The sequence below is a fragment of the Misgurnus anguillicaudatus genome, chromosome 12 (genome assembly GCF_027580225.2).
Source record: "Misgurnus anguillicaudatus chromosome 12, ASM2758022v2, whole genome shotgun sequence".
Classification (NCBI taxonomy): domain Eukaryota; kingdom Metazoa; phylum Chordata; class Actinopteri; order Cypriniformes; family Cobitidae; genus Misgurnus; species Misgurnus anguillicaudatus.
Genome location: NC_073348.2, coordinates 8,072,680 through 8,216,858, shown reverse-complemented (window position 1 = coordinate 8,216,858; position 144,179 = coordinate 8,072,680). Strand labels below are relative to the sequence as shown.

The window sequence follows — 144,179 nt, the reverse complement described above, 5'->3', positions numbered from 1 at the left end:
TGATCTTTTAGCAAGTTTTGCTTAACTTTTTAATAAAAAAAATGTGTTTATGTTCAAAAACTGATTGGTTATCTTTTGACAATAGCAAACAACTAGTATTTCACTGGTGTTACTATTAACAAGAACAATTTTAAAGTCCAGTGCTTATTGAATGATATAGCACCAAAGTGTTCAACCTACTGTGAAAGTGTGGTAATTTCCCTGCAGCAGGTCAAGTACTTATCCTTTAAGTCCGTAATTCCTGTTAGTGTGTCTTTACGTATTTGCCATTGTTCATGAGTCAAGTTAATTTGTGGTGACTGAACTATTACAGATCTGTCAAGGTCATCTTGGTTGACATCAAGCTGAATCCCATAATGTCCCAGCATAGCCTCCAGGTTCTCATTGTACAAGTCTTGGCTAAAAAGCATCGTTTATGGCTGTTGTGTCTTGTTGACGGTTGGCAACCACACCTTCTAGCAATAGCTGGTTAGGGGAACGATTTCTCTCTGTTCTTAGCTTGTGGTTGTTCCATGCTGACCTAAAAGTGTCCAGTCTTTCCTGAATGACTGGGAGATAAACTTGTTGTAGTGAACATCTGTGTATGTCATTATTTGAATCTAGAACTTGATCTTCCTCAAAGGAATAAAACAGATGATAAAAATACGGAATCACACATCCCGCCAGATTCTTTCAATGAAAGAATTCTTGTGCATTGATCTCCCTGTGATTTGGCTCCTCCTTTCATTCCCATAAATGAAATTCATAAGTAGAGCAACCAAAGTGTTTTCACCACCACTGTCAGACCTTACTCTAGATGGAAGCCAGTTTTCAAAAGTTGCTCCAACAAAATTGGCCAACACTGTGAAAGCTGTGTTGTAAAGACTGCTCTTAAAAAAAGTGATGACCCTTGAGTGTCCATCTATTCCTCCATGTGTCACTATTTCCCATCTGTGTAGGTAGAGGAAAAAAGACAGCTTAGCAAAAATGTTACTATTACATGCAGGCCTGGTTTCACCGACAAGGCTTATCTAAAGCCAGGACTATGCCTTAGTTAATTTAAGCTGTTGAAGCATCTTTTATAAACATTACTGGTATCGATCTTGAGACAAATCATTGGCACTGGCATATTTTAAGATCTGCCAGTGCAAGTTATTTTCAATTGAAACCGCTCAAATATGTGTTTTAGTCTAGGACTAGCCTAAAGCCTGGAATACACTGCAGGATTTTTGCCCTCCTATAAGATCATTACCTTATCACACTGTGCGACATGGATTGTTTAAACTCGGGTACATCAGGCATCTAGACTGTACGATGATGACATGAAAGCTTCGGCGGCTGCGTCACATGTTAGCGCAGCGTCACCAGCATGCGCTCATGTTAAACAAATACCAGCGAGTTTGTCATAGCAGCAAACACACTGTGCGATGATCATGCTGAATTTCTGACACTGTCAGAAAACTATCGTAGGCTATCTTTGGACGCAAGACCGAGAAAACGGCCTCTCATTGAACAACATAGGATCACCGATGAAGAGCCACGATCACAGAAATCACGACGATTGTTTCACGAGGGCAATCTTTCGTCTGGGACAGCGAATAATCGTGCATTGTATCCCGGGCTTTAAGCCCTGTCTGTGATCTCTTGTATAAAACACCTGATTCAGCTCATCAGTTTCCTCCCAGAATGTTGGAGATGTCTCGTTAATTAGCACACTAACACGCTGATGAGTGTTTTAAATAAGGAAATCTCTAAAACATCTTACCTTTCCTGTAGATAGCTATTTTCTACATTATGTTTTTACTAACAAGCGTAAAGTCAGATTTAAAAAACGAAATTCCATTGGCAAATGTTAAAGGCGCTCTAAGCGAATTGAAGCGTTTTAGACCATAAAACATTTTTTGTTACATACCGGAAACATCTCCTCGCTATCTGCTTGCTGCGTGTCCGCTGATCAAACTGTAAAAAAATGCGATCTCTGTAGACAGCCCAGGCTTCACAAACGGCAATATCAACATAGTGGCCAAACCTAGCATCACAAAACAAAACAAAGTATTCCAGCCAATAAACGACAAAAAGGATTTGGGGGTGGGGGTTGGGCGCATTCATGAAAGCACGGAAGGGAGGGGGAGAGGGAGGAGTTAGCTACGCTCCATCTGTTTGAAAACAGTTTCAAAGGTCAACAATAACTAACGTCTCGCAGATTCGCTTAGAGAGCCTTTAATTAAAGGGACACTTCACCTATTTGCATTAATCTTTGTATAGTTAGAACCCCAGTCATGTTTTTAAATGGTCGTGCATAATTTCCTCAGTTGCCACTGAGACAGGAGAAATACAGATTTCAGTGTTGCACTTCCTTTTTTCAATGATGTAAAAATCACCATTTTGCATCATTGAAAGAAGGAAGTGCTATATTTTTGTTGAGGGAGTGAGCCTACAAACACCACTTTTCTCAGTCAAATAGGCACCAAATTCGAAATGTATGTTACATTTCGACTACAAATATGATGCACTTTCAATAAAGATTAATGTTTCTTCGGGTGAAATGCTCCTTTAATATCCTTGCATTGACCTAGGTAGCACCACGAAGCAAGTTAGAAGCGTAGCTAGTAAAGTTAAGTAAACAAATATCTTACCTTTCCTGTAAATAAGAAAAGTTTCTTCATCTCCAGATGATAAACTTAAGGGTCATTCACCCATCCTGATTTAAAATACATATACGCTTCAGTGCTCTTGTATATCTTGAGGGACTCCCCACTGTATGGAAAAGAATTGTGAATGAGGTAGATGTAAATCTTGCGCAAAGACATGTTTGGCAAGTTAACGATAGATTTCAGCGGGGTCAGAAGTTGATTTGGAAGTTAATACGGATCAAAACCCAAAATATTAATTTTCTTGTCAAAGCGTTTGCTTTTTATTATCAGAGAGATGAGCGATTTTTGTCTGAGTAACGTTAGCATAGCCCGTTTCTTTTACCAGGGTTCCCGCGGGGTCTTAAAAAGTCTTAAGTCTAAAATTCAAAAAGTTAAATTTAAGGCCTAAAAAAGTCTTAAAAACGCACATATTTTTATCCAAGGTCTTAAATTTAATAAAACTCTTATCTTCGTTCAGAACTCCGCCTGCTGCAAACATCTCTTACTTTTCCTTCAGCTTTTAAGAAGGCAGCGATTGGTGAACCGAAAGCAAGAAATTACCGTAATAAACCATATTTTCAAAAAAAACACAAAAAAGTGCAATTTGTCTTTTAGGATATTTTTAATAGCGCAAATGGTTGAGGAATTACGGTAAAATAAGTAGTGCTTGAATATGTCGGCGCCAACATTCGCCGATTAATGTATTTCTAATAATCTGACTGGATGGGCGGCTGTCAATCTCAGGCCCAACCGTAGATCCGCCCCTAGAACAATCATAGGTTGGTTGTATTTTTGTGATCTGCACTGGTGTCTAGTCTACGCGCGTTTTCTAAGAACATGGGGAAGTGTGTGTTCCACGAGACTTGGCTCGACAACGACGATTTTTGCAGCTGGTTACAATCTGACCCCAGTAGTAAATACGAAGCTCGCTGCAAAGTGTGCAAGAAAATTATACAGTTAGGGACATTGGGTGTGAAGGCGCTTCAGTCTCATGCCAAAGCAGACAAACACCTGCTTGCGATGAAAAGCTTCGGCGGGGTCAAACTATAACACAGTTTTGTACCCCTTCCCAGCAGTCTACATCATCGCCCATGCCTGCTGCCGTTGGACTTCACGGCAATAACGGTAACTGTACAGCCTCGTCGAGTAACGTTAGACCTAGTAGTGATCTTAGGGCTACTTTCGGGTCCATCGAGACCTCCAAATCTGAGGTGATTTGGATACTTCACACCGTGACAAAACACATGTCATATAACAGTAGCGATAATATAAGTGACCTTTTCCAGGCAATGTTTCCCGACTCGAACATTGCGAAAACGTTTACGTGCGAGACCAAACAAGATCGCTTATATAACAAGATTTGGAATAGCTGACTTTATTAAGAGAGAACTAATTAAAACCATAAGTGGACAATATGTCTTAATGTTCGACGAAAGCTTCAACCCGTCCACCAAATCCAAGCAGCTAGACCTCCACGTTCGTTTCTGGAGCAATGGAGAGGTGCGGTCGAGATACCTGGGATCTCAGTTCATGGGACATGGGACAGCGCAGGACCTTCTAAAGCATATCGAAGTAAGTGATAGCCTACTTTACTTATGGGCTTCTGACTTTTTATTATTCTGGAATTATGCTATTACAATATTTAGTGTGCAAAATGTGCATGTCGTATTATCTATCTATGTAATAACATTGTAGCCTACGGAAATTAAAGCCTAATGATTTTTGGGCATATACAGCCTACACATGGTGTAAAAATGAGTAGTGTTTTTACATTTTAAGTTATATTCAGCATGCCAGTTTTATATTTATAGTCAGCATTCAGCTTTCAACATGTTCGTTCCATTGGGATAAATGATAGGCTACATAATGTAGAGGGAGGTTGAAATGCTAACTTAAAATCTTTTAATAGTTTTGTTTGTTACCTCTTTACCCGCCATAATTGATGAGTTATCTTGTCAATTAAGACAAAACGCTTCCTTGTCAATGACGAGTTTTTACGGCATTTCCATCCATTATCCACTAGGTGGCGCCCTTACCTAACTTTACTCTAAGGCAACCACACTAAGTGCATGTTTTGATAATCATTCTGAATCATCTTAGCTTTTCTCTTAAAATTTGTAACTTAAACCATATGAGTTTTTTCATTTGAAAGCAGAGGGACTGTTCTTTCATTTGACAAATTGTGTTCATATATTTAAAGAAGAACATTTTCTGGAAGGCATTACACTTTTGTGAAAATAATAAAAAATGCTGGGTCTGGCTGGCAACTTAAAAAAAATAATGCTGGCAGGGAAAGAGTTAAGGACACCCGTGGAGAGAAACTCCTTCTTGGCCTCTCTATAATTTCTATTAATTTTGTGATTTAATTTCTTTCAGTAATGTAGCTATTGTTGAATGTCTGTTTTATCTAGAAGAAATGATGATTTTTATACAATCAAATGTATGTGTGCGATCATTAATTTAATCTTTTTATTTATTCTTATTTTCCAAAAGGAGGCATTGCATCAACTAGACCGCAGCAGGCTTATTTCAGTCTCTATGGATGGGCCCAATGTCAACTGGAAGCTTTTCGACCTACTCCAACAGGAACATGCACAACTGGTGTCCGTAGGCAGCTGTGGACTCCACACACTTCATAATGCCTTCAAGGCTGGATTTTCAATGTGGAATGTGGATAAATTTTAAAGGCCATGCACACTCTTTTTCACAACGTTCCTGCAAGGAGGGAGGACTACGAACAAGTCACAAAGTCTACACTCTTTCCCAAGCCATTTTGTGGCCACAGGTGGCTTGAAAATCTTCCAGTAATTGAACGGGCTCTGGCAGTCTGGCCATCTCTCATGCTGTATGTGGACGCTGTGCACAAAAAACAGCTACCAAACCCCAAGACTGCATCTTTTGACACCATCGAGGGAGCCATTAAGGATCCCCTTACAAAAGCGAAGATGCACTTTTTCATGACTGTGGCCAGGACCTTCCAACCGTTCATGAAGAAATACCAGACCGATGAACCTGTGATGCCTTTTTTTGGCAAAGACTTGGCTGATTTGATTAAGGTAACTAATTAACTATATATGGCTAGTATGATTTGTTGGCATGAGCTTCTCATCTCATTTGTTTGTTCATTTATGCATGACGCTTTAATCAAAATTTTGTGGATTGCATGTAAAATGTTGAAGGGTCAGTCTCCTATTGTAAGTCCAGGTTAATTGCCTTCTTAAAGGGGCCATATTACCTGGCTAAAAAGCACCTTATATTGTGTATTTGGTGTAATGCAGTGTTTTTAGGTGGTGTAAAGTTAATAAAACACATTATTTTCTACATACCGTACATTGTTGTTGCTTCATTTAGCCCCGCCTCTTTCAAACGCGCCGTTTTCTACAAAGCTCATAGTCATGAATAGCGTTGTGTGCCCCTATTGGCCAACTGTCAAATGCATTGTGATTGGCCGAGAGTGTTCGGGAACAGTTACGCCCCTTACCATATTTGTAATATCCGCTTCCAAAGCCTTACTGATGATTGTCATCGTGATTGATTGATGAGTGATATTGATGATTATGTCGTCAATACTACCATATCAATTCGAGCCAGAATCTGATCCTGAAACTCAAGATGACCAAGCTGATGGAGTAACATTGCCATCGCGACTTGAGCAGAACGTAACAGATTGGTAAGAATTCATTTCACAATAAAAGTACTGTTTAATAAGCTAACTATTTTACCCTACAAAAACGATGTTATACAGATATGTCTTCAATGCATTGGTAAGAATGTATTTCACAATAAAAGTACTGTTTAATAAGCTAACTATTTTACCCTACAAAAACGATGTTATTCAGATATGTCTTCAATGCATTGGTAAGAATGTATTTCACAATAAAAGTACTGTTTAATAAGCTAACTATTTTACTCTACAAAAACGATGTTATTCAGATATGTCTTCAATGCATTGGTAAGAATGTATTTCACAATAAAAGTACTGTTTAATAAGCTAACTATTTTACCCTACAAAAACGATGTTATTCAGATATGTCTTCAATGCATTGGTAAGAATGTATTTCACAATAAAAGTACTGTTTAATAAGCTAACTATTTTACCCTACAAAAACGATGTTATACAGATATGTCTTCAATGGATTGACTTTGACATGAAATTATAAAATATTTTAAGTTTTAAAAACATACTGTTGTATTCTTACTTTTTTGTGTGTTTAGGTGCAAATGTGAAAACTGTAATAAAATGCCCAGTGAAGCAGAAAACATATGCTGCTTGGAAATACGCAAGGTATTTCAAATTGTTACTTTTTCATATATACATAAATGTATACAAACACTCTTTTGACTGCTTTATAAACAGTTAGTAACTTGTCTTCCACAGGTTGTAAGACGAATGACTCAGGTTTCAGACCCTCTTAAATGTATTACGCACCACCCAGGTTTCCAAGCAAACTGCTTAAGAGCCTGATATTTTTAGTAACTCAAACCCACCACCATGTCGGAGCTTTGGAAAAGATTCAATGATGACATCTTTAAATTTTTGGGGATCGGTATGACTTCCTTTAAGAATAAAAAAAAATCAAATAAGACATTGTATGCTGGAAAAGATACATATGAGGTCATATTGGGGTGGTTTCCTGGACAGAGATTATCTTAAACCGGGACTAGACCTTAGTTTAATTATGTAATATAACAAACATGCCTTACTAAAAACACTACTGGTGTGCATTTTAAGGCAAAATAAAGGGCACTGATGTATTTTAAGATATGTCTTCAGTTTGAGTTATATGTTCTTAGTTTGGACCGCTCTTACATTTATTGTAGTCTAGGACAAGTCTTATCCCTGTCTGGGAAACCGCCCCCATTATGTTTAGATAGTTAAAATGACCATGGACATTTTACCATATTAACAGTAAAGCAATACACAAGAATTGTTTATTCAAATGTGCTCAAAACAATTCTCAACTAAACCCCAACATTACAATTTGGTATTTTTTCTGCATACCTCGAAATGTGATCCGTTTATCTCCTAACCCAGCAGACAACAGTCTGTCTTTTGCACAGCGAGTGGGTACCAAATCTGCTTTTTTGTCTTCGAGGCAGCAGAAATTATGAGTGAAGCTGGAGGTTTGGCCTGCTGCATGACTCATCACGGGCAAGCTTGACCGTCTCGCAAACCCCCGTCCTCTGCTGTAAGAACTAAATTGTCTTGCAACTTCAACTACAAAATATAAAAAAATGCACATAAGCTCTTAGCCCACCAGCTTAGACAATCCTCTGCTTCCCATATTATTTCAGCTATCAAAGTAAACAATGTCCTAGTGTCAGGTCACTTTGAAATTAATAATGCATTTACGGAATTTTATCAATCATTGTACGCTTCTGACCAAGATCCTGATTACATGGACTATGATTTTTTTTAAAGACCTTTCATTGCCCTATATCAGTACTGATGCTATGCAATCTTTGGATAGCCCCATTTCTTTAGAAGTTAATAAGGCAATCTTAGCTATGCAAAGTGGTAAGAGCACTGGGCCTGATGGTTTCCCAGTCGATTTTTTAAAGAAGTTCTCCGGACAATTAGCCCCCTTTTTGTTAAACATGTACAATGAATCACTGGATGTGGCCTGTCTTCCTCAATCTCTACGAGAAGCATCGATTTCATTAATTTTGAAAAAGGACAAAGACCCTTATATGTGTAGTTCATATCGCCCAATTTCTTTATTAAATACCGATCTTAAGGTTTTAGCTAAAATTCTCGCTTCAAGACTGGAATCAATTCTTCCAAATATAATTTCCACTGACCAAACAGGTTTTCTTAAAAACAGATTCTCTTTTTTTAATGTCAGGTGTTTATTTAATATAATCTACCATCCCCTGTCTTCATTAACACTTGAAGCTCTGATCCTTCTTGATGCTGAAAAAGCATTTGACAGGGTGGAGTGGAATTATTTATTTCATATCCTTTATAAATTTAGTTTTGGTAAAACTTTTATTTCTTGGATCAAATTACTATATAAGTCTCCATTGGCCTCGGTATGTACCAATAATACTTCATCAGCATATTTTAAAATTAATAGAGGTACAAGGCAAGGGTGTCCCCTTTCACCTCTTTTATTTGCAATTGAAATTTGTCCCTTGGCCATTGCCCTGCACCAAAATGTAAAAATAGCTGGCATAATGAGAGGAGGCCAAGAACATGAAGTCTCTTTATATGCAGATGATCTGCATTTATACATCTCTGATCCATTTAAATCTCTACCCCAGGTCTTGAATACTTTTGACATGTTTGGTAAGCTTTCAGGTTATAAATTGAACCTACAGAAAAGTGAAATTTTTCCTATTAATAAGGCAGCCCGAGATTTTTGTTTTTCATCATTCCCATTTAAAGTCTCGCAATCATTTACATATCTTGGTGTACGTGTGACCAACACTTTCCCTAAACTTTTTACAGAAAATTTTATTTATTTACTGGAAAGAGTGGAGCATGATTTAAAACGTTGGGCTCTATTACCACTGTCAATTGTAGGTCGCATAAACTCTATCAAAATGAATGTACTTCCAAAGTTTACTTATCTTTTTCAGTGTATTCCGATATTTATTCCCTGCTCTTTTTTTGATAGACTTAACAGAGCTCTCATTTCATTTATCTGGAATGGTAAACCTGCCAGAATGAGTAGGAGTCTTTTAGAACGCCCTAAGCCACTTGGAGAAATGTCCCTGCCAAATTTTCAGTGTTATTACTGGGCTTCAAATATCCGTCCTTTTCTACATTGGTTGTATGAAGATCCTGGTGCTGATGCTTTATCTTGGTTAATGATTGAATCTAACTCATGTCTACCTTCTTCCCTGGCTGCCTTGGTCTATGCCCCTCTTTCTTTTCCCTGTAGTAAATTTACAGGAAACCTGTTAGTCAGATCTACATTAAGAATATGGAAGCAGATAAGAAGTTATTTTGGCTGGCAATCTATGTCTCCCAAATCTCCATATGTAACAATCACGTTTTTAGTCCCTCAATAACTGACAAATCATTTTCATGTTGGTACTCAAAAGGTATTCGGGAAATCAATGATTTATACCAGGAAGGGTCTTTTTGCTCATTCCAGCAGATATCCAAACAGTTTAATATTTCTGGGACTAACTTTTTTCATTATCTTTAAATAAGGGATTTTGTACGTAAAATGTTTTCCCAGTTCCCTGCCTCACCTTCTTGCTCCCCATATGACTACTTACTAGAGAACCCTTTAGATTGGAAAGGCATTATATCAACACTTTATAGTAAAATTTTGACTCCAACCTATGTTTCTCTTTCAAAAATAAAGGCTTCGTGGGAGGAAGACTTAGACAGGGCTATATCAGAGGAGGAATGGGATTTAATTTTAAGTAAGATACATAAGTCCTCTATTTGTGCGGGACATGGATTTCTGTTATGTAAAATTGTTCATCGTGTGCATTGGACAAAGTTGAAATTATCTAGACACTTTCCACATTTAGACCCTATTTGTGACCGCTGTAAGGATACTCCAGCCTCTCATGCACATATGTTCTGGTCCTGTATAAAGCTTAGAGACTTTTGGTCTACTGTTTTTGAAACTCTTTCAGGGTTTCTAGGAAAGTCAATTATCCCTTGTCCTCTGATAGGAATTTTTGGAGTTACTCCAGCTTCATATAAACTAGCTAGCAGCTAGCACACTGCTCCCAATAAATGACAACATAACGCAAACATTTTCCTATTTATGTGTTGTAATTTGTATAGTCACACCGTGTACAAATAACAAAGTCCTATGAGACATAGCCATCTTTTAACAGTGTACATATAAGGGGAACTATATTCTCAGAAAGCGAAGCACTGCTACTTTGGCGGAGTTATTTTCTCCCAGCACCCGAGAAGCCCCTGGTGAGGAGCAGAGAGTTTGGTCACAGTTGTGCAAATCACTCCGCCCAAGTAGCAGTTCTTCGCTTTCTGAGAAAATAGTTTCCCGTATATATACTGGTAAAAGATGGCTATGTCTCATAGGACTTTGTTATTTGTACACAGTGTGACTATACATATCACAACACATAAATAGGAAAATGTTCATGTTATTTTGTCACTTCTTGGGAGCCGTATGCTAGCTGGAGCCATTCACAGACTTTGTTCTAAGCTAGACTACCAGTGGGTGCATCAGACAGAGTTACTGCACGCACAGAGATGATAAAAGTATCTATGAACTTATCTAACGGTGAATAAGCTAAAATCCCAAAAATGTCGATGTGTTACTAACACTTTATCTACTTTTGTAAAAACCTTCTGATCCACCAGAATGGTAAGGTGAACGTCTGAGTGGCATAAGCGATGATTTGACTAAGCAATATGATGGGGACAGGGTGAGAAGGCTGTGTGTCATTGTGTCCGAAATTGCTCAAAATGAAAGCCATGTGAATGTGCAAAACTAAGGGGTAGGGGTAAGACTTTAGAGCTTAGATTCTCTGCCCGAGCGGGCCGGGTCGGGCCGAAATTTCCAGCCACATCCTCGAGTCTGGTCGGGCATGTCACGTGTCATGCGGAGCATCTCGTTCACTCGGAGTCTCGAACACGTAACACATCACACCTGCTGTGCGTGCTGCCCTATTCGCTTAAGTGTAACTGCAACATCATGGAGCTTGAACAAACAAAGAAAAAAATTAAAACAGGAGAATTCAATTTGAGCACGTTTGGAGGAAAAACGGAGGTATGGAAACATTTTAAACTAGTCGTGGGGAGTGACAACACGTGTGTTGGTTTTGTCTCGTGCAATAAATGCGGCACGCTGCTCGTCTATGACAGCAAAAAAACGGGTACTTAGACGATGAACAGACACATGAAGCAGGCTTGCCATGACAGAAATTATGATAGCGGTCAGCATCAGCCCTCAATGTCCTCTTTTGTTACTCCTTCAAGCATTCCCCTGAGGGCGAGGCAAGCCGTCACAGAGAAATGCGTTGAGTTTTGCTGCAAGGACATAAGGCCGTTTTATGTTGTAAGTGGCCAGGGCTTCGAGCGGCTAGCTCAAGAATTAATCAATGTTGGTGCTACATATGGTCGTGTTTCGGCCCTGTCCATTCTGCCTCATCATAGCACAGTTTCCAAGGCTTGTATAGAAAAGGCAGATGAGAGGAGGAAAGTTACTGCAGGACATATACGCAGAGCTACGAGAGAAACTGGAGACCCGCGGTGAAGTTGAGCGCATCGAAAATATTGCACCTGACTTATTGAGCTTTCTGGTCACATTTTTGGAGCCATTTTATAATGCCCAGAGAGAGTTGGAGGGCGACAAATATGCAACCATAAACTTGGTCTGCCTCTGGGTTGAGAGACTGAAGAGACATTGCAAATTTTTTATGTTTCTTTATTCGAAATTTCAATCCATTTAGGATCCATTCAGTTGTTTCTTAATAAACAAACCACGCAGTTTACATGCTTCTTTCTTGTCGTATTATTCATCAAGATAATAATAAATGCACGCACAATTATAAACTTGATAAATGTTATAGATATGTTTTACTATTCACAGAAAAATGTATTATGTATTATACATATTATAAATGTATTATGAATTTGCAAAATTCATAATTAAATTAATGTTCTGCAATTTGTACAAAAAGAGAGCTTGTAGTATAGCCTACGTGTTTAAGCCATTAAATAAGCACATTTAGTTTTAAAGAAAGTTTTTCTTTAAAGTAAATTTCGTTTAGTATTAATTGTATCTTAATTTTAATAAATTTTTTATCAACCAATTGCCTGGATTTAATACATAAAAAGCAATGTAGCAGACAATATAATAATGACATGAGCGCCGGCGCGCCTGCGTTATTACACTATTTGAAACTCGCAACACACGCTGCCACTGAAATGACCGAATTTACAAATGCACATCTTGCTTGTTGCCCACACACATATTATGTTGAAATAACATTATTATTAATAATAATTAATCTTTAAGAATATTTGATTGAATGCTGAATGTTGTGCTTGTTAAATGTAATACAATTAAAACTTTAATTATGATAATTAAAATTATTTAATATTTAATATTGAGTGACCAGTTTTTGCTCACTTATTAATAGTATTTATGTATATTATATATATATATATATATATATATATATATATAAAACTGTGCAGCAGCTGCTCCCCTGTAGCCTAAATAATCAGAGCAGCTCCTGCGTTAAAAAATGGTTGGGTTTAAATCGGGCTCGGGCTTTATAATTACAGTGAACCTGTCGGGCCGGGCTGGGCTCCGACACAATGTGCACGGGCTCGGGTAGGGTCGGGCTTGATTTGTTGGGCCCGATCTAAGCTCTATAAGACTTATAACAAAAACATAATAATGCCTAAAAACAGCTGTGTGACAGGGTGTACAGCTAACAAGCCAAAAAAAAACCAGAAATAAATTTTTATAAGCTGTCGACCCCAAAAATATAATAATGTAAACAAGGTGGTCATCACAACGTCAAGCAATGCGTCGGTCACTTAACAATGGCAGATGCTCAATAGTGCTCAAACGGTTTTGAGGAGAATGATAGAAAGAAACTTGAATGCATTATAAGTCGGTTTGAATAATAGTCTCTGCCAAATGCAACACATTTTAAACTTGCAAGAAGTGAGATCATATTTAGTCTATTGTGTCATTTGTGTATGTATGTGACTAGTAACTTTTGTTTCAGAATAAGTGTCTTAGATGGATGTTCCTCTTAACATCCAACCCTGGAGAGCCGGTGCCCTGCAGAGTTTAGCTCCAACCTTAATTAAACACACCTACCTCTGATTTTCTAGTGATCATGAAGACATTTCCTGTGTCTCAATTCGTTCCCTAGCTCCCGAGGTCGTGAACCAGTATATCGTTACACAGGTTCGGGCACTGGTTAGGACCCTAGCTCACTTGACATTGGGACACTGTTCACTTTTTTTCTGTCACGTGGTTGCTTAAACGCGTTGTGATAACTCACAGCTGTTTCTCATCAACAACCGGCAAAATCAACATATCTCCGAATTAATTTTAAACAGTACATTGTAAAAACCGCTGTCATTATTCTCTTAAACATCCGTGCATGAAATTGGAGGAATATAATTACATTTTAGATGTATACATTTTTTTACAATTTAAAATAAATATTATTATTTTAAATATTGAGTAGATTGAGTGCCCTGACTACTGAACAAGGGAGCTGATTGAGACAGACGGATTGATTAGCTTGCTCAGGTGTGTTTGATTAAGGTTGGAGCTAAACTCTGCAGGGCACTGGCTCTCCAGGGTTGCATGTAAAGAACACTGCTCTATGACAGTGGTGCTCTATGACAGTGGTTCTCAACTCCAGTCCTCGGGACCCACTGCTCTGCACATTTTGGATGTCTCTCATATCTGACACACTCAGTTCAGTTCATGGAATCTATCCTAACGAGCTGATAATCTGAATCAGGTGTGTTAAATAAGGGAGACATGCACAATATGCAGAGCAGTGGGTCCCGAGGACTGGAGTTGAGAACCACGGCTCTATGAGGTAGTAATTGGTCAAATGTATTTCTTTAATTTACATTTTATTTGACATTGTAGGAGAGACTGTGGATCAAGGAAGCCGCCCAACTGCTAGACATGCTGGTAAATCCATTTTAGTTTTTACATAGTCTTTCAAAAATTCACATAAACAATTGATATGTTATATAACAGCTATCAGACTTTGCTCTTTGAATTTAAAACACTTAAAAATTTAATTAACAGGTATTTGTAGGAGGTTTCCATTGATATTTGTCAAATCAGAGTGTATCATCTTTACACATTTAAACTTAAAACAGTTAAACAAATATAAGTTAAAGTAAATCTCTAAATATGATTGTGATTTGCTTAGGTCGAACCAAAAAAAGAAAATTGGACCAAATGCGGTCCTTGATGGATGAATGGGGCCAAAGGTTCATGAGTGCTTCCTCAAAAGAGTTCGAAGAATTGATGAGGAGGGAACAACTTAGGAATGAAGAGGAACGGCAGGAAAGGGAGTGCAGGATGTCTCTTATGAGGGCCCTAACAAACTCCCTGCAGGTACAAACACAACATAGCTACCATCACATCACAAAACATGTATTTGAATGCACAACCACCGCACATCCACTCACACACATCACGCCTTCAATATATGCCAACCAACCAACATCAACCAGCTTACTCTAGTTATGAAGCCACTACTTCAGCTCCACATATCAACACACCAGACTCATTTTATTGCCAGTTAGAAGAAGAGTAAAACTTTATAGTAGTAGATCTCTAACCTGTTCATGAAATTACTCAAGGACAATAGCTTTCTATCTCTCTTCTGGGTAATTTATTTCTTTTTCTATTTTTCTTCTGGATAATTTATGAATAATTGTTTATATTGAATTGTTATGTTAAGTCAATACATAAACAATACAAAATGTACTGTAAGTGCCTAATGGCTAAACATTAATATTGTCATCACATGGAAATCAAATAAAGATGTTATGAAGCAGTGTTGATTTTTTGCTTATTGCAGCTGGAATATAACAGGGTCGTATTGGCACAGTTACAAAATAGCATGGTTATTTGACTATTATTATGCATTTAGGTTTAAAATAATTCTAGGGTTAATGTGCTTTTAAAACGTTATACATATTATATTGGTCACCATGTTTTAACTTTAGACTCAACCAATTGAAAAAGTGGGCGGGACATATGAGGGTCTGGAAACTCAGGCTCTGTTTACACGTACATGGTTATTTTTAAAAACGGAGAGATTTACCTTCGTTTGTGCCCCTCGTTTACACGCAAACGGAGAACTCGCCTCTGAAACCGATTGTTTCTAAAAACTCCGGCCAGAGTGGAGATCATGAAAATCTTTGGTTGCACGGTTGCATGTAAAGTGAGACAAATGGATGTTTAAGCAGGCAACGTCACAGAGTATGCGCCAGAGCTCGCACCTACGTCAAAAGTGCGACCCATGTTTACATGTGACTGCTACTCTGAATGCTTCCAAGATCACATTTATGTTCGTGCAAACTCGTTTCGTGTGTTTGTATTTGCAAATACAGCTGCTCCATTATGTCGAGGAGCAGAGACGAGTGCTCGGAGGTCAGCAATTTTATGCGTGTTTGACTTCATGCGGTGCTGCAAGAACCGACGGACGGATGATGTCAAAGTACCGCGAGAGCGATTCGAAATTAGACCTCTACGTGTGATTCCTCAACTCGCTCTCGCGGTACGTTGACGTCATCAATCACCTACTGCAACAACTCCTCCCTCCAACATGAAGAACCAGTTCACGTCACCACCAGCGCTGCCGGTGATTGGCTTACGTGGGCTTGAGCGTCTCTTGACGGCAAATATGCACGGGTACGCAGTGTTTCCCCTAGGTTTACAGCTTTGGGGGGGGGGGGGGGGGGGGTTGGTTGGGTAGGTGTATATATATATATATATATATATATATATATATATATATATATATATATATATATATATATATATATATATATATATATATATATATATATTATTGCTCATTCATTGTTCTTCAGTGTTAGTTAATAAATTTATATGATAAACAAATTTTAAATGATGCATTTGTTGGAGAGAATAATCCTGTTTTTTTTAATTATCTGTTCTGTTGTCAGACATACAACGAGTCGACTATAAAGTAGTGAGTAAACACGATGCAGTCACACCTTGAGTTTAATCCAACGAGCTGTTCCTTTAACTCTGCTGAAATCCTGATATATAAACTCGATTTATAATTGTCTGACAAAATAATCATACATTTACATTGAAGCCTTACTGCTGTTTTCTCATCATGTCTTTTTGTGTTATGAGCTTTTTTATTTCAAATGTGAGTTTTATTGTTGCGTACAGGGCTTGACAATAACTTTTTTGCTCACCAGCCAAAGTGGCTAGTTGTTTTCCAAAGTTACTACACACTCAGCATTTTCACCGGCCACACTTTTGTTGCTGGTAAAATACATTTTATATGATTAAACTTGACTATGGCATCCTAAAATGCTAGATTAGATGCATATTGACTTTCAAATGCAGACTGACCACCCAAGTTAAGACTACATTATTTAGCTGTTAATATCAGTATAGATCATATCATATATTTAGGTGCATGAAAAACATGCTAGAAAGGCATAAATAGATTTACTTTAAATTAATATATTAACAGTGGAGCGCGGTGTAGAAGATTAACTAAAAAGATAAACACAAAAACCCTAGACAAACACTTGAAATATTTATTAACAACAGCAGTAAAATGTATATGCTTGATCATGGTTTCTGTTAAAAGTTATTTAACACTTTAAATGGCAAATGTCGAGAGGGTATTATTTTTGCACAAAGTAGCCTACATTAAAATGATGCGCGAACCTCTCCACTTGTGGGTTTCCTTTGATTTCGGACAAAACTGGGACGAGTGCATTCAGATATGCGCTATGAATTTCTCTCCGCTCTTGCCCAGAGAGTGTGCACGCACTTTAAATCTCTCCAATCACTTCCATGCGTTTGTTTTATCCTTCCCAAAGTGTGCGTGTATGCGCTCAGACTGCGTCCCGTGCATTCGCAAATCCATCAGCTTTTGCACTCTCTCTGGTAAAAAGTTGGCGCTTGGTCCGCAACGCGAGCCTGCGCTGCATCGTGCGCGCGTCTCAGTACGTTGCGCTGGGTGCAGGGAGTGCTCATGGGAGTTGTAGTTTCCCAGTATCATTGCGCATTGTTTATAATTTCGCATAACTTTTTAGAAAACTACAATTAAAAAAAATATTCAACCAGCCAAAGTGGCTAGTGGGATTGGCTGTCTTACCCGCCACAGCCGAAATCTACGTGCATTTGGCGGGTGTTATGTCAAGCCCTGGTCGCGTAGCCTAATAGCGCAGACAAATTGATGCAAATTCAGAAATATGACAGCATACACTGTTACTGTTACACAGAGTTATAGCATATAGCTACTGTACAGCATGATAGAGAGGGAGAGAATGCGCGCGTGTGTGTGGGAAAACACCGTAACCTTTTCAGTTATGAGGCGTGCGCTGCACGCAACATGACAGAGCGCGCATTCAGTGAATTAAGCCAGACAGTAAAATATAATGTGCGCACTCAATTGGATAATTTTAAATGCGCAAACACAGACAAAAAGACATGCTATCGTAGAAATAAGATAAATATTCGTGAGGGCTATTTAGTTTGTTTAATAAAATAACAAATTGTTATCTGGCGCTATAAAGAAAATCAAATAAAATATACTTGACCTTCAAGGGGGGCGGGAGGAGCCGTTAGGAGGGCGCAGCGCCCCCCTTATATAATGGTAGGGGAAACACTGGTACGTGTAAATAAACACTTTTCTGAAAACAGACATGTGTGCACAATATTATTTTTGAAACCGGAGAGGTTGAAATGTCCGTTTATGAAAACAGCCGCCCACGTGTAAACATAGCCAAATTCTGATCGGGATAGTTCATAATTTTACAGCGAGATGTTGTGTCAGTGCAAGTCGGATAGCCTGTGCTTCCTCCCTAGCCTCTGGGTCAACTTCGTCGACGTCCTGTTGATGCGTTTCAGTGATGTTGTCTTCCAAAGGTATGGTTTCGCCCGCTCGTTCACAGAAATTGTGCAAAACAGCACTAGTTAACACCACGCGACAGATTGCCTTGATGGTGTGCTCGCATCTGTGTGCAAGGCTTCTCCACCTTTTAAGTCTTCCAAAAGCCATCTCTACTGCCATCCTGCTTTGGCTTAATTTAAAATTAAAGTGCCTCTGAGCATCTGTCAAGTGACCATTGTCTGAATATGGCTTCTGTATCCAACTGAGTAGGGGATATGCTGGATCAGCTAATACTAATAACGGGATGTCGATGCCTTCAATGCGTTTTGAAGGGATGGGTGGAAACAGAGTGCCCCTCTGTGCCTTTCTGAACAATCCGGAGTTTGCAAACACTCGGGCATCATGCACACAACCTGGCCAGCCTATGCACACGTCCCTGAATATTCCTTTGTGGTCAACTACTGCCTGCATGACGATGGAGTAAAACCCTTTTCGGTTATAGTAGGCCGTTGCATTGGGGCCATCAGGGCGATCTATTTTTATGTGTGTACCATCCAGACAGCCAACTACTTGTGGAAATCCCCACTGATGGAGAAAATAATGTACTATTTGCTCAGACTCATTGGCATTTGGGAAGCACACAAAAATGGGTTGTAAATGTTGGCAGACAGCTTTGCAGAACACCCGTGTGATTGCATGCACCGTTGATCTTCCTAAACCAAAAAGATGAGCTATGGTTCGGTATTCTACCTGTGTACCTAACGCCACAACGCAACAGCCACTCTCTTCTGGACACTGACAGCCTTTCTTAGATAAGTGTCTTTCTTCATTAGGTGAGGAGCAAGCAAATGACAGAGCTGGAGGTATGTGTTTTGACTCATTCTTAAGTTTTGAATCCAGTCTGTCTCCCTCCACCTTAGCTGCTCCCACCAGCCTATGGGTCTAGGAGCAACCCAAACAGTACGGTCGAGTGAGAGCAGGTTGTTTAGTAGCAATAACTTAAATAGCAGAAAGACAAAACAAAACTCGCTATACGCCGGGCTTCCATTGTCAAAAGTGCATTCTCATCCCATCTCACCAACAGTTTAATACTTACTCGCACATTCAAACGTGGTCAGAAAAGGGCCTCATCTTCTTTCCAATCGCATGAATGTTGCGAAACAGCAGTTGCATCCTCTCAAACTGCGCTGCTTTCATGGACGTCAGAGCCTTAACCGTCTTTTTTTTTTTTATATTTCTTTGACAAATCCTCATAATTTTGTTCGTTATAAATTTCCTCTGGCCCTCTTTCCCTTTGAAGAGACCGATAGCATTTGCGTAATATCATGACTAGTTTATCTAATTTAACATTTAGATGATCACTAATGTCATTTATTATTTGTCCACTTTCAACTTTACAATCAATAACATTAGTAACTAAATTATCAATTAGTGTAGCACTATTTGTTGTAATTCTGGTTGATCGAGTAATTGAGGGATATAATCTAATGCTGTACATCAGATTAATGAACTGTAGTTTTATTATGTTCTTGTGAGTTAAGCAAGTTAATATTTAAGTCTCCAAAAATTAAAACCTTTTTTTGTTATTGCTATTATTGAATATTTCTGTAATTTTTTCATTAAATATATAAATATTTGATCCTGGTTTCTTATAAATACAACTTTTTAAAATATTTTAAGATTTTCCCATTTCAATTTGTATTGTGATGCATTCCATGATTGTATCTACAACAAAAGACATTTTACTAACTACAATGATAACTTTTGTCTATATACAATACAACCCCCCTCGATCTCAGCCAAATCCTGATGTTCTGTAGTGAGTCAAGTCTCTGTTATGGCAATTACTTCTTTTAGGCACTGTTTAATTTTTGAAAGATTTGCTATAAGACTCCTGCTATTAAAATGTATTATTGATACCTTGCCATGCATTTTTATATTTTTCTGAACTGCTCAATTGTATAATATTCACACTTGCTCTGAATTCTACTGTAAAAAGTTATTATCTGGATCAATGTCATTTTCAATATCTTGTGGATTATGTTCGGTATATTTGTAGGTTTCCAAGTTCAATTGTTCATATGTATAAAAACAATTCTGAGCAAGTTTTTCATGATCATTGTGTTTTAATAATTTCAGTTCAGTGTGTATTTAGTTACCTTATGTATGTGGCTCTTGATTCGTACCTTCATCAAATTTATCCAGCTCGGTGATGTCCCTGATAAGAAGCACTTTCGCTGCCTCAGATGTCGACCATGTAATTTGATGTAAATTTTACAATTTCTTGACCATGTTGCCTGGATCTTGTTTTGTTTTCAGAGTATGCGTGTTTTCCTCGCAATTTCCGCAGTGTGCAAAGTGTGCAATGGTGTTGGATAAATCTCCCTGAGAATTTGTATAACATGTTACACTTTAGTAGTAAGGAAATAAAATCAAATTGTGAGTGTAAATATTCATAAAGAAGTTTCTTAGGAGTTTGTCATCGGCAAAAGGTTTTTTCTACTTATTGTTATTATTGTTCGCCTACATGTACTCAAATAATATAAATGTAAAAATAGCAAGTAAATCATACTTCAAGTTAGGCATAATTTTTTTTAAGTTGACGTTAAATACGTACAAATAATATTAATTTGAAATAAGCAATAATTACAATTTTAAAAAGTTTAAATATATAACTCTGACCTTCTCAAATATATTGATTAAAATAATCAGCAAATTAAATACTTATATTATTAAGGCGTATACAACCCCAAATCAGAAAAAGCTGGGACACTGCAGAAATTGTGAGTAAAAAAGTAATGGAATAATTTACAAATCTCTTAAACTTATATTTTATTCACAATAGAATATATTTAACAAATCAAATGTTGAAAGTGATACATTTTGAAATGTCATGCCAAATATTGGCTCATTTTGGATTTCATGAGAGCCACACATTCCCAAAAAGCCGGGACAGGCAGCAACAAGAGGCCGGAAAAGTTAGATGTATAGGGAACAGCTGGAGGAGGACCAATGTTTAGGAATAGGAATGTTGTCCTATTCTTGTCTAATACAGACTTCTAGTTGCTCAACTGTCTTATGTCTTCTTTGTCGCATCGTCCTCTTTATGATGCACCAAATGTTTTCTGTGGATGACAGATCTGGAATGCAGGCTGGACCTTTTCAATACCCGGATCCTTCTATTCAGCCATGATGTTGTAATTGATGCAGTATGTGGTCTGGCATTGTCATGATGGAAAATGCAAGGTCTTCCCTGAAAGAGACAATGTCTGAATGGGAGCATATGTATCTAGAACTTAGATAAACCTTTCAGCATTGATGGTGCCTTTCCAGATGTGTAAGCTGCCCATGCCACCAGAGTATGTGAGTGGAGTGGAAAGAATTTGCGCTCCTCGCTCAAAGCATTTCATAATTACTCCGCTCAAGCTCCGCGTATACAATTTTCCGGTCCTCGCTCGCTCCCCGCGCCGTCCTTACTTATGTATCGCTCCGTTTTTGCTCTACGGCAATTTTTTATTCTTAAAAAAAAATGAATATGCAGTACTAATAGAAGAACATCATATACTTTATTGGAATTTGAAACAGTAGCTAATATTAGCCCAAATTATCATTTAGCTCACTTTTAAACAAAGCAAAACAAAAAATTTGTTAAAATTAAATAAATTAAATGAAAAACCTCAAATAAAATAAATTATCAAACGAAAAACATTACATTAAATAAAAGAAATAAATCACAGACTTAAATATTAATTTAAACAAATAGCCAAACGAAAAAATAAAGGGCTACTGCCTTAAGCCAACTTCTATAGGCTATTAATTATAGAACTATTCTGAACAAATGAATACATTAAAAACTTCATATAAAATAAATTATCAAACGAAAAACATTACATTAAATAAAAGAAATAAATCACAAACTAAAATATTAATTTAAACAAATAGCCAAACGAAAAAATATAGGGCTACTGCCTTAAGCCAACTTCTATAGGCTATTAATTATAGAACTATTCTGAACAAATGAATACATTAAAAACTTCATATAAAATAAATTATCAAAGGAAAAACATTACGGGGCGGTTTCCCGGACCAGGATTAGCTTAATCCAGGACTAGGCCTTAGTTTAATTAGAAAATATAACTAGTTTTAAACAACATGCCTTACTAAAAACATTACCTGTGTGCATATTGAAGTGACACAAAGGGCCCTGATGTATTTTAAGATCTGTAAGTGAAAGTTGTTTTCAGTTTGGAGAGCTCTTAAAAGTGTTATGGTCTAGGACTAGTCTAATCCCTGTCCGGGAAACCGCCCCTACATTAAATAAAAGAAATAAATCACAAACGAAAATATTAATTTAGACAAATAGCCAAACGAAAAAATATAGGTAGTCTACTGCCTTCACTTTTAGTCAACTTATATTAATACTAGAACTATTCTGAACAGAACAAATGCTGGCTGGTTGAACATATTTTTTATTAAAGCTGTATCTCCAATGCTGAATTTACTTTAAGGAAAACAAGCTTTTGCAGAGTGGCAGGTGCCAAACACATGCGATTATTGCTGGACATCAAACCAGCGATAGAAAATACCCTTTCCACGCTTGCCGAGCCACTGGGAACGCTAAATATGCGTCTTGCAATTTGTGAAAGTTGTGGCAGTACAGTAGAGTTTTCCTTCCAGAAGCAAAGGATGTCCACTTCGGTGTTCAATCTTGGCATTTCAAGGTATTGCTCGACTTCTCCTTTTACGTCTAGTGTTGTAGAAGAGGAATGTCTCACAGTTGCGTATGACTGGAACATTGACTTGACTTTTTTTGCGCTCGATGGCACAGGGTCCGGGACCTCCGGGTCAGACTCCAGGACCGTCACGGGGTCAGCGACAAGGGAAGGGGATGTTAGTTTTTTATTCACACTGCAGACAAGTTCTGTTTGACGAACTAACAACTCCCGGATTTCAATCTGTTTGCCTTGAACCTACAGGAACAATAAAATTAGCTACGATTATTTGCCATTATGAATAATAATAATAATAATATTTATTATTATTATTATAGAGTTATATAGAGTACATACAGGATATGAAAACTCTATATAACTCTATAATTACAATACTATGTACTGTATTATTTTTGTTGATTAGTATATGCTGTTTCCTTTTAATAAAACCATGATTTTATTTCTGAATGCTTTGTGTAATGAATTACTTTTTCATCTCTTGCAATCCACTCGTTCTTGAAGCGTGGATCTAATAATGCAGCCAGAATAACGTGGGTGTCATCATAAAACCTTTCATAACGAGTCGAAAAGTTTTCAGCTAGAGTTTCTACGAATGCGGCTATTTCCAGTGGAGTGTCACTGGAAACACCAGACATCATTCTGTATATTTCTGCAACTGCCGGTAAGATCATGCCCAGGTTTCCCAGTTCTTTTTGTAAACTATCGGTCAGTTCAGCAAATGGTGTGAGTACTCTCACTAAGCCTTGAAGAATGAGGACATCATTGCATGTGATTTTCCTATCATCTGTGATTGATGTCAGCCTGTTTTGCCACAGCGTGTCCTTCTCGAACATTTTCAGCACCGACTCAATCATCCGTAACTGACTGTTCCATCTGGTTGCGCATGCAGTTGTGGGACGAACACCTAATTTGTCGATATCCTCTGTGTTCAGTGTGCTTTTTCTGACTGTTTTGACTACTTTACCAACCTTGTTGAATATTGAATTAATGGGACCGTGCTTCGCGATTGCGTCTTTAATTGCCAGTTGGAGTAAGTGGATCGGACATCTCAGGTGAAGATTTGATTTTGTGACGTAGTGCTCTACCATCATGTTCAATTGGATGGCCAGCTGGTCTGCATGAAGCTGCAGGAGTGCAACATTTGGAGCATCAACCTCTGTTTCCCCGTCCCCGACATCTTGGTCCAGCTGATCGCCGAATTCGCTGAAACTAGGCAGATTAAAGGCTTTTACCATATTGCTGGCGCTATCAGTTACTACTCTGATCACACCACGTTGGACATTCCAGCGTCTCAGGACCTCCTCATATTTTTCATAAATGTGCTTTGCTGTGTGGTGTCCCTGAATGTGCTCACAACTAAGCAGAACAGTGTGACCTTGAAAGTTTTCATCTATGATACTGCCCACGATTCCCAGAAAACTGTGACCCCGTCGGCTCGTCCAAATATCAAGGGCTACTGAGAGTCCATTGCAGTTCTGTAGTAGATTCTGCAATTTATTCTCCAACTCAAGTAAAGCGTGTGGCATGAGTGTGTCACGGACTGTGCTGTAGCAAGGTGGGGTGTAACCAGGCTGTGCAATGTTCGCAAAATAGCGCATCCCTTCTCTTTCTCTTTTAGTGAGTGGCTCATAGTCCATGTAGACCATTTTAAAGAAAGCCTGATCTAGTTCACTTTTCCTCTCCTGTGAAATATTTTTTTTTGCTGTTCTTTGTTGAAAGAAGCCTTTAAATGTACTGCTCTGTTTCTCTTTACACGTTTGCTGTAATCTTTCCTCTGCAAATAAATGTAAATTGCACATATTATGGCGCTAAAATTAAATGTTAAGTATAATTAAATGCCACAAAATATTTACAAATTTATTAATTTTGCGTTGGTGGTTTAGGTTGTTCAAACTGTATTGATACTGACCTTCAGTTTTTTTTCTCAAGTGTGAGCGAAAAACTTGATCGTGTTTCCTTGACACGTGCCTTTTAAGATTCCATAAGGAATCTTTGGATGTTGTAATAACCTCCCCGCACTCACGATCTCCTTTGTTATCAGGACCTTTTACAATACATTTGTATTTTTTTTCCCCTTCTTCGTGGTAGTATTTTAGAAACTCTATCTTTCTGTCTGTGCTTATTAACAACTAATAAACTGGTCCAATATAGGCCTAATGGAGTTGCAAATCGCGAGGGGGTCAGTAAAATATAATTAAAAACATGGGTATAATAAATAACATTATATATATATACACTTATATAAATATTTGTGAAAGTACTAGTAAGACAACAATACAAATGCAAACAAATGCAAAATATATTAAGAAACATTATAAGTCCCCCTTCGTTTTCTCACAGTGGTTTGGTCCTGAGTCTGACGACTCGTGACTCGTAATTGAGCGATAGTGGAGCGTTTTCGGAGCGAGAGGAAATCACAACGCTCCGACATTCAAAAAAAACACTCCTCGCTCCTGGCAAAATTACGCCTCTCCACTCCTCGCTCCGCTCCCACTCCGCACCGCTCACATACTCTGCATGCCACACGCACTCATGCAACCCCAAACCATCAGAGATGCAGGCTTCTGAACTTAGCGCTAATAACAACTTGGTTTGTCATTGTCCTCTTTAGTCCGGATTAAATGGCATTCCAGTTTTCCAAAAAGAACTTAAAATTTATATTCGTTGGACCACAGAACAGTTTTCCACTTTGCCAAAGTCCATTTTAAATGAGCCTTGCCCAGGGAAACGCCTGTGATTTGGATCATGTTTAGATATGGCTTCTTTTTTGACCTATAGAGTTTGAGCTGGCAACGGCGAATGAGACGGTGGATTGTGTTCACCGACAATGTTTTTTGGAATTATTCCTGAGCCCATGTTGTGATTTCCATTACAGCACTATTCCTGTATGTGATGCAGTGCCGTCTAAGAGCCCGAAGATCACAGGCATCCAGTATAGTTTTTCAGCCTTGACCCTTACGCAGATTGTTCCAGATTCTCTAAACCTTTGAATGATATTATGCACTGTAGATGATGATAACTTCAATTTCTTTGCAATTTTTCACAAAACTATTTTTCGCTGAAGCATTGGGGGAATTGGTGATTCTTTGCCCATCTTGACCTCTGAGAGACACTGCCACTCTGAGAGGCTCTTTTTATACCCAATCATGTTGACAATTGACCTAATAAATTGCAAATTGGTCCTTCAGCTGTTCCTTATATGTACATTAAAATTTTCTGGCCTCTTATTGCTACCTGTCCCAACTTTTTTTGGAATGTGTAGCTCTCATGAAATCCAAAATGAGCCAATATTTGGCATGACATTTTAAAAAAATTACTTTCAACAAAAAAATCACATAACTGACATTAAGAGATTTTATTAAGTTACTTCAATCATTTATTTTAGAGATATTTACAAAGACACTGAATCATTTTTTACAGTTATAAATAGGGTTGGGTATCGGTTGGGTTTTATTCGATACCAGTACCTTCTCTGTCTTTTTTAAACGGTTCCGGTTCTTATATCGGTACTTTAGAGGGAAAAAATGCACACACGTTGTCAAAAAAACCCCATTTTTATTTACTGGGTCTAACTTAATACAATATTAACTTACGTCTTTACATAAACAATTTAAATACAACTTAAATATGGTAATGATCAATAAAACAATAAATAAAATTTCACTTTTACATAAAATCAAATAAAAATATAGCTGCAAGCAGCAATTGCGGGGTCAAGCACCTTCAGCGCAATGAGGACCCAAAGCACAGCAAAAACCACACGAAGAAGCAAATGCGAAAAGCGCAGAAATCGATCAATACAGAGCTCGAACCCGAAGCAAAGCAAATGCAGAGAAGAACCACTGCAGTGCAGAGAAACATCAGAAAAGATGGCAAAAATATAACACGTGTGGAAAACCAGACAGGCCGAGAAGAACGTGTTAAAGGGAACACAAAAGGAAATCTCAATAAGAGAAAGTAAGAGCTGGGATTCGAAACCCATGACCTCATGTTCCCAAAGCACAGCACTAACCGCATGCGCCACTGAGTAAACATTTAAACCACTGAGTTGGTGTGTCCAAACTATAGAATACAGCTTTACAGCTATAAACATTGATATCCAGCAATTACCAAACGTGCAGAAATGACAACAGAGCGCTCAAATAACTGAAATACAATGTATTGTAAGAAAATCACAAAACTTAAGTGAGAAAACTGGGTTGGTGTGTCCAAGCTATAGAATAGAGATTTAGAGCTGTAAACATTGATATCCAGCAATTACCAAAAGTGCTGAAATGACAAGAGAGAGCACAAATAACTGAAATACAATGTATGAAAATCACAAAACTTAAGTGAGAAAAAGTTAAGACAAAATATCACTGTACATGGGATTCGAACCCATGACCTCAGGATCTCATGGCATGTGGTTAACCAGATGCGCAACTCAGTTAACACAGCCCAAAGGGCAGCAAAAAACAGCTTAGGTGCTGCATGGATTGACATATGCCAATCAACACAGATGCAGAACTGACAGTGCAGAGCAGAACTAACAGAAATACAATGTATATGAGAATCAAAAAGCTCAAGTGAGATTGAAGACAAGAAGATCATTCTGTATAGTAATGCTATACAATGTAACATACAGTCACATTAATTTACTATGACGAATAGACAACGCCACAGGCACAGTCAACTTTGGAGTGGTATTTCTAAGAAAGAGAACAGAATATCAAAAATCTGTTCGGTCATTTCTGTGCGGATTGCTCCAAACATTATACGAGCAGCACCTGGCATAAAATAAACAAAATTTGTAAAAGGAGTAGCGAAAAAATCATGTACCAAATGCTTTACAATAACACATGAACAGAATGTTGGAAAATGACAAACGAGGTATCGTTGCAATCGGCATAAACCAGTGAATACAATTTCACAAAGAAATTAATATCAGACAAAGTATTCAGAAGTTATAAGCAGTTCCATAAGAACTGTTATAGTTTATAACCCCTAGGTGGCGCTGTACTCTGACTTCCCGGGTACCTTCAGGACATCATGTCGAAGCTCCTTACTAATTTTTGCGCAGATATGTCCAATAGTTCAAAAAATATAACAAATTATGTGAAATTTCAAAATGGCGGACAGGCGGTTCGGTCAAACCCGGCATAATACACATCGACAGATGCGGCATGAGGTAAGCAATCCATAGACATCAAGATCATAATTTTCTGACAAACAGTTCAGAAGTTATGGGCAAAAATAGCCGATTTTATTATCTCATGACCCATAGGTGGCGCTGTCACCAAATTTGGCATGGACCCCAAGTTCATGGTCCACATGAAGTGTACCAAATTTAATTTAAATTGATCAAAGAATGACTGAGCTACAGCTTCAGAACCATTTTTGCGTCAACCTCGTTAACTTTGCGCATTTACTACTTTTGAACAAAGATAAATATCAAAATTCTGTTTGGTCATTTCTGTGCGGCTCACTCCAAAGATAATCTGTGCCAAATCTCATAAGAATTGAACCACATTTGAAGGAGGAGTAGCGAAAAAACGAAATACTGTACATTTCAAAATGGCCGCTACTGTAATGGGTGGAGTTTTACTGTAAAGTATCAAATTCAATAAGCGGTATGAGAGCAATCACGTGTACTAAGTAGAATTTTCATAGATCAAGCGGATCACCAGTTATAACCATTTGAACATTGAATTTTTGCACTGCTGGTGGCGCTATAGAGTTAGTGCTAGAGACCCCATTTTTGGTCACTTGACTTTTCAGGACCACCTCTACAACTGTGCCAAATTTCATCATTTTCCTATGTACGGTTCATAGGGCTGCCATAGACTCCCATTGGGGAAAAATAATAATAATAATATAGCTGCAAGCAGCAATTGCGGGGTCAAGCACCTTCGGCGCAATGCACACACAGCACAGCAAGCACACAAAGCACAGCAAGCTCACAATGCACAGCAAGCACACAAAGCACAGCAATTACACAAATCACAGCAGGCACACAAAGCACAGCAAGCTCACAAAGCACAGCAAGCACACAAAGCACAGCAAGCACACAAAGCACAGCAAGCTCACAATGCACAGCAAGAACACAAAGCACAGCAATTACACAAATCACAGCAGGCACACAAAGCACAGCAAGCACAGCAATTACACAAATCACAGCAGGCACACAAAGCACAGCAAGCTCACAAAGCACACAAAGCACAGCAAGCACACAAAGCATAGCAAGCTCACAAAGCACAGCAAGCTCACAAAGCACAGCAAGAACCACCATAATGCAGAGCAACAACAGCAAACATGGAAAAATAGAACACATGTGAACTATAGACAGGTTGAGAAGAATTGATGAGGAAGAACAAAATGTCATGACTCAGGTGGGATTTGAACCCAGGAACTCAAAATCTCAATGCATATGATTAACTAGATGCGCCACTCAGTTGACACAGTTCACGAAGCAGCAGACAAGAGATTAGAGAGCTGAAAGGATTAACATATGTCAATCACCAAAGATGCAGGAAAGACACAGCAGAAGCACCACAATGCAGAGCAACAACAGCAAACATGGAAAAATAGAACACATGTGAACTACAGACAGGTTGAGAAGAATTGATGAGGAAGAACAAAACATCATGACTCAGGTGGGATTCGAACCCAGGAACTTAGAATCTAAATGCAATTGGTTAACTAGATGCGCCACTCAGTTTACACAGTTCATGAGGCAGCAGACAAGAGATTAGAGAGCTGAAAGGATTAACATGTCAATCACCAAAGATGCAGAATTGACACAGCAGAAGTAGAAATAACAGAAATACAATGTACATTAGTTCAAGTGAAATTGAAGACAAGCAGATCATTATGTATAGTGATGCTATACAATGTAATATACAGTCACATTAATTTATTACTATGACAAATAGACAACGTCACAGGCACGGTAAACTTTAGAGTGGTATTTCTAAGAAAGAGAACAGAATATCAAAAATCTGTTCGGTCACATCTGTGCGGATTGCTCCAAACATTATACGAGCAGAACCTGACATAAAATACACAAAATTTGTAAAAGGAGTAGCGAAAATATCAATTACCATATGCCTTACAATAACACCTGAACATAATGTTGGAAAATGACAAACAAGGTATCGTTGCGATCGGCATAAAACAGTGAATACAATTTCACAAAGAAAATGTATATCAGACAATGTATTCAGAAGTTATAAGCAGTTCAATAAGAACTGTTATAGTTTATAACCCCTAGGTGGCGCTGTACTCTGACTTCCCATGTACCTTCAGGACATCATGTCGAAGCTCCCTACCATTTTTTGCGCGGATATGTCCAATAGTTCAAAAAATATAACAATTTATCTGATATTTCAAAATGGCGGACAGGCGGTTTGGTCAAACCCGGCATAATTCACATCGACAGATGCGGCATGAGGTAAGCAATCCATAGACATCAAGATCATAATTTTCTGACAAACAGTTCAGAAGTTATGGGCAATAATAGCCTATTTTTCTATCTCATGAGCCATAGGTGGCGCTGTCACCAAATTTGGCATGGACCCCAAGTTCATGGTCCACATGAAGTGTACCAAATTTCATTTCAATTGATCAAAGAATGACTGAGCTACAGCTTCAGAACCATTTTTGCGTCAACCTCGTTAAGTTTGCGCATTTATTACTTTTGAACAAAGATCAATATCAAAATTCTGTTTGGTCATTTCTATGCGGCTCACTCCAAAGATCATCTGTGCCAAATCTCATAAGAATTGAACCGCATTTGAAGGAGGAGTAGCGAAAAAACGAAATACTGTACATTTCAAAATGGCCGCTACTGTAATGGGTGGAGTCTTACTGTAAAGTATCAAATTCAATAAGCACGATGAGAGCAATCACGTGTACTAAGTAGAATTTTCATAGATCAAATTGTTCACCAATTATAACAGTTTGAACATTGATTTTTTGGACTACTGGTGGCGCTATAGAGTTACTGCTAAAGACCCCATTTTTGGTCACATGACTATTTATGACCACCTCTACATCTGTGCCAAATTTCATCATTTTCCTATGTACGGTTCATAGGGCTGCCATAGACTTCCATTGCGGAAAAATAATAATAATAATAATAATAATAAATATAGCTGCAAGCAGCGATACCGGGGTCAAGCCAAACATGGCAAAAAATGATTAATACGTGATGACTGTCATGATTTAAGATCTAAGTTTGCATTAGTTTTATGAAAAAAATTTTTTTTTTCGTATCTTAAGACCACTAGGTGGCACTGTGCCGAAAGAATAGATGGTGCCTCAGGTCATGACTGTGATGACACATACCAAATTTAGTGTAAATACAATAAAGCGATACGGAGATATAGCCTTAAATGACTTGACCACTAGGGGGCACTGACCAAAAAATAAATTGTGACTCAGGTCTTGATTGTGATGACACCCACCAAATTTGGTGTAAATACGATAAAGAGATGCAGAGATATAGCTCCAAATCTCTTGACCACTAGGGGGCACCGGAAAGTTTACAAGTCCTCCCAGAACATGTTGCTGATGAACCATACCAAGTTTCATAATAATACGCAATTGCGTTTCTGAAATACTTGAACTTAAAGAAAAATTCAAAATGGCCGACACACAAAATGGCCGACCAAAAACCATTTGGTATCGTTTGACTCGGCATGCCTCACGAAATCTAACAAGACCAGTCTCATAATTTTACATTCAAATTTGCAGTAGTTATAAGCAAAAATAGACATTTTTTATATCTCGTGACCAGTAGGGGGCAGTGTGACGAAATGGTGGATGCACCCTCAGGTCATCACTGTTATGACATATACCAAGTCTCATATTAATACGCAAAAGTTTTGCGAAGATTCAGGCTCAAACACATTTTGGCGTGCTCGCCCTCGCATTCTTTGATGCGTTATACGACAACGGATAGGTCTAACGAAAATCTTTTGATAACTTTTTGTCTAGAGTGTCTCTAGATGATGCCTACCAAAAATCAAGCCAATCACACGAGCGCTCTAGGAGGAGTTCGAAAAAGTAGGTGTTCAATATAATTCAAAATGGCCGACAGGAAGTAGGTTTGACTCAGACATATTTGATACAGTCGGACTCAGCATGAGCCAAGGAATCAATAGAGTGAAGTCTTATGTCATAGTGGCAATTTAATCAAATGACATAAAGATTTAAAAAAAATTTTTTTACATATCCTGACCACTAGGTGGCGCCATCCTTAAGATTTATAGGTGCGCTTAGAACATTGCACTGATGAACCATGCCAAATTTCGTAGCGATACGCCATTCTGTTTGTGAAATACTGAACTTAATGAGAAAATTCAAAATGGCCGACACCCAAAATGGCCGACCGAAAACCGTTTGGTATCGTTTGACTCGGCATGCATCAAGGAATCTAACAAGACCACCTTCATGATTTTAGACTCAAGTTTGAAGTAGTTATAAGCGAAAATAGGCATTTTTCGAATTTCGTGACCACTAGGTGGCGCTGTGACGAAACGTTGCAGGCACCCTCAGGTCATGACTGTAATGACATATACCAAGTTTCGTGTCGATACAATAAAGTTTTGCGAAGATAAGGCCTCACGTCCGTTTTGGCGTGCTCGCCCTCATATATGTTGTCAATTTATACGAGAACGCATTGGTCTATCAAAAAGCTTTTGATAACTTTTTGTCTTGGGTGTCTCTAGATGCTACATACCAAAGGACATGCAAATCGGACAAACGGTCTAGGAGGAGTTCAAAAAAGTAGGTTTTACGAAAAATTCAAAATGGCGGAAAGACGTGCATGACACAAATGACATCAATGTGTGCATTTGAATCATCATGAGCCAAGGATTCAGAGGAAACAAGAATTTAGTTTCTAGGAGTCACGGGTCAGAAGTTATGAGCATGAACATAAGTGGATTTTTGGGCTGTTGGTGGCGCTAGAGGGTTTGAGTCAGACACACCAATGTTGCTATAGTAACTTCTAAGACCGTCCTCTACATGTGTGCCAAATTTCATAACTTTCCTATGTACGGTTCTATGGGCTGCCATTGACTTCAATGGCGGAAGAACAAGAAGAAGAATAATATATAAATATAGCTGCAAGCAGCGATACCGGGGTCAAGCCAAACATGGCAAAAAATGATTCATACGTGATGACTGTCATGATTTCACATCTAAGTTTGCAATATTTTTATGAAAAAATTGCATTTTTTTTGTATCTTGAGACCACTAGGTGGCGCTGTGCCGAAACAATAGATGGTGCCTCAGGTCATGACTGTGATGACACATACCAAATTTAGTGTAAATACGATAAAGCGAGATGGAGATATAGCCTTAAATGACTTGACCACTAGGGGACACTGACCAAACCATAAATTATGACTCAGGTCGTGATTGTGATGACACCCACCAAATTTGGTGTAAATACGATAAAGCGATACGGAGATATAGCCTTAAATGACTTGACCACTAGGGGGCACTGACCAAACCATAAATTATGACTCAGGTCTTGATTGTGATGACACCCACCAAATTTGGTGTAAATACGATAAAGACATGCAGAGATATAGCTTCAAATCTCTTGACCACTAGGGGGTGCCGAAAAGTTTACAAGTTCTTCCAGAACATGTTGCTGATGAACCGTACCAAGTTTCATAACTATACGCAATTGCGTTTCTGAAATACTTGAATTTAAAGAAAAAATTCAAAATGGCCGACACACAAAATGGCCGACCAAAAACCATTTGTTATCGTTTGACTCGGCATGCCTCACGAAATCTAACAAGACCAGTCTCATAATTTTACATTCAAGTTTGCAGTAGTTATAAGCAAAAATAGACATATTTTATATCTCGTGACCAGTAGGGGGCAGTGTGACGAAATGGTGCATGCACCCTCAGGTCATCACTGTTATGACATATACCAAGTCTCATATTAATATGCAAAAGTTTTGCAAAGATACAGGCTCAAACACATTTTGGCGTGCTCGCTCTCGCATTCTTTGATGCGTTATACGACAACGGATAGGTCTACCAAAAAGCTTTTGATAACTTTTTGTCTAGAGTGTCTCTAGATGATGCATACCAAAAATCAAGCCAATCACATGAGCGCTCTAGGAGGAGTTCGAAAAAGTAGGTGTTCAATATAATTCAAAATGGCCGACAGGAAGTAGGTTTGACTCAGACATATTTGGTACAGTCGGACTCAGCATGAGCCAAGGAATCAATAGAGTGAAGTCTTATGTCATAGTGGCAATTTAATCAAATGATATAAAGATTTTAAACAATTTATTTACATATCCTGACCACTAGGTGGCGCTGTCTGAAAGATTTATAGGTGCGCTCAGATCATGTCACTGATGAACCATGCCAAATTTCGTAGCGATACGCCATTCTGTTTGTGAAATACTGAACTTAATGAGAAAATTCAAAATGGCCGACACCCAAAATGGCCGACCGAAAACCGTTTGGTATCGTTTGACTCGGCATGCCTCAAGGAATCTAACAAGACCACCTTCATGATTTTAAACTCAAGTTTGAAGTAGTTATAAGCAAAAATAGGCATTTTTCGAATCTCGTGACCACTAGGTGGCGCTGTGACGAAACGTTGCAGGCACCCTCAGGTCATGACTGTAATGACATATACCAAGTTTCGTGTCGATACACCGAAGTGTTGGGAAGATATGGCCTCACGTCCGTTTTGGCGTGCTCGCCGCCATATATGTTGTTAATTTATATGAGAACGCATTGGTCTATCAAAAAGCTTTTGATAACTTTTGGTCTGGGGTGTCTCTAGATGCTACATACCAAAGGACATGCAAATCGGACAAACGGTCTAGGAGGAGTTCGAAAAAGTAGGTTTTACGAAAAATTCAAAATGGCGGAAAGATGTGCATGACACAAATGACATCAATGTGTGCATTTGAATCATCATGAGCCAATGATTCAGAGGAAACAAGAATTTAGTTTCTAGGACTCACGGGTCAGAAGTTATGAGCATGAACATAAGTGGATTTTTGGACTGTTGGTGGCGCTAGAGGGTTTGAGTCAGACACACCAATGTTGCTATAGTAACTTCTGAGACTGTCCTCTACATGTGTGCCAAATTTCATAACTTTCCTACGTACGGTTCTATGGGCTGCCATTGACTTTAATGGCGGAAGAACAAGAAGAAGAATAATAATATAGCTGCAAGCAGCGATACCGGGGTCAAGCCAAACATGGCAAAAAATGATTCATACGTGATGACTGTCATGATTTAAGATCTAAGTTCGCATTAGTTTTATGAAAAAAATAGCAATTTTTTTGTATCTTGAGACCACTAGGTGGCGCTTTGCCGAAACAATAGATGGTGCCTCAGGTCATGACTGTAATGACACATACCAAATTTAGTGTAAATACAATAAAGCAATACAGAGATATAGCCTTTAATGACTTGACCACTAGGGGGCACTGACCAAACAATAAATTGTGACTCAGGTCTTGATTGTGATGACACCCACCAAATTTGGTGTAAATACGATAAAGAGATGCAGAGATATAGCTTAAAATCTCTTGACCACTAGGGGGCGCCGAAAAGTTTACAAGTCCTCCCAGAACATGTTGCTGATGAACCATACCAAGTTTCATAACAATACGCAATTGCGTTTCTGAAATACTTGAACTTAAAGAAAAAATTCAAAATGGCCGACACACAAAATGGCCGACCAAAAACCATTTGGTATCGTTTGACTCGGCATGCCTTCCGAAATCTAACAAGACCAGTCTCATAATTTTACATTCAAGTTTGCAGTAGTTATAAGCAAAAATAGAATTTTTTTATATCTCGTGACCAGTAGGGGGCAGTGTGACGAAACAGTGCATGCACCCTCAGGTCATCACTGTTATGACATATACCAAGTCTCATATTAATACGCAGAAGTTTTGCGAAGATACAGGCTCAAACTCATTTTGGCGTGCTCGCCCTCGCATTCTTTGATGCGTTATACGACAACGGATAGGTCTACCGAAAAGCTTTTGATAACTTTTTGTCTGGAGTGTCTCTAGATGATGCGTACCAAAAATCAAGCCAATCACTCGAGCGCTCTAGGAGGAGTTCGAAAAAGTAGGTGTTCAATATAATTCAAAATGGCCGACAGGAAGTAGGTTTGACTCAGACATATTTGGTACAGTCGGACTCAGCATGAGCCAAGGAATCAATAGAGTGAAGTCTTATGTCAGTGTGGCAATTTAATCAAATGATATAAAGATTTAAAAAATTTTTTTACATATCCTGACCACTAGGTGGCGCCGTCCTAAAGATTTATTGGTGCGCTCAGAACATGTCACTGATGAACCATGCCAAATTTCGTAGCGATACGCCATTCTGTTTGTGAAATACTGAACTTAATGAGAAAATTCAAAATGGGCGACACCCAAAATGGCCGACCGAAAACCGTTTGTTATTGTTTGACTCGGCATGCCTCAAGGAATCTAACAAGACCACCTTCATGATTTTAGACTCAAGTTTGAAGTAGTTATAAGCGAAAATAGGCATTTTTCGAATCTCGTTACCACTAGGCGGCGCTGTGACGAAACGTTGCAGGCACCCTCAGGTCATGACTGTTATGACATATACCAAGTTTCGTGTCGATACAATAAAGTTTTGCGAAGATACGGCCTCACGTCCGTTTTGGCGTGCTCGCCGCCATATATGTTGTCAATTTATTCGAGAACGGATAGGTCTACCGAAAAGCTTTTGATAACTTTTTGTCTTGGGTGTCTCTAGATGCTACATACCAAAGGACATGCAAATCGGACAAACGGTCTAAGAGGAGTTCGAAAAAGTAGGTTTTACGAAAAATTCAAAATGGCGGAAAGATGTGCATGACACAAATGACATCAATGTGTGCAATTGAATCATCATGAGCAAAGGATTCAGAGGAAACAAGAATTTAGTTTCTAGGACTCACGGGTCAGAAGTTGTGAGCATGAACATAAGTGGATTTTTGGACTGTTGGTGGCGCTAGAGGGTTTGAGTCAGACACGCCAATGTTGCTATAGTAACTTCTGAGACTGTCCTCTACATGTGTGCCAAATTTCATAACTTTCCTATGTACGGTTCTATGGGCTGCCATTGACTTTCGGCGGAAGAACGAGGAAGATAAATAATAATAAGAAAACTAACAATAACAATAGGGTTCTACGCCCCTTCGGGGCTTGACCCCTAATAATAATAATAAGAAAACTAACAATAACAATAGGGTTCTACGCCCCTTCGGGGCTTGACCCCTAATAATAATAATAAGAAAACTAACAATAACAATAGGGTTCTACGCCCCTTCGGGGCTTGACCCCTAAATATAGCTGCAAGCAGCAATTGCGGGGTCAAGCACCTTCAGCGCAATGAGCACCCAAAGCACAGCAAAAACCACACGACGCAGCAAATGCGCAAAGCGCAGAAAGCCGCAATACAGAGCCCGAACCCGAAGCAAAGCAAATGCAGAGCAGGATCACTGCAGTGCAGAGCAACAACAGTAAAGATGGCAAAAATATAACACGTGTGGAAAACCAGACAGGTCGAGAAGAACGTGTTAAAGGAAACGCAAAAGGAAATCTCAATAAGTGAAAGTGAGAGCTGGGATTCAAACCCATGACCTCAGGTTCCCAAAGCATAGCAGTTAACGCATGCGCCATTGAGTAAACGGTTAAACCACTGAGTTGGTTTGTCCAAGCTATAGAATAGAGATATAGAGCTGTAAACATTGATATCCAGCAATTACCAAAAGTGCAGAAATGACAACAGAGAGCACAAATAACTGAAATACAATGTATTGTATGAAAATCACAAAACTTAAGTGAGAAAAAAAAGTTAAGACAAAAACCACTGCACATGGGATTCGAACTCATGAACTCAGGTTCCCAAGGCACAGCAGTTACCGCATACGCCACTGAGTAAACGATTAAACCACTGACTTGGTGTGTCCAACCTATGGAATAGAGATATAGAGCTGTAAACATTTATATCCAGCAATTACCAAAAGTGCAGAAATGACAACAGAGAGCACAAATAACTGAAATACAATGTATTGTATGAAAATCAATAAACTTAAGTGAGAAAAAAGTTAAGACAAAATATTACTGTACATGGGATTCGAACCCATGACCTCAGGATCTCATGGCATTTGGTTAACCAGATGCGCAACTCAGTTAACACAGCCCAAAGGGCAGCAAAAAACAGCTTAGGTGCTGCAACGATTGACATATGCCAATCAACACAGATGCAGAACTGACAGTGCAGAGCAGAACTAACAGAAATACAATGTATATGAGAATCAAAAAGATCAAGTGAGATTGAAGACAAGAAGATCATTCTGTATAGTAATGCTATACAATGTAACATACAGTCACATTAATTTACTATGACAAATAGACAACGGCACAGGCACAGTCAACTTTGGAGTGGTATTTCTAAGAAAGAGAACAGAATATCAAAAATCTGTTCGGTCATTTCTGTGCGGATTGCTCCAAACATTATACGAGCAGCACCTGGCATAAAATAAACAAAATTTGTAAAAGGAGTAGCGAAAAAATCATGTTCCAAATGCTTTACAATAACACATGAACAGAATGTTGGAAAATGACAAACGAGGTATCGTTGCAATCGGCATAAACCAGTGAATACAATTTCACAAAGAAATTAATATCAGACAAAGTATTCAGAAGTTATAAGCAGTTCCATAAGAACTGTTATAGTTTATAACCCCTAGGTGGCGCTGTACTCTGACTTCCCAGGTACCTTCAGGACATCATGTCGAAGCTCCTTACTAATTTTTGCGCGGATATGTCCAATAGTTAAAAAAATATAACGAATTATGTGAAATTTCAAAATGGCGGACAGGCGGTTCGGTCAAACCCGGCATAATACACATCGACAGATGCGGCATGAGGTAAGCAATCCATAGACATCAAGATCATAATTTTCTGACAAACAGTTCAGAAGTTATGGGCAAAAATAGCCTATTTTATTATCTCATGACCCATAGGTGGCGCTGTCACCAAATTTGGCATGGACCCCAAGTTCATGGTCCACATGAAGTGTACCACATTTCATTTGAATTGATCAAAGAATGACTGAGCTACAGCTTCAGAATCATTTTTGCGTCAACCTCGTTAACTTTGCGCATTTACTACTTTTGAACAAAGATAAATATCAAAATTCTGTTCGGTCATTTCTGTGCGGCTCACTCCAAAGATCATCTGTGCCAAATCTGATAAGAATTTAACCACATTTGAAGGAGGAGTAGCGAAAAAACGAAATACTGTACATTTCAAAATGGCCGCTACTGTAATGGGTGGAGTTTTACTGTAAAGTATCAAATTCAATAAGTGGGATGAGAGCAATCACGTGTACTAAGTAGAATTTTCATAGATCAAGCGGATCACCAGTTATAACCATTTGAACATTGAATTTTTGCACTGCTGGTGGCGCTATAGAGTTAGTGCTAGAGACCCCATTTTTGGTCACTTGACTTTTCAGTACCACCTCTACAACTGTGCCAAATTTCATCATTTTCCTATGTACGGTTCATAGGGCTGCCATAGACTCCCATTGCGGAAAAATAATAATAATAATACTGACAATTCCAATAGGTGTCTCAGCACCTTCGGTGCTTGACCCCTAAATATAGCTGCAAGCAGCAACTCGGGGCCAAGCACCTTCAGCGCAATAATGAGCACCCAAAGCAAGCACAGCAAGCACACAAAACACAGCAAGCTCACAAATCACAGCAAGCTCACAGAGCACAGCAAGCACACAAAGCACATCAAACACACAAAGCACAGCAAGCTCAAAAAGCACAGCAAGCTCACCAAGCACAGCAAGCTCACCAAGCACAGCAAGTACACCAAGCACAGCAAGCACACCAAGCACAGCAAGCTGACAAAGCACAGCAAGCTCAAAATGCACAGCAAGCACACGAACCACAGCAAGCACACAAAGCACAGCAAGCTCACAAACCACAGCAAGCTCACCAAGCACAGCAAGCACACCAAGCATAGCAAGCACACCAAGCACAGCAAGCTGACAAAGCACAGCAAGCTCAAAATGCACAGCAAGCACACGAACCACAGCAAGCACACAAAGCACAGCAAGCTCACAAAGCACAGCAAGCTCACATAGCATAGCAAGCACACAAAGCACAGTAAGCTCACAAAACAGAGCAAGCACACAAAGCACAGCAAGCTCAGAAAGCACAGCAAGCTCACAAAGCACAGCAAGCTCACATAATACAGCAAGCACACAAAGCACAGCAAGCTCACAAAGCACAGCAAGCTCACAAAGCACAGCAAGCTCACAAAGCACAGCAAGCACACAAAGCACAGCAAGCCACAAAGCATAGCAAGCACCATAAAGCGCATCAAACACGCAAGGCTCAGGAATCATAGAGCAGAACCACCACAATGCAGAGCAACAACAGCAAACATGGAAAAATATAACATATGTGAACTACAGACAGGTTGAGAAGAATTGATGAGGAAGAACAAAACATTAATAGAAAAACCTAATACATGACTCATGTGGGATTCGAACCCAAGAACTCAGAATCTCAATGCATGTGATTTCCTGGATGCGCCACTCAGTTGACACAGTTCATGGGGCAGCCGAAAAAGATTAGATATCTGCAAGGATTGACATATGTCAATCACCAAAGATGCAGAATTGACACAGCAGAAGTAGAAATAACAGAAATACAATGTACATGAGTTCAAGTGAAATTGAAGACAAGCAGATCATTATGTATAGTAATGCTATACAATGTAATATACAGTCATATTAATTTACTATGGCAAATAGACAACGTCACAGGCACGGTCAACTTTGGAGTGGTATTTCTAAGAAAGAGAACAGAATATCAAAAATCTGTTCAGTCATTTCTGTGCGGATTGCTCCAAACATTATACGAGCAGAACCTGGCAAAAAATAAACAAAATTTGTAAAAGGAGTAGCGGAAAAATCATCTACCAAATGCTTTACAATAATACATGAACAGAATGTTGGAAAATGACAACTGAGGTATCGTTGCAACCGGCATAAACCAGTGAATACAATTTCAGAAAGAAATTGATATCAGACAAAGCATTCCGAAGTTATAAAGGGTTCCATAAGAACTATTATAGTTTATTACCCCTAGGTGGCGCTGTACTCTGACTTCCCAGGTACCTTCAGGACATCATGTCAAAGCTCCTTACCACTTTTTGCGCGGATATGTCATATAGTTCAAAAAATATAACAATTTATCTGAAATTTCAAAATGGCGGACAGGCGGTTTGGTCAAACCCGCCATAATACACATCGACAGATGCGGCATGATGTAAGCAATCCATAGACACCAAGATAATAATTTTCTGACAAACAGTTCAGAAGTTATGGGCAAAAATAGCCTATTTTCATATCTCATGACCCATAGGTGGCGCTGTCACCAAATTTGATATGGACCCCCAGTTCATGGTCAACATGAAGTGTACCAAATTTCATTTCAATTGATCAAAGAATGACCGAGGTACAGCTTCAGAACCATTATTGCATCAACCTCGTTAAGTTTACGCATTTATTACTTTTGCATAAAGATAAATATCAAAATTCTGTTCGGTCATTTCTATGCAGCTCACTACAAAGATCATCTGTGACAAACTTCATTACAATTGAACCAAATTTGAATGAGGAGTAGCGAAAAAACAAACAACTGTACATTTCAAAATGGCCACTACTGTAATGGGAGGAGTCTTACTGTAAGGTATTAAAATCAATTAATGTGAGAAGGGCAATCACGTGTACTAAGTAGAATTTTCATAGTTCAAATGTATCATTAGTTATAACAGTTCGAACATTGAATTTTTGATCTGCTGGTGGCGCTATAGAGTTACTGCTAGAGACCCCATTATTGGTCACATGACTATTTGGGACCACCACTACAATTGTGCCAAATTTCATCATTCTACTACTTATGGTTCATAGGGCTGCCATAGACTCCCATTGGACAAGAGTAAGAATAATAATAATAATAATAATAATAATACTAAATATAGCTGCAAGCAGCAACACGGGGTCAAGCACCTTCGGCGCAATGCACACAAAGCACAGCAAGCACACAAAGCACAGCAAGCTCACAATGCACAGCAAGCACACAAAGCACAGCAAGCACAGCAAGCACACAAAGCACAGCAGGCACACAAATCACAGCAGGCACACAAAGCACAGCAAGCTCACAAAGCACAGCAAGCTCACAAAGCACAACCAGCACACAAAGCACAGCAAACTCCCAAAGCACAGCAAGCACACAAAGCACAGCAAGCACACAAAGCACAGCAAGAACCACCACAATGCAGAGCAACAACAGCAGACATGGAAAAATAGAACACATGTGAACTACAGACAGATTGAGAAGAATTGATGAGGAAGAACAAAACGTCATGACTCAGGTGGGATTCGAACCCAGGAACTCAGAATCTCAATGGTTCTGGTTAACTAGATGTGCCACTCAGTTGACAAAGTTCATGAGGCAGCAGACAAGAGATTAGAGAGCTGAAAGGATTAACATATGTCAATCACCAAAGATGCAGGAAAGACACAGCAGAAGCACCACAATGCAGAGCAACAACAGCAAACATGGAAAAATAGAACACATGTGAACTACAGACAGGTTGAGAAGAATTGATGAGGAAGAACAAAACGTCATGACTCAGGTGGGATTCGAACCCAGGAACTCAGAATCTCAATGGATCTGGTTAACTAGATGCGCCACTCAGTTGACAAAGTTCATGAGGCAGCAGACAAGAGATTAGAGAGCTGAAAGGATTAACATATGTCAATCACCAAAGATGCAGGAAAGACACAGCAGAAGCACTACAATGCAGAGCAACAACAGCAAACATGGAAAAATAGAACACATGTGAACTACAGACAGGTTGAGAAGAATTGATGAGGAAGAACAAAACGTCATGACTCAGGTGGGATTCGAACCCAGGAACTCAGAATCTCTATGCGGTTGCCTTACTCGCCACGCCACTCAGTTGACACAGTTCAAAGGACAGCAGAAAAGAGATTACAGAGATGCAGGATTGATATATGCCAATTACCAAAGATGTAGAAATGACACCACAGAGCAGAAATAACAGAAATACAATGTATATGAGAATCAAAAAGCTCAAGTGGGATTGAAGACAAGAAAAACATTCTGTAGAGCAACGCTATAAAATGTAATATACAGTAATTAACTATGACAAATAGACAACATCCCAGGCACGATCAACTTTACAGAGGTATTTCTCAAAAAACTGCCTAGGTGCCAGAAAAATCTGTTCAGTCATTCCTGTGCGGATTGCTCCAAACATTATACCAGCAGAACCTGGCATAAAATAAACAAAATTTGTAAAAGGAGTAGCGAAAAGATCATTTACCATATGCCTTACAATAACACATGAATAGAATGTTGGAAAATGACAAATGAGGTATCGTTGCAATCGGCATAAACCAGTGAATACAATTTCACAAAGAAATTAATATCAGACAAAGTATTCAGAAGTTATAAGCAGTTCCATAAGAACTGTTATAGTTTATAACCCCTAGGTGGCGCTGTACTCTGACTTCCCAGGTACCTTCAGGACATCATGTCGAAGCTCCTTACTAATTTTTGCGCGGATATGTCCAATAGTTAAAAAATATAACAAATGATGTGAAATTTCAAAATGGCGGACAGGCGGTTCGGTCAAACCCGGCATAATACACATCGACAGATGCGGCATGAGGTAAGCAATCCATAGACATCAAGATCATAATTTTCTGACAAACAGTTCAGAAGTTATGGGCAAAAATAGCCTATTTTATTATCTCATGACCCATAGGTGGCGCTGTCACCAAATTTGGCATGGACCCCAAGTTCATGGTCCACATGAAGTGTACCAAATTTCATTTGAATTGATCAAAGAATGACTGAGCTACAGCTTCAGAACCATTTTTGCGTCAACCTCGTTAACTTTGCGCATTTACTACTTTTGAACAAAGATAAATATCAAAATTCTGTTCGGTCATTTCTGTGCGGCTCACTCCAAAGATCATCTGTGCCAAATCTCATAAGAATTGAACCACATTTGAAGGAGGAGTAGCGAAAAAACGAAATACTGTACATTTCAAAATGGCCGCTACTGTAATGGGTGGAGTTTTACTGTAAAGTATCAAATTCAATAAGCGGTATGAGAGCAATCACGTGTACTAAGTAGAATTTTCATAGATCAAGCGGATCACGAGTTATAACCATTTGAACATTGAATTTTTGCACTGCTGGTGGCGCTATAGAGTTAGTGCTAGAGACCCCATTTTTGGTCACTTGACTTTTCAGTACCACCTCTACAACTGTGCCAAATTTCATCATTTTCCTATGTACGGTTCATAGGGCTGCCATAGACTCCCATTGCGGAAAAATAATAATAATAATACTGACAATTCCAATAGGTGTCTCAGCACCTTCGGTGCTTGACCCCTAAATATAGCTGCAAGCAGCAACACGGGGTCAAGCACCTTCGGCGCAATGCACACACAGCACAGCAAGCACACAAAGCACAGCAAGCTCACAATGCACAGCAAGCACACAAAGCACAGCAATTACACAAATCACAGCAGGCACACAAAGCACAGCAAGCTCACAAAGCACAGCAAGCACACAAAGCACAGCAAGCACACAAAGCACAGCAAGCTCACAATGCACAGCAAGCACACAAAGCACAGCAATTACACAAATCACAGCAGGCACACAAAGCACAGCAAGCTCACAAATAACAGCAAGCTCACAAAGCACAGCAAGCACACAAAGCACAGCAAGCTCACAAAGCACAGCAAGCACACAAAGCACAGCAAGCACACAAAGCACAGCAAGCACAGCAATTACACAAATCACAGCAGGCACACAAAGCACAGCAAGCTCGCAAAGCACACAAAGCACAGCAAGCACACAAAGCATAGCAAGCTCACAAAGCACAGCAAGCACACAAAGCACAGCAAGCTCACAAAGCACAGCAAGAACCACCATAATGCAGAGCAACAACAGCAAACATGGAAAAATAGAACACATGTGAACTACAGACAGGTTGAGAAGAATTGATGAGGAAGAACAAAACGTCATGACTCAGGTGGGATTTGAACCCAGGAACTCAGAATCTCAATGCATATGATTAACTAGATGCGCCACTCAGTTGACACAGTTCATGAAGCAGCAGACAAGAGATTAGAGAGCTGAAAGGATTAACATATGTCAATCACCAAAGATGCAGGAAAGACACAGCAGAAGCACCACAATGCAGAGCAACAAGGAAAAATAGAACACATGTGAACTACAGACAGGTTGAGAAGAATTGATGAGGAAGAACAAAACATCATGACTCAGGTGGGATTCGAACCCAGGAACTTAGAATCTAAATGCAATTGGTTAACTAGATGCGCCACTCAGTTTACACAGTTCATGAGGCAGCAGACAAGAGATTAGAGAGCTGAAAGGATTAACATGTCAATCACCAAAGATGCAGAATTGACACAGCAGAAATAGAAATAACAGAAATACAATGTACATTAGTTCAAGTGAATTTGAAGACAAGCAGATCATTATGTATAGTGATGCTATACAATGTAATATACAGTCACATTAATTTATTACTATGACAAATAGACAACGTCACAGGCATGGTAAACTTTAGAGTGGTATTTCTAAGAAAGAGAACAGAATATCAAAAATCTGTTCGGTCACATCTGTGCGGATTGCTCCAAACATTATACGAGCAGAACCTGACATAAAATACACAAAATTTGTAAAAGGAGTAGCGAAAAAATCATTTACCATATGCCTTACAATAACACCTGAACATAATGTTGGAAAATGACAAACAAGGTATTGTTGCGATCGGCATAAAACAGTGAATACAATTTCACAAAGAAAATGTATATCAGACAATGTATTCAGAAGTTATAAGCAGTTCAACAAGAACTGTTATAGTTTATAACCACTAGGTGGCGCTGTACTCTGACTTCCCATGTACCTTCAGGACATCATGTCGAAGCTCCTTACCATTTTTTGTGCGGATATGTCCAATAGTTCAAAAAATATAACAATTTATTTGAAATTTCAAAATGGCGGACAGGCGGTTTGGTCAAACCCGGCATAATTCACATCGACAGATGCGGCATGAGGTAAACAATCCATAGACATCAAGATCATAATTTTCTGACAAACAGTTCAAAAGTTATGGGCAATAATAGCCTATTTTTCTATCTCATGACCCATAGGTGGCGCTGTCACCAAATTTGGCATGGACCCCAAGTTCATGGTCCACATGAAGTGTACCAAATTTCATTTCAATTGATCAAAGAATGACTGAGCTACAGCTTCAGAACCATTTTTGCGTCAACCTCGTTAAGTTTGCGCATTTATTACTTTTGAACAAAGATCAATATCAAAATTCTGTTCGGTCATTTCTATGCGGCTCACTCCAAAGATCATCTGTGCCAAATCTCATAAGAATTGAACCGCATTTGAAGGAGGAGTAGCGAAAAAACTAAATACTGTACATTTCAAAATGGCCGCTACTGTAATAGGTGGAGACTTACTGTAAAGTATCAAATTCAATAAGCACGATGAGAGCAATCACGTGTACTAAGTAGAATTTTCATAGATCAAATGGTTCACCAATTATAACAGTTTGAACATTGATTTTTTGGACTACTGGTGGCGCTATAGAGTTACTGCTAAAGACCCCATTTTTGGTCACATGACTATTTATGACCACCTCTACATCTGTGCCAAATTTCATCATTTTCCTATGTATGGTTCATAGGGCTGCCATAGACTCCCATTGCGGAAAAATAATAATAATAATAATAATAAATATAGCTGCAAGCAGCGATTCGGGGTCAAGCACCTTCAGCGCAATGAGCACCCAAAGCACAGCAAAAACCACACGACGCAGCAAATGTGCAAAGCGCAGAAAGTGCGCAATACAGAGCCCGAACCCGAAGCAAAGCAAATGCAGAGCAGGATCACTGCAGTGCGGAGCAACAACAGTAAAGATGGCAAAAATATAACACGTGTGGAAAACCAGACAGGTCGAGAAGAACGTGTTAAAGGAAACGCAAAAGGAAATCTCAATAAGTGAAAGTGAGAGCTGGGATTCGAACCCATGACCTTAGGTTCTCAAAGCATAGCAGTTAACGCATGTGCCACTGAGTAAACAGTTAAACCACTGAGTTGGTGTGTCCAAGCTATAGAATAGAGATATAGAGCTGTAAACATTGATATCCAGCAATTACCAAAAGTGCAGAAATGACAACAAAGAGCACAAATAACTAAAATACAATGTATTGTATGGAAATCACAAAACTTAAGTGAGAAAAAAAAGTTAAGACAAAAACCACTGCACATGGGATTCGAACCCATGAACTCAGGTTCCCGAGGCACAGCAGTTACCGCATACGCCACTGAGTAAACAATTAAACCACTGGCTTGGTGTGTCCAAGCTATAGAATAGAGATATAGAGCTGTAAACATTGATATCCAGCAATTACCAAAAGTGCAGAAATGACAACAGAGAGCACAAATAACTGAAATACAATGTATTGTATGAAAATCAATAAACTTAAGTGAGAAAAAAGTTAAGACAAAATATCACTGTACATGGGATTCGAACCCATGACCTCAGGATCTCATGGCATCTGGTTAACCAGATGCGCAACTCAGTTAACACAGCCCAAAGGGCAGCAAAAAAACAGCTTAGGTGCTGCAAGGATTGACATATGCCAATCAACACAGATGCAGAACTGACAGTGCAGAGCAGAACTAACAGAAATACAATGTATATGAGAATCAAAAAGATCAAGTGAGATTGAAGACAAGAAGATCATTCTGTATAGTAATGCTATACAATGTAACATACAGTCACATTAATTTACTATGACAAATAGACAACGGCACAGGCACAGTCAACTTTGGAGTGGTATTTCTAAGAAAGAGAACAGAATATCAAAAATCTGTTCGGTCATTTCTGTGCGGATTGCTCCAAACATTATATGAGCAGCACCTGGCATAAAATAAACAAAATTTGTAAAAGGAGTAGCGAAAAAATCATGTACCAAATGCTTTACAGCAACACATGAACAGAATGTTGGAAAATGACAAACGAGGTATCGTTGCAATCGGCATAAACCAGTGAATACAATTTCACAAAGAAATTAATATCAGACAAAGTATTCAGAAGTTATAAGCAGTTCCATAAGAACTGTTATAGTTTATAACCCCTAGGTGGCGCTGTACTCTGACTTCCCAGATACCTTCAGGACATCATGTCGAAGCTCCTTACTAATTTTTGCGCGGATATGTCCAATAGTTCAAAAAATATAACAAATTATGTGAAATTTCAAAATGGCGGACAGGCGGTTCGGTCAAACCCGGCATAATACACATCGACAGATGCGGCATGAGGTAAGCAATCCATAGACATCAAGATCATAATTTTCTGACAAACAGTTCAGAAGTTATGGGCAAAAATAGCCTATTTTATTATCTCATGACCCATAGGTGGCGCTGTCACCAAATTTGGCATGGACCCCAAGTTCATGGTCCACATGAAGTGTACCAAATTTCATTTGAATTGATCAAAGAATGACTGAGCTACAGCTTCAGAACCATTTTTGCGTCAACCTCGTTAACTTTGCGCATTTACTACTTTTGAACAAAGATAAATTTCAAAATTCTGTTCGGTCATTTCTGTGCGGCTCACTCCAAAGATCATCTGTGCCAAATCTCATAAGAATTGAACCACATTTGAAGGAGGAGTAGCGAAAAAACGAAATACTGTACATTTCAAACTGGCCGCTACTGTAATGGGTGGAGTTTTACTGTAAGGTATTAAAAACAACAAGCATGAGGAGAGCAATCACGTGTACTAAGTAGAATTTTCATAGATCAAGCGGATCAGCAGTTATAACCATTTGAACATTGAATTTTTGCACTGCTGGTGGCGCTATAGAGTTAGTGCTAGAGACCCCATTTTTGGTCACATGACTTTTTAAGACCACCACTACAACTGTGCCAAATTTCATCATTTTCCTAGGTACGGTTCATAGGGCTGCCATAGACTCCCATTGGGGAAGAAGATGAAGAATAATAATACTGACAGTTCCAATAGGTGCCTCAGCACCATAGGTGCTTGGCCCCTAAATATAGCTGCAAGCAGCAACACGGGGTCAAGCACCTTCGGCGCAATGCACACAAAGCACAGCAAGCTCACAATGCACAGCAAGCACACAAAGCACAGCAAGCTCACAAAGCACAGCAAGCACACAAAGCACAGCAAACACACAAAGCACAGCAATTACACAAATCACAGCAGGCACACAAAGCACAGCAAGCTCACAAAGCACAGCAAGCTCACAAAGCACAGCAAGCTCACAAAGCACAGCAAGCACACAAAGCACAGCAAGCACACAAAGCACAGCAAGCACACAAAGCACAGCAAGAACACAAAGCACAGCAATTACACAAATCACAGCAAGCTCACAAAGCACAGCAAGCTCACAATGCACAGCCAGCACACAAAGCACAGCAATTACACAAATCACAGCAGGCACACAAAGCACAACAAGCTCACAAAGCACAGCAAGCACAGCAAGCTCACAATGCACAGCAAGCACACAAAGCACAGCAATTACACAAATCACAGAAGGCACACAAAGCACAACAAGCTCACAAAGCACAGCAAGCACACAAAGCACAGCAATCACACAAAGCACAACAAGCACACAAAGCATAGCAAGAACACAAAGCACAGCAATTACACAAATCACAGCCGGCACACAAAGCACAGCAAGCCCACAAAGCACAGCAAGCACACAAAGCACAACAAGCACACAAAGCATAGCAAGAACACAAAGCACAGCAATTACACAAATCACAGCAGGCACACAAAGCACAGCAAGCACACAAAGCATAGCAAGCTCACAAAGCACAGCAAGCACACAAAGCACAGCAAGCTCACAAAGCACAGCAAGAACCACCATAATGCAGAGCAACAACAGCAAACATGGAAAAATAGAACACATGTGAACTACAGACAGGTTGAGAAGAATTGATGAGGAAGAACAAAACGTCATGACTCAGGTGGGATTTGAACCCAGGAACTCAGAATCTCAATGCATATGAGTAACTAGATGCGCCACTCAGTTGACACAGTTCATGAAGCAGCAGACAAGAGATTAGAGAGCTGAAAGGATTAACATATGTCAATCACCAAAGATGCAGGAAAGACACAGCAGAAGCACCACAATGCAGAGCAACAAGGAAAAATAGAACACATGTGAACTACAGACAGGTTGAGAAGAATTGATGAGGAAGAACAAAACATCATGACTCAGGTGGGATTCGAACCCAGGAACTTAGAATCTAAATGCAATTGGTTAACTAGATGCGCCACTCAGACAAGAGATTAGAGAGCTGAAAGGATTAACATGTCAATCACCAAAGATGCAGAATTGACACAGCAGAAGTAGAAATAACAGAAATACAATGTACATTAGTTCAAGTAAAATTGAAGACAAGCAGATCATTATGTATAGTGATGCTATACAATGTAATATACAGTCACATTAATTTATTACTATGACAAATAGACAATGTCACAGGCACGGTAAACTTTAGAGTGGTATTTCTAAGAAAGAGAACAGAATATCAAAAATCTGTTCGGTCACATCTGTGCGGATTGCTCCAAACATTATACGAGCAGAACCTGACATAAAATACACAAAATTTGTAAAAGGAGTAGCGAAAAAATCATTTACCATATGCCTTACAATAACACCTGAACATAATGTTGGAAAATGACAAACAAGGTATCGTTGCGATCGGCATAAAACAGTGAATACAATTTCACAAAGAAAATGTATATCAGACAATGTATTCAGAAGTTATAAGCAGTTCAATAAGAACTGTTATAGTTTATAACCCCTAGGTGGCGCTGTACTCTGACTTCCCATGTACCTTCAGGACATCATGTCGAAGCTCCTTACCATTTTTTGTGCGGATATGTCCAATAGTTCAAAAAATATAACAATTTATTTGAAATTTCAAAATGGCGGACAGGCGGTTTGGTCAAACCCGGCATAATTCACATCGACAGATGCGGCATGAGGTAAGCAATCCATAGACATCAAGATCATAATTTTCTGACAAACAGTTCAGAAGTTATGGGCAATAATAGCCTATTTTTCTATCTCATGACCCATAGGTGGCGCTGTCACCAAATTTGGCATGGACCCCAAGTTCATGGTCCACATGAAGTGTACCAAATTTCATTTCAATTGATCAAAGAATGACTGAGATACAGCTTCAGAACCATTTTTGCGTCAACCTCGTTAAGTTTGCGCATTTATTACTTTTGAACAAAGATCAATATCAAAATTCTGTTCGGTCATTTCTATGCAGCTCACTCCAAAGATCATCTGTGCCAAATCTCATAAGAATTGAACCGCATTTTAAGGAGGAGTAGCGAAAAAACGAAATACTGTACATTTCAAAATGGCCACTACTGTAATGGGTGGAGTCTTACTGTAAAGTATCAAATTCAATAAGCACGATGAGAGCAATCACGTGTACTAAGTAGAATTTTCATAGATCAAATGGTTCACCAATTATAACAGTTTGAACATTGATTTTTTGGACTACTGGTGGCGCTATAGAGTTACTGCTAAAGACCCCATTTTTGGTCACATGACTATTTATGACCACCTCTACATCTGTGCCAAATTTCATCATTTTCCTATGTACGGTTCATAGGGCTGCCATAGACTCCCATTGGGGAAAAATAATAATAATAATAATAATAAATATAGCTGCAAGCAGCGATACGGGGCCAAGCACAATCAGCGCAATGAGCTCCCGAAGCACAGCAAGAAAGATACAACTTATCAATCACTCAGGGCGCATTGAGCACCCAAGGTGCATCAAGAACACAAGGCGCCGCAAAGAACCCATAGCGTAGCAATGACAGAGCAGAACCACCGCAGTGCAGAGCAGCAACAGAAAACATGGCAAAAATAGAACATATGTGAACTACAGACAGGTCGAGACAAATAGGTGGGAAAGAACAAAACTTTAATAGAACAAATTAACACCTGCCTCAGGCAGGATTCGAACCCATGAACTCAGGATCTCAATGCATATGACCTAACAGATACGCCACTCAGTAGACACAGCTCAAGGGGCAGCAGAAAAGAGCTTACATGCCATACAAAGAATTCAGAAGTTATAAGCAGTTCTATAAGAACTGTTATAGTTTATAACCCCTAGGTGGCGCTGTTCTCTGATTTCCTCAGGACGTAATGCCGAAGCTCCCTACCGATTTTTGCGCCGATATATCCAATACTTCAAAAGTTATAGCAATTTATCAGAAATTTCAAAATGGCGGACAGGCGGTTCGGTCAATCCCGGCATAATACATATCGACAGATGCGGCATGAGCCAAGGAATCCGTAGACACCAAGATCATAATTTTCTGACAAACGATTCAGAAGTTATGCACAAAAATAGCCTTTTTTCCTATCTCATGACCCATAGGTGGCGCTGTCACCAAATTTAACATGGACCCCCATTTCATGGTCGACATGAAGCGTACCAAATTTCATCTCGATTGATCAAAGAATGACCGAGATACAGCTTCAGAACCAATTTTGCGTCAATCTCGTTAAGTTCACGCATTAATTACTTTTGAATAAAGAAAAATATCAAAATTCTGTTCAGTCATTTCTATGCGGCTCACTCCAAAGATCACATGTGCCAAATCTCATAAGAATTGAACCAAATTTGAAGGAGGAGTAGCGAAAAAACGAAATACTGTACATTTCAAAATGGCCGATACTGTAATGGGAGGAGTCTTACTGTAAAGTATCAAATTCAATAAGCGGGATGAGAGCAATCATGTGTACTAAGTAGAATTTTCATAGATCCAATGAATCACGAGTTATAACCATTTGAACATTGAAATTTTGAGATGATGGTGGCGCTATAGAGTTACTGCTAGAGACCCCATTTTTGGCCAAATGACTATTTATGACCACCTCTACAACTGTGCCAAATTTCATCATTTTCCTATATACGGTTCATAGGGCTGCCATAGACTCCCATTGGGGAAGATTAAGATTAAGATTAAGAAGAATAATAATACTGACAATAACAATAGGTGCCACAGCACCATAGGTGCTTGGCCCCTAATAATAATACTAACAAAAACAATAGGTGTCTCAGCACCTTCGGTGCTTGACCCCTAACAATTGCAATAGGTGTCTCAGCACCTTCGGTGCTTGACCCCTAATAATACTAACAAAAACAATAGGTGTCTCAGCACCTTCGGTGCTTGACCCCTAAATACTGACAATTCCAATAGGTGTCTCAGCACCTTCGGTGCTTGACCCCTAACAATATTGTATCAAACAATATAATTATACTGGGGATTAACGGAGATTACAACCAGGGTAATCTAATCTCCATTTTCTCTTCTTATGACCTGAACTGAACAGTGCAAAACCTTTAAAATGTAGTGCAAAACCTTAAATATTTAAATAGAATCAAATATTAAACAAATATATAGAACAAGATATTACACAACAATAGTATTGCACATTTAAAGAAGCTTTTGTGACTGGTGGTTGGGACACTTTACATCAGTTTTAACAATTCTTCTGCAAGAATATCACCATATTGGCTTTCTCTGGCAATATACGGCATCTTTCTTGACTTATAGTATGCCCAGCACAGGAGAAAACCCTCTCAGAGGGGGTTGATGAGGCCTGCACACACAAGTACACCTCTGACAGGACAGACAAATTAGGGAGGGTATCCCTCTTACCCCCCCACCAGGCCAAAGGGTCTTGTCCAGATGGGATGGCTGGCAGGCTTTTGTAGATCTCCATCTCTTTCTGCACCTGCTCTGTGATGGAGAGGACACCTGTGGACTGAGCTGTATGAAGTTCTCGGTCTTCATCCTCAAACAACTGCTCCAAGGCTGACATCTTGATCTTGTACATACAAACAATTTCAGTACATCACAAAAACAACCACTCATTCAATGTACAATACTAGATAGATAGTATATGGTTGAACTTACACATTTGCCTGCTTGGTCCTCCTCCTCACCTGCCTCAGTCTGCTGAGGAGGGTTATCCTCTTTTGGATGCTGTAGACACAAACAGAGTGACCATAAAACAGGTCATGGACACAGTGCATATGAAAAAAGTTGAGCAATTAGTACACTGTCTGACAAACATGGAGCAAAATACCTGAGCTGCCGTGGCGGCAGTGTCGATTGCTTTCTCAAGCCTTTCCCAAGTTTCTGCAACACCAACTTCCAGCCTGCCTTTAAAGCGAGGATCCATCAATGTGGCCTCCTGAAGGAAGTTCTGAACGTCTTGATCCTGTAATGAAAACATGGTTTAGTGTCTAATGGTGAAAATGGTGTGGTTTGCCTTCTTTCTTTGTGAACCTGGATTTTGGCTGCAAATGGATAATACCTGGTATCTTTTTTCAAGATCTCCCCAGACCTTCTCTTTTATAGCAGTTACAAAGACATTGTCATCATCGGAGGTTGAATAGTGTGCCTTCAGCTTTGTGAGGATGGGGATGATTTGGCTGATTGTGGGGGACTTGTCACTTGACACACAGAGGGTTGAGGTGTACAAGACCTTCATGCATTTGATGAATTCCTCTGCCTTCTCAAAATCACTCTCTGTAAGCCTTTCTAGTCTGTAGAAAATAATTAATAATGTTAAGAACAAAAGGTAAATTTAAATTGTTGCATGTGTGACCCTTTTGTCCATCACCTCACCTGTCCCTCTCCATTGGCTTTCTTAGCCTTTGATCGAGGCAAGCTGCCTGGATTGCAGGGAACTGCTCCACAAACCACTCCACCATGAGGTACAGAGAATTCCAGCGAGTCCTCACATCAAGGATAACATTGTGCTCTGGCAAATCTAAAGCACAGTCATTTGAATTACAATAAACAATTTGAAATTGCTTGTATGAAAAATTATTACTTTTCAGTTTTCAAGATGTATTTATAAATATATATGTGCTATTTACTGAGGAGTCTCTGCTTCTCTCTCAGGACAGTTTTGCTCATGGTGGAGCGCTTCAGCCACACCACCACTGCGCGAATCTTTGCACACCACCTAGTCACAGCATGGATGCCATACACCTTTTGTGCTGCCAGGTTGAGTGTGTGAGCAAAGCATCCAACCTTTAAAAATTTCAAGTTTCTCAGTGCAACAATTTACAATTTAAAATAAAATATATATGTATATACTTCACATGCAAAAGTCTCTAAATGCCATCTGAGATTTTCTTCTAAAATGAGCATTTTTATCAAGCTCATATATTTGTGATCGGTAATTTCACTTTAATGACAATTAATATGTAATGATAATTTGAAAAATGATAATTTGAGAAGAATATATATATATATATATATATATATAGATATATAGATAGATAGATAGATAGATAGATGGTGATTCCACTGTGGAAAATGGATGAAGCCCCATCACCACAAATTTGGTAACTGCCCTGTGGATTTCCTGCATCTTCTCTTTGGTTAGTGCAGCCTTCTTAGCCATGATGAAAGGAGTCATTGTAACTTGAAAATAAAAAAATAGAAAGATATTACTATTAGAGGTCGACCGATATGCTTTTTCTCTGGCCGATGCCGATTTTTTAGAAATCAGGGCAGCCGATGGCCGATATGTTTGGCCGATTTTCTATATGTACATAATAATCAAAATTTTCTCATCATTATTAGCAGATATTTTAAATGCAAAAATGTCACTATTTAAGTCAAAGTATTTAAAAATATATGACTGGTCTTTCTGAAGAGTTTTACAACCTCCTCTGCACCATGCATTTATCAGACACAGATATTACCTGACACTCTGCTGTCATCATCTTTGATCAGTTTTTTACCATGGCTTTTATTGCTTTGTAGGATAAAATCCTTATTTGGTAGACCTGATAAAATATTTATTCATCATAAAGTTAACATAGTAAATGTCTATGGTTTTTAGTTGAGACTGTTATTTAGGGCAAATCTTTATAAACACATTTACATTCTCATTTCTGAGACGCTATAAGTGACTGATTGTGCTGACAGTGACGTCTTGTGAGTTTAGTGTTGGGACAGATCTGTTGTTTCAACCGTTCATTCAAACGAATCCGTTCAAAGGAGTCAGTTCGCGAATCGGACGCGCTGTGTTCTAATCCAGACTGAGCAGCGCAAAACTGTAAACAAAGTCTTACTGTAACAACACGAAAAACATTTCCTTTGTGGATATGATTTGGTCTTCCGACCTTTCGCCATCGAGTCAGTTTTGTTTTGAGTAATAAAAGCAGGGAGACAGACAGCGTGCACGCGCGGCTCTTCTCTCTCTGTCACGCAAACAAAACTCATCATCACTTAATTAATCACATGAAATGAGCCTAATCTTTGCACGGACAGTGCACCGCGAGACATAAGCCCGTCGCGCTGTTGTACTGGCTGCTTAATTCGCGCGATCTGCCATCATTTAGTAAAGCTGTTTGTGAACAAGGCATGGCTGCACACACACGAGACGGGAGCGATATGCTTGGAGCAAGAGGCAGGCAGCGTCACGAGTTCTAAAACAGCGCTTAGGTGCCCGCAGATGCACCTGCCTTTTAATCGGCCTAATTTTGCAGCAAAATCGGCCAAAGCCGATTTTTAAAAATATGCCAAAAATCGGCCAATTAATCGGCCGGCCGATAAATCGGTCGACCTCTAATTACTATAAAATATTACTATAAAAATTGTATATATAATACCTCTTCAGGTTATAACTACTAGCATATTCTGTTTAATACTGATGTAAAACACTCAAAATGTTAAGATCAACATTTTGTATTCACATATTATGACTTTTACACGAAGCAGAGAACAATCTTGAGCACTCAGAAATATATAAACACACACACATACAGTATAGCCTCGTGTTACTTAGAACAAAACATTTTGATATGCAAGATTTGCAGTTGGTAATTAAATTACTAGACTTACCCGAAGAGGAACGGCTGCTATCATCACCTGTGTCCACCAACACACTGGCAGGGCTGGGATTCTCTTCAGTTTGTTCGGGTGCGAGGTCAACACTAGCTGCTGCTGTTGACGCGCTTGGCTCTGCGTCTCTTAGGTTGTCAAACACGGAGCATTGTTCGGCTTTTAAATATACTCCATGCCTCGTCAGATGTTTCATCAAATTCGATGTGTTACCTCCCTTGCATGCTATTCTTTTAAGGCATTTGTTGCAAGTTGCAGAGTCTCCATTACACGTGAAATGCAGCCAAACCTTGGAGCGTTTTGACTTCGGCATCTTTATTAGTCCTCGCGAGTCGCAACAACGTGGGCTGAGTAGCGGCAATGACGTCACGCAAGTTGATGCCGGAACACCAGGTGGCGGTAAAGAAAAGTCAGGAACCGAAATCAGGCACCGAATTTTTCATTCGTATTCGATCTGGTTTCCACCGTTTACGTTAGGACCGGTTCCCTATTGGCACCGATTTCGGTACCCAACCCTACTCGACAGACCTATTTCAACAGTGTTTTCCTCAAAAAAATCAAATAAACTAATACGCATCATATTTAACATGGCTATAGCTTGCAATGGCAGTTGAAAGTTGGAGGTTAAATAAAAAAAGTGCGCGAAAACTGAGAGAACCACCAATCAGAGAAGACGTCGTTACTATGGAAACAGGAATAAACACAAGCAGTTTTGTGGCGAGTTGCTGTCATCTAGTGGTAGGTGATAAATACACAAAAATAATAATAACAATAAAAATATAATAATAATAGGCTATATATGTAGATTTGTTCACTTATTTGTTTACTTTAATTTCATGCTAACTTTCCACACAGATAAAAAACAGAGATGGAGCCTCCCAAAAAGAGGGGACGGTACAAAAATTATCTGAAAAATTCATCTCTACCTGTCCCCAGACAGACAAGACACAACTGGAATCTTAAAGGATTAACAGTGGTAATTTGTGTTTGATAACATCATTTTATGTAATAAAATATTCACTTTTATACTTTTATTTTTTTTAACTACTACAACCATGAACCAAGTTTTTTTTGTGTGTGTGTGGGGGGGTTATTTTGGTTGGCTGAAAGCCCCTGGATTTAATAGTGTCTATTTGATAGGGTTCTGGAATAAAGGAGGAAGGAATTGAAGAAACTGAAGTGAGGAGAGAGACTCTGGAATGTGACATTTGCGAGGAAGGCATTTATGATGAGGTACATTAACCCCTTAACTGTCACCCCAAACCTTAGAGTCTTTAAATAAATATAACTCTAGCATTTTTTGGTTTAGAAGCCTAATCTAGGTCTTGTTTTAAACAGGACAAGTGAAGGCTTCTCACGAAAGTATATGGGGGTGGAAAACATTAAACATAAAAACTGTTATAGCAGTTTGAATTTATTTTAATAAATAAAAATAATGCAACAACATATTAATTTATAAATAAAATAATAAAAATGTAAACATATCACAAAAGAAATAATGGAAACATAAAGCCATAAGTCTCAAGTGGTTGTCATCCACATTTCAAGTTAAAAATCACAAAAAAAATGAGGTTTGTGCATTATTTCTAGTGGTTTTACCAACAATGGCCACTAAGTGTCAAAGGTTGCATAACAAATTAATAACTTACTGTCACTGCATTATTATTACTGCTAAACCGTTTTGAAATATGAAACCACATTCTTAAAGCTTTCCAATGATATATAGTTTGTCAACATTTTTGTGGATTTATACTAGAATATAGTGTTATGAATATATAGAATTAATATGCATTTCTATGGGGGTGGGTCATGTAACAAAAAACTGTCACTACATTAGTTCTATCATCAGATGACCTTGGAAAACGAAAACAACACTCTGAGAGCTTTCCAGTGATATATAGTTTATCAAGATTTTTGGGGATTAGAGTAGGGGTTTGGTGTTATAAATATGTAAAAACAAATTAGATCAACATGTGGGCCCGCGACCTTTAAGAAACTCTTACTACGCCATTTCATTCCCAAAATGGTGATGATACATGACAACTACACTCTTAGAGCTTTCCAATGATATATAGTTTGTCATGATAGATAAAAATATACATCAAAAATATTGGAGTAAACTTAGGTGTCCCATATACGTATAGGACGGGCAACAGTTCTAATGCCTAAGCACATTTTCTTTCACGTTTACACAAATAAACAATTAAAATATTAACCAGTTCTTTCTCTCATTATTTTCACAAAGAACTTGGAAGAGGCTGGAGATTGCTCAACCGAGGAAATATAACATTGTTTATTCAAGTATTTAATTGCTGCCAGGTTGTATGACACAACTGTATAACATTACTTGTTATTTCAAATGTATCACTTTCAGGATGATTATGAGGTTGAGGAGCTAATTGTGGAAGACATGGAAACAGGACATTTGAATGGAAACAACAAGGTACATTTTTAAGTTGAGAGAAATATCTACATTTTAAAAATGAAGTTATGTTAAAAAAATAGAACCATGTAAACATCTGTTAAAAATAATAAATAATGTGTTCTTTTTTTACAATTAAAAATCTGGCAATTCAGTGTACTTTCAATTTCAATTACCTTTTCTTAAACCCACACTGGCAATGTGTCCACCCTTACTTCATGTTAACATGGAACCAAAACAGATATTTAGTATGTCTTGGTCTTATAGTATTCAAAAAGAGAACCCTATTTGTTCTTAATGAATAAACAAACAAATAAATAAATATCATATTCAGTCCTATCTGCTGTAAAACTGAGTTCATTGTTGATGATGAATCCCAAAATATTTCTTTTTTCCCCTAGACAAATAGTCCATCAATTTGTGGGTCCCATGATGCAGAACAGGCAATGCTAATGATTACAGCATTTGTCCTCCGCCACAAAATTACAGGAGCAGCTCTCCAAGATCTCCTCACCCTTCTTAATGAACTGATGCCTGGAGTAGCACCCCATACTCGCTACATGTTTGAGCAAACGCTAACCGGTGTGCATGGTGAAATGGAACTGCATTTTTACTGTCCATCTTGTACTGTGTATATAGGAGAGACTGGGGAGGGTGTGTGTAAGAATGCTAACTGCAAGTTCCAATATGATTTGACTACCCTCAAAAAAAATGGAAACTTCTTCATCTATTTACCACTGGCATCACAATTAAGAGTTCTCTTAGAAAATTCAGAAATTTTCTCAAAGCTTGGCAGGTCCCAGAGTTACAGTGATGATGCAGTTTCTGACATTTTTGATGGAAGTGAAATGCGAAAAACAATGCTTGAACATAACATAAGTGAGACAGATCTAACTCTGCTTTGGAATTGTGATGGTGTTCCAGTTTTTGAGTCATCAGGGTATTCCATTTGGCCTTTACAATGTGTTGTCAACGAATTGCCACCTGAAAGCAGAAAAAAGCATGTTCTTTGCATAGCATTATGGTTTGGTAGGTCATCACCCAATATGACAACTATGTTCACTCCTGTCATCGAGGAATCCAAGATGCTTACCACACAGGGCTTCACCTGGAAAAATCCTGTCACAAATTCACCTGTCACCTCCCGAGCTTTTCTTCTCACTAGTGCATGTGATGCAGCTGCACGGCCCAGACTGAAAAATTCCATTCAGTTTAACGGGAAATTTGGTTTGCGATTGGTGTCTCCATTGCGGTGAAACAGTTGAAAAAGGAGCGGGGTTGGTCCGTGTTTATCCCTTTAGGATCCCTGAGCCTGAGCCGCGGACACAGGACCAGTGGGAAAATGATGCTATAGCTGCAAATATCACTCCTGTAAATGGTATGCGTGGCCCTTGCCAGCTTTTGTTCTTGCCATCATTCAACATAGTTAATGGTTTTGTGCCCGACTACATGCATTGTGTGCTGCTAGGTGTGGTTAGGCAATGGGCCACTCTATAGTTGGATCCACAATACAACCAGTGTCCATGGTACCTTGGTAGACACACACAAACTATTAACTCTAGGCTACTGCAGATGAAACCTCCAAGGGAGATAAGCCGTGCTCCACGATCACTGACGGAAAGAAAGTTCTGGAAAGCCACAGAATGGAAGTCTTTCCTGCTGTATTATTCCATTTTTGTTCTGAATGGTTTACTTCCCATAAAATACTACCAACACTGGTGTCTTCTTTGCTTTTCTCTCCACATTCTGTTGCAGCCCAGAATACCAATACAACAGATCGAAATTGCTGACTTGATGCTGAAAAAGTTTGTCATATATGCTGAAACACTTTATGGCAAACAGCACATCTCATTCAATGTGCATCAGCTGACACATTTAGCCGGCAGTGTGTATAACTGGGGACCTCTTTGGGCTGCATCTGCCTTTTCTTTTGAGTCCAACAACAGGAAATTGCTGAGCTTCTTCCATGGAACTCAACATGTGCCCATCCAAATAGCAAAATCATTTTTGCTATGGAGAAGAATCCCCAAGATGCTAAAAGCAGCAAATGACACATCACCAACGGTGGTCAGCTACATTGAGAAACTTTGGAACTGCAGCAGTGTTCTCCCACAGAAATCCTTTAAAATGGATACTTTCACCTTTTTCCGTAAGAGAGTAATGAAACAGTTGCCTGTACAACACATAGTGGCTTTGAGGCGACTCCTGGGGAGAAGCTTACCATTTGATCATGGCATCTACCACAGCAAAGTGTTAATCGGTCAGAATTTATATGCAGTGGAGCAAATTTCCCAATCAGACCGCCGATGCAATTGTGTGGCTGAATTTTCTGATGGCACATTTGGCGTTTTGCGACACATTCTTGTACCGAAGTGTGTGAAATGCGAAGGATCTTTTCAGTGTGACTGCAGTCTGCTGGTTCTGTATTCAAGTCTGACCACTGACTCGCATGCATTTTTTAAAGATGCTCAGATTGGCTTCAGTTCTGCAGGTTTTGTCCATAAAGTTTCTGCTGGAAATGAAATTTCAGCTAAATTTGCAAAAGACCTGAAAAGAAAGTGCTTTTTGATTACATGCAAAGATTGTTTATTTGTTGTTCCACTTGTGAACACAATAGAATCTGACGAAGGAACAGAAAGGTCTCAGATCAATGCCTTGTACCCAGGCGTTGTACAATTTAAAGTATGTACAGAAATATGATCTTTTATATATGATATTGACAGGCATGGTATGAATATAATTGTTGTACAACAGCTGACATATGTTATATTATATTAATTTGTATAAAGTAATGAACTATTTTTGTATTCAAGAAATATTTACTGTTGTGTACATGTTAATAAATATCAATGTTATCATTAGCTATTGTTGTTACTGTTTCATAGCCACCAAAACATCTGTCATGAATTATAGTAAATTCATAAAACTTTATTATTTACTTTACTTGACTTAACAACAGACAGTTCAATGTGCACTTTAACATTTGATTCGCAACCCCACTAGGGTTGAAGTAGGTGCACTTATATCATAGTGTTTCCTGAGCAACTTTATAAAAGTTTCTCTGGTTAACTTTAGATCCTCTTTTACTTCATTAACAAACAATTAAAGGAATAGTCTACTCATTTTCAATATTAAAATATGTTATTACCTTAACTAAGAATTGTTGATGCATCCCTCTGTCGTCTGTGTGCGTGCACGTGGGCGCTGGAGCGCGCTGCGGCACTTCGATGGCATTTGGCTTTGCCCCATTCGTTCAATGGTGCCATTCAGAGATAAAGTTAGAAGTGACCAAACACATCAACGTTTTTCCTATTTAAGATGAGTAGTTATACGAGCAAGTTTGGTGGTACAAAATAAAACGTAGCGCTTTTCTAAGCGGATTTAAAAGAGGAACTATATTTTATGGCATAATAGCACTTTTGGGAGTACTTCGACTCGGCGCAGTAACACCCTCCCTCTCCCATTATGAGAGGGAGAAGGGGAGCGGACTTTTCAGGCGAGTCGAAGTGCTCCCAAAATTCTGTCCCTGAATCATTATGTGACGCAACTCTTTATGGATGAAACCGTTACAGTGGGTATAATAATGTTTCTTCCTCACTTACCTGTAGCCTAAATAATAGAGGATTATCATGCTTCTGGGTTTCTTGGGCGGTTTGTGCATGTCCACTTCCAGCACAGTTAGGTAAGGTATCAAACATCCTGTTAGGCAGTGGTGAAATGCAATTTAACGAAGTACACATAGTTACTGTATTTAAGTAAAGTTTACACGGTTTTTTTTTTACTTTAGTTAAGTAGAATATATAGTGCATACTTTTGACTTTTACTTCGTTTCATTTTGCAACAAATCAGTGGTGACTCGTGCTCATCCGAGGGTGCTAATTCAAAATAAGTGTTTGGAATGTCATCTGTGTTTCTTGCGTTTTCAAAATATGTGTTTGTTGCGTCATGTCAAGCATCACGTGTTTTGTCAAAATAAGTGCGTCAAAACCGTTTATGATAAATGAGATGCTTAACAAAATACACGCAAGACTCTCCCTTAACAGTAAACTCTGATTATGCATGAGATATATGCGAGTATTTGACAAACGCAAGCGTCTCTTTTATCATTAACCCTTAAGACGCATCTGCAGAAGGCACTAATATTTTGACAAGACACGTGATGCACACACAATGCGCAGAGCACATAATTTAAAAAAGGAACCACACACACACACGTTGAATTTGCATCGAGCGCCATCTGGAAAAAAAGTGGCCGCCACTGCAACAAATTATCTGTACTTTTCCTTACATTTCTATAACACCATCGTTCCTTTACGTACCTTTCTCAATAACATTTCTGTTCAATCTGCATGTCTGGACCAAGTTGCATTACGATCCAACTGAAGTGAACGTGCACAAAGATCGCTGAAAGCGGAATTACGTATCAGCGTGCGCTTCTTGTTGAGAGGCCTTTGTTGTACAAAGTCAGTGCTACAGACTAGCGAGTAAAGACAAAGTCAATCATAAATGTGAGTAAGAGAGGCGGGACTAAATAAATGCAAATCCAATCATATTAACGATGTGATACGGAGAAAGTAATACCACACAATCCCACAAGAATACTTCAGGAATATTACACAATTTACAACAAAATCCTGTGGTAATATTATAGAAATATGAAAGTAATACCACAGGAATATCACAGGAATATTACTGGACAACAAAATCATGTGGTAAAGTGTCCCAAAAAAACAACACAATACCACACAATTACCATACTAGTTTTATGTGGTACCTGTGATGTTTTATTGCCAAAATACCCCAAGAATACCACAGGATTTTTTTGTACCATATGATTTTTACGCGATCATGCGCGTCTTGTTGAGAGACCTTGTTGTACAAAGTCAGTGCAGCCTACAGGCTAGCGTGTAAAGACAAAGCCGATCATAAATGTGCGCTAGAGAGGCGGGACTAAATAAATGCAAATCCAATCATATTAACAATGTGATACGGAGAAAGTAATACCACACAATCGCACAAGAATACTGCAGGAATAATACACACTTTAAAACAAAATCCTGTGGTAATATTATATGAAATATGAAAGTAATACCATAAGAATATTACATAAATACTGCACGAATATTACATAACAGAATCCTGTGGTACTTACCGCAGAAATATGAAAGTACACAAACCCACAAGAATTCTGCAGGAATATACAACAAAATCCTGTGATAGATACTAAGGAAATATGAAAGTAATAACACAAGAATATTACAGGAATACTGCAATAATCTTACATACTTGACATTAATATCCTGTGGCAAAATACTGCAGAAATATTAAATTAATACCACACAATCCCACAAGAATACTGCAGGAATATTACATACTTTACAACAAAATTCTGTGGTAAATAGTACAGAAAGTAATACCACAAGATTACTGCAGGAATATTACAGACGTTAACAAAATCCTGTGGGTAAGTGTCCCAAAAAACATCACAATACCACAAAAGTACCACACAAGTTTTGTGTGTTACCTGTGATGTTTTATTGCACGAAATACAACAGCATTACCACAGAACATTTTTGTAACGACTTATTGCAGAGTGAACTGTTTTGAAACCGTTTATGTATGGTATTTTTACAGAACATTTTACAGGGATTGTAAAAGATTTCTAATCTAATTTAAATGATTCCTGAATAAATTCTTGTTACATATAATAAGTAATACATAGAAAACACAAGGGCATATGTACAGATTGTTTAAAGGAGCGGTGAATCAAAAACTCAATTTTAACTTGATAATTTGTTATATAAGAGGTCATCATACTTAAATGAACATCCTGCAAGTTTCAGAACTGAAAACGTCCGTGTTACTGAAATATAACCGTTTTTGGCACCAAGCCAGCTAAACACGCCAGTGAGGAATTCTGAAATCAATGACGTCAAAGTAGAATTGAAACACCTCCCCATAACCAAAAGGACACGTCTACTTTTGTAGCCCCGCCCACAGCTTCGCTTGTACGGAAGTAACACACGAGACGAATCACCACCAGACCTTACACAGCGTCTACTCTGAAAACATGCCTTTAAAAATCGCCAAAGTTTGTGCCGTACCTGGCTGTGGGAGAACACAGTCGCTGCATAGCCTTCCTTCGGAGCCTAACATTCGAAATGAGTGGTTAAAGTTCGTTTATAACGAAGTTCCAGCTCGCGTGGGGAAGAGTTTTAGTGTTTGTTCACTGCATTTCTCGCCTGAATCCTTTGCAAACAAGACACAGGTCGACTCTGGATTTGCAACGAGACTGAGATTGACAAACAATGCTGTTCCAACTATATTGGATCCTACAGAAACAGCGCATCAATCTGTAAGTACATATATATTTTAGTAAGTTGTGTCGCTGTTACTTTGTTTAAGATCGCGTGATATGTCCTGATTGTTTGTAACCTTCGTGTTTTACCCAATTCACAGAATGTCCCAACAAAGCAGGATGTAGCTTGTCAAACAGACACACCGAAATGCACATCTCACTCAACACAGCTGTCGTTTGGAACATTGGGTCCTAAATTCAGAAGCAAAGGTGTGTTGTATGTTTTTTTAAACATAATTTATATGGCTATCGTTGTGAAGTAAGTGTGTGTATGTGGGGGGTGGGGTGCACGCGCACGATTGTTTGTAAGCGCGCACGATTGTTTGTAAGCGTGCGTGTCTCTATGCGTCTTTACTCAAATGGGCCTACTATGTATTGCTGTTGGTTAAATGTTGTCGGTATCGTTGTATGTATTGTGTCTGTGGGCTAGTCTGTGTTTGTTTTCACGTAATTTTTATGTGGATCGCGAAGTGTGTGTTTGTGTGTGTTTGTGTGTGTTTGTTTGCCTGTCTGTGAGCATGCGTTCTATGTCCATTCAAGTGAGCATACGAAATGTTTGCTGGTGGAATGTTGTCTGTAACAACACTACACTATATTAACAATAATGTAAAATGTGACATTATAACTGAAATAGTTATTTTGTGTTTGTAACTGTTTAATTGGCCGTACCTTTTATCTTGATTATCACAGAGGCCAATTTTTTACCCGTTTAAGTTATTGTTGTAGTTCCTAATATTTTCAAAAAATAGTTTTTATAACAAACAATTCTTTGTTTTGTAGGAACACAAACCGAGGCTGCAGTCAAAAGTGTTGGTGTTTCAACCACTACATCTGCTGAAACTTTCCAACCTTTTGTTTTGCCACATTTCACCTCAACACCATTGAAGGATTTAAGGCCAACAAAAAGAGCGCGCCTTGAACTGGAAGGGGAGGAAACTGATTCATTTGAGGTCACTGATCAGCATGACACAACATACGAGCCTGCAGAGTCGGTCACCACTGTCACAGAGTCATCACAACTTCAGTGAGTCATTTTATCCTATGTACTCTCTCATGTTTTGGTATTTTTATTAAATTGTATACTGAACTTTAATGCAATTTATGTTTATTGTTTATAATTTTAGATGTACATCAACGCAGGAGGATGCAAAATACATTGTATTTGAAAACTGCCTCCTGCAACTCTTTGATACCTGCCCAGTGTGCTCGAGGCGCTGTAATGTTTGGCCACGAAGAAAAGGGACTTTTGTTGCAATAGATCAACTATGTCCACACTGTCAATACTTCCGTCAATGGAAAAGCCAACCTGTTGTTGGGAGCACACCTTTGGGCAACCTCCAGTTATCTGCTGCAATATATTTCACCGGTGGATCGTTCTTCCAATTACAAAAGGTATTTGTAAAGGAACATATACAAAATCAAACACATAATTTATAACTTTCTTTAAAACTAGTTATTGTTTATTACTTTTAGATATTCCAAACAATGCGTGTCAGGAGCATTACCCACAGAACCTTCCGGAAGCATGCCAGTATGTATCTTGAACCAGCAATAATCTACACATGGAAGAAGGAACAAGAAGAAGTGTTGCAGGAGCTAAGCCAGGGTGACAAAGTAATTGTGGGTGGTGACATGAGAGCAGACTCACCAGGTAAAAGACTTGTATTTGCAGGGTGCATTTAAGCTGTATGTGCTGATGTCAGTAATTTTTGAAAAAATGTATGATTATTAACATCATAATTACACCTATATGTACTCAAACAAAAATATATTTTTAGGCCATTCAGCAAAGTACGGCAGCTACACTGTTATGGACCTAAAGAACAATATCATATTGGATATGCAGCTGGTCCAAGTAAGTACCAAAACCTTAATCTAATGAATTCAAATTTACTCATTAGTTTGATTGTTTTATTTATTTTTGTATTTTATGTCACTTTCTTATTACAGAGCAATGAGGTTGGTGGTAGCTACCACATGGAAAAGGAGGGACTGAAAAGAAGTCTGGAATTTCTGGAGGCACGTGGTGTGAAGATTGACTGTATTGTTACCGATCGTCATACACAGATCCAGAAATTCTTGAGGGACCGTAAAGTGATGCAGTTCTATGACGTCTGGCACCTGGAAAAAGGTATCTTTTTCACTATATATAATTTTTTTAAATTTCGCTTATACCGCTTTTCGCTTGTTTTTTTAAAAGTACCTCGTTTAGAATAATAACTGATTACTTCCAGACTACCTAACACAAAGTGATTGTTTTATTTTCAGGTTTGTCAAAAAAGTTGGAAGTGATCGCCAAAGACAAAGACTGTCAAGTGGTGAAAAAGTGGCAGCGGAGCATAAGAAATCATGTCTATTGGACAGCAGCTTCTTCCAAAACAGCTGAGGAGAGAGTAGCGAAATGGTTGTCTATGGTAAACCACATTCAAGATGTTCACGTCCATGACACCCCAGCCTTCCCACGGTGTGAACATGCAACACATGTATCAAAGGACCCCACCAAGTGGTTTCAACCAGGTATACACATTAATTTACATTTTTAGTTTTATATTACTAAAGTGATTTATGATAAGTTCAAACCTTTTTTATTAATTGGTAATTGTCTATTTGATTACAGCAACTAAGGCACTGTACACCGTCGAGAAGCTTCTCACAAACAAGAGAATGCTGAAAGATGTTGAGAAACTCAGCCCTCACTTTCAAACTTTGTCTTTGGAAGCTTTTCACAGCGTAATTTTACGCTTTGCTCCCAAAAACGTTGTTTACCCTTACATTGGAATGTTATGCAGGTGCGTATTACAGTATTTATGTGTTTTAAATCTCTAAAGATGTCTCTTACCTTTTGCTAATGTAATTTTTATTTTTTACTCTAGACTGTACTTGGCATGTATGCATTTCAATGAGAACTCCAACCGTCCTCAGCCTAAAACAAAAACGGGAAAGCCAGTGTATAGGCTTTTGTTTCCCAAAGCCAAAAAGGGGGAATACTCCACACGTCCATTAAAGACACAGGCAACATATTGTAAGTTTAAATATATTTATTTATTTACACACACACACACACACACACACACACACACACACATACTTACCTACATTACAAAAAGGGGACTATCACTGAACACTGACCAAGAGGGGACTAGTGTTTCTGATCATTTTTTACACACAAAAACTACATAGAAAATTTTATTTTAATGCCTATTTTCATAATATAACTTCAAATGTCAATTTTTATTTTTTTTTAAAAATATGCCAAGTGGGGACCTGCAACCCTGACTGATGTCTACCTATCCAACAGGGGACCTCCATACCCTGCAATGGATCTCTATGGGGATTACACTAGTCCTAAACTAAAATAAATGTAAGAGCTGTCCAAATTAAAACAACTTGCACTGACATATATTTAAATAAACCAGTGCCCTTTGTTTTGCCCCAAAATGCACATAAGTTTTTAGTAAGGCATATTTGTTAAAACTAGTTATATTTCCTAATTAAACTAAGGTCTTGTCCAGGCTTAAGCTAATTCCTGTCCGGGAAACCACCCCTATGTGTAAAAAGTTTGGAGCAGTTTCCCAGACAGGGTTTAGATTAATCCAGGACTAGGGCTTAGTTATATTAAGACATTTAAGTGTGCATCCTAAAACAAAACAATGGCACTGATATTTGTTAAGATATGTCAGTGCAAGATGTTTTTAAATTAAGGCAGCTCAAACATGCATTTTATTCTGGGACTAGGATAATACCTATCCAGAAAACTATTTTATCATAATGTAACCTTAATGTTGACATATGTCAGCACAGGGGTGGAGGCGCTGTCCAAACTTAAGAGGGAGAGATTGGAGAGTTACAATTTTGCTTAAAACTTAGAGGGAGAAAGGGAATTTTCAAATTGCAATTTTGCCCAAGGAATTTCTTCCTAATAAAAACAGACTGTATGTTTTGTAACTGTGCAGGTGAATACTGTTTCTTTTGCACACAAGAACTAACGTAGTGAACAACATTCCCTGCTATATTCAGCTAACATTAACTATTAATATGAGCCTTTTGATTATGTTGTATTATGTTATTAAACTTAATAGTGATTTGTGACATATATTTTTATACAATGTAAGTGACTCATTAAGTTTAGCTACCACCTTTTAGCCGGTTTAGTTTTCAAATTTAATATTTTTATAAGCTTATGACATATATAAGCTTTGAAACTGTTCTTACATCAGATTTAAGGTGAATATAGCAAGAGGGCTGAGCAGACAGAAGAGGGAGAGGAAGAACAGTTGAGCAGGTAAAGATGGCAGTCAATAAGTTTTAATATTAGGTTTATACTGTTTTAGTTTTTTGTCTTAGTGGATTTGTTCTTATATTAGAGCAAAGGTGAAGTAGTAGCTATTTAGACAAATCAAAAGAAGGATAGGAAGAACAACTGATCAGCTAAAGCCCAAGAAACACAACTAAAAAGATGGATGAAGATGTTAAAAATGAAAAAGGTTCTAAAACTGAAATGCAGAGGGTGAGTATAGAATCCTGCTTGTCATTAAACATACACAAACACCTCCGCTCACACAAAACTAAGAAAGATTAGAAAGACTTTAGCTGAAAGCACATGTCTCAAAACCAGATCGACCCACGCATGTGCCTTTTAAGCAGCAATAGGCATGATCATGTTAGTGATTTCACAAAATGTCTTTGGTCCCCTATTTGATGGTGAAGTGTGACATGTGTTTATCTGCTTTGACTTTTAGGAAACACACACTTCACACTTCACTATTTAACAGGGGACCTAATGTATTATTATCTTGAAGAAACTCACTATTTTATACTATTTGGACAGAAGTTAAAATGTGTCTTAGAAATGAGCAGTTTAAGCACCAAATTTAGGCATGATCATGTTAGTGACTTCACAAAATGTCTTTGGTCCCCAGTTTGATGGTGAAGTGTGACATGTGTTTATCTGTTTTGACTTTAAGGAAACACACACTTCACACTTCACTATTTAACAGGGGACCTAATGTATTTTATCTTGAAGAAACTCACTATTTTATACTATTTGGACAGAAGTTAAAATGTGTATCTTAGAAATGAGCAGTTTAAGCACCAAATTTAGGCATGATCATGTTAGTGACTTCACAAAATGTCTTTGGTCCCCAGTTTGATGGTGAAGTGTGACATGTGTTTATCTGTTTTGACTTTAAGGAAACACACACTTCACACTTCACTATTTAACAGGGGACCTAATGTATTTCTTGAAGAAACTCACTATTTTATACTATTTGGACAGAAGTTAAAATGTGTAAAATGTGTATCTTAGAAATGAGCAGTTTAAGCACCAAATTTAGGCATGATCATGTTAGTGACTTCACAAAATGTCTTTGGTCCCCAGTTTGATGGTGAAGTGTGACATGTGTTTATCTGTTTTGACTTTTAGGAAACACACACTTCACACTTCACTATTTAACAGGGGACCTAATGTATTTTATCTTGAAGAAACTCACTATTTTATACTATTTGGACAGAAGTTAAAATGTGTATCTTAGAAATGAGCAGTTTAAGCACCAAATGTAGGCATGATCATGTTAGTGACTTCACAAAATGTCTTTGGTCCCCAGTTTGATGGTGAAGTGTGACATGTGTTTATCTGCTTTGACTTTTAGGAAATATTTTAAATTCTGAATAACTGTAAATGTACTGACAAAATTTACAATGACACTAAAACAACAGTTCTTACCATCAAAAAAATTCTTCATAAAAGATTTTGAAGTTTAAAACTAAAAGTTGTACAAGGATTATTGCACTAAAATGTTATGTAATGTTATAAAGTCATTTAGTAAAAGACAATATAACTGAACCAACTAAAACATTTCAATGCATTAAATAAACATAATAGTTTAAGTTTAAACCCCTGAAATCTTTTCTCATGGCAAGAAATGTAATTGCAATTAAACAGATGTCACACTTCACTATTTAACAGGGGACCTAATGTATTTTATCTTGAAGAAACTCACTATTTTATACTATTTGGACAGAAGTTAAAATGTGTATCTTAGAAATGAGCAGTTTAAGCACCAAATGTAGGCATGATCATGTTAGTGACTTCAAAAAATGTCTTTGGTCCCCAGTTTGATGGTGAAGTGTGACATGTGTTTATCTGCTTTGATTAAATTCTGAATAACTGTGAATGTACTGACAAAATTTACAATGACACTAAAACAACAGCTCTTACCATCAAAAAAGTTATTCATAAAAGATTTTGAAGTTTAAAACTAAAAGTTGTACAAGGATTATTGCACTAAAATGTTATGTTATAAAGTAATTTAGTAAAAGACAATATAACTGAACCAACTAAAACATTTCAATGCATTAAATAAACATAATAGTTTAAGTTTAAACCCCTGAAATCTTTTCTCATGGCAAGAAATGTAATTGCAATTAAACAGATGTCACACTTCACTATTTAACAGGGGACCTAATGTATTTTATCTTGAAGAAACTCACTATTTTATACTATTTGGACAGAAGTTAAAGGGGCGGTTTCCCGGACATGGATTAGACTAGTCCTAGACTAAAATAAATGTAAGAGCTGTCCAAACTAAAAACTACTTTCACTGACAAATATTGAAATACATCAGTGCCCTTTGTTTTACCTCAAAATGCACACAGGCAATGTTTTTAGTAAGGCATGTTTGTTAAAACTAGTTATATTTCCTAATTAAACTAAGGCGTAGTCCTGGATTAAGCTAATTCTGGTCCGGGAAACCGCCGGAAAATGTGTATCTTAGAAATGAGCAGTTTAAGCACCAAATGTAGGCATGATCATGTTAGTGACTTCACAAAATGTCTTTGGTCCCCAGTTTGATGGTGAAGTGTGACATGTGTTTATCTGTTTTGACTTTTAGGAAACACACACTTCACACTTCACTATTTAACAGGGGACCTAATGTATTTTATCTTGAAGAAACTCACTATTTTGTACTATTTGGACAGAAGTTAAAATGTGTATCTTAGAAATGAGCAGTTTAAGCACCAAATGTAGGCATGATCATGTTAGTGACTTCAAAAAATGTCTTTGGTCCCCAGTTTGATGGTGAAGTGTGACATGTGTTTATCTGCTTTGATTAAATTCTGAATAACTGTGAATGTACTGACAAAATTTACAATGACACTAAAACAACAGTTCTTACCATCAAAAAGATTAAAACTAAAAGTTGTACAAGGATTATTGCACTAAAATGTTATGTTATAAAGTAATTTAGTAAAAGACAATATAACTGAACCAACTAAAACATTTCAATGCATTAAATAAACATAATAGTTTAAGTTTAAACCCCTGAAATCTTTTCTGATGGCAAGAAATGTTAATGCAATTAAACAGATGTCACACTTCACTATTTAACATGGGGACCTAATGTATTTTATCTTGAAGAAACTCACTATTTTTTACTATTTTCACACAAGTTTAAATGTACGTGTTAAAAATGAGAAGTCAAAAGCTCTGTGGATTAGCAGGACTAATGCTAGAAAACACAGGAAAATGGCTAAAGGAAACAAAGGTAAAAGAAATAAAAAATAAGGATGGTGTCTCAAACCTGCAGATTTGTGAAAGACACATTGAAAGGAACAGGAATGGGTCATTTGGCAGTGGCAGACAACAGTGTGAATAGGCTTTATGCCCAGCTGCACTTCTTCCTGAACTTCAGCCAGCTCCTTGTTTCCTGTCTGCCATTATTGGACAAACTGATTAATCCAGGTGTGCCTGACCTCAGTAGTCACAGCAACAATAATCCGACACACCTGAATTAATCAGTTTGTCCAATAATGGCAGACACAATTTTATTATGGACAGTGGTTACACACAACCCAGTTAGTTTTTATTATCATTTCAGAATTGTTTTCAGTCAATGCCAAAATATTTTGTTGCAGCAACACAATTGAATAATGAATAACTAATGTGAAGTGGTAATGTTCAACAAAATCATCTTAATTACTTTTCAGTAACTTAAAATTGTTACGTTTTCTGAACATGTGTTTGTAAAAACTAATCAAATATTTTTTGCTTGTCCAACTCAAGAGTAGTTTATTCTTACAACTCATTTGCATTGTGGACAGTGGTTCCATACAATTACTTTTAGTAACTTTAACATAACAATTTCTTTTTCAAGTTACATCACACATATGCTTTTTGTAATAAACTCTATATAGCGTTCATTTTATTCATAAAAGAATCTCAGACACCAGTTCTTCAAGCCATGTTTATTGCACTTAAACTAGAGATACCGTAAAGGATATACCGACAAATGAGATGTGCTCATCAACTTGAAAAGCTTGCAAAGTTTTTCAAGGACTCTGGATATTACCATGTAACCTTGTAACAACATTACAATTTTTTACAGTTACTGACAACTGAAATGCACGAAGCACCATTCAGGCAGTTTTTTCAAGCCTCCTGATAAATATAATTAAACAACAGTATTACACAACTGTAAAGCCAACTGACAAAATAGGATGCTCTCCATTCAGAGAGCTGGCACATGCGGCTTTCAAAGCTTTTTCAACTACTTTGGACAATTAATGTAAATTCTGTGACATTACAAAACTGTCAAATTGACTGAAAATGTATGGACCTTTTACAAGGCTTGCAAAGCTTTTTCAAGAACTTTGGGATAATTTAAGTTAAATGTTACTGTAACAACATTATAAACGTTAACATTCCATGACAAATTAGATGCAGCACCATTTACGTACAGCCAAAGCTTTAAACAACTCTGCATTAATCTAATTAAATAAAAACACACTGCAAAACTATAAAAATAAATTGACGACACTGTTTACTTCCCGAATGTTATTGTACTGCCATTTTCAAAAACATGGCATTTACATATGAAATATTTAAACATTCCTTGCTCAAAACATCTGCGAAAGGCTTGGGCCCGGTGGCATAAAGCACCTTAAGTTTTTCCCTTAAGCATGACACTTAAGGGGTAAATTCCCCTTAACTAAGAGAATAATTTAAGGGTGTTGCATACAGTATAATCCCTTAAACAGTTTTCTTAGGTAAGAGTAATCGTTAAGTGTTTCACGACAGCGACCCAGGTTTGTCGTTATAAAATACTATTGTTGCCATGGAGACGCAACAGAAAAAACTTAAGGGTTTTTTCTGCAACACCCTTAAGCTTCCCTTACGAAAAAGAGGTATACTTCAAGTTCATTTTATTAAGTATACTTAAGTAATGTTGGAGTATAGTTTTAAGTATACTTTATGCAGTAAGTGTACTAACATTTATGTTCTAGTAGTATACTTTTAAGTGTACTGCTTGAATACCGCTTGGGACTAAATTGGCCCACTTTTAGTATATAGAAGTATACTTCTAAGTGTACTATAAGTGTAAGAGTAGTCAACTTTAAGTGTACAACTAGTGCACAATTAGTTCTTCATTTGTACTGCAAGTGAACTCATGAGTATACTAGTAGTTTTCTAGACTTATACTTCAAGTGTGCATGCAAATGTTCTGTTAGTGTACTCTTAGTAAACTAGTAGGTTACTTATTGTGTGCTGCAGGTATACTTCCAAGTGTTCTTTTAATATACTTTCAGTTAACTAGTAGTTTACTAGTCATATACTGAAAGTGTACATGCAAATGTTCTGTTAGTGTACTCTTAGTAAACTAGTAGGTTACTTATTGTGTGCTGCAGGTATACTTCCAAGTGTTCTTTTAATATACTTTCAGTTAACTAGTAGTTTACTAGTCATATACTGAAAGTGTACATGCAAGTGTTCTGTTAGTGTAATCTTAGTAAAATAGTAGGTTACTTATTGTATACTGCTTGTGTAACAAAGCACTTTGAGACTGAGGATCCACCTGCAGGTTTTTATTAAACACTCTCCAACAGGCAAGGTCAAACAACAGCAAACACAGCAATGTAAGGCAGGCAAATCTCGTAGACATGAAACAGGCAAAAGGGTCAGGGCAGGCAACAAACATACAGTACTCATAAACCAGGTAAAACAGATCAAGATTAATAAATACAGATAGATAAGCAGGCAGGCAAACAGCTCAGCAATGACAGCCGGTACAAATCAAGACTTTGCACTGACTAAGGGCTCTGTCTTACACCCGGCGCAATGCAGCGCAATGCGCGACGCAAGTGTCTTTCGCTAGTTTCCACCCAAATTTTCACGTTTAGCGCCGCGTTGTTTAAATAGCAAATGCATTTGCGCCCCCTTTTGCGCCCATGGGCGTTCTGGTCTGAAAAAGAGGTGTGTTCAGGCGCATTGTTGGCGCGTTGCTATTTTGAGGCAACTAAAATAGACTACGCCATTGACCAACAAAAACCTGGTCTAAAGTCTAAGGTCAAGTAGTCAAGTAGGAAGTAGTGCAGCTGGGCATAAAGCCTATGGGAGTTCTGGGTTTATCCCCCACCTGCTTAAATGTGTCCTGTCTTGAAAAAGCTTAAAAGTTAAAATTAATGCAGTTATTAGTACCTTTAGTAGTAGTACCTTTTTATCCCCTTTGGGAAATTCTTTCAAGCATGCGGTTTTTTACACTTACAAAACAATACAATATAACAACAAAAACAAGTTTTTAAAAGAATTCATCATTTAAATATTTCACTATTGTGGTACAAAGGATTTTCCTAATTTTAAGCAACATTGAAGAACTTACCAAGCCTTTTGACCCACAAGAACTGGAAGCTGCAATGAACGCGCTGAAACCTGGGAAAGCAGCAGGAATCGACGATGTACTGACAGAAATGATACAGCACCTGGGACCTAAAGCAAAGACCTGGCTCCTAGAAATGCTGAACTCATGCATGGCAGAAAAAATAATTCCATCGGCATGGAGAAAGGCCAAGATAGTCACAGTTCTTAAACCTGGAAAGGATCCATCATCCCCAAAGAGCTACAGACCAATTTCACTCCTTTGCATTACTTACAAGCTCTATGAGAGGCTTTTACTCCAACACCTTATGCCAGCTATAGACTCTAAGCTTACTGAAGATCAAGCTGGTTTCCATCCTGGTCGCTCTTGCGCTGGGCAGCTATTGAACCTCACCCAACATATCGAGGATGGCTTTGAGTGTAAACTCATCACTGAGCAGCTTTCATAGATCTTACTGCTGCCTACAATACTGTCCAGCACCGCACCATGATTAGGAAACTTTTTGACATGACTGGTGACCTCGACCTGTGCAAAATCATCAAATGCCTCCCCAACAACAGACGATTCTTTATCCAATTAAATGACAAGAAGAGCAAATGGAAAGCCCAAAAGAACGACCTACCACAAGGCAGTGTACTGGTCCCCCTCCTCTTTAATATCTATACTAATGACCAACCACTTCACTCACAATACGGTCGCTTTATCTATGCGGACCACCCAACAGGAGAACTTCCAGAAGATTGAGGTTTTCTGGAAAGTGTCCTCTGAGAGATGACAACCTACTACAACCATCTGAAACCAAATCCATCAAAAACCCAACTATGCAGCTTCCATTTAAAAAACCGAGATGCGAAAAAAGAACTGAGCATCTCATGGGATGGCTACAAACTCTCTGTGTACTTGGGAGTCACACTCGACAGGACACTCTCTTTCAAAACCCACCTCCAGAACACCAAAGCCAAGATATACACCCGCAATAACATCCTGCGCAAACTGGTAAACTCAAAATGGGGTGCCGATCCACCAACCATCCGTGCAACTGCTCTAGCTCTGTGTTTCTCCACAGCCGAATATGCATGCTCAAGCTGGAGCCGCTCCCACCATACCAAACTGATTGACACAGATCTCAAAGACACCTGACGCATTATTACGGGATGCATAAAAACAACGGCTCTACCATGTCTCTACGCTCTAGCTGGCATTGCCCCCCCTTACATCAGACGATCCATCATCGCACAAGACGAGCGGAGAACACTGGAGTATGACACCAGGCATCCCCTGCATGGACACACAGCACCCCCACACTGCCTGAAATCAAGAGCCAGTTTCCTGCTGACAGTCCCACCTCTCCAGACAACCAGAAAAATAGCAAGGACCAACATTTGGAAAGATGAATGGAACCAGCTAACCACACGAGCCCAGGACTGGATGGAGAGAGGAATCACTCCGACTGAATGACTTGCCAGCGGGCACGATCTCCCATGGCCAACTTGGAAGACCCTCAACAGACTACGAGTGTAACAGGGGAGGTGCAAAGCACTTTTGAAAATATGGAACCTCCAGACAGACGACACATGTAACTGCGGAGCAGTACAGACAATGCCCCACCTACTGAAGTGTGAAAATGCCCCCCAGTGCAGTCCCCAGGACCTGGCTGAACCAACCCAATCAGCCGTGACCTGTGCCAGATACTGGCAGAATGACATCTGAAATTGCAACGGATTCGAAGAAGAAGAAGCAACATTGGCATCCTAAATCTTTGACCCGAATGTTCAAACTCATCATACAATGGGTGCATATAATTAAATGTGACCCGTGCTGGCAAAATTAGTCAGAATGAACAAATTTTCAAAAAGAGTTATTTATATTCTCTATTAAAAAAAATATATAAAACAATATATGACTTGTTGGAATGTGACGAAAAATGACAGCACTACACCTGTTTGAAGTTGACAGAGTCAGCAAAGTCAATTTTGAGAAAAATCAAATTAAAGATTTTTGAAGGTTCAAAAGCAAAATCAGCACATCCTTAACTTAAAATCACTGGTAAAAATAATAGATTTAACACACAGTCAAAAACAACATCAATAGGATAAATATATGTTGAACTTACTTTTATTGTTTTATTGACATTGAGACAAACAGCTTTCAGATCTAATCTAATATAATGTTACACATCAGATCCTCAACAGTTAAAGGTAGGGTAATACATTTTGAAAAATGCTAACGGTAGCCGCCTAGCAATGAAATCCCGATCCCGCCCTCAAGTCAAATCGCCATCCAAAGTCACGCCTCTTTCACAACACATGAACACACACAGATCAGACGGTCACGTCTCATGTCTCATTCAGCAGTGAGAAAACTTTGCAGTACAAAGTCGAATAACACTTCCAAAATAACCAAACAACTGTTTACATCAGAATTAGTTTAAGCACACGTTCGGTTGTGTAGACGTAGTAACTATATCGTTACGCTAATCCGTAAACGAACACAAATTTCATAAGCAACACAATGTTTCATCAAAGTAGAATATCTGAATCCATTTCAATACAAACATATCGCGTACCTACCTTACCAAAATAAACAGTGCAACGACTCTTTCAGACCCTTTGCCTCCTGCAGCTGTTTGCATCTCGTGGTAAAGCAGTAAAGTTACTGATGTTCATTTGGGTTTTTGCTCTTGCTGATCCAGGCAGTTTTTGCTGTTGTTGTTATAAAAGATGTCTTTAGTTTTGTGCCTCCTGTGTAGGTTGTCAATTCAGTAGAAAAGTTTGCTGTTCTCACTGTTTACAGGCAGGAGGTGAGCGCACGTGAACGCGCCGATGACGTATGGTGTCTGCGTGGACTCGCTGCGCGGTGGGCATTCAAATTACGCTTACGTATGAGGGACAAAAATGGAAATGTCCGTTCGGACCGAAATCTATGATTTGTTGAACATTTTTTGGTCCTACGCCTTTCACAGATGACATAAATTTCTACAAATACATTTAAACAACTTAACACAGTGATTGCTATCAGGATGTAAGGAGACTTTTAACCAGCATAACAAAAAATGTTTCAGGATCAAATCTGTTACCCTACCTTTAACCAAACATTCACTTAAGACATAACAGATTAAGGGCCCTATTTTAACGATCTAAGCGCATTGTCTAAAGCGCACGGTCTAAATGGGCGTGTCCGAATCCACTTTTGCTAATTTAACAACGGGAAAAATGGTTTGTGCGCCGAGCACACGTCGAAAAGGGTTGTTCGTATACTCCTAATGAGTAATGGGAGTGTTTTGGGCGTAACGTGCAATAAACCGATGAGAGTCTTATCTCTCATCCCCTTTAAAAGTCAGTTGCGCTGGCGCTATGTCTAATCCCTATTTAGATGATGGACTTTGTAAACTGAAAAACTAAGCGGAGGAAGAAGACCCCCAGTTTAAGATTAATGTTAAATAATTGTGTTGTTTTTTACTTGTATTGAAATTGTTATTTTTTCATTAAAACCTTTAAAACCCGTTTTCTTTTAGTCATAGAAGTAAAAATAGCAGGCTTTTAATTGCTGTAAATGTATGGCTATCCAATATCATCAAAAAATAATTTACAAGTATGTAAGAAAAGGTTTGTACTGTAAAAATACTTTATTTGTAACAAACAGGAGATAAAGAATTTACAAACGGCTCTCGGTACTGTGACGTGTGGACAGTACTTTCTGAAATCTCCTGCACTACCTATATTTGTATATTTGTAGAAAACTTAAAGGCATGCAAAGAAACCAAACACATACATGCTGAATTAGTAACCACATGAGCACAAGTCATCCACTATGTTAAAGAGTTTCCTCTAAATCACCACATTTAGTATAGCTTTTATCTGAGCTTAAACAGCAACTAGAAACAAAATGAATCTTTTTAAATGGTATTGTCTGTCTTAGATACCCATCTGTCTTAACATTTCTACTCTCAGCCAGAGTTCTAAAATGAAATGTTCTAAGAAATGAAATGTAGAATTTAGTTGCCACTAAATATCCATTTTGCTCTGCTAGGTTCTGCACACTTTGGTAAGTAATGTGGAGAGACTTCCTACAACCCCCCAGAAATTCCTCTGCAAACCCCCACGTGCAATTAGCATTTCTATGGAGAGAGGCTTCAAGGGAACAGTGTGTGACAGACACGTTTAGGATTGTCTGTAAGAGTTTAACCCTAAAACAACCAAATACAAAGTGTAACCAATCAAATCATTTCAACAGGAAAGTTTCAATGTAGTGTCCCAATAGTTGTCCGGGTTTTGGGAGTGTTTTTTTAAAGCAACCAATCAGTGTTGAAATTAAACACCAATGGGGACACCAGAAATGTGCAAAGATGTGAAATTACAGTACCTCTGTAGGTGTGAAAGTGTTCGGCTAAAAGCTACTATTTTTCCTGGTTTGAACGAAGAATTAGATCTAACTTCATATTTGTAAAATGTATATAATTATGATGTGTGTGATTATTGATTATACTTCACTGCATGAAAAGTGTGATTTTCGTCAGTTAAAGGCGCTCTAAGCGAATCTGTGTGATGTCACTTTTTGTTGATGTGTGAACTGTTTTCAAACAAATGGAGTGTAGCTAACACCTCCCCCTCCCTTCCGTGCTTTCATGAACGCGCCCAACCCCCACCCCCAAATCCTTCTTGTCATTTATTGGCTGGAACACTTTGTTATGGTTTCTGGTGGTATGTTTGGCCGTTTTGTTTTTATTGCAGTTTGTGGAGCCTGGGCCCGGTTGCATAATTTTCCCTTAAGTTCACCCTTATGTTTCCCTTACACTTAAGTGTGTTGCAGAAAAAAACCCTTAAGTTTTTTCTGTTGCGTCTCCATGGCAACAATAGTATTTTATAACGACAAACCTGGGTCGCTGTCATGAAACACTGAACGATTACTCTTACCTAAGAGAACCGTTTAGGGGATTATACTGTATGCAACACCCTTAAATTATTCTCTTAGTTAAGGGGAATTTACCCCTTAAGTGTCACCGATCGAGAGTGGGCAAATTACCCCAATGTAAAGAAAATGTCTTATTTTAATTTTAAACTTTTAAATTGTTGCCTAAATTTTAAATTGAGATTTGTCTTACCTTAAATGTTGTTTTGCAGGCATAAAAGTAAATTTCTTCATCCTATGTTTTTTTTTTATTTATATCTGAGTTGGGAGTTGAAATCCAACCTTATTTCATGCTTCATCACTGACTTGTAAAATGTAGCAACATTTTAAAACATGTCAACAACTAGTGACGGATAGGATTTGATATGGGGATTTAATAAAATGTTTTTACACAGCAGTGTTTTTTATCCTTTATTTTACCAGGAATAATCACATTGAGATAAAAAATCTCTTCTGGCCAAAAATGGCAGCACACAAAGTTTCACACAAAAATATTTCAAGAAAAACTATACAAAAAACTTCCTGTCCAGCACTCAGAACTACAATTCGAAATAATAACGAAATATATAAATGTTTGAAACAAGAATATGATTATTTCAAATAAGACTCCAAAAGGTTTCTAAATCTAGCATCACAGTAAAAGTGTTTCACCTAAACCTCAAGCATACAAGAGGATAATGAAATAAAAACAAATGTAAATCAAAAAGGGTGTAAAGTGGGTGTCAGAATTTAATTGTTGTTCCCCCACACCCCACATTTATATATTTGATATATTTTCATAGAACCTTGTATATTTCTTTATTGTTATACTCGGATGATTAATGAAGCAATGATACGGTTCATTTATCTTGCATTTACTAAGTTGAGATTGAGTTGTGACATTTTCCCTTGACTATGCACAAAAGCTAGACATGGGCTGGTCAGTCCAGGTCATGAAGTACGACCAGACTTCCCTGTTCTAATCTCCCTTTCCCCGTTTACACAATACAACTGTCTAAGCATTATTATTTATGTATCCGTATCCAGACGTTCCTGTGAAGGGATTGTTCTCCAGACATGTTTGCTCAATAACTGCCCACATGATTCTTCTAGACATTATCAAATGTTTATCAGGTGACCAGTGCTTCCTTTCTGTACACTATATAAGCTGAAGCCTGTCTAATAAACTTTGGTCTATGTTTGAACTGCATCTCGGTGTCAGTGTCTTTCATGGCCCCTGATATATATCAGAACTCTCTGCTGCTCACCTCAGACCTCGTCTCTTTACTACAGATTCAACGAAAACTTCATACCTCTAGACCTGCTTAGAATTAGATTCTAACAGTTGGGGGCTCGTCCGGCGACAGGGGGGTGAGCCTCCTCCCGACAGAACCGGAGACCGAAATTTGAACACCGCAGATCGGGGAGGACCTACAGAAAGGGGTAAGTGTCGTGATATTTCTAATAAATTTGAAATACAGCGCTTACCCCTGTAGAGTCCCAGTAGGACCCATATCTTGTGCTCGAGACAAGATCGGTCATTTTCACTCGGCCCACGTGGGGCAGGTGGCCCAAAAATCGCCACCGTTGGCTAATTGATTTACGAATTAATTGCTAGTAACGAAGTGATAGTCGCTCACGAGTAAAAGAAAGAAATAAATTGACAACGAGTGATTTCTTGTCAATTAAATTTCACGGGTGCGGTAATCGAGATTACCAGCACATGCAGCATTGACTGCGTACGGAGCGAGGTCAAGTATACAGTTAGAGCTCGCTGTATATTTGAGATCGCGGTGTTATTGTTATTCGTTATTGTTGAGTAATCATCAACGAAACGTTGAATTGAATATAAAACGAGCATTGCCCACTATCAAAGAGATTTATTAAAACTATATGAATAACATTTATGACATTTTATGAAAACTGGATTTTTGCAAATTTCAAATAATTTGCCAAACTAATATATAACTTCTAAAGAACGAAACGATACGTAAATGTATTGAGGCTGAGTAGAGGAGCACAGAAAACCCGGGTGTTTGTCAATTGCTTATTTGTGCTTATTGATGTTTGCTTGTTATTGCTGCTATTGTTTGTTTACATTGTGTTGAAGATGGGTGATTCTGCCACGGCCAGGCAAAAGCCTGATTAATTTATGTATACAAATAATAAAGGTTTTTATGTTGAACTGTACATCACTTAGCTGTTAGTAATATAATAACTTTGCATTGAAAACCCACAACGCAAGATGCGCTGCCATATTTTATGTCGAATAGTACCAGCCGAAGTTTATCGTCCCCACAAATTGCTGTAAAATACGTGAATGTTTTGCAATCTCACAAAAGGTATGCACACGTCACAGGGGCAGATTTGTGCTATTTTGTTGAAAATTGGAGAGCGATGTAAAAAAAAAAAAAACATAACTGATACGTGCCGCTGTCTGATTCGGGAAAACCATGTGACTGGAGGTGAGGGGACTGCAGCCTCTCGCAATCCACTCACACGGGAAGATCATGAATATCATGATATGCTTTTTTGATCAGCTGCGCGTTTTTCTAGATAAACGGTTTGGCATTTGCCAGTATTTATCATTTGCATTAAACGGAAAGATAAAGCCAAATGAAACTGCTTCTGAATTTTGCACAGGTTTTAAAGTATTATGAGTTTATTCTAGATTACCGATTGACAAAGTCTGAGTGCGCTGTTACAAATATGCTGTTGAACAATATGAATCGTAGGTACCGGTAAGTGAAATCTGTTGAATATGAATGTGAATAGACTGATTTGTGAGTCTGATGCATCTGGTGAACATGCTATGTTTTCAGTGCAAGTCTCATCGAACGGGAAAAAGCTTGCTTAAGCACCGGAAAGGAAACTGAGATTTGATATAATGTGTTATTATGTGGACAAAGGGGCCACATGAAATGTGACTGCCGTTCAAAAGGGGGTGCAATTTTATTCCAAGGGCGCCACCACGTAGACAGTCAATGCAACAGCCAAAGCAAGTGCATCAGAAACTATCTGACAGTAATTACCAGACAAACTGGCATAACAAAACACAATGAAATGTTCTGACCCATTACACCACCTCTGGAGGTAAGAGCTCCAGGTGTCAAACCATTTTTTCTTCACAAATTTCAAATCATACCAGATGTTTGTCTTAATTTGCTCGGGCGAGACATTATGCATAAGTTAAAAATGGAATTTCATGATTCTCATGTTGTTTTCTCTTTTATGTCATGTTTACAGACATACAGTGATCCTCTGCCTATGGGGGGAGGAAGTGAGAAGGCCGACCAAGACCCAGTAGCCGCCCGCATACCACATGATGTAGACACCTTGATTAACCCATGCCTATGAACTCAGTCAAACAATGATACAGGTTTCATTGATATGAAACCATACAAAGTTAAACTTAAACCTGTGTACATCAAACAATATCCTTTGTCAAAAGAAAAGGAAGATGGCATTAAACCTATTATTCACCATTTTGTTTAACAGGGTGTCCTCATACCTACTCGCCATAAAACACACCGATTAACCCGGTGGTGAATGCTAATGGAAAGACATAATGTCTTACACAAGATTTAAGAGCACTCAATAAACTGATAATTCCTCTGTCTCTGATTGTTCCAGATGTGCCGACTGTTATAAATTTTATATCATGCACACATAAGTATTTCTGTCATTGATTTGTGTGCTGCTTTTGTTTCTCTGTTCCAGTGCATCCAGACACACAGCCACTGCTAGCCTTATAGGATAGGGGGCGCAAGAACTAAGAAGGGTATGTTGACTCACCATCCGTCCTCTCCGCTGCAGTGGAAAAAAGACATTGAAAAAAAAAAAAGATCAACTTCCTATTTTCGGGTTTGCTGTCTGCTGTATGCCGATGACATCATGGTCTCTGCCCTGACTGAAAAGAACTGTGAGAAAGCCTCCATTATCGTCTGCAATATTTTGGTGGACGCTGGTTTCAAAGCATCAAAAGAAAAGCTCCAGTGGGTCAAGCAAAAGTTCTCGTACCTTGGTCACGTCTTAATGCCAGGTCTTTGAAAAAACCTCCACAGATCAGGTTGAACTGATCCGGAAGATGAAATTCCCACAAACTGTGTAACAGCTCCAAAGTTTTCTGGGGTTAATAAACTGTTGTCGCTCATGGAAACCTGAGTGTGCTGCCCATGACGGACATTTGCGGAGCACGATTGATCACAAGGCATCGCCTGCATCACTGATATGCTGGACTGATGAAGCAGAGACTCATTTCATGGCACTGAAACACGCCATTACTACGGCCCCAACTCTGGGCCATCCGAACTATGCAAGGACTTTTCACCTGCATGCGTGAGAGGCGAAGGGTGTGGCTCTGGGTATCCTTTGGCAACAACAAGGTTGCACTTATAGGCCAGTGGCATATCTGTCTAGAAAACTAGATAATGTAGTAACAGGTATGCCTAAAATGTCTTTATGCAGTGGCTGCTGATGTTCTGTTTGTACAGGTGGCTGAGAGAACGGTGCTGTCACAGTCAATGACTCTACACATCACATCAAGTTGGTGCATTTTTACACAACACAGGACGGCACAGAGGCGATATGGGTATGAGGCTACGCTGTTGGCAACCAAAAATGTAACGATCCAGCCCACTTTTAACATTAATTCCACAGTTTTGGGACTGGTAGACATGACTGAGCACGATCTAAAACATGATTGCATTGTTGGATTGACTACTTCCTGTTCCTCTAGGGCCGATTTAATGGAATCGCCCCTAGATGGGGGGGTCAGATCTATGTGGATGGCTCATATACAAAGCCATCGGACGGTGTCTACCTGTGTGGTTATGCTGTGGTGTCAGATACTGGTGAGGTTATTGAACCCTTTGCTCTAAATTACAACTCAGCATAAGCTGCAGAATTGGTAACTCTAATACGAGTTTGTGAGCTAATGAAAGAAAGAAAAAAGCCACAATCTACGCGACTCTAAATATCTGTACCACAAATTTTAAAAACATGGGAAGCCCGAGATTTCAAGACAACAGATGGTAAGCTTATAGCTCATTCATATTTGGTAGGACGGTTGACAAAAGCAGTACAGCTACCGTCTGAAATGGCAATAGTGAAAGTAAAAGATCATGGATCAGGAAATGATGACTAGGCTGTGGGAAACAAGAAGAGCAGATGAGGCTGCCAAGGAAGCAGCTCAAGCTCACATTAAATGACTATTTGAGTATGATGTCAAAACAGACCTTGCTATGGCTGTGCAAGTGATTAACATGATCAGATTGACTTCATTCGCATACTGCCGATTGGAAATTATGAAATATCTTTTTTATCACAAAGAGGATGCGGAAACTGTAGTTAAAATTTTGACAATTGAAAATTATTCCTCGTTTTAGCATACCGAAAACAATTGAATCCGACGACGAGACACCTTTTGTGTCTAAAGTAACTAGCTCTTTGCTAAAGCGCTGTCTATTGATTGGCATTTTAATATTAAACGTGAAAATTAAACATAGGATAACCAAAGCTGCGTTAGAAACGGAAAGAAATGGGTAGATTTGCTACCTGCTTTATTATACGAAATAAGAATGACTCCATCTTCAACCAAACAATTGTCTTCATTTGAAATACTAATGGGTAGGCCATTCCCCACCCTGTGGGTCAAAGGCCGCGCAGGCATTTCTTCCCCAGGTGACTGGAGGTGATACAAGAAGACTATGTGGTGTCCATAATTGAGAAATTGAACTCTATCTGTGCTAATTTTCTTTGTCTCTCCCCTCAGAAAAACCAACTTACATTTTTGCTCCAGGACAGGTTGTTCTAAATAGGAGCCTGAAGCCCACGAGGGTATGAGAGCCAAAATACCTCGGCCCAGACAAGGTGATGGCTGTGACAAAGATGGGAGTTCTGATTGACAACCAGCTACAGTGGATTCACGCCTCAGGGTTGAAGCACCACTCTGCCACGGATCAGGACACCAGAGACGAACCCAAACAACGACTACTAGTAATGGAAAACAACGGAGAACAACGAGTGAGATATCTTGATGGAAGCTCCACTGCCGAGAGGATTCGAACCATGTATTGTGACCAAAGCTTTCATCATCTTCAGCGAGCACATTGTGGAAGCAGAGCAAAGAATATTGGAAGACAACGAACACATCACACAACTGGCCCTGCAAAAGCGATCATAGATCATATGCTGTGGTATATGTTTATTTTGAATGATAGTGATCTGAAAGTCTATAGAAAAAAAAATAATAATAAAGGTATTGGTTTCTTGAAAATAAGGGTTATTTAGGAAATTGCTATTTAATAAACTAATTGTAACTATTTGATTTCTGCAATTAGGAAAAGTATTTTCTTAAAGTATATGAAACCAGTGCTTTCCAGATGTGGACCCATAACCCTGTTATATGTCATAAATAATGTATCTGGAGTAAATGGATTAGTGATAACTCGATGTATAGAAGGTGGACCCAAACGACCTGTGATGCAAAATTTTATTTTCAAACACAAGGGATTTTTTCTTTTTGATATGGGTGTGTGGGATCAGATGTGATCCACTGACGTGTCTCAAAGGGGCCATTGTCAGAATTTAATTGTTGTTCCCCCACACCCCACATTTATATATTTGATATATTTTCATAGAACCTTGTATATTTCTTTATTGTTATACTCGGATGATTAATGAAGCAATGATACGGTTCATTTATCTTGCATTTACTAAGTTGAGATTGAGTTGTGACATTTTCCCTTGACTATGCACAAAAGCTAGACATGGGCTGGTCAGTCCAGGTCATGAAGTACGACCAGACTTCCCTGTTCTAATCTCCCTTTCCCCGTTTACACAATACAACTGTCTAAGCATTATTATTTATGTATCCGTATCCAGACGTTCCTGTGAAGGGATTGTTCTCCAGACATGTTTGCTCAATAACTGCCCACATGATTCTTCTAGACATTATCAAATGTTTATCAGGTGACCAGTGCTTCCTTTCTGTACACTATATAAGCTGAAGCCTGTCTAATAAACTTTGGTCTATGTTTGAACTGCATCTCGGTGTCAGTGTCTTTCATGGCCCCTGATATATATCAGAACTCTCTGCTGCTCACCTCAGACCTCGTCTCTTTACTACAGATTCAACGAAAACTTCATACCTCTAGACCTGCTTAGACTTAGCTTCTAACAGTGGGTTTTAGTTTTACTCCTTTTATTTGTCTTTGTTTTTAAGCAGTTTATTTTAATAGTGACACAACTTTACATTAATTGTGTTAATGACAACAAAATACTACTTAATGATACTAATGCTGCGTTCCAGGCAGGTTTTGAGCCCGCAAATCACGACTTCAAAACCACGACTCAGTCAAGACTCAAAACTTGGAGTAGGACTACGCGTTGCCTGGAACGCAGCATAATATTTATTATAGCGTATCTTCTTTCCCGATGACACGACGTAGCTTGCATTGCATCTTGGACACAGTAGTCTATAAACTTCTACAACGTTTGAGACGCTTTGTGAAAAGGACTACATTTCCCATAATGCCCCGCCCAACGCTCGCTGGAGAAACCGGAAGCGCGAATTTGAAACGCTGAACCAACGACGCGGGACCTTTTGTTTGTATTGTGAAGAGCTGTATAATAAAGCAAGGTAAGTTAAGATACTTTTCTTTTTAAATCTGAACGTATACAAATGATTTAAAGGATGTTTTAGGCTAGAAGTGCTAGTATTTATTTGCCATGATCTATAACGGTCGGTAAACGTGCGTGCTTGCATTGATCTAAGTTAACGTTACATGAGACAAAGAACTATTAAAAGAATGAGTAAAATGTTTGAATCTTTGAAAAATAAATTAAACCCACAAAGAAGCAAACTCAAGACAAGATGTTTTGGTTTTAAAACAACAAATCAGCATTTCTTGGAAATCATAACTGATAGCAAAGTGACTGTTTTTACTATTGTTTCTTAGTAAAACGCTTGAAACCCTGTTATTTAATGTAAGTTACCAAAAAGACGCGTTCCAGATCAACTAATAAAATGTAAGATTGTTTACTATTCTATATAAAGATTTCTTCAGTGGACAGTGCTTGGTATTTTACAAGATTTTTAAAACCTATTTAATTCCTAGGAGTCATACAGTTTGTCTTTATTGTTTGCCCTTTATTTTACCTTTCTTAAAGTAAAAAAAAACCCTCATGTTTTTGTTTTGTTTGCAGAAATCATGTACACATTATCAGCTTTAGAAGTTGATGTCATTCCTGCAGTCTTTGTGAAGAATGATGCGAGTTAAATTTATTTCATTTGAACAACCTAACAGGTTAAACGGTAAACAAATCTGTGTATTTGATATGACTTTGATAGATATTGTTACAACTTGGAAAACAACAGACCAAACCAGTCAGAGACAGCGATGTGAGGACATCAACAGAAAATAAAGTAAGATTATGAATATTATGTTTATTATTTATCTTTGTGCAATTTGATTTGGAGTATTGAATGCATCTAATTAGGGATGTCCCGATCAGGTTTTTTGCCCTCGAATCTGAGTCATTTGATTTTGAGTATCTGCCGGTACAGAGTCCCGATCCGATACTTCTACAATACATAAAAAAGAGCAAAAAAAAAACAGATCCAGGATGTTCCTTATGTCATGCCGCACACGTTGCTGTTTCTATGTGGACTCAAAAGGGTCTAAGGGCACACTCACATTATCCAAACCAAACAATACCCCAGCGCGATTGTCACCCCTCCCAACTCCCCCAGATGCACGCACTCACACTGTACTTTTATCGATCCGAGTCTGGGCGCGCTTTCGTCATTAAGATGCGATTGTTTTGAAGTAAAGCGCTCTCTTAACACTGGAACCCACCGTAATGATAAGTATGTGTTTTTTATTCAGAGTCGTTTGGTGCGCGATTACAGACAGCCCTCTCACAGACAGCCCTCTCACTCGGACATTCACGTAACCCGGCTGCGCGCATCAAAAGGTTTTTACGGAAGCAGATGAAGGTGAGTGGTCGCGCAACTGACGTCTTCACCTTTTGAAACGCGCCCAAGTGAACTGCGCTCCAGCCCACCTCTGCAACCCAGCCGGGGCGCGGCACAGAGCGATCACACTAGTCAGACAAACCAGGCTTTGGGGGTTAAACGCGCCCGAGCGCAGTTTGGTTTGGATAGTGTGAGTACACCCTAACTCTGTGCCAGCGCATAACTATAGATGTGTTAAAAAGTAATGAGAATATAGTAGGGTTGTGCCGATAGACGATAGTATCGTGTATCGACGATCTTCAAACCTATCGCCAATGGCAGGCTTTCATGGTGATAGTCATGACGATAGTTGGCGAATGTATTATTATCATCATAGTTTTACATTAACATGCACATTGCATGCTTTCCCCGCATGAGGGTTTGTGGATGTGACGCAATGAATGTTGTTGGAGAGATTCCTTCTTGCACGCACATGGACTTAATGCGCGCGTCTTGGACTCCTTCTAGCACCTGAAATAAATCCAGCGCGTCATAAGCAGCTGCGCTTCTCTCTGTCTCACATGCATGCGCTCTCGCATCTGTCCGAAGTCTAAACATAAACTAAAGTAGTAATCATTATGTATTTGTTTAGTTTCATGCGAGCTGAGGCAAACTATCCCTTTTGTTTAAAATAACCTGCTGCATATTGGCGCCTCTCTCACTCGTGGACATGCAGAGAGCTGCGTTCTGTCCGAAGTCAGGTCACTAGGTAGTAATCCTGCTTATAATGTGCATTTCAAGGAGTTGTAGCAATACATCCCTCATGTTTAAAATATGATCGCGTTCCGCTGGACCAATGTGTTTAAAAAGGCACCTCATGAGAGCACCACTGCTTGACACGTGTAGCCTTCTGCAACAGCACTAAACAAATGCATTAAATTGTTTGATTGCACGCGCGTGTGTGCCTAAGTGCATTTTTTTTACAGTCAGTAAGTAATCATGTTAAATAATCATGATTATGACTTTTCCCATAATTGAGCAGCCCTAGCAGGGCTAACATGTTCGAGGGGTAACATGTTTAATCCTGATTACAGCAAAGGCACTGGTGTGTTTCAATGACATTTTGGACCTCTGGTAGGATTTTATAAGTTTCAATTTTAAAGCTGTGCCACAGGTTGACCCAAACTTTAAAACCTGAACTTTAAATGATGCAAATCTATGGGTCTGACACCCTATATGCATTTGTTGCACATGTCATTATGCACAATTGATCAAACTTTGAAGGAAGTTATAAGAATCAACCTCCTTGACTAATTCTAAGCATAAGATAGGCTACCCAAAAACACTCAATTAACAAGAAAACAACATACTGATTCAGCAATATGTCTTATAAATTATCCATAGGGCCCGATTTCCGATCACGTGATCGAATCGGGACATCCCTACATCTGATGTGACTTAAAAGTGGCCGCATGTTTTTAAAATGATCTCTGAAATTTACAAGCACATTTTCACATGTCTTGAACTGAATGTTAAAAGTCTCTGTTCTTGGACTGTTGGTGTTTTGTACTATGTGCTTCATGTCCTCACTTTTGCATTTTATGTTAATGCATTTTCTAACTGTATGTGTTTGCTACTATTCTAGATGCTGTAAGAAGTCCTTTATGTGCACAGAGATGAAGGTTGAAAAGTTACTAAAACACACTCATATTAGGCACGGTTCCTTGAATCGTGCCTGAGCTCGCTTTCATCATTAGGATGCGATTGTTTGCAGAACACAAGAAGTAAAGCACTGTCAATGTGAGTCAAACAACTGCTCGACTGAGGAGTTGAAGAGAGAAGGGCAGCTGCACATTTCTAAAATTGTGGTAAGCTTAATCAAACCACCCATGCTTTAATTTGACAGAATCCATTTTGTAATAAGGTATTTTTACTTGTATTTTGTAGAAAGCACTCTGTCGGCTACACAACTCGGAGGCAAATTGTAGGCACTATCACCAGGAGCAGAGGTATGGATGAAAGATAAAGCCTAAAATGCATTCTGTTGTTTCCGAAGCAAATAAACACATTTGTTTTAATTTAATACATTTTGCTTCTATAGATTAAGCTCACCACATAATGGGAAGGACACCTCATTTTTAGTGGGAGCACTGGCTACAAGCCTGGAGTTGCACAATGAAGGCCTTGATAAAAATTAATTTGGTAAGTAATTTTCATTTGTGGTTGTTGTTATTTCTATTTTTGTATAGTTTTGTGTGTATTTTGCTTTTAACAAACCTCACTCACTTGTTTCTAGTGGCCTGCAAGACATTACCAGAGCTAGCCAGTGTGGCCACATCACGGTGTGACCAGAGGAGGAAGAGGGTAAGATAGATTAGAATTAGTTTCTGTTCTAATTCTTTATTTCTGTTTCATAAGTATAAACTGTAATGATGTTCATTATTCTTGTTATATACAACAGTTGTGTTTCAGCTCTTGGAGTCAAACCCAGTGTACTAGCTGTGGACAAAGTGGGCTTCTGAAGGGGAATCACCACTGACATGATTTCAGATGAAGAATACAATGCTGTTGATGGAGTGTCGGGTGGATTGTGAGACCTTCATCGTTCTGCAGTCAGGCGCTCCGCAATCTGTGTGCTAAGCTGCAGCTGCAACTGTGTGTGTTCAAACTATGCAGCGTTGCATCACAGTCTGCAATCTGAATTGCTGTCTAACAGAATGCCACCGCTTACCTATGACCCCAAGGCAGCAAAATGAACACATTTGATGCCAAATGTGATCCCAACAACATAATCGTTGGCTTTTTTTTGACTTTGTGTGTATTTATTTTTCCTATGCTTTATTAATAAAACTCTTAAATTTTATCAACATGTCTCTCCCAAATGTCTGTTTTCTTTCCCTAATATTTTTTTATTAATGCCCTTAGCCCATGGTATACGTTACATAGTCTTTATAATATTAGCCTTCATGACACATAAATTTTTTGTTATATCTCATATAATATATCTAATATAAACCTTAATTTTATTAAATAATAAAAGGGAGGCGTTTATTCTAAATAGTATTATAATTGCCCAGACTGGCAAATCGCAACAAATATATCTGCCCATGACAGATGCTATTTCTGTTTTAAAAGTTGTTGCTACCGAAACTGCTCATTTTTAATACGTACATTTAAACTTGTGTGCAAATAGTATAAAATAGTGAGTTTATTCAATATAAAATACATTAGGTCCCCTGTTAAATAGTGAAGTGTGACATCTGTTTAATTGCAACTACATTTCTTTCCATGAGAAGATTTCAGGGGTTTAAACTTAAACTATTATGTTTATTTAATGCATTGAAATGTTTTAGTTGGTTCAGTTATATTGTCTTTTACTAAATGACTTTATAACATTACATAACATTTTAGTGCAATAATACTTGTACAACTTTTAGTTTTAAACGGCAAAATCTTTTATGAAGAACTTTTTTGATGGTAAGAACTGTTGTTTTAGTGTAATTGTAAATTTTGTCAGTACATTCAAAGTTATTCAGAATTTAAAATATTTCCTAAAAGTTAAAGCAGATAAACACATGTCACACTTCACCATCAAACTGGGGACCAAAGACATTTTGTGAAGTCACTAACATGATCATGCCTAAATTTGGTGCTTAAACTGCTCATTTCTAAGATACACATTTTAACTTCTGTCCAAATAGTATAAAATAGTGAGTTTCTTCAAGATAAAATACATTAGGTCCCCTGTTAAATAGTGAAGTGTGAAGTGTGTGTTTCCTAAAAGTCAAAACAGATAAACACATGTCACACTTCACCATCAAACTGGGGACCAAAGACATTTTGTGAAGTCACTAACATGATCATGCCTAAATTTGGTGCTTCAACTGCTCATTTCTAAGATACACATTTTAATTTCTGTCCAAATAGTATAAAATAGTGAGTTTCTTCAAGATAAAATACATTAGGTCCCCTGTTAAATAGTGTAGTGTGACATCTGTTTAATTGCAATTACATTTCTTGCCATGAGAAAAGATTTCAGGGGTTTAAACTTAAACTATTATGTTTATTTAATGCCTTGAAATGTTTTAGTTGGTTCAGTTATATTGTCTTTTACTAAATTACTTTATAACATAACATTTTAGTGCAATAATCCTTGTACAACTTTTAGCTTTAAACTTCAAAATCTTTTATGAAGAACTTTTTTGATGGTAAGAACTGTTGTTTTAGTGTCATTGTAAATTTTGTCAATACATTCACAGTTATTCAGAATCTAAAATATTTCCTAAAATTCAAAGCAAATAAACACATGTCACACTTCACCATCAAACTGGGGACCAAAGACATTTTGCGAAGTCACTACTATGTAGTAAACAATTTTACAAACATTACATTTTAAGAGTTTTGACACTTTTGTATTAAAGATATTTAAGACACCTTTATGTACACTGTCAAAAATTCTGTGTTTTTTGTCAAATCAACATATATTTTTATGTTACTTTAAGTTGAATAATTGCAACCTGTTTTTGTAAGTTATGTCAACTTATCACAATTAAAAATAGTAGGTTAAATTGGCTTGCAAAACCAAGTTGTTTTTTTATTATTGTATATGTTATGTTTGGAGAGTTTGAAAAACTTGTTCCTTAGATAAGCAGCCTGTTAAATAGTCTTTATTCAGATTCAGAGTCTCTCAGAGCCATTCAATGAATAGCGAGGTGTGAACGTCGTGTGTTAATGGGTAGTTACAGTTCCTGCTCCAGCCTACAGAGGTGCTGCTGAGTATGAGTGTTTACACAAACACACATGTAGGTCCCCATTTGGTAAAAATTAAAAAAAATTTACCAGACTGTTTTTCACTTGATTTTAGCATGATTTAAAGCATGACCAACAGGGGACCTGGAAAATGTCCCCTCTTTGCTTTATGGTCCCCTGTTGGTGAGTGTGTAACGACACCAAAGTCCCCACTTAGATAGGTAGGCAAGTACACACACACACACACACACACACACACACACACACACACACACACAAAGTGAATAAAAAAACAATAATTAAATAATAAATTATATCACACATGCATTTTTATTTTACAGGCTATGTCTACAGATTGATGGACTTCCTGTTTGAAAAGGTGATCCTTGATCCTCTTCCCTACATGGAGGAGATTCACAACATCAAGGTCCCAGAAACACTCTCATACCAGTATGAGAGACCCTCCATGGAAGAAGCCATCTCGAGACATAAATCGCGGTTCAGTCAAGGGGAGGCCTAAATCCAACGTAACTGCCTGCCGCGTCAGGAAACTCTTGCCGTATACGTTGGACGACGCAAGATGGGATAACAACTCTGTTACTCCTGCCCAAATAGCCCCAGCACCAGCTCACAAAACTTCTGTATGCCAAGTGCCTGTAACGCCTACAGTAAAAGATTTAATTTACAGAGTTTTTATATTTTGTTAATTTATAATAAAACTTTTAAAACATTGCTGCTTTTTTAATATATTTTTAAGACAATAAAGTGTGTTTACTTTTACTTGTGGTGTCTTGATCAAAAACTTATTTTACTGAAAACACAGTAATTGTAAGAGTTCTATGACATAATATGAATCTTACTGTTCTATTCCCCTCAAGGGGATCGCACACCGGCCGCGCAGCTCGGCGCAGCGCCGCGTCGCATCGCGCCTAGGATAACTCGGAGGTATTGTAAACCGGAAGTGCACATTAAATAGCGCGAGCTTCGTCAGATAACGTCTATTTCAAAATGTAAAATATACGTTAGCAGCCAATGTTAATCATTATTGATGTGGGACACTTATGATGTTATTTAATGTTAAACTATGTGAGTGGCGCTCTGTGGCGCGACAGGGATTAGAACAACTTCCTGAGTCACAGCTGGACGGCGCGGACAGGCGCCACCTGGCGGCGCCGGTGTGCGTACACTCATAGAAAACAATGTGTTACATTTTTTTAGAACGGCGCGGCGCTGCGCGGCCGGTGTGCGATCCCCTTCAGTCTCAGGGGACCATAATCAGCTCGGTAAATATTTAATGCATTCTGTAGTGAATACATATTCAGGCATACTGGTTCAAAGCCTGGGTGATGGGTCATGCAGGTAAGTGTGTCTGGTACCTGGTTCATCCTTCTAACGACCTAAAAAACAAAAACAGTAATTACATAACGTACACACTTTTACTGAAAATAATAATTCTGTGCATCTGACTTACTTTGGGAATCTCCATATAGCAAATATTTTCTTGCTCTGTTGGCATGACAACACACTTTTCACAGGTACACCTACAGAATATTGATAGTAAGTGATTAGTTGTGATTTTATTTTTTTACATGCAGTGTAACTGGCTATGTAAACTTGTTAAAATTGACTATAAAAAACAACCAATCATAATCGCGATGAACTTACAAGACAACGCATTTTTTATAATATAACGGAGATACGTAACATTACAACATTACATGTTTATAAGGTTTACGTGGTTTGTGAGGCTTTTGTAGTAAGAATAGCTTTAACTTTGATGATAATTATTTGAATTTTGAAATAATAACTTCCAGTAACATCTTCAGTTACATTAGAGGCACAGCAACCTCACGAGTATATTTGCAAAATAAAAAGTTAGTAATAAAGATTTACCACGCTGTAACAGGCTGGAGCATCCTCCTTATTTGAGGTGTGGGTTCGTCGTCTTGATATTCTGGATCAGACTCTGGCTCGAACATATAAGGGAGAATCCTGCCGGCTAGCATGTTTCAATATACCGTAGGTGGTTTTCAAAACAATTCCATGCGTGTAGTGACGTTGAAAGTTAGGTTACGTTGCAAAACTGTCATCCAATCATGGCACTGGGCGTTACCTTCCTAGTCTTCGACGTGGCCCGCCCATCTAATCCGACTGTTTCTCAAGACTGCCTCAGAACCACGGTAAAAAACAGCTTATTACTAATGAACTATGATGTTTTTAAATGTAAAAACAATGCGAAATGCATAAATAGACATCAATCAACGTCATAAAGCAATAAAATCGACCAATTCACGGCCCCTTTAATGGAAAATATTGCTAGGGACAATTCAGTCTTCCCTCAATATTGGTAGGGACCATAGGTAGGGAAACAGCTTCCCTATCCTGTCATATTTGTCTCTGTCCAAAAGCTTTGTTTTACCACCCAAAAACAACAGAAAAATCACATATGGCATTTAATGGTAAATTCGTGTGGTACTGTACAACAAAAAGTGCTGTGGTAATCCTGTCATATTTGTCTCTGTTCAAATGCTATGGGTTTTATCATACAAAAACAACAGAAAAAAACACATATGACATCTAATGGTAAATTCGTGTGGTACTGTACAACAGAAAGCGCTGTGGTAATCCTGTCATACACAGGATTACCACAGGACATTTTTGTAAGGGTAGTTCGGCCAAAAACGATATTAAACCCATTATTTACTCACCCCCAAGCTGTCCAAGTTGCATATGTCCATCGTTTTTCAGACAAACACATTTTCGGATATTTTAGAAAATATTTTAGATCTTTCTGTTGATTAAATGTAATGTTACGGGGTCCAGCAATAGTCCACGAACTTCAAGTCCAAAAAAAGTGCGTCTATCCTTCACAAATTAAATCCAAACGGCTCCAGGATGATAAACAAAGGTTTTCTGAGGGTAATCCGTGCGGTGTTGTTGTAGAAATATCCATATTTAAAATGTTATTAACGTAATTAACTACCTTCCGGTAGCGCCGCCATCTTAGAGTCATCCGCATTCAGGATGAGCGCTTACGCAGCATACAGCGGTTTCTCTGCTGCTGCTCTGTCCCCCGCCCTCCGAATTTGTCATACGTCACTAAGAAAAGTGCGTACACTACGCTAATACTCTCCCCTGGGTGTAAGATGGCGGCGCTACCGGAAGCTAGTTAATTACGTTAATACAATTTTAAATATGGATATTTCTACAACAACACCGCACGGATTACCCTCAGAAGACCTTTGTTTATCATCCTGGAGCCGTTTGGATTTAATTTGTGAAGGATGGACGCACTTTTTTTGGACTTGAAGGTCGTGGACTATTGCTGGATCCCATAAGATTACATTTAACAGGGTTCCCGCAGGGTCTTAAAAAGTCTTAAAAAGTCTGAAATTTAGAAAGTTAAATTTAAGGCCATAAAAAGTCTTAAAAATGGCCAGATTTTCACCCTAGGTCTTAAATTTAATTAACCCAAGTCTTAAATTTCTTACCTCCATTTATTCCCGAAAAGGTTGTCAGAAAAAATAAAATGGTAAATTAAAATGCTGTAGAACTAATCAGTGACGGAGGAAGAATGTATTTGATGGGTGGGCCTCTAAAAAGAAAAGTTCTGCACTTTGCGTGTACCCTGAATGTCTCTTCAATCCAGTTTTAATCATTATTTTTTAAAGAGGATACAAATGTAGGCTATTATAATCCACGCAATTCATGCCATAAGCTATATTTCAGGTGTTGTGATCCGACTGTATACTGTAGGTTTGATAATATTTGGGGCGGGTTTACGTTGGCTCACGGTCGGTGATCATTCTAATGCCACCATCTTCCCGATATCTTGCCTATTAGCTACCGATCTCCATAAGACATCTCACTGAGGCACTTTATGTCGGGTAAGTACATGCGCCCCAACGTCGGTAAGAGCTAATTTGCTGTTTGGGTGAACACAAGACACTTTATTTAACAACCACACACAGCAAATTGTGGTGATAATAAAACCAAAATGTGTGAAAGTTTATATGTTTATGGGGTGGTTTCCTGGACATGGATTAGGCAAGTCCTAGACTAAAATAAATTTAGGAGCTGTCCAAACTGAAAACAACCTGCACTGACATATATTAAAATACATCAGTGCCCTTTGTTTTGCCTCAAACTGCACAAAAGTAATGTTTTTTGTAAGGCATGTTTGTTAAAACAAGTTATATTTCATAATTAAACTTAGGACTAGTCCTGGCTTAAGCTAATCCTTGTCCGGGAAACCGCCCCATAAGCTTTATGTTTATATAGTTTTTGGAATATACAAATTTGCAGAAAATTGCCACTCACTAACTAAATGCTCACCACAGTTTTAAAAATATAATAAGTTAAAGTTAGTTTTAAATTGAAAATGCATTAATGATAACAAAAGATAAGTCTTTAAGAACAGAATCTTGTTAAATGCATTAATGATAACAAAAGATAAGTCTTTACAGACAGAATCTTGTTAAATGCATTAATGATAACAAAAGATAAGTCTTTACAGACAGAATTTTGTTAAATGCATTAATGATAACAAAAGATAAGTCTTTACAGACAGAATCTTGTTAAATGCATTAATGATAACAAAAGATAAGTCTTTATAGACAGAATCTTGTTTTTTAATCAATTATTTATTTTGTAGGCTACTGAAGATATAGTATGCATTGTATTTAGTATTTATGCATACATAAGCATGTAAAACGACCAAGTATGAATATGCACAAGACAGATAGGGAACATACCTGTATATAAGATCTTTAGATAATGAGATTATAAATATGAATGGTGCTATCAGGGGATGATCATTTGAGATGGTCTTGTCGCTCTTTACTTTCTTAGACTTGCACCTTTACCGTTGCGTCTCTTTCTCGTCTTTCTACCAACAGATGTGTGTACTGTGAGCTAACGTCTCGTCAAACTACATCGCTCCAGCTGTGCACGCGTCACTGATATAAACGCGAGTAAACTTATACTTTATAACAACTAACACCATTATGTGCGGGAACTCCTTTCTTAATTTAGCGGCACAGTTTCTTGTGCATGGTGGGAGAGACTTCTGCATGCCAGAGACTCAGCTGAACGAGCACAGAGAGCGAACGAGCGAGTGTGGGCACAAAAGAGAGAGAGAGACGTGCACCTCACTAGTGCTTACTATGAAATTTCAGAAATTACTCTTTCATTTGTTGGTGGATTATTTCCTGTTTCTCTGTCACACTCAGTCTAACGTGCCCGAATGTAAAGTTGACAACGCGCACTTAATTACATTACGCGGAATAAAAAATATGTTACATCTGACATTTTATTTCACGTTAAGTTACACGGACCAATCAGCAGTCATGTAACGTGCAATTAGAGTGATTGACAGAAAACCAGACAAGTTACAACACAATATGACATTTTCAGCTCGTCATGAACGCAAACTTGGGAGGCCCTTGAACTTGGGAGGCCCCTGGGCTTCAGCCCAGGTAAGCCCGTGCATTAAGGCGGCCTTGAGAATTACACTTACAAAATCACAATTAATTAAAAAAAATAAAACGAAGTTTGCAGGATAGACTGATCACTTGATATGGTATAAACGCAACATATTGCCAACATGTAACTTTATAGTAACAAATGCAATGGTGTTTGATATCTGCACCGATTTAAAATTTGCGATATAATGGTTAATTAATAAGGGAATAGTCTACTCATTTTCAATATTAAGCTATGTTATTACCTTAACAAAGAATTGTTGATACATCCCTCTATCATCTGTGTGCATGCACGTAAGCGCTGGAGCGACACTTCCATAGCATTTAGCTTAGCCCCATTCATTCAATGGTACCAATCAGAGATAAAGTTAGAAGTGACCAAACACATCAACGTTTTTCCTATTTAAGACGAGTAGTTATACGAGCAAGTTTGGTGGTACAAAATGAAACGTAGCACTTTTCTAAGCGGATTTAAAAGAGGAACTAAATTTTATGGCGTAATAGCACTTTTGGGAGTACTTCGACTCACCTGAAAAGTCCGCTCCCCTTCTCCCTCTCATAATGGGAGAGGGAGGATGTTACTGCGCCGAGTCGAAGTACTCCCAAAAGTGCTATTTTGCCATAAAATATAGTTCCTCTTTTAAATCCGCTTAGAAAAGCGCTACGTTTTATTTTGTACCACCAAACTTGCTCGTATAACTACTCGTCTTAAATAGGAAAAACGTTGATGTGTTTGGTCACTTCTAACTTTATCTCTGATTGGTACCATTGAATGAATGGGGCTAAGCTAAATGTTATCGAAGTGTCGCAGCGCGCTCCAGCGCTTACGTGCACGCACACAGATGATAGAGGGATGTATCAACTCTTCTTAGTTAAGGTAATAACATAGTTTAATTTTGAAAATGAGTAGACTATTCCTTTAACTATTTCCACGCCATTGACTCCTTATTTTGTAAATTAAAGAGTAACTAAACCCTAAAACAACTTTTTTTAGTTAATAATCTATAAGAATGGTGCTTTATTGGTGCTGTTCATTGATTTGAGTAACTTTTTTGACATTTGGGTATAAAGTGTTTCAATGCTACAATATATGGTGTAAAAACATCTGAGTGCTGCCCTCAGCAGCTGTTTGCCCTAGGGCGATAGTTCCTGGTTTTATAAGTTGCGGAAGTGCACCACCTGGTGGATAAAAGCCATATTGTGGATTGCAAGATAACTCGTCAATGGTGGGGAAAGAGTTAAAGGTATAGTGGAGGATTTTCCCAAATTTTAGTAAAATAACCACCCTCTCCACTTAAAAAAAATGCAATTGCACAACACTCTACCTGCTCCCGAGAGGGGACGCCTATTAAACATGTGCATAGAGAGCATGAACGGGCCTAGTTATTCTCGCGCACGCTCTGTTTACAACTTTCTGTCGGCATGGCTCATACAAACCTACTTTCCAAAATAAATAAATACGATGGTGAACACATTGGAATTATCATAAATGAACACACAAGGTTTTAGAACAATTCGGCGTGCTACTTACGAGCACGTATGACAGCCTTAGGGAACCCCTGACGCGGAGCTGTTAGCCAATTGGAAATGTACGCGGGTACGTGTCGGCTGTGCGCCGGCCCCCCAAAGTTTTTCACAGCCAGTAGGGCGGGGCGAAGCTTCGGGTCGGGCGGTGAGGCATGAGTGGGTTCCCGCGCCCCTGCACCCCCCTGCGGCCGAGCAACGGGCCAATTAAAAAAGGGAGTTTTCGGCGAGTACCGCACTCTGCCGACAGGTGCCGCATATCCACGGGGCCCTGGCCCCTTTATCTGATACTTGCCCATTAGCACCTCACCACGCCCTCGGGCCCCCACCTGCCGTACGCGAACCGGTTATCCGTCCAATCGCCCATTATTTGCACAGGAGCCTTACTGAAACCCCCCCAAATGACACGAAGTCTTTATTCGTACATTTGCCCATTATTGCATGGGGGCCTTACTGACCCCCCCCAAATGACACAAAGCCACTATTTGTACATTTGTCCATTATTTCATTGGGGGCCTTATCCCCCCCAAATGACACAGAGCCACTATTCGTACATTTGCCCATTATTGAATGGGGGGCCTTACCGACCCCCCCAAACGTACACGGACCCGTTTTTTGTACATTTGGCCGTTATTTTCAAACTTTGTCGCACGGCCTCGAAAGTCACCTTGTTGCGATCGGGGCGACGACCCAGACGTAGCGACGCGTCAGAAATCCCAGAGAGTCCAGAGGAAAAAAGTGCAGTCGAGTAAAGAACCGTGGCTGGTGTCTTTCGAAAGCTCTCTCCGGCCCCTTCAAAACGCCCCCACCCCCAAGTCTCTAGGACCTCCCCTTCCGGAGATATAAAAAACGAGTTTGTAAATTCAAACGCCGGTAGCTCCGTCCCAGAGGGCCACGTCGGGCTCGTTGGAAAGGTCTAGACCGGGGCTTTCCAACGAACCCTCACTCGAGTCTCTACGACCTTCCCCTGGGCCGAGAAAAAGAGCCTTAAACTTTTTCATTTTTCACAAATTTCAATGCGCGTAGCTCCGCCACCGAGAGAGTCACGCCCTCACTCGAGTCTCTATGACCTTCTCTGGCCGAGAAATAGAGCACTAAACTTGAGTCTTTTTCACCAATTTTCACAAAAAACACTGTCCAAACTCAAAAACACCTCTCACTAAAATGTTACCAGGTGAATCAGCGTCGTCTGAAACGCCTAGAAAACTTGGTCCCTGGTGACAAAATTTCGGACTACATACTGAAAAACGGAAAGGACTTAATTTTTATTTGGACCAAATTTTTTACCTCGCCCGATCTTCACCAAATTCACACCACGCGTAGAGCGTGCAGAGACTAAAGGTCTTTACACACCGGGACGTTTTTCGTGCGCGTTTATCGTCGACGTTTAACGTCACGTTTTTCTGCTTTCACACCCAAACGATTTTTACTGGCGCTGAGCCGAGTGATGTGCAATTTCACTCCCTGGACACTAGATGGCGCCTAATACAAAACAGATATATGCCGGTACACAGGGTGGCGCTGCGAGACGTTATGCGTCTGTTCTGACACTCACTTGTCACACAGAAGAAGAGAGCCACTCGCGTGTAGTCAATAACCATTCATATACGATTTTTGGTTAACGGACAAACAAACAAACATGGCTCTTGAATATATATATAATCTTTGTACAAACAATATCTCTGTGAACTTGAATACATTTTTAAATGAAATCTATTTGATTCGATTCTTTCATCATCATCATCATATCAGCATCTCCAGATAAAATTAACTATTTTTGATAGAACACGTTATATCAAAATTAAAACTCTTTCACAAAATATAAGGTAATGGGTGATCCGATGTGTGTACTTTTAACAAATCTTTTACAAGCATTTTCTCTGTTAACAATTTTCTCAAATTTCCTGCCAAATGTATTGTATTTTGTGATTTGGCTAAAGATTTAAGTTCTCATTTTAACCAATATACTCGTTTTATAGAGGTTGGGTGGGTAGAACAAGGAACCACCATTTTTGTTGTGCCCAAATATTTTAATACTCCTGCAAATTGGTAAGTGTTGCCTTTAAATATAATGATGCAATAATTAGGTATGTAGTTATTACAATAAAAGGTCAACAATACTGATGTACAAATATATGCATAGTGCCAAAATGTCACGTTATGTACAATTAGTTTTTTTAATCAAACATTTATTTTTGTGAATGAACTGCAGTTTGCAATAACAATCAGAGACATGACAGTTTAAATTAAATAAAACAGGATTCAGAAATGTTGGTCCACTCCAGAAAAGTCACAATGACTGTAGTGCAACTGAACGATAGTGCAAATCAACATTTAGAAATTAGACATTTTCAAATGTATTTCTTAAATGTATAAACACTTAAAATACATAAGTAAAATGGTATATAATAAACATTAATTTGTGTGAACAAGAACTGGCAGAGCTGTAGAGCAAATAAGTCACAATGATAGAAGTCTAAGTGAACTGTAGTGCAAATAAACATATCTATGAAATGTACATGTTCAACTGTATTTCTTGAATGTATAAACATTAAAAAATAACTAAATAAAATGGTATATAATAAACATCTATAGGTGTGACCCAAAACTGGCAGAGCGCTCCTTCTGTGCTCTTCTTTCTCTCTTCTGTGCTTCGCTTTCAATTTTTTCCCTTTAGCATCTTTTGATAAGAGGTACATCTCCAGAGGTTCGTCTCGGACTGTTTTCTTTTGTTTAGATTGGACCTTGTCACGGCTGGTGCTGGATGATCCTGAAGATGTGCTTGCTGGGGCCTCCTCACTTTTCCTCACATCATTTTTAGCAGAAATATTGCTGTAAACACTGTAAAGATAAATTTAGTTTTCATCAGAAACAATCTTTCACACTGAGGGCCACGATATCCATGAGGTCAATATTTGATTACAAATGTAATTTAGATTCATGGTATTTTATCTGGCTGAACAAATGCAGCAGATGTTACCTATACACAGAACACAAATTAACCTCCTAAAACCCCACCTTTGGTTTGGCTTGCATTTTAGATTTCTCCAAGCTATTTGGGGTTAGGAAGAAGCAATGAATATAATAACCAAATATTTTTCTTTGAACATGAAGCAGTGTAATTGTCCACGTTTGTGTACAACAGGTTCCAGTTACACACAATGAAATACTATGGTGCAAACAACAAAACATGTGATATCACGGTGTACAGGGAACATGCCATGGTATGGTATATCGTAATGTAATGCACCAATAATAATTTTTTATGACTTGCACAGTTATGTAGATTTGCACTACTGGTCTGTTCAATACACTACTGGACTGTCTATTTCATACTCCCTGTTCATTTGCACTGCTGGACTACTTGAATTGCATCGTTTGCACCCCTGTGTACTGAATATTAGAATAACTATTCACAATAACTTAAGCCATTGCACTCTTAACTGACTACAATACAAATTCATTCATGCACTACTTAAATATTAATTTCACTACTGTTCTGTTTAGTTTATTATGTACATATCCATTTGTACATTTCTGTATATTATGTTCATAGTACCACCCATACATAGTTAGTGTTTACATCGTATTACATAATCCTGCACCTATGCAATTATTATTGATACCCTGCACTTTTTATACTGCTTTGCACTTCTGGTTAGACCTTAACTGCATTTCGTTGCCTTGTACTTGTGTAATGACAATAAAGTTTAATCTAATCATATGGCCCACACAGCTATGTATTGTAATGTTCTAATGTATATATGTTACCTTCGAAATTCAGTCGATGATGTGAGGAACTCCGACACCATAAACCTCCACAGCCTCGATGCATCTTCTTTGTGTGTTTACCTGTTCCACGTGCTCCGCAAGACCATTTTGTGCTTGAGCGCCACCAAGTCGTGTTTTACTGGAACTTCAGCAGCGCCAGGCACGTGAACAAAAGCGCCAATCTCATTGGTCGGCCAACTTTTAACGCGCCGCGTCAAACCAAAAAAACGCGTCCGAGGCGTTTTTCTGAAAATGACGCTTTTGCGCGTCGCGCTTTTCGCGTGGGTGTGCGCACTCACATTGGCGCTCGTTCTTGAGTCACGAGACGTTAAACGTCGACGATAAACGCGCCCGAAAAACGTCCCGGTGTGTAAAGACCTTAAGACGTTAAGGCGTACCCCAGTCGTATATTCCTGACAGATCATTTTGACCTCGCCCTATCTTCACCAAATTCGCACCACGCGTAGAGCGTGCCGAGACTAAGACGCGAGCGCAGGTCCTGACATCCTAGCTCGTTCCTGTGCCGAGATAGAGGCCTGACACGTGCATGTAAATTGTCTGCCAATGTACGAATAATGGGTCCGTGTCAATTTTTTCCTTTAGAGCCTCAGTGATTTCAATCGCATTCCCGCGACACGGACGACGCATGGATCGCGTCGGGGTCACTTTCGCACACGTACAACATGTACAGCCCTACAACGAGTCACCCCCCGAGACATGCGTTTCCGCGCATGGTCCGACCCCATCTTCACGCGTGAGCAGGACCCCCTGACTCCTCGTATTTAACCACCTCCTCCTCTGAGATGCTCGTCAACGGCGGGGAGTCGGGCGGAGAGTCGGCCCTCTTGGCGCGTTTGACCTTCGCGCCGTGCTTGGTCTTTGCTCACCTCTTTGTAGGCTGCTGCTCCTCGGCCGGCTTCAAAGGAGATACCTCCACCCCCATCAACGCCTCCTCAAACAACCGGCGGTGGAGGTGTCGTGGCACATGAATTTTGCCACCTTCTGCCGGTTGTCCGGGTTGTGTATGTTCCTTGCCTGTGAAAAGAGAGAAGAACAAGGCGAGTAAGTCACGAGAAGGCATACGATCAAAATCGACGATAGCAAACGGATTCTGCACTTACGTGGGTGGTGATGGAGGTACGTATGTCCGTGAAGCTGGGCTTGCCGGGGAGTCCCATCGACACCCAAGCTGCCTGAAAGTAATTGTTCAAATTCTTGCAGGGGTTGGGTGCCGAGGTATAAAAGAAGTATACCGCCTCCGGCCCGCCCACCAGGTTTTCCCGCAGCGCCAGGAACCTCCGTAACCTGTGAAATTCCTCATTTGTCAGTGACAGCTGGGCAGGGCCGAACGCCTGGTTGGTCTTGTGGAGTGAGATCTGTGAAAACACGGAGAAGAGAGTTAGTGAGCGAGATGTTTGAAAGGTGTGAGCATTTCAGCTCTGCGCTAAGGAAAACGCTCACGTTGATCAGGTACGCGCCCGTGCTGTCTGACTTGACGGCCTTCTCCACCTCTTTGATTGTTAGGCGAAGTAGGCCGTCAAGCAGGGACGGATTATGGCAATGATGTGCCCTGGGCACGGATGTCTCAAAGGACCCCTTTACCAATTTTTTGGCCAACAGCGTTGCACTTGTATGCACAGGACTCAAGTGTTGGTTCGCCTCTGCCTGTATGCCCCATCTTACAGGATTAACAATGGCACTAAGACGCGGGGAGAGAATGCACACAATATTCTGTACTTTCACACCACAATTTTTTTTTTTATATCTCACCAGTATCTGTCAACATACAACATACTGTACAACATACTCAAAAAGATTCTGACCTCTCCAAATCATATTACAGGAGAAAATTCCTTAAATATTTTACATTTCTACATTTAGTAGACATTTCATTCTATTTCATGTGTAACTGTCGTTCACCACAGGCATTTAGGGGCTGGACACACCAAAACTTTTAAACGCGGCTGAAAACGCCTAGAGGATGCCGAATGTCAGCTGTTTCTTCAGCAGAACGCTTTGGTAGCTGTGATACTTCAGCTGTGAGCAGGTTGATTGCTGTGGTAATGTCCCGCCCCTCCTTCACTGTAATTGGACGGCCGTGTGAGAACTGACATTGACGAGCGGAGCCTATGACTCAAAGTTGAATATTTTGACCTCTCGGCGCTCAGCGCGAAAAAACCCCCGAGCGCCAGTTTTCAGCTCGGAAAAAAACCCGCTAGCTGCTTGCTTATTTGAAAAGCGCCGAGTTTCCATTGCAATCAATTGAAAACATGCACCGGTCGCGGGCGTAAAAGCTTTATGGGACTGGACACAACAAAACTTTTAGGGGTTTTGTACACCAAAACTTTTAAACGCGTCTGAAAACACCTGGACAACGCCAAATGGCAGCTGTTTTTCAGCTGAGTGCCAGCTTTCTTCAGCTAAGCGCTTTGGTAGCTCTAATACGTCAGCTGTGAGACGGTTGGTTGCTGTGATACTTGTCCCGACTCCCGCCCCTCCTCCACTGTGATTGGACGGCCGCTTTAGAACTGACATTGATGAGCGGAGCTTTTGCTTTTTACCCAAAGTTGAATATTTTTCAACTTTAGCTGAGGGGTATCTTTCTCGATTTCCTCAGAGAAAACGCTTCCACAACATCATCAAAATCCAGTTCCCTCACAAGATCGCATTCAATGGCCATTAAAGACAGTGAATTTAGACGTCCTTGACACATTTTGCTTCTTAGTTCGTTTTTTACTCTTGCCATTAGAGAAAATGAATGTTCTCCTTCACAGTTGCTGACTGACAGGGTGATGAAAAGCTGTCCTTTTTATTCTTTCTTATCATTGATCCACTTGGTTGTGGTTTTAAACTCATTTTTGTTTTAGTTTTTGAGTAACCGTCTTCTACACGTGAGTTTTATATTACACAATGCTTTTCACTCGCCTCTAGATGTCCCTCTCAACAGCGCAGCAATACATTTGAATTATTTATTTGATTTACTTACTAGTTAATACTTTGCAACTGCAAAAAAAAATCACATTATCCCTCAATATTTAACACAATTTTACTGAAAATAAAATTAAAATTAAAATATTTATTTGAAAAGAATAGACACAGTAAATTTGACAGGGCCCCCTGGTGGCCAAGTGCCCTGGGCAAGTGCCCAGTAGGCCCGTGCGTTAATCCGTGCCTGCCGTCAAGTGCTCGTACAGCATGAACTGCGTCTTCTGGGTCAGGTCCTCCTCCAGTTGATCTGTGGATATAAAAGCACACGTGAGTAAAACCAAGCGGTCGAAAAGGATGGCCCTCCTTGGCCTGCTTAACCCCAATTTGTGCATCGTAACTCCGCGCTTAAGCCCTTTCAGCAGACCCCTCACCTCCCGCCAGATGCCCAGCATGGCCCTCCTCGACAGGTGTGAGGTCGACGGAGGTGTCTCTGCCACATAATCGACGAATTGGGCAACGTTTTTTAAGTAGTGGTTTATCGTTGTCTTCGCTACCTTGGTGGCTCTAAGGCTGCTCACCCACCTGTGGACACACACAAAGAAAGAGCCGGGTTAATCACGACCCGCCAACGTCAAAACGACAGTGGAAAAAGGGAGCGAAACTCACTTCCTGATGCTCTCGTGATCATCCAGGAACACAAGGACACGCCTTAGGGAACCGGTGACACGCAGCTGTTAGCCAATTGGAAATGTACGCGGGTTCGTGTCGGTAGCGCGCCGGCCCACTGAAATTTTTCATGGCCAATCGGGCGGCGTGGATCAAAGGTCCGGGCCGGGCGGTGGGAGGAAGGGGCGTTTTCGCGCCCCCCCCCCACGGGCCGAGGCAGGGGCCGATCAAAAAAGCAGGTTTTCGGTGCATTTCGCACCCTGCCTACAGGGGGCGCGTGTCCACGGGGCCCTGGACCCTCTATAGTGACACTCGCCCATTGGCCCCCCGACACGCCCCCGAACGACACGAAGCCACTATTCGTACATTCGCCCGTTATTGGCATGGGGGGCACCCGGACACGCCCCCGAATAACACGAAGCCACTATTCGTCCATTTGCCCATTATTCTCGCGGATTGACCCCCTGACCTTTCCTGAACGCCCCCCCCCATGACACGGACCCACTATTTGTCCATTTGCCCATTATTCGGTCTAAATTGACACGAATAACTACGTGTCGTACGTGCGCGCAAGTGACCTTAACGCTATCCGCGCTTCGTCCGTGTCGCGGTAGTGCGGTCAAAATCGCTGAGGCTCTAAAGGAAAAAAATGACACAAACCCATTATTCGTCCATTGGCACATATTTACGTGCAAGTGTCAGGCCTCTATCTCGGCACAGGAATGAGTAAATTGGGTTCTTTGGAAAGGCCTAGTCCGGGGCTTTCCAACGAACCCACTTGCAAGACTATGTGACCCTCCTAGGCTGAGATACAGAGCCCTAAAGTTTTGCATTTGTTCACTCCAAAATCTTTCTCACCTGTGTTGTTAAACAGTGATATTGCATGTTATTTACCATGCAATTGAAAATGTACCAGTTGTCAGTGACACACTTGGATAAGAAATGCATCCGTTTATGTTGTTAAACAGTGTTATTGCATGTTATTTACCATGCAATTGAAAATGTACCAGTTGTCAGTGACACACTTAGATAAGAAATGCATCCGTTTATGTTGTTAAACAGTGTTATTGCATGTTATTTACCATGCAATTGAAAATATAGAGAAACAACCAAACGCGTGATTAAAAACACATTTTAAAACTTTATTGATAAAACACATGAAACATTATGAACCATATAAAAACATTTAACAATATAGCTGCAAGCAGCGATGCCGGGGTCAAGCCGAAAAGGGCACAGAATGAAGTATTGGTTGATGACCGTCATGATTTAAGATTTAAGAAGTTTTCAGTAGATTAAGGCAAATATAGCCATTTTTCAAATCTTGAGTGCTGTGTAGAAACAATGGGTTTTGCCTCAGGTCATGTTTGTGATGACACCCACCAAATTTAATATACATATGATTAAGCAATGTTGAGATATAGTCTCAAATGACTTGACCATTAGGGGGCACTGCACTGAAACAATAGATGGTGCCTCAGGTCACGATTGTAAAGACACATATCAAATTTGGTGTACATACGATTAAGCAATGTGGAGATATAGCCTCAAATGACTTGACCATTAGGGGGCACTGCCCCGAAACAATAGATGGTTCCTCAGGTCATGATTGTGATGACATCCACCAAATTTGATATACATACGATTAAGCAATGTTGAGATATAGCCTCAAATGACTTGACCACGAGGGGGCACTACCCCGAAACAACAGATGGTGCCTCAGGTCATGATTGTGATGACACCCACCAAATTTGATATACATACGATTAAGCAATCTTGATATATAGCCTCAAATGACTTGACCACTAGGAGGCACTGCACCGATACAATAGATGGTGCATCAGGTCATGATTGTGATGACACCCACCAAATTTGGTGTACATATGATTAAGCAATGTGGAGATATGGCCTCAAATGACTTGACCACTAGGTGGCACTGCACCAAAACAATAGATGATGCCTTGGGTCATGATTGTGATGACACCCACAAAATTTGATATACATATGATTAAGCAATGTTGAAATATAGCCTCAAATGACTTGACCACTGGGGGCACTGCACCGAAACAATATGGTGCCTCAGGTCATGATTGTGATGACAAATCCAAATTTGGTGTACATACGATAAAGTGATCTGGAGATAAAGCCTCAAAACTCTTAACCAGTAGGGGCACTAAAAAGTTTACAAGGGCTTTCAAAAAATGTCACTGATGAACTAGGTGGTGCTGTAACAAAACATTCCATACAACCTCAGTTCATGACATTTACAAAATGTGAAACATTCACCTATTCATACAGTGTCAGCCACACAAGAGCCATCCAGCTCATCGGGAGGATTTGGGCTTAGATGTCTCACTCATGGACACCTCATCACTTGGTCAGGTGGAGCTGGGGTTTGAACCACCAACCTTCCGATTTGTGGACAACCTACACTAACCACTGAACCACTGCCAATACACACATCAATGTGCAAAACCTTTGCGAAGATATAGCCTCAAATCCATTTTCGTGCTCGCCATTATATTTGTTGATGTGCTATACAACAACTGACAAAAACTTTTTCTCTAGAGTCTAGATTGTGTGTACCAAATCCAAGCCAATCAAACGAACGCTGTAGGAGGAGATTTGAAAAAGTTGGTATGCTTTGTTATTGAAAATGGCAGACAGAAAACGTTTTGATATCATTTGACTCGGCATGCCTCAAGGAATCTAACAATAGCACTTTCATGAATTTAGACTCAATTTTGCAGTAGTTATAAGCAAAAAAAAATAACTTTTCAATGACTGTTATGACATATAACTCATGGACATTTTGACACTTGGTCAGGTGGAGCTGGGGTTTGAACCACCAACCTTCCGATTTGTAGACAACCACCACTAACCACTGAACCACTGAGACACTGCCAATGTGCAAAACTTTTGCGAAGATATAGCCGCAAATCCATTGCGGCATGCTCATCAACATGCTCAAACTAGGTGGCGCTGTACCGAAACTGTGCACGCACCCTCAGGTCATGACTGCCATCAAAACTACCAAATCTCATGTGAATATGTTTAACTTTGGCGAAGATACTGCCTCAAATCCTTTGTTCCCACTCTGCGTAAAATTTGTTGACGCGGTGTACGGAAACGGATTGGCGAATCGACACGAATTCCATAACTTTTTGCCATGAGTGTCTATAGATGCTACACACCCATTCTTTAAGCAAATTGGACAAAAGCTCTAGGACGAGTTCGAAAAAGTAGGTTTTACAAACAATTCAAAATATCGAAATAATTAGCATGACAGAAATGATGTCATATGGTGCAATCGAATTAGCATGAGCCAAGGAATCAGAAGAAACAAGAATTGCGTTTCTATGATGTACGGGTCAGCAGTTATAACCAAAAATGTAAGTGAAAATTTGGACTGTTGGTGGCGCTATCGGGTTTGACATAGACACTCCAAATTTGGTGTGGGGACTATTTGGAATGTCCTCTTTGAGTGTGCCAAATTTCATAACTTTCCTACAAAAAAAGTTAAAATTCAAAATGGCCGACCCCCAAAATGGCCGACCGAAAACCTTTTGGTATCGTTTGACTCTGCATGCCTCAAGGAATCTAACAACAGCACTTTTATAATTTTAGACTTAACTTTGCAGTAGTTATAAGCAAAAACAGCCATTTTTCAAATCTCGTGAACACTAGGTGGCGCTGTGACGAAACTGGGCATGGACCCTCAGGTTGTGACTGCCATCAAAACTACCAAGTTTCGTATGAATACGCTTAACTTTGGTGAAGATACAGCCTCAAATCCGTTTTTTCGCGCTCTACGTAAAATTCATTGACGCGTTATACGGTAACGGATTGGTGATTCAACACGAATTCCATAACTTTTTGCCATGAGTGTCTCTAGATGCTACACACACATTCTTTACGCAAATTGGACAAAAGCTCTAGGACGAGTTCGAAAAAGTAGGTTTTACAAACAATTCAAAATATCGAAATAATTAGCATAACGGAAATGACGTCATATGGTGCAATCGAATCGGCATGAGCCAAGGAATCAGAAGAAACAAGAATTGCGTTTCTATGACGTACGGGTCAGCAGTTATAACCAAAAATGTAAGTGAAAATTTGGACTGTTGGTGGCGCTATTGGGTTTGACATAGACACTCCAAATCTGGTGTGGTGACTATTTGGAATGTCCTCTTTGAGTGTGCCAAATTTCATAACTTTCCTACGTACGGTTCTATGGGCTGCCATAGACGCAATGGCGGAAGAAGAAGAATAATAGATAATAATAATAATAAATATAGCTGCAAGCAGCAATGCCGGGGTCAAGCCGAAAAGGGCACAAAAGGATGTAAAATTGAGATTGGATAAGCAGATTGAAGAACTTAGGTAAACCTAATAAATTTAGATGAAAAAACAAAAAAGTTATCAACAAAAGTAATCTAAGTTCTTGTCTACTGCGATCGTCCTTCTGTTATTGACAATCATGGAACATTAGAGCACTGAATGACATGTGAGTGGTGTTTTCAGTGGCAAAACATGGGTCACATCATGTTACAACAAGTTAAATTAGTCAAAAGAGACCATCCCCGTGTCTCTACGATGTTCTGTAGCAGAGATATAGCTTTTGCAAAAACGGTTGATAAGGTATTTTCAATGGTTGCTAGTTGTTGCAGTAGTTTTTAGGCAAAAATACCATATTCTATCTCAAAACCAGTAGGTGGCGCAATAAAAAAATTGTGCATGCAACATCAGGTCATGATTGTGTTACATTTAGCTAGTTTTATGACAATACACTTTAGTTTAGTTAAGAAACAGTTGTATGACCATAAGGCTGGCTTGTTATCAAAGGTTTTGTTCAATTATAAGGCCATCTAGTGGTGAAAGCATACAATTTTTTTTGTGTAGCCTCAGAATGTGCTCATGCATCACCCTATCAAATCTGGTGAAAAAATATGTTTTCGTTACGAAGTTACAACCATTTATGTGTAAAAAACACAAAATTTGAAGGTAATTTTTCGTTTTTTGCAATTTTCGGCCATTTCTGATGAAAATTTTAATATAACGCAAATAGAACTTTTTGTTCAGAAGGTAAGGTTAGTTTCTTCCTATGGTGTTTTCGAGTCGATCGGAAAAACGCTCACGGAGATATTCACGCGTGTTTTTTAAGCGCTATTTTGATGCACAGGGCTAACCGTAAGACGAATCCTGGCATATTTGGTATCGTTGGACTCGGCAACTATTCAAAACTCCAAGGAAAGAAGTCCCGTGAAAATACGTCATTCACAGCCAAAGTTATAGGCGTATAATACATTCGTCTGGCCACTAGGTGGCGCTTCAACGAAACTGTGCATGCACCCTCAGTTCTTGACTGGCACATCACGTACCAAGTTTTGTGTCAATAGGTCTACGTTTGGCAAAGATACAGCCTAAAATCTGTTTTTTTGCACTCTACGTAAAATTTGTTGACGCGCCATACGACAACGGATTGGTTTATCAAAATTCTTTTAATAACTTTTTGCCGTGAGGGTCTCTAGATGCTACATACCAATTTTCGTGGCAATCGGGTACAAACTCTAGGACGAGTTCGCAAAAGTAGGTTTTACGAATAATTCAAAATGGCGGAAACATTTTCATGACGGAAAATGACGTCATAGGGTTCTATCGAATCGGCTTGAGCCAAGGAATCAGAGGAAACAAGAATTTAGTTTCTAGGACGTACGGATCAGAAGTTATAAGCAAAAACGTAAGTGCAACTTTGGACTGATGGTGGCGCTAGCGGGTTTGAGATAGAGACTCCAAAATCGCTATGGATATTATTTGGACTGTCCTCTGTCAGTGTGCCAAATTTCATAACTTTCCTACGTACGGTTCTATGGGCTGCCATAGACCGCAAGGTGACAGGAAGAATAATAAAGAATAATGAAGAAGAAAACTAACAGATACAATAGGGGTCTTCGCCCATTCTGGGCTTGACCCCTAATAATAAGAAAACTAACAATCCCAATAGGGGTCTCGCCCATTCTGGGCTTGACCCCTAATTACAACACTATATCCTCTCCAGTGTAGGGGAATGTGGCCCTGAAACAAAAGAAGGATTCAAACGGTTAGGATCTGAAATGATATGCTTAAACAGTAACACAGTTAAAGGAGCAGCGTGATTGAAACATACCTTGGTCCACCTCGCCCCACTGGAGAGGATCCATGGAGTTGTCTTCTGTAAAACAAAGCGTTCAATTAATCATTGCGGCTCAGCAGAATCGCTGAGAGATTTAAGACCTACCTAGCAACAAAAGGAATGCTGGCATGATGGGTGCCTGGGCGGCCCGCTCTTCGTCTGAATTATGAAACAGGTGAAGCAAAATGTTAGCTTTTATTTTAGTCTCTGGAAAGATGACAGTAGTGAAGCAGTGATTCAGAATGGAAAACCTACCAAAACCCAGCACGACCCCCGCCCCGGCGTAGCTGGCGTCGAGCCGGTCTAGGATCACTGTAATGAAATAAAAACAACAAACATTTGATTTCTGCATCAGAGGAAATGGCAAAGACCTGGGCAAATGACTCGAGACCTACGTAGAAAATCGTCTACGCTGAACTCAGCCGGTGGCGGGGAAGGATGGCTGGCCGGACCACCGAAGAGCGGGCCGCCCTCTGACTACTCCACAGGACTGCCTGAAATGAAACGAGGAAAAACAAACATGTACGTTTCCGTTTTAAGAACAATGACGTAAACGAGCCGAGAGCAAAGCCGGTGACGTCAGACTCACCCATGCACTGGACAAATTCCTTCAGCCCCTCTGCGATCTCCTCCACGGCTGCACGTGCGCCTGGGCTCAAAGGCGGGGTGGTGATGGGATGTGAAGGGGTGACGGGGTGTGAAAGGGTGATGGGGGGTGAAGGGGTGATGGGGGGTGCAGGCGTGAAGGAGCTCGCAGACGTGATGGAGGACGAAGGGGCTGAAGGAATTTGTTCTTCGTCAGAGTCTTCTGAAACATCACCAAAAAACATACATAAACAATTAGCTTAACTTGCTGTGTCTGGTAAAACAAAGGAGTAAAGATCAGACAGGAGTCTGTGATTGACACCTACCAAAGGGTTCTATCAGGGTCACCATGGGGACCACCGGGTGGCTGGCCTCAAGGTCACGCAGCCTTTCCATGGTAATATCCCACTGGAATCGCCGGACAGTTCGCCTGAGCTTCCTGGCATAGGAGACGAAACGTGTTTAAAAACCGGGCACGTAGACATTAACCGGCCATCGACATTTCAATGAGAAAAGTTTAACGGCAGACTTACCAACAGATCCCGGTGGGAATTGGCGAAGTGTGGCCGTATGTGCTTTAGGGCACGACCACACAACGGGCACGGGCGTAAAGGCTGCGTGACCTTTCTCCGGGAAAAGCGAACCCACAGCTGCCTTTCCCGGAGATTGGCAACCCCATGTGTGACCCTTAGGTGCTGCCTCATGTTACTTAGATCCTTCGGACAGAATGGGCAGGGTACCATTTTCTGAAACGACACAAAAGAGGCAGTAAACCGTAATGTTACGTGACATTAGTAAAGCTAAACATGTGTATAATGCAACAAGCACCAAGATGTAACAGTATCTGGATGACAAAAGCATAGGTCAGAGGTTAAAATCACATTGCAAGGCCTACCTGTTGCATTAAAACAATACAAACACGAGTCACGGGCCGTAAACTTTAATGTTACATGACATTAGTGAAGCTAAACATGTGTATAATGCAACAAGCACCAAGATATTACAGTATCTGGATGACAAAAGCATAGGTCAGGGGTTAGAGTCACATTGCAAGGCCTACCTGTTGCATTAAAACAATACAAACACGAGTCACAGGCCGTAAACTTTAATGTTACGTGACATTAGTGAAGCTAAACATGTGTATAATGCAACAAGCACCAAGATATAACAGTATCTGGATGACAAAAGCATAGGTCAGGGGTTAAAGTTACATTGCAAGGCCTACCTGTTGCATTAAAACAATACAAACACGAGTCACGGGCCGTAAACTTTAATGTTACATGACATTAGTGAAGCTAAACATGTGTATAATGCAACAAGCACCAAGATACAGATGTGGCCTTTAAAAATGCGCGTCTCTGAGACCAGAATGCCGCGAGCACTTCCGAAATTCTGCGAGATCCCGCAGAAGGGGGGTTCGGTGGGGGACGCAGGAAATACAAAAACCTGTAGATGGCAGTCGTGTTTCATGTAGGCCATACTGACGACAATTTGTGTGCTTGACTTCATGCTGAGGGTATACTGTATGATATTGAAGTAACATGACTCGGAATTTCTGTGTTTAGGCGATACTCTTTGATGTCATACAAATGCACGCTTTTTTGGCAAACCTTTCGTTGGCGAAGTTGTCTTTGCCTGTTACATAAACAGTGACATATTCTTCATAAAATTTCGACTCAAACGCGCATCATTTGTCTTATTTTTTTCCGTGTACTTACAGTAGAAGAGACGTGATGTATGATAACTGAGTCTTATAACAAAATAACTCGCGAAGACCTTTGAAGAGACCGAGCGCATTTACGCAATATCATTAACTAGTTTATCTAATTTTACATTTAGTTCATTTAGAACGTTTTAATAGCTTAACATGGTTGTGTTGCGCTTTTCTGCATTACCGAACAGTAGGAATATAAGTAGAAATATAAGAAAATATAAGGTAAGCGTGTTGTGTGTATTTCCTAATTATAAGCTTTTGGGAAATTGCACAAAAACTAAACGTGCATAAAAACATAAACAAGTCATTTAAATAAGCGAAAAATCTTTTTTTATGAGCTCAAAATTTTGAATATAATGTGCTATTGCAAAAAATTGCCCATCTCTAATGAGAATATTCATCTTTAAAGTTGAAGAAACAAAAAAGTAATGTACTGATAAGCATTCGTCAAATATATATATTTGTCAATTATATATATATATATATATATATATATATATATATATATATATATATATATATATATATATATATATATATATATATATATATTAGGGATGTGCCCGAAGCCGAATGCGTTATTCGGAAGGGCACGGATAATGGCTTTAAAACGAATAACGAATTCATCCGAATAGCAGAAAAAATATTCGGCCAGACATAATCAAGTGTTTACAGCTAAATTATAAAGCCCTTAAAGCACGCATAATATGTGTGTTAAGTGAATGAGTGTAATTTATAAAATTACATGAATGAATGACATTTTCTGTGCGTCCCTTATTTAGAAACTTGAGATGTTTTGGAATTAGTTTTTAAAACGCTCATAATATCAAGCTTCTTTTAATCCAACTGTAAAAAATTACCATTTTAGTTTTTTTGTTTTATTTAATTACACTAGACCAGAAAACCTTGATAAAATGCTGCACTCTGATAATAAAATATTCGTTAATAACTCTGTGTCTCCGTGACTTCGGTCACAGATTATCTTTTAATTACTTCAAGTTAAAGCCAGCTTCATTGTCAATCTAGGTGAATATAAAATAAACAAGTAAATAGATAAAAATATGAAAATGTAACATTTTAAAAGCAAAATGTATACTGAAGATTATTATGACATGCATTATGAATTGCAATTAACCCTCTGGGGTCGGACCCTTTTTGGACACAGTCAGAGGTTCTGACATGCTCTCACATTTGGTCTTTTTTCAGTTGCTTTAAAACACATTAATGGCTAATATCACATAACACTGTATTCAGCACAAACTGTGCTATAATAATATGTAAGATAAATGTATGTACATGTTTGTATTTTTAAGTAAATGATGTTTATGCGTGGTTAGTAAAAAAAAGAAAACATCAAGTTGCTGAAATAAGGCCAAGAAACACATCCTAAACATTTGTTAACAAGCAAAAAAGTTATCTACTCTTGTAGAGTAGAGAATTTGCTACAAAAAGATGTAAAAACCATTTAACCCACTCATTCACATGAGAAAATACATTGATTTAACTTTTGTAAGACACTTTTTGCTGTGTAAAGGCAATATGCAAGGGAGGGTCAATGGTCATGAATATTGATGTGTTTCACACGTGAGGAGACCCAACCCCCTAATGGCTCAGTGAGGAATGTTGGGACAAAAGAACTGTGACTGTGGGGAGACTTAAAGAGAAAATCTTTTGCTTGTAGTTTAAAAAAAAATAGGTTAAAATAAAGTACAAAATACTTTTTTAGTAAAATAAAAGTCTTATAGGGTTGCAAAAAATGCTAAAAACATGAACAATACAATAGATTTAAGAAGCTTTATTGTAATTATAAATGAAGAAGCTTCATTGTAATTATAAATAATAAAGTAACAATATGTATACATGTAACAATATTCTATATGACCAGTACAATATGGCTCTAATTAAAAGAAAAGGATTCTAAATGTCAGCTGTGAAAGTTTGGTGTGCATCTAAAAATACTTCCAAATATAAAAAAATAAGGTATACATTTGTAAACCATCACACACTGTAACTCTTTGGGAATGGAGTTAAATGTTGTCGTCCCATTGTTCAAAACGTGCGAGTACCAGACGAAGTTGGTGTTGCAGACACATTCCTGAAAACATATCTTAAAGATACAATTTGTAAAATGCGCCAAAAGATGGCGCCAGATCAAACAAAAACAATGATGTTGTTTACTGACGCTCTGAAGCAGCGTGGAATTATGGGATTTGTAGTCTTTAACTTTAGCCATATCAGACGAGAACGAGAAATCACGTTGATGGATAAGGTAATCAAGTCTTATAAATGTTGCGTTTGATGACATCGTTTATTTCATTATGTAAGTTTATATGTGATGTTCAAAACGAAATTGTTAGTCATATTGATATTACAGTATTAGTCCAAATTCGATGGTAAACACAGCTCAGAATTAAGTTTTCAACTTACAATCTACAATGATTTTTCACATAATGTATTGACAGTACAAATCTTATTGTGAAGTGTCTTAAAATGACCATTTATATTGCTGTACAATACCTTTTGATGTGCATATCGTCCGCGGGAAGACGCGCTGATTACACTAATGTTGTGATCAATATAATAGCATACGTTTTTTGAAGGGTTACGAATCAAAACAACTCACCCATCGCGTAAAACACAAGCAGGATCAGAATCTCGGTCTAGTTAAATGTTGTCGTGAAGCTCTCTCTATCCAGATAATGCAACACCAAATTGATCCTCCCTCGTTTTGTTCCAAACTTTTCTTGGGTCGTTTGGTTGGCCCGTACGCTTACAGGAGCTGACACAACCAGCGGCAGACGGTACAGAGATATCCATAAGTCCATAAGCAAGCGCATAGTTCTGCATTTGTCCACGACACTGGCTGCGTCCGAAACCTCAAGACTGTGAGGACTGTGAGGACTTGTGGCCTTGCTCCCTCATGAGGACATGACTTCGGCCTCGGAGGCCTGAAGGCCGCTCAGAGAAAGGCTTTCCGACGCACTTCAAAGGCAGCGTGTTTGAAATATAAACAGAGAGCGCCTTTGTGATAACTAATCACATATTTGAAAACTACAATACTAATTTCTCGCTAGAAATGAAATTAAAATGCTTAAAAAGTGAAAATATACGTTTATTTTCACTAAATTTGTGCCCCAGCCGCTTCCTTGGCCGCCATTTTATTTGTTCGAGCTCGACCAGTGTTCTCATGTGGGTTACGTCAGTAAAGGCGGTGACAAAGGGTCACATGGATATTAACGTCATTGACAGGAGACTGCACTGCCCCATGTCAATGTTTTGAATGGAAATTTTCTCACGATTTACAAGTAGTTGAAAACATTACAGATATTGATAGTAATCAGCTGGACAAAATATATAACACTGGCCTAGTGGTTTTTGGAGATTTTACTGCAAATATCTTACAAATTGCACCTTTAATTAATATCATGTATTTTCAAAGTACAAAGCAACACATCAGTATTACTAATATTGAGAACTTTTTTTAATAATTAATAGGGGTGACCCCGAATAGTTGAAGATTCGATGCATCGGAGAAGCCGGATTCGACTACCAATCTCACAGTCGTTTCTACATTTAAAAGACAAAGCTGGCAATTCTGGCAATACTTTCGTTTTTTATTAATTTCTTTATTTTATTTATAAATCACTCTGGGTTATCTGATGTATCTATTTGGCTTGTGTTTTGTTTTCGTGCACTTGAGGCATTTTGCACATTTGTTCTGCACGTTGTTACTTCTGACCTTATTTTATTTAAAAAAATGTATTTATTATAAACGTAAATTCTGATATAATTTAAGTCTGTACATTTTGGATTGTTTTTCGTTCTATCGATGTTGCGCTATTTCGTTCTGGCCATGTTTGCGCATGCTCTGCGTCTCATATTTAGAAGTTCATCGAACTAAACATTACAAAACGGATGTTTTTCGACGGGTATAAGTTTTAAAATGTATTTAAAACCGAGTGGTTATCTATTATGGTCGGTGTTCACTTTCAAATGATAGCAAAGAGATTCCTGAAATAATATCATCAGGTCTTTCTGTATCTAAAGTGAATACAGAGATGATCAAAGTCAAAGCAAGCAAGCATTTCTGTGCTAAACAATAACGCGTAGTGTCTATAAAATCATTAATTTCAGGGTTTATCTTGTTAAAAATTAACGTTTAATGAATTGTATACAAAGCTTAGTTTTTATCATTTACAGTAACAATCACAAATGATTTGTCATTTGTCTTTTTTTTGGTCATGGCTTTGACGCGCTTAATCTCCAAATTAAATAAAAATACTAAATTGTAGCCGGGGTTTCCAAGGCAGGATCACCTTTGATATTTTTTAGGTTTAGTTCTCAAAATGTTTTTTTGTGTGATGTTCTGTAGATCGTGGCATTAAAATGTTATGAGGAATAATTAAACAAATGTTGCCTTACATTTTACCTTAAAAAAAAAAAAAAATATATATATATATATATATATATATAAATGCATCCACAGTCAAATATATACTGTTATATAACTCAGGCAGTAAAGTAGAAAATAATTGGGTACAGAGATGCGCTGTATATGTTTGTTAACGGGCCATTACCGGACATATTTATAGCTAAAAATTAACACATGACATATCTCCGGGCACATTTACAGCACATTAATACTAGGCTACATCGAAACATTTACACCCGAACAGATATATGCATATTTGCGCATGATGACAATCTCCGGGCACATTTACTGTTATCATGTAAGCAATATGTCAGTAATACAAATATTGTGAATGCATAAGTTCTATGTTTATGCGTAGTTTTATGCATTAAAAAAAATCAAGCAACACATCAGTAATACTAATATTGAGAAGAGAAAAGCCGGTAAATGTAACTTACACTTTATGAATTTCGGGTTCGTTTCTGCATGCCCCCGTGCGAGTAAATGACGATGAAGCCACGTTACTAAAAAAAAACAAACATTATTTGTATCATGTATTTTCGGAAAATACAGATATGTTTATATATATCCATCTTGTATTTTCCAAATTACTACGCAAAACATCAGTAAAAGTCTACTAATAAAACAGAAAAGCCTGCAAATGTGACTTACCCTGTATGAATGTCCGTCGCATTTCTGCAAATGCCTGCTGAAGAGGAGAGTGATGCTGCCACACAAAAGTTTTTAATAATTAATATAATGTATTCTTCACAGTAACAAACTTATAAAGCAATACTAAGGCGGTAAAGCATAGTTGAGATAAGATAATTGGGTACATAGATGCGGTATATCTTTGTTAACGGGCCATTACCGGACATATTTATGGCTAAACATTAACACATTACGTATCTCCGGACACATTTACGGGACATCGATACTACATCGATACATTTACACCCGAACAGATAGTCGCGTAAACAAGACTTGTTGAGGCATAAACACTAGTCAAAATATATTCGAAATAGTGATATTGTTTTATGATATATTGTATATTCACATCACACCATACAATCATACTGTTTAACGCATGACATATCTCCGGGCTCATGTACAGCACAATGTTACACCCGAGCAAATAAAGAAGCCTTATTTATAAGTCGGCATGGACACTATAGTTATAGTAGTGATATTGCTTTATAACATATTCACATTACACTAATCAGCATACGGTTTAATGTAAGAACTATCATTTTAATGTAAACAAGTTGGCAATTACGAGACGTTTCTATAAAGTCACTATGAATATCTGCGTGCAAATAGTCAGTATACAGTATATAAAAGTTTACATCACACAACATTTCAACAAATGTAGGTAAAACTTACTCTTCAGAAATTATATCCTCAGCTGGATCAAGTCGCTCTTCAAAATACAAACGTTCATCGTCGGAGTCCTGCTCTTCTTCTGAAGAAACAATGAACTCTTCCTCGCTGTCCAGGAGCATAGAGCTTCCTCACCTGTAAAGCGTGTCATCTTCCCAGCGCGTTGATAAGTGAATGAAACTATCAAAACTCGCTGCTTCTTAAAGCATTGTTTGGGGGCGTTGATCTTGTTTGCATAGCCCGCATCAGGTAATTTCCATATGAATGGCGCGCACATGGTAGGTGGGATTACATTAGCGCTAATGAGGTCGAGCCAGAAAAACTGTACCTCTCTTTACTTACATGTTGATTACACAAACAGACAATGAGTTCTTCAGAATTTAATTACATCATGTAAAAGTAGACATTTCAGGCTTTCTTTAGACATATGTATCATGTTCGTGTGACAAGTATTGGCGGAGTTATCAGTTCATGTTTGAAACGTGTTTGAGGAAAATGGTCAAGGAGACAGAGATCTCGAAATGCACTCCCTGTTTATTTTCTTTATTTGCCAAAGCACACAGTTTTGTTGTTATTATGAAGGCACTCACATTAAAGTAGAGACTTCACAGTTTCGAATGATGTATTACATGTATGTGTATGATTATGAATGACGGAGTATTTTAAGTGGATGTCACAGGAAACAGGAAAAAATGCGTCAAAACGCGGCCCCGCGTTTTTGGACCCCAGGGGGTTAACATAAAAAAGTTAGTAAATAACAGCTGAAACATTTGAAATACATCTTTCTAATTACCTTGTTTAAAATAATTTTGCTTGTTTTGAACTAAGTCAAAACTGACTTTTAAATAATAGAGCATACTGTTATTTGAAATTATAAACGAATATCTGATTATTTATTAATTTAGATGAAGATTAATGAGAAAGTTTTTTTTTAAACAGTTTGTTCTGTTCGCGCAAACGCTGTAGGCTATGGACATATTTAATAATGAGCTTAACAAGTTTTTTGTAATGCTTAATATGCTTTCGTGAATTCTTGCCAAAACAGATGTTTTTTTACTATTCTGTCAGTGCAGGTACTTGCGTGTCTGTGCGTTGCGTTTCGGATCTGTCAGTCAGCGCGAGTCTTGTTGATCTTAATAACTTTTTAACATAAATCAGTCCTGAACTTTATCTCTCTTAATAACTTTTTAAACATCAAGCAAGTCCTGCATTTTATTTTCAAATTCCTGCATGTTTTTAAACCGAAACCAAGATGTCAGACATGACATGCATCTTAGTATTAATCATTTCACTCTCAGAAAACGTATTAGATGTTTAATTAATAGAGTATTTGAAAACATCCCACTCATTTAGACAGAATGGGTCATATATGTAATGTGCTGAAAGACACAATAAACGCTTAAAGCGCTCTCAAGTTCAACGCACATAGGCACAAGCTGTATGAGGGTTTGAAAATTAGAAGTTTGTTTTCCATGCCTATTATTAATGAGAATCAAGTTATTTGTCTTTTTGATAAAAAATGTGTAATATTATTTTTAATAAATATTTACAGTTATTTAAGTTATAATTATAATAAAAGCAAAAATTCATTTAAAATTGTAAAACATATTTAATGCTAACTTTACTTACAAATTCAGAAAATATTTTTTACAGTGTATAAATAAAACGACATGAAGGAATTTCATTCCAAAATGTAATGCGTCTAGTAGCAGCTACCAGTGACACAGAAAGTCAAGAAATTAAAAACCACCCACCCCCAGGTCTGCCAATTCTTTGCCAACCCCCAATTCTAATCGCCTCTCAGCGAGCGAATCAAAAGAAAACCGTTTTTTCAAGTTTTGACCAGCGTGTGGCGTTTTAATTCCCAACCTTGCAGTTCCTTTGTTTAAACGCAAATCTAGGCCTACTACGCTGTAAGTTATTTTAAATGAATTTTTATAACTAAACTTAAGTGGATATCGGGTAACTTAATTTGACATATGTCAGTTCACACGCCAAACCAAGCTATTTTTTATGCTGAGAAGTAAAATAGAAGTTTTCCTGCTATACAATTAATGAAGGAGGTGCTGGTATACACAGAAAATTCCTGTCGAGTTTAACGACTATTGTTTACAGAAGCCGGAGCGCGAGCTACAAACTACAGAGCGAGTGCACGGGTGCACAATGGTGAAAGAGCAACACACGATGTAAATAACTAAACCAGTGCTCGCAGTACAGACACTTTATATTTTAGCATACTGCGTACCTTCACTTCCTTTTGCGTGCCACCACTTCTCATGTTGCTGGTACTCTGCTGTAAAGAGTCAAAGGGCGTTTCTTTGTAGCGCTGCGCAGACAGTTCGGCACCGAAGACATCAAAGTACCGCGACAGCCTTTGCTGTCTGCCTGGTATGATTTTATTGGTCATCTAGGAATAATTTTCACTTTATTTTACCTAATGGGGCAGCGCAAACCCGTTGGCCTGTGACATCACACTACCGCGAGATCTATTCAAAAGCATACTGTAGGCCTGCTGTCTCGCGGTGCTAAGACGTCACGTGCCGTCCGATCGGTCTGCGTGGCGCCACAAGATCGTCAAACGAGCGCTGAGCATTGAGTCAAATAAGACAAGCGTCAGGAAAGTATATAACATCAAGAAAGTCCTGCAGTCTATTTTCTATAATTTCTGAATGCTTTAAAAGCGAAACTAAAAAGTGAAAGAAGACGCATCTTTGCTTTATATGGATTTGGGACGGGACACCTCACAGAAAACGTGCATATAAAGATCATTTTAGATGTTTAATGACCATTTAGAGCATTGGATTCGCTAGGCGAGAGCGTAATGGTCTTATTTTTATGAAAAGCTCCGACTCATCTATACAGCGCGGGTTACTTGCTGCGTCTCAATTCATCCAGCTGTGGGTCAAACAGAAATTGCTTGTTGCGTTAATCGCGTGTTAATAAAAGTAGTGCCGTTAAAATTAATTTGCGTTAACGCGTTATTAACGCGTTTATTTTGACAGCCCTAATATATATATATATATATATATATATATATATATATATATATATATATATATATATATATATTTATTTATATATATATATATATATATATATATATATATATATATATATATATATATATATATATATATATATATATATATATAGATATATAGATGCTTAGTACAATAGCTTTGCTTCATAGAAGTTTATGTAATAAATCATTAAATCAATCACAAAACGTGTTGACAGTGGCAAATAAAATGCTTGTTAATTTAAACAAGGCAGAAAGGTGTATAAAACCGCTTTAATTAACAATATCTGAACTGTGCTCTTTTGCACACTTCTAATTTTCTCATGTCATAATTTATAATTATTCATTAGATTTAATATAAATACGTTTTGAAAAGTGTTGAATGCGAACGTGTAAGATATCTGAAAGGCGACGCAGCGTGTTTGTCTCTACAGCCACATGTTATAAAATTGATTATTTTACACACACATTTTACAAAGTACATATTGTATGTGTAAATATTCATAAACTCAATATTTCGGAGGTGTTTTTCGTCCGCAAAAGGCACAGTTTCTCTGTTCGCTATTTTATTAGATGTAGCCTACGTCTTAATAATAACATAAAAATATCTGTTCTGAGAAGAATTCCTCTTTCCATATGTAAAGCATTTTAGCGCAGTATAAATGTATCATATTGTTATTCTTAAAATATAAGAATACTACTATATTTTTACAACATTTTAAACTTTAAACATGTCTTTTTATACCACATTAATCTCTTTAAAATATTGATACTTTTTGAAAAACTGACAATTATAAATATTATGAACAAACAATGAAACAGTGTCAAAATTCGACAACACAAATAATTAAGATATATTAATTGTAAATAGAGTCGCGTTTATTAGGCTCACACTAAATTATCTGTTGCACTTACTATAAATGCGCATTGCACGTACAGTCATCTTAATATTTGTACAGTATGCGCTGTTATGCTGGCAAGAAGGGTTTGACATATCACTTTGCTGTTTTCAATGTAAAATATTCAGCAATGCGCTTATTAAAGGGATACTTCACCGATTTAGCATTCAGCTTTGTATCTGTAGAAACCCGGCAGTATTACTGAATGACCATGTTTCCCTCCCTCATTTCCCCCTGAGAGGAGAGATATCTGCATTTTGGTTCTGCAAAAAAGTCCTCCGATGATGTAATATGACGATTTTTGCATCATCGGAGGACTTTTTTGCAGAACCAAAATGCAGATATCTCTCCTCTCAGGGGGAAATGATGGATGGAAACATGGTCATTCAGTAATACTGCCGGGTTTCTACAGATACAAAGCTGAATGCTAAATCGGTGAAGTATCCCTTTAACTTCTGGAAACAACGGCAGTGACAATGTTTTTATGCGCCACCTGGTGGATATTCTTTGAAGCTAAACACATTAAGGGAAAGGGAAAAGTAGCCCCCCCGAAAGCACTTGCAGAATGCTGCGGGACTCTGCGAGACGAATTGGCGAATGCCGCGGGAGAAAACGCGCGTTTTTAAAGGCCACATCTGTATTACAGTATCTGGATGACAAAAGCATAGGTCAGGGGTTAAAGTCACATTGCAAGGCCTACCTGTTGCATTAAAACAATACAAACACAAGTCACGGGCCGTAAACTTTAATGTTACGTGACATTAGTCAAGCTAAACATGTGTATAATGCAACAAGCACCGAGATATTACAGTATATGAACGAAAATAGCAAAGGTCAGAGGTTAATTAACACCATTTTAATGGGTAAACACCTGGTATTTAAACATGCGTCACAGACACTCAACTGTGATTTCACGTGACATCGATACAGATAATTATTTAATAAATCACGACCTCTACGTTAATGAGACGTTTAGCGATCATATTTACAACTTTGTACACATCCAATTAACAAACTAATTGACACATTCACTTTTTAAAAAGTTTCAAATCAACAAAGCAAATCACAATTAAACTTAACTTACCTCGTTTGGTTAATCATCTGTTGAAATATGACGCTTTAATCAGCTGTTGTATACATATATAGGGGTTTCCAAAATTCCCGTACCAACATACGTAAACAGTACAGTAGCCAATGGGATTCGTTGACGTTTAAAAAGCATTGTTTTATTTTCACGTGGTTTTATTTAACTAATGAAGTTAATTAACATCGTTCGAGGTCAATGTTACGTTTCTTAACGTTATTCTATCAATTTTTTTGACGTTATTAATTTTCTTTTGGCCAAAGGCTTATTACCTTTCACTCAAGATTAGTCTTTAAGTGTTATTTGTTGGTTTTCAAGTGTTTTTAATTCGTTAACTGTTTAATTATTGTTTAATTAAATCTCTCTTGGTTTGATTTTTTGATGTACCTGTAATTTATTCAAAACCAGAAATGAGGACAAGTCAGACAATTGAACATTTGAACGTTTATTAATCACAAAAAAACACATATAGAACTGATTGGAACCGATTAAAAACACATTATATTAACTGATTAAAAACACATTATTAGAACTGATTAAAAACACATTATTGTTACTGATTAAATACACATTATTAGAACTGATTAAAACACATTATTGGAACTGATTTAATACACATTATTAGAACTGATTAAAAACACATTATTGGAACTGATTAAATACACATTTTTGGAATATTGGAACTGATTATGACACAAAATACAACAAATCAACACACAAAAAAGTCAATTGTTCACTTCTTCATTTCCCTCAGTGCCCGCTGCACCTTTGCCCGCGCACGGCTTGCTTTGGCCAAGCCGGTCAGCTGATAAGATGGACTTGGCCTCCTCACCGGCGACCCCTTCGCCGGCAACACCTTCAGAGGTGACAGGACCACCATGGGTTTCCTCCTGGTGGTCCTGACAGGTCTTTTAGGCCGTGCTGCCGGCTCGGGGGCTGCCGGCTCGGACGTGGCGGGCTCTGAGGCGGCGGGCTCTGGGGCGGCGGGCTCTGAGGCAGCGGGCTCTGAGGAGTCTGGCTCGGAGGTGGCCGGTTCCTGGGCTGCGTGTTCCGGAGACTCAGCCGGCCGAGGGGGCGACCCCGCCGAGGACGGCACGACCGGCGGCTCGGAGGAGCAGGAGGAGTCTGCCACCGAGCTCTCGTGCTCGAGGTGGGTGGGGTACTCTTCCAAGCTCTAAAATGCAAGACAGAGAAAGAAGTTAACATCAACACAAACACACCGTGGACACGAAAGAGACACACGAAAGACAACTAACCGAGGGAGACTCGAGCGAGGACACCCCCGACTCCTGATAGCGCACGGCCTCCTCCTCGGAGTCGCTCGTCGACGGCGGGGAGTCTGGCGGAGAGGCGGACGGAGAGGCGGCCCTCTTTGCACGTTTCGCCTTCCCGCCGTGTTTGGACTTGGCCCGCCTCTTCAATGGCTGCCTCTCCTCGGCCGGCTTAGACGGCGACACCTCCACCCCCACCAACGCCTCCTCGAACAACCGGCGTTGCTCCACGGCCTGCTTTGAAATTTTGCCACTTTCTGCCGGTTGTCCGAGTTGTGAGTGTTCCTAGCCTGCGAAAAGAGAGAAGAACAAGGCGGGTAAGTCAAGAGAGGGGCGTACGATCGAAATCACGGCAAATGGGGTTCTGCACTTACGTGGGTGGCGATGGAGGTGCGGATGTCTGTGAAGGTGGGCTTGCCGGGGAGTCCCATCGACACCCAAGCTCCCTGGAAGTAATTGTTTAAATTCTTGCAGGGGTTGGGTGTTGACGTGTAGAAGAAATACACCGCCTCCGGCCCGCCCACCAGGTGTTCCCACAGCGCCAGGAACCTCCGGAACCAGTGGTACTCCTCCTTCTTCAAGCTCAGCTGAGCCGGGCCAAAGGCCTGGTTTGTCTTGTGGAGGGAGATCTGCGAAAACACGGAGAAGAGAGTTTGTGAGCGAGACGTTCGAAAGGCGTGAGCATTTCAGATCTGAGCCAAGTAAAACACTCACGTTGATCAGATAGGAGCCCGTGCTTTCGGACTTGACGGCCTTCTCCACCTCTTTAATTGTCATATTTTGAAATACGCCCAGTCTGTGGCCGTAGATAGAGGCGAAGTAGGCCGTCAGGTGTCCGTACAGCACGAACTGCATATTCTGACTTAAGTCCTCCTCCAGTTGATCTGTGGATACAAAAGCACACGTCAGTAAAACCGAGCGGTCAAAAAGGACGAAACGCAAAGGGGCTAGCGACTTGGACCTACCCAGGATCCCCGGGATTAGTTTTTGGCACTCGGCACGGCACTTTCGAAGCACCTTCTTGGGGATCAGCTGCCCCTCCTTGGCCTGCTTCACCCCAATCTGATGCATCGTCACACCGCGCCTCATGCCCCGGATCAGACCCCTGACCTCCCTCCGGATGGCCAGCATGGCCTTGTACGACAGGTGGGAGGATGACGGTGGGGTCTCGGACAAATAATCCAAAAACTGAGCCACATTCTTCAGATAATGACCTACAGTGGTCTCCGCCGCCTTGGTGGCCCTGAGGCTAGTCACCCACCTGCGGACACACACAAAGAAAGAGAGCCGGGTTAATGGCGACCCCCCGACGTCAAAACGACAGGGGAAAAAGGGCGCGAAACTCACTTCCGGATTTTCTCTGTGTCATTCAAAAACTCCAGGGACGAGAGCCGGCGGGTTGGTCGCTCTGAGGGCGGCAAGCTGGGCGACGATCTTTACTTTCTTGCACCTCGCAAAGGCGAGCCGGCGAGCCTTGGCAGTTAGCTCGGAGTGCCCCTGGAGGTGCCGGTCCATCCGCATGACCTCCTTCTCGCACCCAGGGACAGGGCAACGTCCTTTACGGACGTTGACCCTGCCAGACTCGAGCGCGAGAAGGAGGCGTCGTTCTTCTAAGTTCCTCACAGCGTGAGTCACCTTGAGGTGCTGACTCAGCTGTGAGTACTCTTTGTTACAAATAGCACAACGGGACGTCATGATTGTACTTAAGATAATTTGAAGAATGGAGGAGCTCCAGAGGGACGGGGTTATATAGTCCTGGCAAAAGGGGCGGAGCACTGCTTCCGATTTAGACTGAAAAGTGAAGCGGGTTGACTTTATGGTCTAAAACGATAATAGACCCAAAAGTGAAGCAAATTGAATTTCCAGTCTATTTAGACCCGAAAGTCAAGCGCTCACTTTTCAGTCTATTTTGATGTTTCCGTTTATGGAGCCGTGAATATGAGCCTTTTTAAACAGATTGTCACGCGCAAAAGATATTGAGGCCAAACTCCAGAAGAGCCTTTGTTGAAAAAAAAAAAAAAAATCCATCTCGGTCAAGGAACGTCGTAGAGACTCTGGGCTGGTGTCGTCGTAAAGGGGGCGACGAGACCTTTCCGACGACACCGGCCCCGAGTCTCTAGGACCTTGCGTTCGGGAGGTATAAACGAATTTACGCTCACGTTCAAATGCCCCTAGCTCCGTCCCCGAACGTCGGCCAGACTCGAGCGTAGGCTCGTTTGAAAGGTCTCGCCGTCCCCTTTCCGACGACACCGGCCCCGAGTCTCTGGGACACTGCGTTCGGGAGTTATAAAGGAATTTATCCTCGCGTTCAAATGCCCCTAGCTCCGCCCCCGAGAGGGCCACGCCCTCGAATTTGGGTTCGTCTGAAAGCCCTGGTCACAGGCCGAGAAAAAGAGCCTCAAACTTTGGGCCCCTTCTCTGGCAAAAACATTTGAGGCTAAACCGTTAAAGAGGCCATATGCGACTTTTTAAGAAAAAAAAAAACAATTTCGGACCGGGAATGACGCGGAGACGTGGGGGTGGTGTCGTGGGGGTGGTGTCGTCGCCCCATTCACATCGACCCGACCCCCAAGTCTCTGGGACCTCCCCTTCCAAAGATATAGCGAATTTTTTCTCGTATTCAGATGTCCATAGCTCCGCCGACGAGAGAGACACGCCCGCGTACTCGGACTCCTCGTAAAGGTCCGGCCCAGGGCTTTCCAACGAACCCAAGCTCAAGTGTCACGGACCTTGCTCGGCTGAGAAAAAGAGCACTACACTTTGGCCTATTTCACATGTTTTCAAACACAACAAAAACTCCAAGTCCAACCTTTTTTTTTTCAACGGTTCAAATGGCCTTAGCTCCGCCCCCGATTGGGCTACGCCCTCGGACTCGTCGGAAAGTACTAGTGCGGGCCTTTCTGACGAACCCTCACTCGAGTGTCTAAGACCTTCCTCGGTCGAGAAATAGAGCCATGAACATACGCCTTTTTCGTACATTTTCAAAAACGAAAAACTATATCTCGGCGACGGAACGTCGTAGAGACTCGAGGCTGGTGTCGTTCGAAAGGTCTCTTTGAGCCCTTCAAAAGGCACCCACCCCCGAATCTCTAGGACCTCCACTTCCGGAGATATAAAAAATGAGCTTTTACATTCAAATGCTCGTATCTCCGCCCCTCCACACCCTTGACCTTGGGCTCGTTGGAAAGGTCTCGTCGGGGCCTTTCCAACGAACCCCGACTCGAGTCTCTATGACCTTGCTGGGCCGAGAAATAAAGCCCTAAAATTTAGCCTTTATCTCACCCTTTTTCACAAAAAGTCCAAACTCAAAAATCCTTCTCACAGAAATGTTACCAGGTGAATCAGCGTCGTCCGAAACGCCTAGAAAACTTGTTCCCTGGTGACAAAATCTCGGACCCCATACTGAAACACAGACAGGACTTGGTAAATAATTTGGACCAAATTTTCGACCTCGCCCGATCTTCACCAAATTCGTACAGCGTGTCCACCGCGCCGAGACTACGACAGTGGCGCTGGTCTTACCCTCCTAGCTCGTTCCTGTGCCGAGAAAGATGCCTGACACGAACTTTTCTGAAGGTCCCAGGGGTCTGTGCTTCGGGGGCCCGTACACCGGGGGTCGGGGGGGTGGTCAGGAGTGTCCAAGGGGTTAATCCGCACCAATAATGGGCAAATGGACAAATAGTGGGTTCGTGTCATGGGGGGGTCGGGGGGGTGGTCAGGAGTGTCCAAGGGGTTAATCCGCACCAATAATGGGCAAATGGACAAATAGTGGGTTCGTGTCATTGGGGGCGTGTCCTGGGGGGCGTGTCCGAGTGTCGGAAGGGGTTGGACATTAAATCCGCACAGATAATGGGCAAATGGACAAATAGTGGTTTCGTGTCAGGGGGGGTCTTGGGGGGGTAGTGGGGGGCACCGTACGGCCGCTATGCGTACGTACGGCCGCTATGGATATGGTCAGGGCGGGGGTCGGGGTAATGGTAGGGTGACTATCGGTCACTAAGTTAATGGAGTCGGGGCTGACAATTAAGCGATCCCTCGCCCCCACGATGGTGACACTGTCAGATTCTGCGAATGGACTTTTTGACACGAACCCGCGGGGTTCCCTTACAGAAGCCGGCTCTTCCCCTCCGCCATGTAGGCCAGGAAGGACCGGATCCGGAAGACTTTTCCCCCCACGTTCTCCTTCAGTTTCCTGGAGGGTTTGGAGCCCTCCTGGTACCTACGGTACGCCTCCAAGAGATCGTCAGGAGAGGGAGAGAGAGAGAAAGAGACAAACGTTAACATTATAGACAATCGATGGGTGGATTCTGCTGGAAAGAAGGACCGATACTCACTCAGAACGGTCACGTGATCTGGGAAGTGGTGCATCGCTCTCTCTTCCTCTCCCGGGACTTCCGGCTCCCAGGGCACGGCGGAGGAAGGACCGGGCGTGCCCTCGGGAGAAGCTGAGGGTGGTGACAAGGGCGCCTGCTCCTCGTCCGGCTCTTGCAGAGCGTCCAGGAGCTTCTTCGTCACCACCTTCAGCTTCTGCGACGGCTTGTGGCCCCACTGGCGCAAGAGCTTCTTGCACCGGTGGGTCACCTCTTGCAAGGCAGAGGAGAGCGTATCTATCTGTGCGTTGAGGTCGCCCACCTGCCTGTTGTGCCGTATCCTACGCCTCCTGCACGCCTCGAAGCCACAGTCCTGCGGCTCCTCCTCCTCTTCCTCACCGGGGGGGTTTGAGGCTTTGCCCTCGGCTTGCTCTCCTTCCACCTGCAGGTCGAGGGTGGAGACCATGGCCACCAGCGGGTTGGTCACTCTGAGGGCAGATAGCTGGGCAAGAATCTTTTCCCTTTTGCATCGGGCAAAGGCCAATTGGCGAGCCTTCGCCGTCAGCTCCGAGTGCCCGCACAGGTGTCTGTCCATCCTCATCACCTCCTTCTCGCATCCCGGGACAAGGCAACGTCCTTTACAGTATACCTTATGGAGTTGTCTCTCCTCCAGGTTTCTGACAGAGTGAGTCACTTTCAGGTGCTGACTCAGCTGAGAATAATCTTTGTGGCAAATTGGGCAATTGGACGTCATTGTTGTTCAATCGTTAATTGAAGAATGGGGAGCTCCAGAGAGCCGGTTAAAAGAGGACAAGGCCTATTTTCAATCTGAATTAGCTCGTAAGGACGAATTTATTCGAGAACTTGTTTCTAACAAGAAGGAAATCCCTGGTCCAAGTGGACACTCAGGTTGGTGGTGAAGTTTTAGAGTTCATTCAATGTAATAAATATATTGTTGCCTTTTTGGATTTAAGAAATCTTTGTTGTACCAAACAGATATGAGCCAAACTCAACATAAACGAAAGAAGACCAAGCTACTTGAAAAGTGTGATGAATCGGATGATGACTCCTCTGTACTGTCGGACTCCTCAGTTGAACTGCTAAAGAAGCCCACAGTGCGGAAACACATGAGGCAAACAATGGTACCCAAAAGTGAACATACGCGTGTGAGAGGTAATGAAATATCTGTCACAACAAATATACAGTTTCAGGGATTCGCCTGAAAAATGTGTTTGAGTTAAACAGACTATTGTATATGTTTTGAGACATATTTATATTAACTTTGTTCACTGAATATGCTTAATCACCTGACTTCAGTATGTATGTAGTCATGTAACCCCTTAAAGGGATAGTTCACCCAAAAATGAAATAATGTCATTAATGACTCACCCTCATGTCGTTCCAAACTCATAGACCTCAGTTCATCTTCGAAACACAGTTTAAGATGCTTTATATTTAGTCCAAGAGCTTGCTGATCCTTCATTGAAAATCTACATAAGGTATACTGTTCATTAGGGCTGCACGATTCGGAGAAAAAAATCTAATTGCGATTTTTCTTATCAAAATTGCGATTCGTGATTTAAAGTGCTATTCATTGGTATATAATAAAAAAGCTACATCCAGGTTTGTTGTGGTGGTTTTAATAGCACCAAAGAAAGATGCTGTGCTACTGTTTATTTAAGACCTCTTAAACATTGTACCAAGGTGTCTACAAAACTTTGCTCTTCTGCAGACACACTTTTTTTTAAATCTAAGAACATTAAACAAAATACAGTTTAACAAAAATGTATTGAAAGTTTTTTTTAAATAACATATAGGGCTATACTGCCGTCCAAAGCGAAAGCGCAGTAACTACACGCTTGGTCAAAATGGAGTTAAGGCTTGAAACGAGCTTTATGACATCTGTTCTGTCTTATGACAAAGTCTCTTAGTTAAATTTTGTCCCGTTTCAGAGAAATGAGGGTGTCAAAATTGCAGTAACTACAAAATCCATGCTAATACCAAGGCAAACCGCAGTAAGTGACGTTACTGCGTTCTGGCTTTGTTTCCCCGGCTTTGACACCGCAGATACTGCAGATACTGCGGTTTTACCCGATCGTAACACACAACAACAAACCAACCATGGCACAATGCCGCGTCCAAATGATGGTTGAACTCGCGTTAAAACGCTAATAAACAAATACGGGTAAGGAAGATAGCAAGATAATAACTCATACATAGGCAAATTACAGCTTTATTAGTAGTTAACTAGCCAGCTGCTAGCAAGTTTTGACCTACCTGTGCTCGTCCATTGAAGGCAATATCCTCCGACAATAATGATATAATCCGATTCAGTCGCATTGGCGTTTGTTGATTCGAACATCACTCCACTTTTTAGGCAGCTAATCCAATTGTATTGACAGGGGTTACTCCTTTGTTTGATAAGAGTCTGGTAAAGTTGTATTGTTAGGCAAAGTTAACGGCGCCCAGTCAACCTGACGAGCGCAGCCAGGGCCGGCAGAAAGCACGCTAGGTGAAAAAGTACACTTCCATAATAAGTGCTCTTTTTCCACGAACTAATTTTGTAGGCTACTTAATATTAAAACATTTTGTTTAGTACTTCTTAAGCTATAATCTTAAGAATATCTAAGTTTACATAACTGTGCTACTTTGAGACAACATGAAAATTAACTAAAATGGGCATACTGTTAGTTACAATAATGTCTTTGGGACAAACATGTTCTTCTATTTTTAACTTGTGTTAATTTTTAACTACTGTTTTTAAAGCAAACCTCGTATAATGTAAATTAATAAATAAAAATTAATAAAATGAGTAAAATACTCTTTGTGGTAAAAGGAGCATTTTTAGCATTCACAACATGCAAACATCAATAAAACTATTACAGTTATTAAAAACAATCAAAATGTATTAAGAAGCATGAGAAAAAGTTGAGTGAACACATTTAGTTCGTAGATACTGCACTCTGCTATTGCAATAGTGCTTTAGTTGTTAAAGGTCATCCAAAGGCAGAGTGCAGTATCTGCATTTTGAGAGTCAAGGGTCACATTGGTGGTAATGTTTTTTTATTATTAAATTTTCTTCCTAACAAGGCATTACATGAATGCATTACCACTAATCTACCCACAACATGTTTGGCTGGCTAGTGTAAAAACTTTAAAGCCATTTTTCTCAGTTTCAGTGTTTGCGTAGATACTGCACTCTGCCTTTGGAGGGCAGTATAGGCCAATGTATTTTGGCTGTCACTACAACAATGCTTCTGACAACCAAATGTTTAGTTTTTTCTTTTTTTTCCATTTTTTCTTTTTGCATTTAAGAGAGAATACAAAAAAACAAAAATAAACAATAATAAAATAAAAAATAAAATAAAAAAATATACAAAGAATAACATTTTTTACATTGAACAAGATAACAACTGGTAGGGTGCTACACATACAGGTCTTCCATTTGTTTTATACATTTGAGTGGGTTACATAACTTGTCCATTTCCACCATCGGTTTTTAAATTTTTGTCCTTCCAGTCTCAGGTCATGGGTCATTTTTTCCATTGCAAATATTTCCTCCATGATGTTCTTCCAATGGTCCAGACTCAAGGGCTCACTTTTCAACCAGTTCCTCGTTATAACTTTCTTACTTGATATCAGCATTACTTTGAATAGGTAAATGTCTTCTCCTCTAACAACATCTTTTGTTAACAGGCCTAAATACAGAGTGTGAGGTTCATTCGGTATTTTATAACCCAACATTTTTTCCAATTCTGTTACAATAGATTCCCAGTAGGGGCGAATTTTAATGCATGACCAGAATACATGAGAATGATTGACATTGATATCCCCGCAGAGTCTCCAACACTGTTGGGGGGTTTTAAACTGTTTACTTTTAATAAGTGGGGTGATAAAGTATCTCACCAAGTTTTTCCAACCAAATTCTCTCCATTGTCTGGAGCTAGTAGAAGTTTGTTGTAGAAGGCAAATTGAATGCCAATCATTCTCTGACAGTGTAAGCTGCAGTTCAGCTTCCCATTTTTGTTTTATGTATATTGAGTCAGACCTATTACAACTTTGTAAGCATTTATACAGCCTGGATACAATTTTCAAAGGTAAATGTCTGTATGCCCCTGCGATCATATCTATTAATTCACTGCCCTCTTGTGAAAGGTGATTTTCTATGTCTGTATTAAAAAAATGTCTTAGTTGGAAATATCTAAATAAATCAGAGTTTTCCAGGCCAAATTCTCTCTTCAAGTTTTCAAAAGATTTAAACTTTTTTCCCTCTGTTAATGTACACACTGCAGTGATTCCCTTGTTGGCCCATCTTGTAAATGTGCTATCCATCTGACCTCTTCTGAATTTTGGAGAGTATAATGGCCAGATCAACAATTTACAATCCCCTTCCAATTTGTATTTATTCAATACGTCCCACCAGATCTTAATTGTGGGATTTACTATTTGATTCGGTTCTATATGTTGGTTAGATGTTTTCTCACCCAACCTAGTTTGTGGTTGGCAGGGTCCATAGTTAAGCTCAATGTGTTTCCATTTGGAATAATACTCTGAGGAGCACCAATAAATTATATATCTCCACTGGGCAGCTAAGAAATATTCTTTAAAATTTGGAAGAGCAAGTCCTCCTCTTTTTTCTCTAGTTGTAAAGTTTTGAACTTAACCCTTGGTCTTGCCCCATTCCAAATAAATCTACTCACTTGTTTATCCCATTTATCAAATTGAGAGTTTGGTATACACACCGGCGGGAGTGAAATGAATAAATACAGCAATCTAGGCAACACATTCATTTTTATCACCTCTATCCTTGAGCTTAAATCCATTACTAGTGTTGCCCATTTTGTCAGATCCTTTTGTATATCTTCATTAATCTTTTTATAATTGGCCTCGTATAATGAGCTTAGTTCTCTAGTCAGGTAAACCCCTAAATATTTTATCTTTTCTTAATCCCATTTTAGTTTGTAAGCTCGTCTGACTGAGTCAGCTGGTCTATATTTTATACAAAGAACTTGAGTTTTTGAAATGTTTAATTTATACCCAGATTTCCCTCCAAAATCATTTAGTATCATTAAAAGCTTAGGAAATGTAAAATCCGGATTGCTGAGGTATATGATAATATCATCTGCAAAGAGACCCACCTATGTTCATCCTTAGCAACTGTGATTCCTTTGAGTTCTTTACTTTGTCTTATGTACTGAGCCAAAGGCTCTATAAACAAGGCAAATAGGGAGGGGCTAAGACAGCATCCCTGCCTTGTCCCTCTGAAGAGCTCGAATCTGTCTGTTAAGTCCCCATTTATTTTAATTCTGGCCACTGGTATATCATACAGGGCCTGTATGCATTTAATGATAGTTTTATCAAATCCCATTCCTTCCAAAGTCGCAAAAAGAAAATTCCAGCTGACTCTATCAAAAGCCTTTTCCGCGTCAAGACTTACTAAGACTGTAGGGGTGCTCCGTTCATTGATTTCATTGATTATATGTAATGTGCGCCTGATGTTATCTTGCGTTTGGCGACCTTTTATAAAACCTGTCTGGTCTTCATTTATCAGGTCTGGAAGGAAGGTTTCTAATCTTCTTGCGATTATAGACGTAAATAATTTATAATCAACATTCAAAATAGAAATAGGGCGATAGGACTCACATAACTCTTTATTTTTGCCTTCCTTTGGTATGACTGTTATCATGGCTTCTTTCCATGAGGGAGGACATTTTGCATGTTTAAGTGTCCAATTGAAAGATTCCAACAATAGAGGTGTAAGGTCTTCTTTGTAAACTTTGTACCATTAGTTAGGATATCCATCTGTCCCTGGGCTCTTTTTGCTTTTCAATCGACTGATAGCCTTATCAAGCTCTTCTTTAGTAATGGGTGAATTTAATGATCCATTTTGAGTAGTTCCTATGGAGGGGAGATCTAATTCAGCTAAATAATCTTCTATTTCTTTTCTATCTACTTGTTCTGATTGGTTATACAGAGACTTGTAATATTTATAAAATATAGTTTTTGATTTGCTCAGGTTCATATTTTATGTCCTTACTTTCTGGGTGTCTGATTTTGTTAATTGAGTTCCTTATTTGCTGTGATCTTAATCTTTTTGCTAATATTTTGGTTGCTTTGGGACCTGATTCGTAAAACATTTGCTTTGTGAATCTCATTTTCTTTTTTATCTCCTCATTTGCCATGTCTGTTAATTGTTTTCTAATTTCTTTTATCCTTCCAGCCAATGCATCACTATTATCTATATGCTGTTGTTTTTCTAGTTTTCTCATATTTTGTTCTAATTCAGCTTGTAGTAGCCTTTTCTTTTTTTAAGGTGAGCTAGCCTTGATATCAGGTTTCCTCTCATCACTGCTTTAACAGTGTCCCATAATATTGTTGGTTCTATTTGTTCATCCTTATTAATGGCTATACAGTTCTGAATCTCTTTTTTGATTTCTTGCACCGCGATTTCATCATTAAGAATATTGACATTCATTTTCCATAATGTTGTCTTGTTTTGTCTGTCTAAGAGTATAGTTAAGTATATAGCATTATGGTCTGAAGGGCGATTTATAGTCGTGCGTAGGTCCTACGGCGTAGCAGCGACGGCGTAGGTTCCGCGTCGGTTTTCATTTATACGTGTGCGTCGCCGTCTGCGTTGACGTGCAAACACACGCGAAACCGCTGGTTGGCAGTAATCACGCGTGTAACCACAGTAGCAGCAGAAGTCGTCACAGAAGAAGAAGCTAAGCAAGTAAACCCACAAACGAAGAAGAAATAGCAACTTGTTGTGAATAATTTGAGAAGACCAGCAATGATGGAAGTAAATAAACAGCGACTTATGTTTCAGTTTGAGTTAAATCACTCCTCAACTTGGGAAATACCTATGACGCAGTTTTCTGGTGGACCAATCACAGCGCTTGCGGTCCGCGTAGAGCCGACGCGCTGTTAGAAATTTTGTGAGGTGCGCGTCAGGCTACGCAGAGCTACGCACAGGCTACGGATACCGTAGCTACGCCGTAGGACCTACGCACGACTATAAATCGCCCTTGACACATCTGCTATTCCGATTTTACAGTCTATTACCCGGTATCTATCTGTAGAATTCATCAGAAAGTAGTCAATCCTTGAATGTATCTTATGAGCAGCAGAATAATGTGTGTAGTCTCTTTCTAATGGATGCAGATCTCTCCAAACGTCACACAGACCTGTATCTTTTATTAGGATATTAAGGTTCTTGGATTTGATGTTTTTATATCTTTTAGAACTTCTTGTGTCTTTAGTATGATTCAAAATTGTGTTCCAATCGCCTCCACAAATCAAGATCCCCTCACTCATTGTTGTTAATTTGTCAAACAATAAGTTAAAAAATGTTTTGTTCTCCTCCGGGGGTGCATACAAGTTAACTAAAGTGACCACAATATTATCTATCCTCCCTTTAACAATCACATATCTACCATATTTATCAGGACATTCCTCCATCTGTTCAAAATTAACAGAGTTTGAAATTAGAGTAATTACTCCTCTCCTTCTGCTATTCTTGTGTGAGCTATAGAAGGAATTTATGTAACCAAGCTTTTTGAATTTCTCATGTTCTTCCTTTGACATATGAGTTTCTTGTATGAATATCACCTGCATTTTATCCCTTTTTAATTTTGATATCACTCTACTCCTCTTTATCGGGTTACCCAGACCGTTTACATTTATTGACTCAATTTTCAGTTTACATGACCCACTCATACCCTGAGTAAATTATTGATATAGAGCCCACAAGTGAACAGGAACAAATAACAAAAACAGAGTAAATTGAAAAATAGAATAAGCCTGAACAATGATACAAAAAATACCTGAGACTCCAACTCAAAGGGAAAAATGTCTCTCCCAACCTGGCCCCGTCGGTAGGCCTAGGGTAGTGTCTCCCGTAAGGGGAGGGCCCTATATAAGGTTTGGAAACTAGAGGTCTGCGCGGGACACAATTTTCAGTCCCGCTCCCGCCCGCACCCGCAATGTTCAGTCCCACTCCCGCCCGCTCCCGCAAAGATTTTTAATTTTTAGTCCCGCTCCCGCCCGCATCTGTGATATTTTGTCCCGCTCCCGCCCGCAAATGCCCGCAGGCAGGATGTATGGGTGTTTACTTTCGGTCTCAGGAAAGGTCTTAAAAAAACGTGCGTGCACATATAATTCCTTACCAATACATGGTAACAGGCCCAGATGGCTAATCGGACAAGGAGAATTCCTGATGGGCCGGTCTGTATTTTGGCAACGAGGCCGGTTGTTGTCATGCCACCAGGTTGAAGGTTGCTGTCGTGTAGGCTGCCTGCAGTCACAGCAGCCCCACCACTTTATGCCCAAATTGATTGTGTCCTGAGTCCCGACCACTTATTGGAAGAATTTTTGCATTCGAGTCCATTAACTTAACATCTAAAGTGAATGGAAAACGCAGGACGCACTGAATTTCTTCTTCTTTTCAAAGCGTTCGCCTGTAAATACGGGTTTTGTTTCAGACGCTTCTATATTTGAGTGCGCTTGCCGCGCATCAAGATTTAAAATAAACTTGGAAACTTGATGCGAACGGTCTCTAAAAAGAAAATGATATACAAATCGTAATTTTTTAAGTCATAGATGTAACAATGAATTGTCTGTGAATCATCATAAATCTTCTATTGCAAGAGTATCAAAAATCTATTTGGTGCAAAACTCATCAGTTAATTGGAAAATAAAGTAAGTTTTTGGACACAAAGTATGCGTATCTTACGACGTTTTTTACTTATATACATGAATAACATGATATAATTACTAATAAAAAAAATTAAAAGATTTGATAAAGCTTTGATCAATCTTGCTTATGTATTATAGGGGTTTGCAAACTTTTTCAACCCAACAGGTAATCTCAAGACCCACCATTTAAAAAAAATAGAAACAAACACATTTATTTCCTTTCAGTAGTTTTTGAATAAGTTTAATTGAATAAAATTTTAAAAAGTTCTGAATTTATATATAAATTTCATAGTGTGGCCAATTAAAATACACTTGGCGAATAGAGCAATAAAATACAGCGTCTTTTAAAAATAAGCTGCTGTCAGAGCAAGTGTAATTGCAGCATTTACACGCTCCTCTGCTCTGATCTCTTTTTCCAAATTGTTCTTTAAAGTCAGAATGTAAAAATAACATGGACACTTAACTTACGTTCTTACAAAGATGTGTTGGATTTAGGGATATGCAGGTGAGGATTTTTTTCACCTTCTAAATGTATTAAACACACCGCATATTTTAAACGAAAATATATTTGGCAAAGACGTTTAAAATCCTACCCAGTAGGCTACATTTGATATTTATCGTTAGATTATTAAATATTTCCATTTCTTAATAAAATAAATTTGTTAAATGTTTGTTCATTATTATTCATTATATATATCAGGGGCGGAGTAGGACCAAAAAATCTACCGGGAAATTTCGTATACCACCGGCCCTCCGTGGAAAAAAAAGGTCTTGTATTTGTAATAAAACGGTAATACAAATCGCAATCAATCTGCAAAAAAAAAACAAAAAACATTTTCATAATAATAATAAAATCATCAAATCATGGATAATTTCCCTAAATGAGTAACTTTACAAAATGATACCCGTTTAAAAGACGGAGATGCGCACCTGTCAATCAGCTATTACATAACAGAGCGATACCAGAGATGAACGTGCTCATAAACTGGAGTAATATGGAATACTTTCTTTACATCTTTGAAAAACTGTAAGAATATAATTTTTGTCATATAAAGTTTTGAGAGATAATAATGTTTTTTTTCCACTGTGATTGCTCATTTATTTTAACGCGTTTACCTCGCACATTTACCTCAGAGTTTATTTCAGTTATTTTGCTGTTTTTCCGGTAATAATAATACAATTTACATGCCAATCCTACTTCCTTGTCTTTT

At 39.2% G+C, this 144,179-nt stretch overlaps 4 protein-coding genes and 6 long non-coding RNA genes across 12 annotated transcripts; 3 read left to right on the top strand and 7 right to left on the bottom strand.

The window, feature by feature from the left end:
• Positions 1–14,520: 14,520 nt before the first annotated feature.
• LOC129445891 (uncharacterized) lies at positions 14,521–18,792 on the bottom strand. Its single transcript, XR_012372726.1, has 2 exons — positions 18,087–18,792; positions 14,521–14,656 (listed from the first exon to the last, which is right to left on the bottom strand). It is a non-coding gene; the product is annotated as an uncharacterized lncRNA (long non-coding RNA).
• A 3,841-nt stretch (positions 18,793–22,633) lies between these two features.
• LOC141368887 (uncharacterized) lies at positions 22,634–24,531 on the bottom strand. The gene is made up of 2 exons (XM_073873674.1): positions 23,362–24,531; positions 22,634–23,131 (listed from the first exon to the last, which is right to left on the bottom strand). Exons 1-2 carry the CDS (start codon positions 24,529–24,531, stop codon positions 22,634–22,636), a joined length of 1,668 nt encoding a protein of 555 aa, XP_073729775.1.
• Positions 24,532–53,422: 28,891 nt separating this feature from the next.
• LOC141369158 (zinc finger BED domain-containing protein 4-like) lies at positions 53,423–55,221 on the bottom strand. Its single transcript, XM_073874714.1, has 6 exons — positions 55,047–55,221; positions 54,793–54,937; positions 54,479–54,710; positions 54,248–54,382; positions 54,076–54,144; positions 53,423–53,986 (listed from the first exon to the last, which is right to left on the bottom strand). The coding sequence occupies exons 1-6, from the start codon at positions 55,084–55,086 to the stop codon at positions 53,639–53,641; spliced, it is 969 nt and encodes a 322-aa protein (XP_073730815.1). The 5' UTR covers positions 55,087–55,221; the 3' UTR covers positions 53,423–53,638.
• Positions 55,222–65,179: 9,958 nt separating this feature from the next.
• On the top strand, positions 65,180–95,720 carry LOC129413439 (uncharacterized). Its single transcript, XM_073873673.1, has 11 exons — positions 65,180–65,804; positions 65,909–66,017; positions 66,588–66,831; positions 66,932–67,199; positions 67,281–67,458; positions 67,586–67,662; positions 67,758–67,938; positions 68,076–68,324; positions 68,425–68,596; positions 68,681–68,829; positions 95,396–95,720. Exons 1-11 carry the CDS (start codon positions 65,520–65,522, stop codon positions 95,572–95,574), a joined length of 2,091 nt encoding a protein of 696 aa, XP_073729774.1. The 5' UTR covers positions 65,180–65,519; the 3' UTR covers positions 95,575–95,720.
• Positions 82,414–87,597, top strand: LOC141368992 (uncharacterized). The gene is made up of 2 exons (XR_012372420.1): positions 82,414–84,439; positions 84,593–87,597. It is a non-coding gene; the product is annotated as an uncharacterized lncRNA (long non-coding RNA).
• LOC141368991 (uncharacterized) lies at positions 88,696–93,202 on the top strand. Of its 2 annotated transcripts, XR_012372419.1 has the most exons (7): positions 88,696–88,988; positions 89,700–89,774; positions 91,951–92,173; positions 92,253–92,314; positions 92,407–92,507; positions 92,602–92,669; positions 92,767–93,202. It is a non-coding gene; the product is annotated as an uncharacterized lncRNA (long non-coding RNA). The 2 variants fall into 2 exon arrangements; XR_012372418.1 differs by having other exon boundaries at positions 88,703–89,774; positions 92,767–93,200.
• A 593-nt stretch (positions 95,721–96,313) lies between the features above and the next one.
• Positions 96,314–97,342, bottom strand: LOC141369157 (uncharacterized). The gene is made up of 3 exons (XR_012372725.1): positions 96,948–97,342; positions 96,526–96,595; positions 96,314–96,451 (listed from the first exon to the last, which is right to left on the bottom strand). It is a non-coding gene; the product is annotated as an uncharacterized lncRNA (long non-coding RNA).
• Positions 97,343–115,479: 18,137 nt separating this feature from the next.
• On the bottom strand, positions 115,480–116,509 carry LOC141369156 (uncharacterized). Its single transcript, XR_012372724.1, has 4 exons — positions 115,994–116,509; positions 115,854–115,910; positions 115,704–115,757; positions 115,480–115,637 (listed from the first exon to the last, which is right to left on the bottom strand). It is a non-coding gene; the product is annotated as an uncharacterized lncRNA (long non-coding RNA).
• Positions 116,510–119,677: 3,168 nt separating this feature from the next.
• On the bottom strand, positions 119,678–124,421 carry LOC141368990 (uncharacterized). Its single transcript, XR_012372417.1, has 3 exons — positions 122,981–124,421; positions 122,767–122,832; positions 119,678–119,992 (listed from the first exon to the last, which is right to left on the bottom strand). It is a non-coding gene; the product is annotated as an uncharacterized lncRNA (long non-coding RNA).
• Positions 124,422–129,888: 5,467 nt separating this feature from the next.
• LOC129445899 (uncharacterized) lies at positions 129,889–131,906 on the bottom strand. 2 transcript variants are annotated; one of them, XM_055206894.2, is made up of 5 exons: positions 131,309–131,906; positions 130,927–131,222; positions 130,676–130,845; positions 130,336–130,590; positions 129,889–130,251 (listed from the first exon to the last, which is right to left on the bottom strand). In XM_055206894.2, exons 2-5 carry the CDS (start codon positions 131,090–131,092, stop codon positions 130,108–130,110), a joined length of 735 nt encoding a protein of 244 aa, XP_055062869.2. In that variant the 5' UTR covers positions 131,093–131,222; positions 131,309–131,906; the 3' UTR covers positions 129,889–130,107. The 2 variants fall into 2 exon arrangements, with proteins under 2 accessions (XP_055062869.2, XP_055062868.2); XM_055206893.2 differs by having other exon boundaries at positions 130,676–131,222.
• Between the last annotated feature and the right edge of the window lie 12,273 nt (positions 131,907–144,179).

Bases quoted from the DNA above. Each gene is read 5' to 3' on its own strand.
- LOC129413439 (XM_073873673.1), top strand. From the start codon at position 65,520: ATGCCTTTAAAAATCGCCAAAGTTTGTGCCGTACCTGGCTGTGGGAGA. The intron at 66,018-66,587 runs GTGTGTTGTATG...TTTGTTTTGTAG, and splicing joins TCCTAAATTCAGAAGCAAAG to GAACACAAACCGAGGCTGCA. The intron at 68,830-95,395 runs GTAAGTTTAAAT...TTTATTTTACAG, and splicing joins AAAGACACAGGCAACATATT to GCTATGTCTACAGATTGATG.
- LOC141368887 (XM_073873674.1), bottom strand. From the start codon at position 24,531: ATGGACTATGAGCCACTCACTAAAAGAGAAAGAGAAGGGATGCGCTAT. The intron at 23,132-23,361 runs GTAATTCATTAC...TTGTTCCTGTAG, and splicing joins GGATTGCAAGAGATGAAAAA to GTTCAAGGCAAACAGATTGA.
- LOC141369158 (XM_073874714.1), bottom strand. From the start codon at position 55,086: ATGAGCAAAACTGTCCTGAGAGAGAAGCAGAGACTCCTCA. The intron at 54,711-54,792 runs GTGAGGTGATGG...TATTTTCTACAG, and splicing joins AAGCCAATGGAGAGGGACAG to ACTAGAAAGGCTTACAGAGA. The intron at 54,145-54,247 runs GTATTTTGCTCC...TTGTGTCTACAG, and splicing joins CTGCCGCCACGGCAGCTCAG to CATCCAAAAGAGGATAACCC.
- LOC129445899 (XM_055206893.2), bottom strand. From the start codon at position 131,092: ATGCTGGCCATCCGGAGGGAGGTCAGGGGTCTGATCCGGGGCATGAGG. The intron at 130,591-130,675 runs GTGAGTGTTTTA...GTGTTTTCGCAG, and splicing joins CGGGCTCCTATCTGATCAAC to ATCTCCCTCCACAAGACAAA. The intron at 130,252-130,335 runs GTAAGTGCAGAA...CTCTTTTCGCAG, and splicing joins GCACCTCCATCGCCACCCAC to GCTAGGAACACTCACAACTC.